Source organism: Triturus cristatus, chromosome 6 (assembly GCF_964204655.1).
Source record: "Triturus cristatus chromosome 6, aTriCri1.1, whole genome shotgun sequence".
Lineage (NCBI taxonomy): Eukaryota > Metazoa > Chordata > Amphibia > Caudata > Salamandridae > Triturus > Triturus cristatus.
In genome coordinates this window covers 1,916,336,600-1,916,458,495 of record NC_140589.1, presented here as the reverse complement: position 1 = coordinate 1,916,458,495, position 121,896 = coordinate 1,916,336,600, and the positions used below count along the sequence as shown (strand labels likewise).

General features: G+C 45.6%; 1 protein-coding gene and 1 pseudogene across 1 annotated transcript; both read left to right on the top strand.

Moving 5' to 3' along the window:
* Positions 1-381: 381 nt before the first annotated feature.
* LOC146822452 (uncharacterized) lies at positions 382-50,983 on the top strand. Its single transcript, XM_085610058.1, has 2 exons — positions 382-1,767; positions 48,785-50,983. Exons 1-2 carry the CDS (start codon positions 436-438, stop codon positions 50,255-50,257), a joined length of 2,805 nt encoding a protein of 934 aa, XP_085466184.1. The 5' UTR covers positions 382-435; the 3' UTR covers positions 50,258-50,983.
* A 62,975-nt stretch (positions 50,984-113,958) lies between these two features.
* LOC146822451 (uncharacterized) lies at positions 113,959-120,614 on the top strand (annotated as a pseudogene).
* The last annotated feature ends 1,282 nt before the right edge of the window (positions 120,615-121,896 follow it).

Genomic DNA, 121,896 nt, shown 5'->3' with positions numbered 1-121,896 from the left:
TTTTTTTTCCAACAGGTGAAATAAATAAAGTAATGAGCAAAAAAGGTGAAAGCATTAAACATCACTTGTGTAGGAAGTGATGTAAAAACAGTACACCTCGAAATTTCTTCCCGTGAAGGCTACTGCCTCGCCAAAGTCTTTTTCTACAGCTGAAAACCCAAACTGCCCAATGTGGTCTGTACTTGGCTCTTAGGGATCACCTGATATATATTGACAAAATAACACACTGACATACTGAAGCAAGTCTTATAAGGTTCTCACTACGAAAGAGCTAACCTGGATCAGAAAGAACACACAGAAGAGAAACCGTATGAATATCTAATCTAGAAAGTGACAACACATTTATTAGGGAGAGAAAGAGCAAGTGCAACATCAGAAAATCATACTGGAGAAGAACCATATCGATGGACTGACTGTGGAAAAGTTAACTTTGCAATGAAAGATCTAATGCAGCATCAGAGTGTCCACGTAGAGGAGAAACCCTATAAATGTACAGAGTGTGACAAAGCATTTAAAACAAATAGAGAGCTAAAGCAACATCAGAAAATCCACACTGGAGAGAGACCATATCAATGTACAGAATGTGACAAAGCATTCATTAGAAAGTCACATCTAATGGAACATCAAAAAGTCCACACTGGGGAGAAAGCATATCAATGTACAGAATGTGAAAAAGCATTTAAAACAATTGTACTGCTAAAGCAACATCATAAAATCCACACTGGGGAGAAACCATATCAGTGTACAGAGTGTGACAAAGCATTTAAAAGAAATGATAAGCTAAAGCTACATCATAAAATCCACACTGGGGAGAAACCATATCAGTGTACAGAGTGTGACAAAGCATTTATTACAAAGTCACGTCTAATGGAACATCATAAAATCCACACTGGGGAGAAACCATATCAGTGCACAGAGTGTGACAAATCGTTTAAAAGAAATGGAGAGCTAAAGCTACATCATAAAATCCACACTGGGGAGAAACCATATCAGTGCACAGAGTGTGACAAATCTTTTAAAAGTAATGGAGATCTAAAGGTACATCATAAAATCCACACTGGGGAGAAACAGTATCAGTGCACAGAGTGTGACAAATCATTAAAAAGAAATAGAGATCTAAAGCTACATCTGAAATTCCACACTGGGGAGAAACCATATAAATGTACAGAATGTGACAAAGCATTTCTAACAATTGGACAGCTAAAACAACATCTGAAATTCCACACTGGGGAGAAACCATATAAATGTACAGAATGTGACAAAGCATTTATAACAATTGGACAGCTAAAACAACAGCTGAAATTCCACTCTGGGGAGAAACCGTATAAATGTACAGAATGTAGCAAAGCATTTATAACCAATCGACAGCTGAAGCGACATCTAAAGGTCCACATTGGAGAGAAAGCATATCAATGTACAGAATGTGATAAAGCATTTATATGTAATGGAGAGCTAAAGCGACATCAGAAAATCCACACTGGGGAGAAACCACATCAATGTACAGAATGTGACAAAGCATTCATTAGAAAGTCACATCTAAAGGAACATCAGAAAGTCCACACTGGGGAGAAAGCATATCCATGTACAGAATGTGAAAAAGCATTTAGAAGAATTGCACACCTAAAGCAACATCAGAAAATCCACACAGGGGAGAAACCATATAAATGTACAGAATGTGGCAAAGCATTTATAACCAATCAACAGCTGAAGCGACATCAAAAGGACCAAACTGGGGAGAAACCATATCAATGTACAGAATGTGACAAAGCATTTATAATAAATGGAGAGGTGAAGCAACATTAGAAAATCCCCACCGGAGAGAGACCATTCAACTGCACTGATACATCTTATGCAACATCGGACAGTCTACATAAGAGAGAAACCATATGAATGTGCATAATGCAACAAGACATGTATCACTAGACAAAGATAAATACTACATCAGAAATTCCACACTGTTGAGAAATGATATGGCTGTACTGAATGTGAGTTAGCAGTTATTACAAAGCAAAGTTTAAAAATACATCTGAATGTTCACACGTGAAAGAAACCATATAATTGTACAAAATGTGACATAGCGTTCATTCCAAATGGAGGGTGACCATTCAACTGCACCGCACGTGACAAGGTATTTATTATAAAGGAAGTGTTAAAGCAATATTAGCGTCCACACTGGGCAGAAACCACATGAATTTATAGAATGTAACAAGGGATTTATTACAAAGCATAATGTAATACAAGATCAGGAAGTTAACACAGGGGAGAAAACATATGTATGTACTGAATACCACAATGCATTCATTATAAATGGAAAACTTAAGCGCCATCGAAAAATCTACATGGTAAAAAATCCAATGTATGTACAGAGTTTAATAAAGTCTTCCACAGGAAGAATAAGCTAATGCAGCATATACAAACCCACACTAGGGAGAAACTCTATTAATGAATAGAATGTGACAAGGGATCGATTACAAAATGTAATATATCAGAATGTTCACACAGGAGAGAAACTCAATAAATGTATTGAATGTGACCATGCATTCATAAATGGAGAGCTAACTCGACATCAAAAGTCAACCCTGAAGACCGCACTGAATTTAGCAAGGCATGTATTGGCAAGGGAGAGTCAAAACCGCATCAGAAAGTCCCCACTGAGAAAAATCTATATGAATCTACAGAATCAATCAATGGGTATTAAGCGCGGCAAATCATCAGTGAGGTTCTCAAGGCGCTGGGTGAGGAGTTGTTGTCCTGAGTGGCCGATCAGTTGAACAGCCAGGTCTTGACCTTTCCAGATTCAGTGATGAGGCAGATCTCTGGTGCAGGGGGAGTTCATTCCAGGTCTTTGCAGCTTAGGTGGGAGTAAGAGCGACCTCCGTTCCTGGTGCCTTAGACTCGGGGAGTTTAAGCTAGGAAGAGGGAGGCGGAATGCAGGTGTCTGGTGGGGAGCCATCAAAAGATCTTGCGGCGCGTGTGCATTGTGAGGAAACAGATGGCGGAGATCATGTTGATTTGCTTCTTCACAGAGCTTGTTGTCCAGGACAATGCTGAAGTCACGGGCATGGTCAGTAGGGGAGGGGAAGAAGCCAGGTTCTGCTGACCACCATGCGTTGCTTCAAGGAGATGCATGGTTACTGAAGATGAGGACTTCTGTCTTGTCCGTGTTCAGTTTTAGACAGTTGTGCTTCATCCAGTCGGTGATGTTGGCCGTGCACCTATGTAAGTTGTCTCTGAAGGTAGTGAGGTGGGTCTAGTCAGTGTAGATTAACTTCAGCGCATGCGAACTGACAATTTTGGCTACGGGTGTCATGTAAGTGTAGGAGAAGGGGGGCTTGGCTAACGGAGGATCCTTGTAAGGTGATGCAGATGATGTCCTTGGGTTCAGGAGTTGGGCGGGAGTCTGAGTTTTTCTAGTGAGGTAGGAGGTGATCCATTTGAGGGCATTTCCTTGGATTCCGAGGTCAAGGAAGATGAGGGCTGCAGTCTCACAGAGGTCCAGGAGGGCTCTGATGTCATCTATGGCTGCTATCAGTGCAGTCTCTGTGCTTTGATTGGCTCTAAAGCCAAACTGGGAGGAGTTCAGGAGGTTGTTATGCTCCAGGTGTCTGGTCAGCTGCCTCTTGATTGACCTCTCAAAGACTTTGGCCGGAAATGAGAGCAGGAGTATCAGTCAGGAAATCTTCAGCTGCTCTAGGTCTGCTGATGGTCTTTTCAGGAGGGGTTTCACTTCTGCGTGTTACCACTCTTCCGGGAAGGAGGCCATGGCGATGGATCTGTTCAGTGGTTTTGTGAGCTCTAAGCTGATCGCCTTGCTCCTGAGGTTAAAGATAAGGTGGGGCATGGATCAGTGGGTACACCAGAGTGTATCGACTTCATTGTGGAGGTGGTGTCTTGTGCGATGAGGAGGTCCCAGGAAGCGGCCGGAGGTCAGAGTTAGTGTCAGTGGGTGTGAGGAGGTCGAGGCTGTCACTTGCGGAGAGCTGAGATTCAAAGTCCCTATAGATGAAGGTGATCTTCTAATGGAAGTAATCAGCAAGCATGTCCCACAGATCCCAGAAGGGAGTTATGGTATTCTCAGTGGACGCAGGGTTGCTGAATTTCCTAACTATGGCAAAGAGCTCATTGCTGTGGTTTGAGCTGAGCTCTATGCAGCATGTGACGGCACTCTTGTTCGCTTCTTTAAGGAGAAGGTGGTTGTGGTTGATCAATGTCCTGAAGGTGGTGTAGTGCACTGGATCCTTACTAGTAATCCATCTTCTTTCTAGCCAACAAGTCTCGTTGAGAGGTCTAAAGTTCCGGGGTAAACAAGTTGACACACTTTGCGGATTCTCTGATCTTGTTCGGCTTGGTGGGGGTGACATAGTCGGTGATCCAGTCTGTGAAGTTCTTGATGGCCTGTTTAAGGTCTCGAGCTGTGTCCGGTCAGTTGGCATGGAGAGTGTTGTTCCAGTTCTCGTCTGAGACAGTTTTCAAGTTGCGCTGTGGTGTGCTGGGTGGTTTGGCTTTGGCTTCTGTAGCGTTGTGCCATGTGATGATGAAGTGGACAATGGAGTGGTCGGTCCAGGAGAGTTCTGTGACATGGTGGTACTTGATTGTTTCGCTGGAGATGAAGATGGAGTCACGTGTGTGCCTTACGATGTGTGTTGGGTTGATGATGAGTTGGATGAGGCCGATGTTGTTCATGCTTTCTATTTGGTTGTCAGTGCTGGCATTGCTAACGTCTTCCATGTGGAAGTTGAGATCTGCTAAGAAATATAATGTTCGGGGGCAATGGCGAGTTGGGTGATGAAGCAAGGGATGGCTTTGCAAAACTTGGGGCAAGTTCCAAGAGAATGTGACAAAGTGTTCTTAATGAAGTAACCGTATGAATGTACAGAAAGTGACAAGGCATTTATCAGAAGGGCACCACACAGCCAATGTACCATAGGAAATCCCACCCTTGGGAGGAACCATAAATGGCCAAGGGTATACCCAGACGTGTGTCCGGGGTCACTGTGCACTGGATTCAAGCTGACTGAGGAGGGGTGATACCCCAAAACCGGTCCCAGGATGCTTGTTTCTGGTCCAGGGAGGACCTGGCTTTGCAGTTCAAGCTGGACTGTTCCCATGAAGAGCAGGGCCAATAGTTTGCATATGGCAGGGTCTAAACTGGCATTGCATGGTGAGCAAAAGAACAATGGATTGAAACAAGATCTCTTGACTGGGGGTGAATGTTTGATTTATTCCTTCTATCATTTGTGCTTCTTTTTGTTACGTATATAAGCTCAATACAAATTTTAAACCAGCAACAAAACGCAAGAGACATTGTATCAATTTTATCAACTCTGTGCCCGCATACTTAGATTGAGGTGGTCTGCGATGTCACTGCTGGTTGTGGTGATGGGATAACACATCCAGTGATGTGTCCTGTTTACAAAGCTGACTCATGGTCACTAAGCAGCTTGACAAAGCCCGTTTCCTGTTCCAGAGTCTACTATGATATTGTCATGACAAAGGCAATCACTCTATACCACGCTCCTCTCCGACTGGGCTACCACCAAGTAACAATGATCAAAAACATAATACTACTGAACTATATGGGCCCATTTGGTGACCGAAGTGCCACATTGGGAAGTATACAAAAATAAATCCTCAGCCCTTGAATGGACAGACGGGGCAATTGATAGGTCAGTGTTTCACCATCCTGAAGACATCAATACTTGGATAGAGGCTATAAGAAAAACTGGTCGCTTCGCTTTACTTGTTTATGAAAGGCTAACTGTTAATTCCATAGTGATCAAGGCTTCAATCAAGCAGGATTTATAAAGCACGGCTGATCGCCCAATAGGTTATCCAGGTGCTTGCAGGTCCTGTAGTCTTATTCGAACAGCCAGATCTTGAGGGCTGTTGGACTTGGCCCTTTTTGCAGGGTTATCCTCAAACTTTTTGCTTCTTCCTCCTATTTTTTTCCTGACTTGTTGTTGGTTTTAGGACTCTGGGCACTTTACCACTGCTAATCAGTGCAAAAGTGCATATGCGTAAATTGTTATTATGATTGGTTCTCCCTTATTGGCATATTTTGATTTACTGGTCAGTCCCTAGTAAAGTGCACTGGGTGTGCCGGGGCTGGTAAATTAAATACTACTAGAGGGCATGAAGCACTGATTGTGCCACCCACATGAGTAGCCCTTAAAAGATGTCTCAGGCTTGCCACTGCATTGCCTGTGTGCAGTTTGCTAACTGCCATGTCGATTTGGCAAGTGCACACACTTGCCAAGTCCTAACCTTCCCTTTTCTTACATATAGGGCACTCTTATGGTAGGCCCAAAGTACCCCCTGGGCAGGGTGCAGTGTATGTGAAAGGTAGGACATGTTCTTATGTGTGCAACATGTCCTGATAGTGAAATTCTGCCAATTTTTTTTTCACTATTGAAAGGCTGTCTTGCCCCATAGGACCGAATGGGGAATGCTCTGTAACATTTTACAAGCATATCTTCCCATAGGATAAGATGAAAAAATAACGTTTAGGCTCTCTGAACTTAGAATTTAATAACACATCTTTTACTAAAGATGGTTTTTAAATTGTGTATTAACTGTCTGGTTTTGGAGTGACGGGGGCTGGGGAAGTGCATTCTCTCAGACAGCCACCGGGGGGTTTGATGTGTGTCCTGCCTTTCCTGAATGAGTCAGGGCTGGGCTGAATAGACCTGGTATGCATTCAGAGTAGGGGGAGGAGTTCTCACTAGCAGCCCGGTCTGCATTTAGAGTGGTGGGAGAAGATTCCCCTTGCACCTGAATAGGACTTGTCTGCCTTACACAATGCTGTCTCCACCTCCTGCCGGGCAGTTGCACCAGAGAGGACAGAACTGGTTTGGACTGGGCTCAGAGACCCTTGCGCAAAGAGGACAAAGACATTTTGGGGTGTAAGTATTAGACCTAAAACCCCTGAACTTTAGACTACTTCTGGAATCAAGAGGAACGTTTGCCAAGGAGAAGAGCTGGAGAAACTGAGGGGGAAGTACGGCCCTTATTGTGTGTCTGGGGTTGGCCTGCAGCTACTGTTTTCTGCCAAGGAAAGGAGAAGGAATTTGCTGTGTGCTGTATCCCCTGCTTGAGGAAAGTCTCCAAGGGCTTGAGTAGAGCTTACCTCCTGTTTTGAAGTCTCAGGAACACAAAGACTTCACCCCCAGCTCCCCTGAACTTCCTTGCTGTGAGTTCTGACCTGCCAAGAGGTGCCTGAGAGTCTTGGGCCTCTGGAGGTTGTTTCTGCTGTTGGGAGCTGGAAAAACAGCGCAACGACAAGAAAATCGATGCATCGCTCTTTTTGTGACAGTTTTTCCAACCCAACGCCATGGTGCGAGAAGAATCTCCCCGCATCGCCACACCACTGCCGAAACCAATGCTTGTGGTTGCTTTTCCCTAAACAAACCTTGCAGAGGTCCCAGGAATGAGAACACAGTTTAGAGAAGATGCCACTGGCCCCTGTTGGTGGTTAAAGCTAGTGCTGCCCCTTGCTGGTGTGCATAGGTAGCACTGCCCTCTGCTGGTGGTTAAATGTAGCACTGCCCTCTGCAGGCAGGCAAAAGTGGCACTGACACCCCCTGCCCCCTGCTGGGGGGTAAAGGTAGCATCGCCATCTTCTGGTAGATAAAGGTAACACTGTTCCCTGCTGGTGAGTAAAGGTAGCACCCTCCCATAGTTGGGCAAAGGTAGCACTGCCCCTTGCTGGTAAGTAAAGGTAGCACTTCCCCCTGGTGGTGGATAAAGCTATCACTGCCCCCTGCTGATGAGTTTAATGAGCACTCCTTGTGTGCAAAGGTAGCACTACCCCTCCGCAGGTGGGTAATAATATCACTGTCCCTTGCAGGGCTAAAGATAGTAGCACTGCCCTTTGCTGGTGTATAAAAGTAGCATTGCCCCATGCAGGGGTCAAGATGGTAGCGCTGCCCTCTGCTGGTGTATAATGGTTGCACTGCCCTATGCAGGGGTAATGATGGTAGCACTGCCCTCTGCTGGTGTATAAAGGCAGCACTGCCCTCTGCTGGTGTATAAAGGTGGTACTGCCCTCTGCTGGTGCGTAATGTTAGCACTGGCCTCTACTGATGGGTAAGGGTAGCAATGCCCTCTGCTAACAGGAAAGGTAGCACTTCTCCCTTCTGGTGGAAAGAGGCAGAGATCATGGGAATGCAAAATGTCCCAGGTTTCATGTTTGGAAGTTATTCAGTTAACGCAGAGGCACATTTTCTGTTTTGTTTCTGCACTTTCTATATAAGCTGTGAATCAAAGCAGGGAAATATTATTGAACTAAAAAACCCATAGCTCCATAAATAAACCACAGCATCTGAACAAACTGTCCAATCAGCTGTAACCTCAATAAGTCCAACCAGTAGAGCCATATTCGCCTCTTTCTTCGCCTCTGTGCTGCATCAGTCACTCCATTCTTTCTGCTTCTTGGCTTTGGAGAAGTCAACTCATATTGAGTGAAAGGAGGTGGAAACAAGACTTCTCAATCTTGAATTTATCCTCTATCTGCTCAGATAGAATAAGGTGTGAAAGTAACGTCTTTCAATCAAAAAATCACCTATTTCAGATCAGAACGAGACCAAGCAGCAAAACATGACTTTATGGAAAGACAGAAAACTTTATGAGATTATCGAGCAATACACCAACCCCATAACGAAACTCAAGATAACCCCATCTATTGTAAAAAACAAAGAGTTATCTGATTTCATCACAACCAACTTCTATAAGATTGAACTTTGACTACCAAGAATCCAAGCTCCCTCCGTGGCTTTTCGCTTAACTTTGAAAACCAACCTGGCCTGGAATGAATTCAGACCAGTCTAAGAAGAGGATGTTGCCTCAACATTCCAGAAAGTGAAGCCATCTGCTCATCTTGTCGATCTTTTTCCTTCTTTCCTAATCAAAGAATACAGTTGGGACATCTCACCATTCTGGACACAGCTGATTAGCACCTCATTGGCAACAGACTGTCTGAAACTTGGTCAACTCACTCTGCCGCTAAAAACAAACAGGAGCCAACATAGAACGTGAAAAACTTCCACCCAGTAGCAGACATCTCACTCTGAAAATTCTGGACAGTCGAGTCACTAGCCGTCTAAAGCAGTGGATCAAGGAGCTCCATATGAGAGAACTTCCAGTCGGGCTCCAGACAAGGAACCAGCATGGAATAGTCACTCTCCAGACAGTGAATGATGTCCTTAGCCCCTCAGATTAAGGAGCGTCTTGTGCATACTTTGGGATCTTTTCTCGGCCTTCAACACTCAACCACAAATTCCTGTCTAATTCTCACAGAAGGAAATCGAATTTACAGAACATTTCTTAGCTGGTTCCCCTCCTATTTAGACAACCGCCATCAGCGTCAAATTGGACAAGTATCCTCTGGAAACGACCAACATCACCAAGGGTGTACCCCAAGACTCTCTTCTCTCTCTTCTGCTTCAATCAGTGCGTAGAACCTCTAACCACTTTCTAAAACAGGCAGACAACTCATATCATCACTGCGCTGATGACACTGAGCTTTATCTCAAAGCTGTGAATGAAATCCTCTAATCCTTAATGACATCAAAGGCGGTCTACCTGAAACAAATCCCTCATAGGATGCAGTTCCTCCTTATTCCCCCCACCCGTCCCTGGTGCCTCAATCCAAGAATGACTAGTCTCACTAAATAATGCTTGAATTTGATCTCAAATCATTTAATGCTCCAAATCACTTGGGATCACCTTAAACAGGAATCTGAATCATCAAAAGCACGTGAACAACTCAAGAGAGAGTGCCTAAGCTCAACTGAGACTCCTAAAACAGATTAGCCCTTTCCTTCCAAACTCAGACCTGAAACCCTGGCCATCCCTAGGCTGGGGTGTGGCCAAGTCCTCTTAAGAGCAGAGCCTTCCCAAGATGCACCTGGCACCCTTGAAGGCAGTCATGCACTCTGCAGCTAGGCTTACTTCAGGTACAAAGCGCTTAGATCTCATTGTTTGCATCTGTCAAAAGAGAACTGAAAGCTCTTTAGTTCCAGATATATCTTATGAACTAAACTCTATCCTCTTTGTTCTCTCGGTGAGCTGAATCTCCCTCATCACTTCTCCACTCCCTAATCCCTTTCGGATTGTTGTATGGTGTAATCATGAGACTGGGGCACCCTTGATTGAACCTCTTATGCAATAGTTGCACATTTGATAAGCTGTATCTCCTGCATTTACCCCCCCACCCCCCGCGGCAGACTGGTATACCTGACCCTGCTCTACGCCCTGCACATTCTGAGTGAGGTATAGAGGCAATTACCCATGTTTTTTGTGATAGCCCTTATGGTAGAATTTACTGCTATTTGAGATGTACTATATCTATTACAATACAATAAGGACCTGATCCTTTAGCTGAACATGATGGTTGGATTTTCCTTTGCCATCATTGGCCGCACAACATTATGTATATCAACAGCAGCTACAGCTATACTGTCCGTTGTTGGGAATTCATGTTCACCTTTGTATAACATTCTTGTACTTGGTCTCCCCCGGTTAGTATTCCACCTTGTAGTGCAAAGAATTAATTGTTTAGAAAAAGGTGGTGAAAAGGCTGGCAGTGCCTCACGGGAGCAACACCATGGGAGTTTACTGAACGTTTTCCACCCGTAAACTCAGGTTCTCATCACCAGCAACTGCCATGCCACAACAGAAAAAAGTGTAAAATTGTAGAAAAAATAAAGAAAAAATCAAGTGCTCAGTGTGGTGAATCATAAGCCCGGTACTTGGATAACTTATCCATATGCCCACCTATTCTGACCCAATAACGGAATAGCGGGAACTAAACATGAATACCGCTTCACCGAGACGAAAAACGAGCTAGACAACCACTAGCTGTACTGCTTTATTCTATGCTGTGGGTCTGCTCACATTAAAACCAAGACACACTGCTGCCACCTATCTTTTTTGTCATAGAGGGCCAACATGTTTCATTCCCATGATTGAACTTATGGCAGTTTCTTCTGGACAAGGGTCAGTTCTCGCCACACTGCAACAATCTTTTTATGTATTTTACCCGGTCGTTGCCCCTCCTGGGCATACCTGCAACCCTCTCTTATTCGAATGTGTGTACGAGTCCACACTTCTGGAATGTATCGCCACAGCTGCTTACCGTCAGCCGGGTCTCCTAGAGTGTTTGGCCTTCGTGTTGATATAATATAAAATATGTTGTATAATATATGTGTTTTTAATGTAAGTAGCTTGCAGCGCACTACTCCATACTAAACACAAGATGTACTATATCTGTACCATATGTGTTTGTAATGTAAGTAGCTTGCAGCGTACTACTCCATACTGAACGTGAGGTGTACTATATCTGTACCATGTGTTTTTAATATAAGTAGCTTGCAGCGTACTACTCCATACTAAACACAAGATGTACTATATCTGTACCATATGTGTTTGTAATGTAAGTAGCTTGCAGTGTACTACTCCCTACTGAATGCGAGATGTACCATATGTGTACCATATGTGTTCCTACTGTAAATAGCTTGCAGCGTACTACTCCATACTGAACGCAAGATGTACTATATCTGTACCATATGTGTTTGTAATGTAAGTAGCTTGCAGTGTACTACTCCCTACTGAATGCGAGATGTACCATATGTGTACCATATGTGTTCCTACTGTAAATAGCTTGCAGCGTACTACTCCATACTGAACGCAAGATGTACTATATCTTTACCATATGTGTTTGTAATGTAAGTAGCTTGCAGTGTACTACTCCCTACTGAATGCGGGATGTACCATATCTGTACCATATGTGTTCCTACTGTAAATAGCTTGCAGCGTACAACTCCATACTGAACACAAGATGTAATATATCTGTACCATATGTGTTTGTAATGTAAGTAGCTTGCAGTGTACTACTCCCTACTGAATGTGAGATGTACCATATCTGTACCATATGTGTTTGTAATGTAAGTAGCTTGCAGTGTACTACTCCCTACTGAATGTGAGATGTACTATATCTGTACCATATGTGTTCCTACTGTAAATAGCTTGCAGCGTACAACTCCATACAGAATGTGAGATGTACTATATCTGTACCATATGTGTTCGTAATGTAAGTAGCTTGCAGTGTGCTACTCCCTACTGAATGCGAGATGTACCATACCTGTACCATATGTGCTCCTTCTATAAATAGCTTGCAGCGTACTACTCCATACTGAATGCGAGATGTACTATATCTGTACCATATGTGTTTGTAATGTAAGTAGCTTGCAGTGTACTACTCCCTACTGAATGCGAGATGTACCATATGTGTACCATATGTGTTCCTACTATAAATAGCTTGCAGCGTACTACTCCATACTGAATGCGAGATGTACTATATCTGTACCATATGTGTTTGTAATTTAAGTAGCTTGCAGTGTACTACTCCCTACTGAATGCGAGATGTACCATATGTGTTCGTACTGTAAATAGCTTGCAGCGTACTACTCCATACTGAACGCGAGATGTACTATATCTTTACGATGTGTTTGAAATGTAAGTAGCTTGCAGCGTACTACTCCATACTGAACGCAAGATGTACTATATCTGTACCAAATGTGTTTGTAATGTAAGTAGCTCGCAGTGTACTACTCCATACTGAACGCGAGATGTACTATATCTGTACCATATGTGTTTGTAATGTAAGTAGCTTGCAGCGTACTACTCCATACTGAGCGTGAGATGTACTATATCTGTACCATATGTATTTGTAATGTAAGTAGCTTGCAGCGTACTACTCCATACTGAGCGTGAGATATACTATGTCTATAATATATGTGTTTGTAATGTAAGTAGCTTGCAGCGTACCACTCCAGGTGTACTATATCTGTACTACGTGTGTTTGTAATGTATGTGGCTTGCAGCGTACCACCCCATACTGAACACGAGATGTACTATATCTGTACCACATGTGTTTGTAATGTAAGTAGCTTGCAGCGTACCACTCCATACTGAACGTGAGATGTACTATATCTGTACCATATGTGTTTGTAATGTAAGTGGCTTGCAGCATACCACTCCATACTGAACGTGAGATGTACTATATCTGTACCATATGTGTTTGTAATGTAAGTAGCTTGCAGTGTCAAGTCAAGTCAAGTCAATGTAGTCTTTATTTCGATTGTCATAATCATTAAAGACACAATTCAAAGAGTGACTGACGAAATTCATAATATATAAAAACACATCATGTTAAAAACCATAGTTAAAAGTTAATAAAAAGATGTTAGTAAAATACGTAGGCAATAATACACAACAAGCAATTATTTACACATCTATTGGCAGATACTAATTACCCCCTCTTTGATGCATTAGACAAAACATGCACCTTGTTTGGGTATCAATGGCGACCACCCGTGCTGGGAGTGAAATTACAATCCCATTCCACTGAAGTTAGAGTTATAAATTGGGTCTGACAAAAATTAGTGTACCCTCATCTTAGTGACTCGGATGGCCCACATCCAACTCAAAAATTTAGCAACAGCAATCACTATAGGCTCGTGCGTGTTGGTCTTCAAGATTCTTAGCGCCTCAATGCCAGACCTTGTGCCCAGATTCAAGCAAATTGGTTTCAACCATTTATTTCTTGGTAATTTGTAAGCTCGATATACAAACAAAATGTGTGCTAATGTTTCAATATGAGCTGGACATGTATAAAATGTGCCATCTGTCAAAGAATGCCATCTACTTGTAAATGATTCTATTAGGAGGGACCCCACCCTTAATTGGTGGAACAACTTCCTGTCACTTGGTTTGGTGATAAGATCCCAATAAGATTCAAATTCAGTATCATGTTTGAACTCCAAGAATACCCCTGAAATCCAAGAACTCCAAGAATACCCCTGGCTTGCAGCGTACTACTCCATACTGAACACGACATGTACTATATCTGTACCATATGTGTCTGTAATGTAACTAGCTTGCATTGTACTGCTCCATACTGAACACAAGATGTACTATATTTGTACCATATGTGTTTACAAAGTAAGTAGCTGGCAGCGTACCACTCCATACTGAACACAAGATGTACTATATCTGTACCATATGTGTTTGTAATGTAAGTAGCTTGCATTGTACTACTTCATACTGAACACGAGATGTATTATATCTGTACCATATATGCATATAATGTAAGTAGCTTGCAGCGTACCACTCCAGGTGTACTATATCTGTACCACATGTGTTTGTATTGTAAGTAGCTTGCAGCGTACCACTCCATACTGAACACAAGATGTACTATATCTGTACCATCTGTGTTTGTAATGTAAGTAGCTTGCAGCGTAGTACTCCATACTGAATGTGAGATGTACTATATCTGTACCATATGTGTTTGTAATGTAAGTAGCGTGCAGTGTACTACTTCATACTGAACGCCAAGATACGTGATTGCTGGATGCGATTTTCTTGCCAAACACGTCTTGGACGGCTGATCCAAAGACTTTGAATACTAGACCTGAACCTTACTATAGCTTAATCAACGCTGAATCTATGACGTATAAAAATGCATTTCTTACATGCCCTGAGGAAGCCTGTGATAAGGTGAAACATGTTGGCTGCGCTTGCTTGTTGATTCTGAAGAAGAACACGTATAAAAGACAAACACAAGCAAAAGGACCAACTACTCTTGTCTTTCTTACTTCATGTAAAAACTTCCTTTGTACACACTTTGTTTTGTTGCCTCTTGAGTTTGTTTAAAAATACTATTGCAAAGTGACCTGTCTGCCTCATAACTAGTATGTGCTATAGAAAACTCTAACAGAAATAAATTATTTTGAAGTTCATTAACCTCCAGGGGATATTTAAACATCAATCCAAATAATCCAGTAATGTGAAATTAGGTGAGAAAAAACAGCAATAACACAGCATTTTCAGCATAATGTTTAGAATTGGGCTGGGATAAAACATGTCACTAAGGGGGCGATTCACAGAACTAACTTAAGACAAAATCCTAAACCACTACTTTTGGTATTCACAGAAGGCATTTAGTAGCAGTGAAGTTAGGATTTTGTCTTAAGTTTGACTTAAGACAGATTTAAGACAGACTTAGGACGGACTTATGACAGACTTAAGACGGACTTAAGACAGACTTAAGACAGACTTAAGACAGACTTAAGACAGACTTAAGACAAAATCCTAACTTAAGTCTGTCTTAAGTCTGTCTTAAGTCAAATTTAAGACAAAATCCTAACTTTAGGAGCTGAGCCAGTACAGCCATCTTGCGAACCCTCCCGCTCCCCCCGTATGGTTAGCTAGTCCTAACCCGCCTAGCCCCAGTGCTTACAACACCGCCTGATTCTTTTCAAGTCGCCTTCCTCCAGCCCAATTCACACTCCCTCCAGGCTCCCATCGGCCTCCACTGGTCGTTATCCATCATTCCCCTCCTCTCCTATCCTACCCATCCTTGAAGTGCCACTTCCCTGAATCCCTCCCCTTGGGGCACATTCAGGCGCCTACTGCCCTACCTTCCCCCGACCTCACTAGCTCCTCCCCTTCCATACCCATTCTGAGTGTGCTGCTCCACTGCCCAAAAACGTTTCCTGCTGGGCGCATCCAGTTTCCTACCGCCCTTCTTTCCCCTGACCTCACTAGCTCTTTCCCTAGCCTATCTATTCCCAGTGGGCAGCTCCAGTGTTCTGAATCTCTTCCCGCTGGACACTTGCAGTCTCCGCCTGCCCTACCTTCCCCCGACTTCACTAGCTCTCTCCCACTCCAGGAGCCCGGGGACCGTGCCGCCCAATCCCTTCCGCACACCTCACTGGAAGGCCGCCTTAACGAGATAGTACTCTTCCTACAACAACTCAAGACAGAGGTCCGCAGTATATTACATATCATAAAGGCCTTGTTTGCAAACCCCAGTCCTAGCGGCCCCACAAAGAAAAATCACCATCGCCGCTCGCTTCCTGATCACTGACGTTCTGGGCTCTCCTCCCCCCTTGACGCACAGAGGTCATGTCTCATGTTTCCCACATACCTCATAGGTGGGTCTCTGCTCCGCTACCTAATGACTCGGCGCGCCCCTCCAGATGCAAAGCCCCCCTGTCCGATACAGATATTCTCTCTCTCCCACATTCTTATGTTCCAGCTCACCCACCCTCCATAGCAAACGTGCAACAAATTGAATCCATCGCCGAGGATCCCTTCGGGGAACCTAGGCCTAACACCAGAGCCCTAAATGAGAACAACCTCAGGCGAGTCATCACCACGCTTCCCGCTCCAACACATGCCATCACTAGTCTCAAATGTGTGCTCCTAAATTGTAGATCAGCAGCTAAACATGCTGCGGACATTGCAGATCTCACACTGGAGCAGGATCTTGACCTTGTAATGCTGACTGCAACCTGGCTTAATGACTTAGCTGCCCCCTTCTTGGACCTCTTAATACCGCCCAACTATGACATCATTAGATTGGACGGATCCTTAGGGCAAGGTGGAGGCATTGCATGTTTACATCGGAGCAATCTTACAGTGAAGGTACTTCAGACTGACCTTCTGCCATCCTGTGAATACCTATGCATTGAAGTGACTGGGGGCAACAATCACCCCTGCACACTGCACACATTTTACCACCCCTCTCCCGACAACCTTCCCTTCAGAGAACAGATCATGGACATTATCGCAGCTAACGTAGACTCCGACGGCTCCCAAATCGTGCTGGGAGACTTCAACCTCCATTGGAATGATGTAAATGATGGGGTGGTCAATAGCCTCAAATCCTTCCTTCTGGACCTTAACCTAATTCAAATCTGTGACAGCCCCCAAAGGAGCTACCTTAGATCTCGTCATTGGTAAGCCCAACTCCCTCCTCCTGGATTCTATCCGCCCTTGTGATTGGACAGATCACTATTACATCACTTTCCGTATCAGCCCAAGAACCCAAAACAGTTGAAAAGATGCCTATGGAATGCCAACCCGCATGATCTGACTGCTCTCTGTGATAACATCCTGCCCTCACCACCGAACATGTCGGATGTCCACGAACGTACAGCCCATTATAACCATGCAATGCTGAATGTCCTAGACTCGGTCGACCCACTACAGCTCAAAAGAATCCCCTCCAAACCATGGTTTGCCGACGATAGTCATAATTCAGAAAGGAGAAACCTAAGACTTGCTGAAAGGATGTGGAGGTCCTATCCATCCCTTGAGCATCTGTACCACCTAAGATCCCTGAGAAGCTCCTATATTAAACGCATCAGATGCTCGAAGGCCACCTTTTTCAGAACTTAGTTAGACCAAGCAAAAAAACGTCCTAAAAAACTGTTCAAACTCATCAAGTCCCAAGCCAATAGTCATCCGAACTCTACATTACTGGGTCAAGGGACATTGCCCAATTGCGAAGAATTCGCACATTTCTTCATAGATAAGACCAGTAAGATTGAAACAGAACTACGATCGGCCTGTAACCACTTGTCGATCAACCCACCAACCCCCCTATGCCCACCTAGTAGCGAGTGCATGGTCCCGGCGTTCTCACACCTCCCCAAAAACAACGCCTCCTGGAGTCTCTTCCAAACCTTGGATGAATGCACTCTATGCAAAACGCTGGCGACTCTGAAACCTTCCAACCACTACAATGACCCGTTGCCATCAATCCTCTTCCCGGATGTTTGATCTTCCCTACTAACATTGTGGACTACGATAGTCAATGCATCACTGCGGCAAGGTGTTATTCCAGATTGCCTAAAAATGGGTCAAGTCACTCCGATTTTAAAGAAACCTTCTGCGGATCCCTCGGACCTTCATAAATTCCGCCCAATCTCCAACATCTCCACCTTAGCAAAGCTCCTGGAGAAATGTGTGCTTGCCCAACTCTGCAACCATATCGACCATTTCCAACTCTTGGGCCATTGCCAATCTGGTTTCCGCTTGGGCCGTAGCACAGAGTCGGCCCTAACGCACATTGTCGATGACGCGTTAAGAATGTTGCACCACAATGAGTCGTGCCTACTGATCCTTCTTGACCTTTCGTCAGCATTTAACACTGTCAATCATGATACTCTAATTGACCTCCTGGAACAGAGGAAGGGGTTGTCAGGGCCTGTGCTCAATTGGTTCTCCTCATTCCTCCTGAATAGATCCCAACGCTTCAAGGTGAACCGATCCTGTCGTACTTTAATCTTCGGGACCGCGTAGGGGACAAGGCCCTACCCCTGTCTATCTTGGTATTAGCGAACCGCAAATGGTAAATGCGGCATGTACGAGTGCTTTACTCGTCGTTCTAGCTCTGAGTGCACTGCGTACACGTTATTCTGCTGTACTACGCGGGTTCCATTTTGGAAGCGGTGGCCATCTTGTCATTGCCCTCACATAGGCTATAATGGAGCAAATACGGGCCTCTCAGTACATGTGCTTTCCCGTGACTTCTCTGTGACCTGGGCAGCTGGCTCTGCTGCCCCGGGTCAAACTGGTCTCACGAGCTCCCCTTCCTCCGTCCACCTGTGATTAGCATCAGGGCTCGACCCATCATAAAACCCTTCTCATCCTACACAAACCCCCGGCTAATCTCTTCCACACCTGCTTGTTCCTGCTTTATGACTTGTTTCCCAAAACAGGAGATGCTCATGTTTATTGGGGGGTCTGCTTACATCTAACGTGGGATCGCAACCTTATTGTGTAAATCATTGTGAGTTGGCCGAACTGGAATGTGGGATGGTCATCATGACTCTGCCTTTTCTTTGTAACATATCCCTGTATATTGCCGTTTCATAAAACTCAGGAATGTATGCTTGAGGTCGAAAAAGGCCTATTTAAGACGAAGTCCGTCTCCATGATTTGCAGCAGTCTCCTGAGAACATACACGCTGTTGTACTTCTAGGATACCTGTCATTGGTCTGCAGCCAATAAACGATTCTTTGACTTCACCTAGAAGACTCTGTGTTTCTGTAGGTCCGGAACAGGGTAAAACCCAGAAGTCATAGGGTGTGTGCCCCTGCACCGCTGGGTCTAAAATACCCAGTACTTCAATCCCTGTCCCATCCTGCACCGGCTTCGCTGGGGGTTCCCCAAGGTTCAGCACTCTCTCCCGCACTCTTTAACCTGTTCATGGAGCCTCCATCGGAAATGCTCAAATCATCCAGCATTCACTATCACATGTATGCAGATGATACTCAACTATACCTGAAGATCGCCTCCCCTGAGGACATTCAGTCCCTCAACTCAGTTCTATTGAAACCACCAAGCTGGCTGACACGTAACCACCTGAAACTAAATGCTCTAAAAACTGAATTCCTCTTTATCTCACCCGATAAGCAATCACCGGACATTGAACAATGGTTGAACCAGCTTACGGCTCTTAACTGCAGACCTCACCTTGTTGACTTGGCATCCTCGCTTGGTATCATACTAGACAAGAGTTTGAACATGCAAAAACACATAAGTTCCCTCACCAAAGGAGTGAACTTCCAACTCAACATCCTTAGGAAGCTCAAACCTTATCTCCCTGCTAATGACCTAAATGTTGCAGTGCAAGCATTGGTGATCGCAAAGCTGGACTATGGCAGTGCTATGCTGTGTGGCCTGCGCAGAGTGATAACGGCTCCCCTTATGGTGACCTTCAACGCTGCGGCCAGGCTTGTTACGGGCACAAATCCAACCACATCTCTCCAGACTTGCTAGCTCTGAAATGGCTCCCCTATGAAGCTCGGATACAGCTGAAAATTGCATGCCTGATACACAAAGCCATCCACCTCAAGACCCCGATGTACCTCGCTCAGAAACTGGATCTCTCATGTGGTTCAAGAAGTGTCAGCACCCTATTAATCAAACCACAAAAATTCAAGAAAAAAATAGACCTATAATCGATCATTTTCAGGTATGGCGCCAAGGATCTGGAACTCTCTTCCCCCCGAAGTCAGGGTGATCCCTCTGTCTGCCCTCTTCAAATCAGAAGTTAAAGAGCTCTTGATGAAGAAATATCTGCATGTCTCCCTTCCCCACTTGACTCCCGGGCCGTTTGACGCTGCTCTGAAACTGAAGATTCTGAGGAAACCAGTAAGCTGACTGTCTGGACATCACTGGACCTTGCTGGACCTCCCGTGGGCTCTACTTCGTCTTCCCTCACCGTCCTCGACTGCTCCAAGTCCCAAATCCACTCAGGCTCCGTTTAGGACCCCGTGGGATTTCAAAGACCTCCTCAGCATCTCCCTTGGAGTAAAGGAGTTACTTCCCTGCAGAAGCAGGCACCGTAACGCATTTCTCCTGTCGCTGACCCCTAGCTCCTGTGGACTCTGACGATGTCAGCAGCACCAGAGGAGTGTCACTGAAGGTACTGAGGTTGTGCCTGCCCTCTCACGAAGTTTGAGGGCACCAGCTGTCGAGGGGACCGCATAACCTGCATTATTGGTATTGGTGCACCGTGTGTTATTGCAGCGGCCAAGGGTTGTTTACAAGCAATAAACTTGTGCTTCGGGCTAAGTGTAGCCCTGACCCCAGTGCATCTTTTCCTTGAAGGATTCCAGCATCCTTGCACTCTGTGCCCTGCCAGCTGGTCTCCTGTGAATCCGCCTGTGATCCTCTCGCGACTCCTGTGCCTCCGGCCTGTGGGTCCACTTGAGGGTCAATCTTGATTTCCTTGGGCTCCCCTGGTTGCTCCAGGCTTGCCCTGACTCTTCTTGCTTTGGTGAGTCTCCTGTGCCGAACCGACACAGATCTGCATCTTCCTGGTATTTGCCGCTGTCAAGGCTTGTTTGGTGCTCCAGACGGACACCGACCCCTCAGCACTAGACATCCGACGTGGAACAGCTCGCTTCCGGCTCCTGCTTGTCCAAGATGTCTCTGGGTCCTCGCAGCTGAAGAGACAAGATCATCGTCAACCATCCTGAAGCACCCGACATGCGTGGGCATTCGTCTTCCGAGCCCCTGGTCACTCCTGAAGTGACCTAGACTCTGTCCCCTCTGCTTTCATGTTCCACACATCGCGAATCCCGGCTTGGGTTCTTCCGGACACTCTTCACCTTCACGGAAGCAGTTCTTCTTCACGGTACTCCATAGAAAACGACTGCGGTTTCCGACGCCATTTGACACCTATGCACCCGGCTCCTCTGGGTTAGGTAAAGTGGGTGCTTCTGTATTCACGGGTGGGTGGGCTCTAGAACCTCCTATATTCCAAGGGAATTCCTCAAAGTCCTGCTAGAAGTGTCCTTCTTCTTTAAAATTGGAACCGCGACTTTCCCTATTGAATTGCACGTAGTCCGCGGCTGTGTAGTCACACTGCACCCATTCTCCGTGGGGTCCCTAACTACTTACCTTGGGTGGTTCTTTAGGGTCCTATCAATTCTACACCTCTCAGACTAGGTCTGAGTCAGAGTCGTGGTTCTTATACCACTTTCTTAGTATATGGTTTGGTCTCCCCCTGAAGTCCACTGTGTATTGTGCCAGTTACGTTTGATTCTTTGCAACTGTATTATTTGAATTGTGTTCAATTGTGTTCTATCCTCGTGTCGAGGGTACTAGAGAGTGTTATTAATAAATACATATTTTTATAATGACTGTGTGGTTCCCTTTTCAGTCCAGCAACACTATAAGATTGTCCTCTGGTAAAACAAGCTGCTTTACATTCCTTCAGGACTTAGCCTGAAGGCTGCTGTCCATAGCTACCACTAGGATAGCTTTCAATAAAGGTTGTCTTTAACTTATCACCATAAGGGTTGTTTGGACTGATACAGGGTGCCCACTTTAATTAGTGGACAGCATATACCAGACCAACATCTCACAATGCCCCACTCTCCCCACCTTCACTACACCATACCTTAGTTAGCTCAGACTTTACATTGGTCATCTACACTACTGTTCGTCGTCTACAAGGAAGGTTAAATTCCTCTATTTTTTGGTATTATGGACTCTTGTCTACTCCTCATGAGTCCTTTGTTTTCGCTGCTGCTTTCATTCTGTCTAGTGATTTACATATATATACCTTACTTATCTCCAAGAAGTGTCATCAACGTACCCTCATGTCTACTGTGCACGCCCTTTACGTATTGTCACTATGTATCTTTATCTACACATAATACAGCTCACGTCAGGGATTCTATGCCAATTCTATGAAGCCCTCTAATGCCTTTAGCTCAAGTCAGGTTTCATCTTACAGCTAGAGCGGTCGACCTAGAAGTTGGGGAACAGGGTTCGAGTCTCGGCAACAACGCTCAACATCCTGTGATTCTGGGCACATCAATTAATCTCCCTGTGCCTAAAACAAATTAATGAGTCCATCTGTAACGAAACTGGTGCTCATGTAGAGCGCGATGACACCTGATATATTTCTGTCGAGTTCGAGCTATATTAAAAAAAAGCATTAAAAAAACTATACAAAATAATTTTTAAAAAGTTGACGCAAACACTCCAAGGAACCAAGGCGTTGGCGCGTCCTACCCCCGGGGAAGTCAGTGTGAGAAGTTGGCCTGATAAATGCTGTCCACTAGTTCTATTGGGCACCTTGAATCAGTCCAAATAACCCCTTATGGTGATAGGTTAAAGACAACCTTATGTGAAAGCTATCCTTGGGGTAGCTATGGAGAGCAGCCTTCAGGCTAAGTCTTGAAGGAATGTAAAGCAGCTTGTTTTACCAGTCTATAATCTCTTGAATGATCAAATGAAAGGACAACCACACCAGGTATATATTCAAAATATATGTATTTAAGATAACACACACCCCTCTATTCTCTTTATGAGGCTAGAGTTCGAAGTAGTTTGTTTACAAGTTAGTAAGCTTCAATAATAGCACAAATACATGTTTGGGCCCTAGGGGCGTACCAAACCATATACCAAAAAAGTGGTATAAGAACCACGACTGGAATAGGCACAAGGCCTATTGCCTCTAGAATCACTGGGACCCCAAGGAACCACCCAAGGTAGTGAGACAGAGGACCCACGGGAGCTGTATGCAGTGTGGAAACACAACCGCGGGATCCTATTATCTTCTATGGGCAATGTCGCGGTTGGAAATTTAAAGATTAGGGACACTTCTAATCGAGTTAGGACCAAACCATTTTGGACTTAAGCCTCTGAAGGAAATCCGCTTTTTCCGTATGATCACTGTGAGAAGGTGGCCTGATATATGCTGTCCACTAGTTCTAGTGGGCACCTTGTATCAGTCCAAACAACCCCTTATGGAGATTGGTTAAAGACAACCTTTATTGAAAGATATCCTAGTGGTAGCTATGGAGAGCAGCCTTCAGGCTAAGTCTTAAAGGAATGTAAAGCAGCTTGTTTTACCAGTCTATAATCTCTTGAATAGTCAAATGAAAGGACAACCACACCAGGTATATATTCAAAATATATGTATTTAGGATAAAACACACCCCTCTAGTCTCTTTATGAGACTGGAGTTTGAAGTACTATGTTTACAAGATAGCAATCCTCAGTAATAGCACAAATACACATTTGGGCCCTAGGGGTGTACCAAACCATATACCAAAAAAGTGGTATAAGAACCACGACTGAACTAGACACAAGGCCTAGAGCCTGTAGAATCACTGGGACCCCAAGGAACCATCCAAGGAAGTGACACAGGGGACCCACGGGGACTGTATGCAGTGTGTAAACACAACTGCGGGTTCCCGTTATCTTCTATGGTCAATGTCGCAGTTGGAAATTTAAAGATTAGAATCGAGTCAGAACCAAACCCTTTTGGACTTAAGAAGTTCTAGGGCTAGCACCCACGAGAGCACCGGAGTACTCGAGTTACCTCACCCAGGGAAGCCGGGTGCATAGGTGTCTTTTGGTGTCGGGTCGTCGATTTCAATGGAAACCTGCAAGGAACTGCTGCTGCCGTGAAGAGAAGAAGTGTCCGAAGAGATCCAAGCCTGGATTTAGGATGTAAGGAACCTGAAAGCAGAGGGGACAGAGTCTGGGTCACTAGCCAGTGACCGAGGGCAGGATGGACCAATGCCCACAGATGTTGAGTGCTTCAGGTGAGTTGATGGGTGTCTTGACTCTTCAGCCACGAGGTCCAGAAGGTGTCGACGAAGTCCACGAGCCGGATTTGAGCTGTCCCACGAAGTCTGTCGAGTGCTGTGGAGTCATCGACCAGGATGGACCCAACAAGCCTTGGCAACGGCAAGTCGCAGGAATGCAGAGAAAGGACTGCGGTGCAGACCAGCAAGGTCTGAGAGACTCACCCATCGAGGGTAAGTCAGGGCACGTCTAGAGCAACCAGGAAAGCCCAAGAAGAAGAGGAGTTGCCTTTGTGGGGACCTGCTAGCCAACGGGCTACTGATCGCGAAGGAGCCTCGAGCAGTCGCACTTGAAACGGGCCCACGGGTCACTCATGGAGTGGAGGCCCACAATCTTCGGTGCTGGAGATGCTCAAGGCTGGGGCTACTCCTACTAAGTTTAGGGGATGGACTAACTCTAAGGCCCCACCTATGGGTGGGCCAGGAAAGAGGGGTGGTTACACCCATTTCCTTTGTCCAGTTTCGCGCCAGAGCAGGTAGCCCCTGCAACCAGTTTGAACTGGACTATGCACAGGGACACCAAATGTGCCCCCAGTGCAGGACTTCAAGCACCAGAGAGTGCTCCCGCCCAGCCCCAATACATATCAGTCTGTCTGGGGAGGTGGGGACACCTCCCCTCGACAATAAACCTATTGTCCAGGCCTCCCCTGCCAGAGTTTCGGTCAGCAGCAGGAGGCCAGACCCGTGTCTGTGGCAGAGGCATCCATTTTGTGATGCCAGGGCTCAGGAAAGTCCTACCGGGTTTAACCAGTGTGAACATGTCTCAACCCTCTAGAAGGGTGGAATGCTACTCCCGCTGCCAGGACTGGCGGGGGGTAGTATTCCAAGATGTTTGACACCAAACACGACATGTTTTGATGCAGCCATTCCAAAGTTAGCATTTACCGCGAGGTTATAATGCACTTAAGAGTATATGGTATGGCTGTATCACAGAACAGCCATAAGGAAGTATTTCCGAAAGCTGCAGAGGGGCTCACCTCATGCTTGGGCATCCTCTCACATAAAACCAAGCACTCTGCCTTCAGGATTGTCAAGGCCTGCCATAGGAGTGGCTTATAGGTTTATACGTGTCTGTATAAGGTAGTGATATAGGTAGCCTATACCACAGTAAGGGGTGCAAGCACACCCTTACCCAGGCTGCAGTAGCAGACCTGTGGTGCCATTTTAGAGTGCTTCCCAGGGGTGGCATAATACATGCTGCAGCCTCTGGTAGGCCTCTGAGGTACCTATGCCCTAGGTACATAGTATACCATATACTAGGGGCTTATAAGGCACTCCAGAATCCAATTAGATATGTACCTAATGTACATGGAAACCATTTTAGAGAGGAAGCAGCTAGGCTGTGGTCCTGATTAGCAGGGCCACAGCCAGACTAAGGTCGAAAAACAGTGAAACACCATTAAAAAGTGGGGGTACCCATGTGAAGCAGATCCTACTCTCCTACAGCCAGAGTCCGCCATGAGCCGTGCATGTCAATCCCACTCCACCAAGCGCTCAGTGCCGCAGCCTGCAACCTCTGAGCGCTACAAAACCCCACCTTCTAGCACTACATTGAGACTGTATCCTCACACACACTAAGAAAGGCGGCAGAAGAAGGGGATGCAGGGGCTGGGAGGGGGCCCTTCCCACGGGGCCCGCGGATGGAGAGCCAGCCCCACAGGTGGGGTGACCAGGCGTCCCGGATTTGCCCGGACAGTCCCGGCGTTTCACCAGCTGTCCTGGCAGATTTTTGAAATTTTAGCTCATGTCCCGCGTTTTAAAGGGGGTCGCCTGAAACCAGTGAGAATTGAGATTGGGTGTTCTAAAGTTGTGCTAGTTAGCAGCTGTTTAAAGGAAGCAATTTGATGAACAGGTACGCTGCTGGTTTTAGAAATTGCATTTTATTTATTTTCTTAGCGCTTTTTCTGGGTTCCAATGTTGATAAGAGATGTCATTCTGCGAAGCATTGTTGATGTAAAATTGTAGTCCTTCTTCTATTTTTGCAAAAGGTCCCGGTTTTCGGTTCTCAAGATCTGGTCACCCCACCCACAGGCCCTTCCCTGGTGGGGGAGCACCAGTCCTCGGGCTGGCACAGTCCAGGTGCAGATGCATCGCTGCCCATGCGGGGGAGAGGGGGCACGGAATCTCCTTTCATACCTCCCGCCCCAGCACCTCCTGCATCCCCAGCCCTCCAACTCCCCCCTCCTTCCTCTCTGTAGAAGAGGGGGGCCGGTCCAGACACATCCTCCTCCCTTGGGGGATGGGCGCCGAACGAAGGGGCATAACAGACCGGGACTGCCCCCATCTGACCACTCCCCCTGGATGATGCACGTCTAACGTCACTGGCAATGGCAGGGCGTCGGCGACCACATAAGTCCTGAATGCCAGACTCCGGCAGGCGAGTTATTTTCATACGGAGGTGCTGTGTGAGGTGAGCGCGCCGTGTGATCTGCTGCAGGTGAGTTGTGGTGCTGTGTGAGGTGAGCGCTCCGTGTGATCTGCTGCAGGTGAGTTGTGGTGCTGTGTGAGGTGACCGCGCCGTGTGATCGGATGCAGGTGAGTTGTGGTGCTGTGTGAGATGGGCGCGCCGTGTGATCTGATGCAGGTGAGTTGTGGGGTGGCAGACACACCATCGGATTATTTTCATCCGAAGGTGCTGTGTGAAGAGAGCGCGCGGTGTGATCTGATGCAGGTGAGTTGTGGGTGGCAGACACACACACTCGGACTATTTTCACCCGGATGTGCTGCGCTTGTACTTCGTGCAGTTTTCAGCTGCGTGTTCCAAGCCGAAGTGTAATGTTTTAATTTGTAGATGTGGGCACTGGGTTACCACTGTCCCCCTTTCACAGGCGACCCAGGGTCGTGGTCTTAGTTCATTCTTCGGACTCTTTTGCATTCATTCTGACCGTTAGACCCCTGCTGCTGACCTCTGCTTAGACCTGATGCCCCCGTGCCACATGTGTGGATTCTGCCCTCAATACGTCCTCGTGTCAGAGGGCTCCTTCCCTTGTGCCAGTCCGCTTTCCTTCCAGTGAGCGGAATCACGTCCTATTCAACCCCCCCCCCCCTTCATTTGTCTGGCATGAGAGCACGCCCCCCTCTTCGTTGGTCTGGCATGAGAGCACGCCCCCCCTCTTCATTGGTCTGGCATGTGAGCACGCCCACCCTCTTCATTGGTCTGGCATGAGGGCACAAGTGACGTATGCATCCATGGGCACTGAGTGTATAAAGTATACCAGCTGTGCCCGCGAGCATGGCAGTGCCACCCCTTCTATCACTCTTCCACCCCCATCATGGAGTACTTTCATTTCAATGTATGAGGGACTCTTTCACACTTAAAAAGTGCCCCCACTAACACAAAAGGAGTTTGAGGGACCCGTTCACAGGCAGGCTTTACAAGCCAGGGTCTGTGCAGATTTCGGGGCCTCGAGTCTGATTGCTGTGCTGAGGAGGGGGCGGTTTTAGTTGGATGTTAATCACTAGGGGCACTTGTTCCAAGTCTTGCATGCTCGCACACACGTATTATTTGCTGCTCTTGTGTCTTTGGCACAATTGTGCTCCATTTGTTAATGTTGTGTCTTATTTCCACGCTCACTTGCCTCCACTCTCTTTCCACCTCTGGTGCTCTCCTTGGCACTTTGTCCATCCCCTTTGTTCCTGCGTGTGGGGCATGAGTTCAATCCTTGTGCCTCTCACTTAGTGACAGGTCTCTAGAGTGACCCCCAACATTTGGCTGTATATCTGTGGCTGCCCCCTTCCTGCACTGCAATCCTTCCTGGCACTGCCAGTGTCACACACTTTGTTTCAGTCTTATTCTCAGGGCTCAATTCTTAACCCTTTGACTTCTGTGGCCCCCACTGAATCACTGCTGAAAACCGGGGACCCCAACCGAAGCTATTTCTATGCTTTGAACCTCAAAACTACGCGCAAAATACAGAGAGAAATATACAAAAAACCATGCAAAATTATGAAATGTTTGACTTAATAAACACACCAAAAATATATAAAAATCACATTTTAATGGGAAGGTTGGAACTTTTCAAAATCTGTTTTTATTTCTAAAAGGCAAAGCTATATGCTGGACTAGCAGACCACTCTGTTTCCTTGCTCATGATGCATGTTTTCCTTTTGTTGACGCATACCAGTGCTTCACTTGAGACCACCCATGCCAGCAGGATTCTGCTTGCTGTCCTTGTGCTGCTCCCACTAATCAGGCTAAGGAGACCAACTTACATTTTAGCCTCCCATTTCATGTTCCCTCACATTTGCACAGAGTTGTATGTTTTTCAATTTTACAATGTTTCTAATATTATTTCATTTCTCACCTGTCAAGGCTCCCATAAATTGTTGTTTAAGACCCGTAGCTCCATGCCTTTGTGTTAAAGGAATAGACTTGGCGTCTGTGTTTATATCACATCACATGTGTTCATTTGCTCTCTTGTTTTTCAGCCTGCATCGTCAGCACTGCGTCTTTGTTTGCTGATCCTTGCGCTCTTGTCGCGGTCTATTCCATATCTATGGTGGTGATGCACCGAGTGTCTGTCTTAATGTTGCTAGTTTAGCTGTGCCATTGTAATGTTATGTTATGTAAACCTCATTTTATAACACGCACAGATACTAAAAAAGTGTCCCGGCGCGAGAGCCAAATAGCAGAAGAAGAAGGGACGCTTATGAACCACCGAGAACTCATGCCCAAAAAGCATTTAATGTAAGAGTAATGTTTTAAATTGCTTTTTAAATAGCCTAAGATTATCCATGTTACGTAACTCAAAGGGCAAGGTGTTCCAATCTCTGGCTGCTTTCACCGAGAGAGGGCAGCCACCTAGCCTCATCAGACGGAACCTAGGGACCGCCGCGAGGCATTGACCCTTTGAGCAAAGCTGCCGGGAAGGCTCATAAAACGCAAAACGCCTTCTGAGGTAGTAAGGCCCAGTCTGATAAAGAGCACCATGTACCAAAACCAAGGCCTTAAACCGAACTCGCTGTTCAACCGGGAGCCAGTGAAGTGTTCGAAGGTTCTGGTTGGCACTGGATCTAACTGGCAAGCCCAATAAGGTTCTAGCCATCGCATTCTGTACAATCTGTAACCTTTTCAATTGGTAGGCCGGAAGTCCAAGATACAATGCATCGGCATAATCCAGCCTGGACAGAATAAGTGCCCGTGTAACCGTTTCCTTGGCATTTTTAGGAAGCAGCGGCAGGAACTTCTTAAGGCGTTTGAGCATACCAAAACACGCCCCCGCTAGTTTGCTTATCTGGGTATTAAATCTCAAATCCTGGCCAAACCAGATCCCCAGGTTTTTTTCTGGACAGTCAGAGGCACTCGGCAGAGGAAAGCCAACCGGCCAAATCTCTTCCCTAAAATTGGAGAGAAAGGCCCCATAAAGAAGCACTTCAGATTTCTCCTCGTTGCACTTTAATTGGGCCTTAGCTAACTATTTAAAAACCTCTGCAAGGCATGTCCTGGCAATGGTAGGAGAGAAACCCATTTTACTCCATGTAAAGAGGAGCTGGGTATCATCAGCGTAAACTATAATCCTCGCACCCAGCTCCTCAGCTAAATAAACCAATGGAGTCATGTAAACATTAAAAAGAAGAGGGCTAAGTGTAGAACCCTGCGGGACCCCCGTATTCAAGCTGCGCGGGGTCAAAGAAAAAGGCTGCAGCCACACTTGTTGCGATCTATTAGCAAGGAAAGATTCGATCCATTTCCATACCTGCCCTGAGATGCCAATATGAGACACGGTGTCAAATGCGGCCGAGAGGTCTAAAATCTTCCGAAATACCTCTGGTTCAATACGAGGGGGCAGTCTGCCCACTAGTACATTCGGGGAAAAGGAGGATGATTGAATAGACCAAGAAAAAGAAATTAAGAAATGATCCGTCCAAGTAACAGGAAAAGGATCAGACACTAGTAAAGGGAAATTAGAACAAATCCCATCTATAATATGCCCTCCACTGTGTGTAGGGGATTTGATCCACTGAGTTAATTGGGCAAAGTCCAATGACTCCAAAAAGGAAAGTGTCTCAGGAGCTTCACTACAATCGAGGTGAATATTGAAATCACCCAGCAGAATGTAATTGGAATATTTTAAGGATCTCTGAGCTACAACTTCACCCAGCATCTTAAGAAATGAGCTGGACGCCCCAGGGGGCCGATAGATGAGTGTACCACCCAGCAAAAAGTGAGGGGAAATAGAGAGGGAAGAGTCAAGAGCTTCACTTTCCACCACTTCCTGACAATTCAACTGTGTAAAAACCCAACATTCTCTGTAGACCACCGCGACCCCACCCCCCCTTCCTATTTTTCGGTCCATCCTGGCAATTTTAAAGCCCATAGGGATGGCCAAAGAAATAGTCGGGGCGGAAAACTCATTAAGCCAGGTTTCGGTAATAAATAAAAGATCAAGCCGACTATCCACCAAAAGCTCAAATATGTCCAATGCGTGCTTAACCATGGAGCGAGCATTGATCAGAGCAGCATTAATAGTATGTGCGGTCAAAGGGGGAGGAGAGATACACAGGGGAAGGCTAAGAAAGTCCCATAAAGGCACAAAACCAAACTTACAGCTTGGGCAGATCTTATCAATATTATCCAGCACCGACCACACATGATGACATCTAGTCAGGGACTCGCCAATAAGACATAATTCTTCTCTGTTCCACACCCTGCGCACAGCATGCCCCTGGCCGCGACCGGGGCACGGATGGGCGCAGACGGGTGGTGGCGCGCCCGCTGCGCGTCCACGCAGCACGCATGTTTTATAGACAGTTCCCCCGGTACCCCCAGGTGCTCATGCATGCCTGACCCAAGATGGCGGCTGGGCGAGACGTATGCCTTCCAGCTAGTGTCGGCTGCAATGGGAGTGCGGGTAAGCGGGACCAATTTCTAGTGCTAGCACACTGTGGAAACACACCAACAATTGAATAAAAAAGATTAAAATAATTAAAAAGCGTCAATATAAAAGCAGGGACGATCGCAGGGCAAAACAGATAAGCCAAATGTCATGTGTACAAGATCAAAGCCCCTGGGGGGAAAAGCAACTTCCCTCTCACCTAGGCGATAGCGTCCGCGCAGCGCGCATGTTTTATAGACAGTTCCCCCAGGTGCTCAAGCACGCCTGACCCAAGATGGCGGCTGAGCGAGACGTATGCCTTCCAGCTAGTGTCGGCTGCAATGAGAGTGCGGGGTAAGCGGAACCAATGTCTATTGCTAGCACACTGTGGAAATACACCAACAATTGAATTAAAAAGATTAAAATAATTAAAAAGCGTCAATATAAAAGCAGGGACGATCGCAGGGCAAAACAGATGAGCCAAATGTCGCGTGTACAAGATCAAAGCCCCGGGGGGAAAAGCAACTTCCCTCTCACCGTTGCCCTTGTAGTTGTATGTCTATGTTGCAGCAACCCTTTTCTCTGCCTCTGTTGCCTTTCGTGTTGTCCATGTCCCTGACCCTCTGGTGCAGGCTTTGGCATTCTAAACATGTTCTCAAAAGTCAACCATGGTATGCTTCCCACCTCTCAATGCAGTTATTATGCTATGAATAACCCCTAAGCTCTTCACTTTATTAGGTGTAGTTTGACAGCGCAGCTGTCACTAAATCTTGTGTGATCAACAGAAAACAAGCTTCAGAGTACTCTTGAGAGATCGACCTTGGCTCCACCTGCTTTTCGATACCAGAGTACAGCATTGAGTTTGGCAAATGTGTGGTTTCACTGGAATAGAGCGCTTGTGTTGCACTTTCTTGGACATGTAGGGAGTCTCAGTCGCAATTGGGTACTGCTAACTCCTCGTCGCTGTTGTGACCATATGGGAATTTTGTACTGAGTTCAAAAATGTAATGGAATTCAAGGAGTTGCAGTTGTTTCTCGTGATCCCCCTCCTCTCAACTTTTTTACAACTCGGTCTATGCCAATGTATTTCAAAAGGGTATTTTTCCACACTCTCTCTCCCTCTCTGCCTCTCTGCCTCTCTCTCTCGCCATTTTATAGTTGGGTCAGAGTAAGTTTCCATATGAAGAGTATTTATTAATTTATTTATTTATTTATTTTTCAAATTTGTTTTAATAGTGCAGTTTGAATCTGCACAAAACAAAAAAACTATGATCCACCTCACCCGTCAGTGCCACAAAACATCAATAACCCATGTTAATTCAAATGATAACTTCTGGATATATGGTTTGTTTTAATATTAGCAAGGTATCGATGGACAATTCAAATAACCTGAAGATAATTCCTGAATATCCACCAGATTGTTCCAGCTGTGACGCTGGTGGCGCGGGCATTGGCCCCATATTATATTCCACTGTCCTAGATTAAATCTCCTCTGGAAGACAGTTTTTGAATACTGTGTAAACAAATTGAATATTAAATTACCACAAGATCCCAGCATGGTTTTACTTGTATATTTATCTTCATTGGGATTATCAGGTGAGTTTTGTAAATTAATACCTGTTTTTATGCGCATTGCTGGATCATTAATATTACAAAATGATCAACTAAATTCAAACTTTTTTGGAATGCCTGGTCAAAATGTATACAGTAAAACAGTGAACACTGTATGTGGCCCAAGTGGGAGCCATGCAAATCATTTTCAAGCTGTAAAAAATGTTGCTTAGACTATTGTATTAAAATCCTGAAGGTACATTGAAAAATAGATTATCTTTAATTGATAATCAAAACACATCATTACAATGAACAGATTAATTAAATCCTCAAAAAGAACCCCACAATCAATAACACCCAAATAGTCCATTCATTAAAAACCAGGCCTTGTAGCAGCATGAGGGTCTTCAACAAACCGGAGAAAGTGTCTGTAGCATTCCTTCTGCCAAGCCACTGTGGACAATAAAAATGTTTCGGTGGTCATCCTCCAATTATCCGCCAATCTTCATCAAGACCAAAAGTAAATAAACATCTTAGATAATGCTTCTCATTAGGAATCACTAGGGTCATGTGACGTTCGAGACATCTAACGCAACAAGACCCAATGAAGGAAGGCTCTACGAGCAGCAAGGAAGCAATTCTAGAGGCAGGAGTCTGAGTAACCTAAAGAAGAAAATGCATGATGCTTAGATGCAGGCTACAAATAGAATCAGGGCTTGTAAATCATATCTAATAAACAACTTCCCAGTCTGAACTGTAGTTCAGTAAATAGCAGCCTACGGGAATGCGGTGGAAGAAGTGTGGCTGAGCAATGTACTTCTGACTCAGCAGGCAGGACATTGGGACTGCAGGCCTTGGATATATAGCACCATCTGGTGTCTGTGTCCATCCTGCCTCTGTTTAACTTTCTTGATAGAAAACTACCAGCAGAGGTCAGTAAAATACCAGAATCACTTGAGCATTCTCTAGATTCCAGCCCATAGAACTTGTCTTCCACGAGCACCCGTAGACAATAATAATTTTTCAAATCTTGTATTTTCAGTGATATGACCACTGAAGGCCCTGATTTTATATTAAAAACTGAGCTTTTGGACTATGCCATTTCCCTCTAAAAGGCAATATTTCTCTCCATGTGTTCCCATACCTGTTGTGTCACGCAGTTTGGTGCTTACTTTCCCTCCATGCTAAAGAACAGTAGAGGTTTCAGCGCCCAGGCTAATGTGCTGCATAGCTAAATACATCTAAGGTCCCAAAGGCGAGACCGATTGCATTGCAAATGCTTGTTTTTAACCCTGCAATCCAGGACCTTGTTTCTAATCCGGTGCTAGTAGAGTGCCTAGTTCTGAGTACAGTCCAAGGGTATTATTAAACAGTAACATTACCAATCTTACATAGATGTCTAGGAATAATTTAATTGAAAAAATATCACCGCTCAGACTGCCACTCCTGTTGGGTATTTGGGTTGAAATAGAAAAGTGTCCGCCAGAGCCCTCAAAAATTGTGGTCCCTGGTATACCATGTGTTAGGGGCAGTGTCCCTGGGTTATAACACATTGGCGTGTTTACATAGACCGTAGCTTAGTAATGCACAGCACCTATAGAAATGCAGTGCAGTGAAAGTACAGTAAAAATAAAGGTACATTGGATTGTTCTATGTTAAATGTTTAACAATATTGCTGTAATGTTTGGGTTGGTTGTGTCATTAAGCATCAGAGCAGCGTTAATTTGATAATCAAGCAACTCGCGTGACTGTCAGAGTGTTTAACACTGTAGGTTGTGAGAGACCTGAGGTTGATGGGCGACCCCGCTCCCGCTCGGAGTACCTTACTCCCACTCGGAGCACATATTGGGTGCACCCTACTCCCACTCGGAGCACATATTGGGTGTACCCTACTCCCACTCAGAGCACATATTGGAGGTACCCTACTCCCACTCGGAGCACATATTGGCGGTACCCTACTCCCACTCGGAGCACATATTGGAGGTACCCTACTCCCACTCGGAGCACATATTGAATGTACCCTACTCCCACTCGGAGCACATATTGGATGTACCATAATCCCACATATTGGATGTACACTACTCCCACTCGGAACACATATTGGTGTACGCTACTTCCGCTCTGAGTACATATTGGATGTACCCTACTCCCACGCGGAGTACATATTGGTGTACGCTACTCCCGCTCGGCGTACATTTTGGATATACCCTACTCCCGCTTGGAGTAATTTTTGTATTTTTTTTTTTTTTAGTTTTAGAACTCGCGAACTAGACCCGAGACATCTGGTATCGGAGGACTTTACATCAGCACCAGTTTTGTTACACAGGGACACATTCATTTTTTGGTAGGCACAGGGAGATTAAGTGATTTGCCCAGGATCACAGGATGTTGAGCATCTTTACTGAGACTCGAACCCCGTTCCCCAGCTTTGAGGTCGACCGCTGTAGCCATAAGGCCACATCCTCTCCCCATATTGGGTGTACCCTACTCCCACTCGGAGCACATATTGGGTGCAACCTACTCCCACTCGGAGCACATATTGGGTGCAACCTACTCCCACTCGGAGCACATATTGGGTGCACCCTACTGCCACTTGAAGTACATATTGGGTGTACCCTACTGCCACTTGGAGTACATATTGGGTGTACCCTACTCTCTCTCGGACCACATCGTTTTTATGTCAGCCTTTTTTAATGGAGTTTCCTCCACCCAAGATACTTATTGCTTGAGTAGTTTACATTGATCGTGGCAGCAGGTTGGCTGTGAGGACCAGGGGTGTGTTCTTGTCGGTGCTTGCATGCATTCTCTGCTGTTTGTGTCATTGGACGGTTGTCCATCACCTGACTGGTTGTGTCAACTGTCCATGGCATGGTGATGAGGCCCCTGTTTTAATAATGGAGGCATCACTTTGTGACCTTTTTAGTTAAGGCAAGTTTATTTTGAGTTTCTTTACTTTAACCCCTTGCATGCTCATGACGGCAAATCAACCCGCGTCCAAGGGGTTAAGTAGGCCCCCCTCCCCACCCCCAGTAAAAACTTGTTTACTGAAAATTGTAAGTAAAATCATAGACTGTCCTGTTTATCTATAATGAAGAATAAATACTAAATGTTATTGCTGGAACAAAAAATTTTGACCAAGTTTCCTTTGTTTGTTAAATACCCACCCCTTATTTAGAAGGGAGAAATTCTACAATCTGTTTCCCGCAAGTTGTGCTGATTGAGACTAGTTTTAAGGTTTTGATTAATGGAACGTTGATTAAACAGTAAATCTCACCAGAATTATGAAGAATGGTCATGGCGATGAAAGCCATATTTCATGAGTCCCATTGAAATGTTTAATGTTTTTAGGTCGAGCATGCGCTGCTCTACAAGGCATACTATATTGGAGTATGTAATTGAAGCCCCGCCCATATTTGTCATTGGCTTGTGTCATTGTCCTTCTTACATATGGCTTCTGATTGGTTAATAGGCTTGTTAGTCCCTCCTAAAACTGCCTCGTCTACATTTGCTACCTTCCATGGCGACTGGCCCTTTTACTTCGGTTGTTACACGTATGCTTTAATTGGAGCCTGGGAGCACTATTTTCTTATTTAGTTTTCTACTGCCTGATGTTGCAGGCAGGACATGCTTTCTCTCTCAATGCTTTTATTAGGTCGAGCTAGAAAGCGCATCAGTTTCTACGAGACCTGCTGTAATCGGTCTGTGGATATAAAGTCCATACCCTTTCTTGACATTGCTTTTCATTTGTCTATGTCAGCGTCCTTCAAAAGTCCCTGCTTGCTAGTGGTCAGTCCTGCCTCTTTGTCCCTCCTTTCTCTCTTCTGCTCCTCCCACAGAGCAGGGACTTAGTACTGTCTCATTCCACTATCGTTCTTTTTCTATTCTTGAGGGACTATTTTTTAGCTTGGATTCCTGCTCTGTTATTATTTGTCTGTATTGAACTTCAGCTCCCTACCTGCTTATATTTAAATATGCATTAGTCCTATCCCCTCTCAATGCCACAGTTACATTACTGCTGCCTCCCCTGCAGTGCTTCCCGCTCTGTTGCTTGAATTTTATTTAGGTTTATTTATCTTGTGGCACTTTTAGTAGTTCGCCGTCAGTTGGGCTTTGTTTTGGTTGGATAGCTTGGTTTGGGCTTCCTTCTAAGGTGGGATTTGGCTTTTTGTTGTTTCCGGTCCAGGGAAGACATGGCTTGGCAGTTCGGGCTGGACTGTTCCCATGAGGCACAGGGTCAGACTGATTTGCATATGGCCATGTCTGAACTGGGGTGGCAGAGTGGGCTAAAGAACGGTGATGGATTAAACCCAGATCAGTTGACTGGGGGTGAGTGCTTGCAATGTTCAACACTCCGTCCATCATTTCCTTTGTTTTTTGCTAAGATCAAACTGGAGCCATAGTTTAAAGATCTTCAAAGGGACTGGCGTGCTTGTTTCAACATGTAGGGGCTTGATGGGGGAGGGGGAAAGGGAAAGTGGAGAAGACTATTGGTAATAACATATCAGGGTTATTGGCGGCGCTTATCCGTATTCTATTTTATTGTTACATTTTCTATTGCGAATCTGTCAAGGAGCGCCCATCACCAAGACCCAGCACTATATAAATTAGAATACAAATACAGTGATTACATTTTATTTTAATTTTATCAAAATATGATTTACTGTCCCTCTTTTACATAATGTTGTCTGCTACAGCTTCATTTTCTTTTTCTTGTGTGCGTTTGCTTGAAGGGAGGGTGGGTGTAGTTTCTCTTGGCTGTCCGTTGTGTGAATTCAGAGGAGGCCGCATGCTGTCACTGCTGCCTCGGCCTTGCGTGTAAAGATGGACTCATCTCCGTGGTGCTTCCTTTTTGGTTTATAACTATAATGGAGTATAATTAACTAAGTATCTCTGGACTCGCCAGGGTTCATCTCTGTAGTTATTTTTCTGCTTTTATTCTCTGCGCTATTTCTTGGCCAGAGGTGACAATTGTCCCGTTTTTTATTAACCTAATTGTTGCAGGGAGACGTATAGTGTGCACTCTGTCAACATGTGGACAGGCTACTCTCTGTGTTGCTTCTCGTCTAAATGCTGTCATGTTTGGCTTGGTGTACATTGTGGGAAGCCTGGCACACATCTGATGCCTTGGGCAATATTTTATTAAAAATCAAGTATTAAAAGAACTGGGGTGAGGATATCTTGTTGGAGATTGAGCGTCTGCTGTGGCGCATTCCTGCAGCGTCACTCAGATCTATGTTTACACAGAGCTTCCAGTAATGGGTTCCCTGTGTGTCTTATGTTGCGCTGCTGGTAGCCTCCCCTCACATTCATATGTGGGTCAGAGGGATATCTGTTTGTTGTCATGAGACTCGGGCGTCCGTAGCAGGAATTCCAAGGAACGTCACTCATTCTGCCAGACTGAGATGCTGCTTGTTGACATCATTCTCCAGCGTTTAACTCCCTCGAGGGCCATCACTGACCTTCCACATGACGCATTCCAAACATGCGCAGAAACACAAACCTGCACCCAGGTCATTTTTGGATTACTCTTCTTTGCATAAATCAGTACATTTCAAAGTCTAAGTATCTTTAGTGTGTGTGTGTGTTTTATTTTTTCACATACACTGTTAGCTCCTCCCAGTGTTGGTAAACACCGACAAAACAAGACACACTCCACTGTGAGGACTAGCGTGCTATGAGGACCGATTTCCATATAGCATTTGCATGTGTGCATGTGCTAATTACAGCACCCCCTTAACACGTTTGTGCAATCAGCCTCTCACTAGCAGGAAAACAACAGTCTTGCAAATAAATAGGAGCAACTATGAAAACAAGCCTTATTCTTGAAGACCTGCAGATTTATTTATTTATTTACTTGTGTGTATAGACCACCTGGCACATCTGCAATTGCCCCTGCTTACATTAATAACTGACAAGGTTAACATCCATTTGCTTTACCTCAAGATCTGAAGCTTCCTCTCTGAGTCAATCAGCTGTCGTTATAAGGAATTCCTATCTGTGTTTTTTTTAAACAACATGTGATTCAAGCATTCTGTGGTATGGTTTTTTTAATCTGAGACATTCATCTCTTTGGGTGCTGTACACAACTGTACCATGTAGAAGGCAGAACTACTTATTGTGGTAAAGGAATTTGCAACAGATTATAATAGAACACATTTGCTGATATATTTAGAAATGTGTGAATACTTTGTGAATAATATAAGGTATAAACTACCCCCGTTTTACTTTATAAGGATGTTGCAAGATAATGTCATGGACCTCCCAGTGACTTGCCATATGCTGTTTACATATGGTAGGGATATTTTACTTATGTTATAGTTCTTGGTCATGCACTCCATCTTCTTTCCCTCAGTGCTCTTTTAAACTTTTGTGGCACCTTTTTAATGAAACATTTGAAATCTTTAGTATTGACAATTAGTTGTTTTTCACTTGTAGCCAAAATGTTATGTAGCTTAAGTATCAAAACCGTGTATATGAAGTCTGGTAACACCTAGATATATTCATGTTGTCGTATAGCAGCTCAAGCAGTGCAGCGAGTAAAGGTGTTTCCTTATCAGCTATTGAAGAAGAATGTCCAGGGGAAAAAGATCTGAAGAAAGAGAGAGGGGTATGTCAATTCTCACTTTATTTAGGTGGCAGCGACATTTCTGTCCAGCGACCTCACTTTCATATTCTCTACAGTATGTTGCTGGGGGCACTGTGACGTCTCAGATGGAATCGAATACATTATTACAGTTGAGTAGATCTGTTGTCTTCTTCTTGCAGTTGGCCAAAATTGGACAGTAATAACTTATTACAGTTGAGTTGTGATATGATGCCTGCTGCCAGAGCCAACGGCCAGGGTGAAAGGCAAGTCAAAGAGCACCATTGCAGGTGCAGTTTAAACAAAGAAAAGGAGAACTGCCTTTCTAGGTCGAACTTGGGGAGTGCATGTGCTGCTCTGCGAGGCATGCTGTAATCGAGAATAGACGTGAAGCCCCGCCCACTGTCTGCCCATATTTGTCATTGGCTTGTGTCAATGTTCCTCGTAAGTTCTGATTTCTGATTCGTTAACAGGCTTGTTTGTCCCTTCTTAGTACTGCCTTGTCTTCGTTTGTAACCTTTCATGGGGACTTATCCTTTTACTTCTGTTGTTACATGGTATGCCTTATTCAGTCTGTAAACACTACTTTCTTTAATGAGTTTTTCCTACTGCAGGCACGACATGGAGATGCACTGTATCGACAAAGACCATTCAGAAAGTGAATTTACATGATGACTCCATGTCATTGAGAATGCGATTCACCAGCGCTGGGTTTTTCTTTTACAATGTCCTTCCCTTGAAGCAATCCTCACTGCCCCTTCTCCCCGGAGCACTTTCTTTGTCTCCTTCACCTAAAGCACTCTGCTTGCCTAGCCTTTCCCTCTTCTCGGGCACAAGCCTTTGCCCCCTCTCCTAGGCCCACCAAGGCACTCTATGCATCTCTATCACCAAGGGTGACCAACTGGCATTGGTGTAAATTTAGGACGATGAGAGTAAAAATTATAGGACACTGCTTTGCTACAACCTAATGGGTTCACGCAGAGATACATCACTTCGATTTTTCCACAGCTGTATGTGCTCACTGTATCCCTGCCTCCCTGCCATGTGCTAGCTCTCACCAGTCATCTTCGCTCCCACTGTGTATCCATTGCTTGCACCCCCAGTCTCTGTGCCTTGAGGGGTGTTCATCCTCCTCTTCTTATGCCTTGTTGATACCCCGTGCTCCAATGTTTGTCCACCCCACAAATGCACCCCCTTTGGTTTATGTATCGCTGCCTTCATAACCTGTAATTCCTGTGTCTGCTTCAGCTCACATTGTCTCACTGTAGCCCTGCTCATCGTGTCTCTGCTCCCCATGCATATGCGTCCTGTGCGTCCCCAGTCTGTCTCCATGCTCATCCTATCATTACAACCTCCGGCTATGTTTCATTAGTCTGTGCACAAACCTACTAGTTACAACCTGGAATTTTCTCTTTATTCTGCTTGATGTGGACCCCTAGGGATAATTGCACCAGATTCATAGCAGCCACCCAACAGGGTGTTAAAAACCAGGTAAAATTAGCACCATCATACTGCTTAATGTTATTAAATACCCACAAATAAAATAATCAGGTGGCTCTTATTCTCTTGGGTTCAATATGTCCATACCCAGCATTTCCATTTATGTAATGAAGCATTCTTGTCATGTCCTTAATAACTGCATAGTATTCATTTGCTAAAACAAATCCAGGATTGCTTTAAACTGTATCCCAGTAAGCCCCATACACCAGAAACACAATCAATACGCTTGCTTATAAATTAATTGTAAATCACACAATTGCCATCACATCCATCCACTACTAAACGCATAAGTAAAACATATTTATATTTACACTTATAGCTCCAACTCTAAAAAATGCGAGACCCATTAATACAATGGGCAAATGCTTGTTCTATCTTGATGTTGTGCAGCATTGGGAAAGCCTATATATCTAAAAGGTGAGACTTCATGACTTTGCCAATGTGAGTTTTTTGTGGTTGTAAACCTCCTTTTTTAGGTCTCGCCTGGCGAACGCAGCGCGAAGCGCTGTCGCCAGCGAGATCTATTGTTGCTGACTTGCCTCGGAAGTGGGACAGGAGATGGGCACGCGCAGGGCTTTTGGCGATTTTAGTCTGTGGACGCGCTTGTAGACATCTCCTGTCCGACTTCCGAGGCAAGTCAGCAGCCTCATGCACTTTCACTTTCTATTCCCCCGTCCGGGAGATGTTGGCCAAGGAAACCTGTACCCGCTGCGCAGCTCTGGGAATGGCACCCCGCATTTAATGGGCATTACGCTCTCAATGCCGAGTCCAATCCCGCGTCTGTGGCAGGCGTCCCTGCGGGCACCTGGAGAGGGCACGATCCGCAATCACAATGCTGTCGCACGACATGGCAGCTGAGAACACCCGACAGATGTCAATAAAGAGGTGCGCGCGCAGGTCTACGTAAATGTAGCAATATTCTATGCATTTTGTCACTTTGCGCATATATGCGTTCGACTGACAGGCGACCCCAGAGGCCAGTGAGGCCCTGACCTAACTGTGCCATACATTAATTAGGACTTGTTTTTAAATGGTCCGGGCTGTGGACAGGGCTGCGATGGACCCGTGCGCACCCAAACACGTGTCCACTTCGCATTGGAGCTGCTTGCGCTAGGGAGAACGCGAGCGGCGCTGCAAGCGTGGCCGCCAACCTAGCGCAGATGGAGCTTTGCCCGGGAACGGTAAACGATGGACGCACGCTCAGTCTCTGCCGTAACCAGGTAGCCTTGAGCTATAGTTAGCCCCAAACTTAAAACTGGGAGTTTTGTCCCTCGGCTAAACACGAGGAAGCCCCAGATGGCCTGCTACTTTCCTTTGCTTCCTTTGACAACAAGGCTCTTCGTAGTCCTTCCTTTGTGTCGCGTCTGTAACTGCCAGGCCTGTTAACCACACTTGATGTCATAGAGAGCGATGTCAGTTTCACGGGGAGCGCCCTGGAGGCAGGCTCCTCCCACGGGGAGGGGCGATGGGCGGAGCTTCCGTATCAGAGGAGAGGGCGGGGCAGCAGAGGTTACAGAGGGAGAACCCGAGACAGGCAGAGAGAGGTCAGTGCTCGATCACATCCCATACGGGGAAGGAGGACAGTGCGTAGGGTCACAGGGCACATCTGCAGCCCCCCACTGCTGCCCCTGCATCACCAGCCCCACTGCAGAGCAGTGCCAGAGGCCACTGCCCATACCTGCCCACACCTGCCCACTCCAGAGCACCTGAGGGTATTGACAGGTATTAAAGGCTCATCCCATCCCTACTGCAGGGGCATTCAGACCACCTGATACAGCTGCCCCTGAATCCCCTGCCCCACTACAGGGCAGTGCTAGAGGCTGCTGCCTCATAGCTGCCCACCTCAGGGAACTTAGGGGCAGTGACAGGTACTTCAAGTTTAGCCCATCCTCACTGCAGGGGCATTCAGACCACCTGTGCCTTGGTCCAGCTGTCCCTGAATCCCCTGCCCCTCTACAGGTCTTTACAGGGCAGTGCCAGAGGCCACTACCCCATACCTGCCCACCCCAGAGCACTTAGGGGCATTGACTGGTACTAAAGGCTCATCCCCTACCCACTAAAGGGCCATTCAGACCACCAGTGCCCTGGTCCAGCTGCCGCTGCATCACCAGCCCCACTACAGGGCAGTGCCAGAGGCTACTGCCTCAAACCTGCCCACTGCAGGTCAGGGGCATTGACAAGTACTTTAAGTGCATTCCATCCCCACTGCAGAACACTTCAGACCACCAGTGCCCTGGTCCAGCTGCCGCTGCATCACCAGCCCCATTCCAGGTTCCTACAGGGCAGTACCACATGCTGATGGCTCATACCTGCCCACCGCAGATCATGGAAGGGCACTGGTAGGTACTAAAGGCTCAGTCCATCCCCACTGCAGGATCATTTGCACCACTTAACCTCTGGTCCTGCTGCCTCCACATCACTACCTCCCATTATAGCGTTTAGTCCGCAGGATCTGCTGCCCAGCTTTACCCTACTGACTGCGGGGCCATTCGAATAGAGCCAGAGACCCTCATTCCAGGCCAGGCTATAGTGGCATTGGGAGATTTACTGCCCCAGCCCCATTGCCACCATCCTACTAGTATCTCCTCGATTCCACTCACCATCAAGGCCCTGTTTCCCATGCCTCCTCTGCAGTACAAGTCTCCAGGGTGGTTTCCAAAGGTCCCCCACCGGTGCTCCTTTACCTCTTCTGTGATTTTAACCTTACTCAGGGCCGAAGGATACTGCTTCCTAGGCTGCCTCTGGGCATCTGACCTTCTATACTGCCCAAAGTTGCCAATTTAACCACATGGCGTTGAACAATATTTCAATGTGGGGTGGCACTGGGCCTCCATCTTCCATTGTGCCGTGTGGCTAATGCTAGTATTTAATGTCCATCAAGGGTATCTGGATGAAAATTTGATATTGAAAAGAATGTCATTTTTGACAAAAATGAGTCCCAGTGCACGTCACCAGCAACCACGAGCACAAATGAAGCCCTGTCTTTGCCCCTTCTACCCACCTAGAGTTGAAGCAACAAAACCCAGTTCCTGGGGCATTAAATCATTATTTTTGTGTCGTGCTAAGCCCATATTTCTTTATTTCATGGTGGTAGTAAGCCTGCTGGACTTCACAGACTGAAAAAGGTTATTTGGGGCTATATATACTATCAATACATGGTTTCCAGGGATACTCATTTTCAGGTAACGAATGGCACAGTTTATCCATAATAACGCGGGATAGAGTGAATTAAAAAGAAGACAATGATAGTTTTAATACTTAGAAACTGCTCTACACAAACTTGGTTTTGCATGAGCATTTCCCATTGGACAGCAGTAAATACACAACATGGTCCGGACACTGTCATGGTGAAGCTCCATGAATGTTGCATAGTAGTGCCCATTCTTGACTTGTTCTACAAAGGTAAATATAACTGAATATAGACAATAATAACTATCATTTTCTATGGAATAGGTCTCGCATTTATACGAGTTTAAGTTATTGGTATTGTAAATGACAATGCCTTTTATTTATGTTTTAAAAAGGAATCAAAAATAAAAGGCATTGTTATTTGCAATATCAATAGCTGAAACTTGTGTAAATGCGAGACCTATTGCATTGCAAATGCTTGTCTTGTGTAGCTCTGGTCAGAGCCTCCGCTCTCTGGAGTTACACTATGCGAAAGATGCTCAGAATATTGTCCAGGTCCTATCACGGGCACTGATAGTATGAAGGACTCCCTTGCGACCACTGGCCTGGTTGCCCCCTCGCTCCTCTACGCTCCTGCTCCAGAGCTCCTTGCTGAGTGTGTTCTTCACTGCCGCCGATAGCAGCGCCCCAGCCGCCGCAGGGCCGCCCGCTCAGCCTGTCCAGGATTCCTGCCGCTTCCTGCCTGCTGCCCGCCCCCTCGCCAGACGATTGGTGGACGCGACCCCGCCTCCCAGCTGACCCGCCCTCCCGGATCCCTTCTTATGTCGCCCCCTCAGCGACCGTGCAGCGGACGCGTACAGCGGGAGCACCGATTGTACGCCGAAGGTGCGCCAAAGGTAAGCCCGTCTGCGCCCGTCCGCGCCTGGACCGCGCCCAGTGCCAGGACCCCTGGCCCCCGCAGATCCCAGCCAACCCGCCGGACCTACGACGCCACCGAACTCTACGCACTCAACGCCGGAAGAATCCCGGGGTGCTACCGAGCCACCCCGAGACGACCCACGGACCCTTCTGCTGCAACGCCTGCAAGTTCACCTGCATACGGACCTGCACCACTCCAGCAGTGCTCAAGACCTCGACGAGCAGCAGCCACCTAAAGTGCATCCTGCTCAACACCCGCTCCGTCCACAGACACGCCGTCGAGCTCTGGAACCTGCTCGACACTACTTCACCAGACGTCGCCTTCCTCACGGAAACCTGGATGAACGCCTCTTCAGCGCCCAACATCGCCATCGCCATCCCAGACGGCTACAAGATCATCCGAAAGGACCGCATCAACCACACCGGAGGAGGCATCGCCATCGTCCACAGGAACACCATCCGCATCACGACCAACACCGACGACACCCTCGCAACCGCCGAGTACCTGCACTTTCAGGTCCACATCAACCCCAAGACCACCCTCAGAGGCACCCTCATCTACAGACCCCCGGGACAACGCACACAATTCAGCGAAGACATCGCCGACTTCATCAGCCCGCACGCCCTCTGCTCCGCTGACTACATCCTCCTAGGGGACCTCAACTTCCACCTGGAGAACAACAACGACCGCAACACCACCACCCTGCTGGACAACCTCGCCAACCTGGGACTCAAGCAGCTGGTGACCACCCCCATCCACTATGCCGGACACACACTCGACCCCGTCTTCTCATCCAGCAAGGACATCACCTTCAGCCACGCCACCGGACTCCACTGGACGGACCACAGCTGCGTCCACTTCAGCTTCGGAAGGACCACGACCCACCAGCAACAGGTTGCATGCAGGAGCTGGAACAAGATCACAGCTGACCAGCTCACGACCTCCCTGAACAGGAACCCTCCCACCAGCACAACGAACCCTAGCCAGGCGGCCACCAACCTCACGAAGTGGATCAGCGACTGCGCAGACGAGCTCGCCCCCCTGAGGACCCCGCCTAGCAGACCCGGCAGCAAGAAAGCCCCATGGTTCACCGACGAACTCAAGAGCTCCAAGAAGAACTGCCGAGCCCTCGAGAGAACCTGGCGCAGAGACCCAACACCGGACAACATGACTGCCCTCAAGCTCGCCACCCGAAAACACCACCAACTGATCCACGCCACCAAGAAAACTGCATTCAAGGAACGACTGGACAACAACGCACACAACAGCAAGGAACTCTTTAACATCGTTAAAGAGCTCTCCAACCCCAACGCCGGAAACAACGACATCACCCCTTCGCAAGACCTCTGCAACTCCCTCGCCTCCTACTTCCACAACAAGATCGCGGACATACACAACAGCTTCAGCACTCAACCGACAAACGCCACGACCGAACCAACGCCCCCCACCACCACCCTCCGTGCCTGGACTCCGATCAGCACCGAAGACACCGTCCGCACGATGAACTCCATCCACTCCGGATCTCCGACCGACCCCTGCCCTCACCACGTCTTCAACAAAGCCGACGCTGTCATCGCACCCCACCTGCGGGACATCATCAACACCTCCTTCGACACCGCCACCTTCCCGGAGAGCTGGAAGCACGCCGAACTCAGCGCCCTACTCAAGAAGCCATCGGCCGACCCGACCGACCTCAAGAACTACCGCCCCATCTCGCTGCTCCCGTTTCCTGCAAAAGTCATCGAGAAGACCGTCAACAAGCAGCTGGCCGCCTTCCTCGAGACGAACGGATCCCTCGACCCCTCGCAGTCTGGCTTCCGGGCCAACCACAGCACCGAGACCGCCCTGATCGCAGCCACCGATGACATCCGAGCGCTGCTCGACAACGGAGAAACAGCGGCCCTCATCCTCCTCGACCTCTCCGCGGCCTTCGACACTGTCTGCCACCGTACCCTAGCACAACGCCTCAGCAACGTCGGAGTCCAGGAGAAGGCACTGGAGTGGATCATCTCCTTCCTCGCCGGAAGGACACAGAGAGTCCGTTTCCCTCCGTTCAGATCTGAAGCCACTGAAGTCATCTGTGGCGTCCCTCAAGGCTCCTCGCTCAGTCCAACCCTCTTCAACGTCTACATGAGCCCCCACGCAGACATCGCACGCCAGCACAACCTCAACATCATCTCATACGCCGACGACACCCAGCTGATCCTCTCCCTCACCAACGACCCCGCCACCGCCAGAGCCAACCTTCACAAAGGGATGAAAGAGGTAGCCGAATGGATGAAGAACAGCCGCCTGAAACTGAACTCGGACAAGACGGAAGTCCTCATCCTGGGATCCTCACCCGCCGCTTGGGACGACTCCTGGTGGCCCCCCGCCCTAGGCAGCGCACCCAAACCAACAGACCACGCACGCAACCTGGGCTTCATCCTGGACTCCTCCCTCTCCATGACCAGACAAGTCAACGCCGTCTCCTCGTCGTGCTTCAACATCCTGCGCATGCTACGTAAGATCTTCCGGTGGATCCCCACCGAGACCAGAAAGACGGTCACCCAGGCCCTCGTCACCAGCCGTCTGGACTACGGCAACTCCCTCTACGCCGGAACCACCGCCAAACTCCAGAAGAGACTCCAGCGGATCCAGAACGCCTCAGCACGACTCATCCTGGACATCCCCCGTCGCAGCCACATCTCCGGACACCTGAGAGACCTGCACTGGCTCCCGGTCAACAAGAAAATCACCTTCCGTCTCCTCACCCACGCACACACAGCCCTACACAACCAAGGCCCAGGATGATCTTTCCCCAACTTTTTACCTGCCTCCCTCCATTTTCTGTGCTCGTTTTTGCTGGCTTTCGGACTCTGCACCTGTTACCACTGCTAATCAGTGCTAGCGTGTTTTTGCTCTCTATCCTAAACATGGTAACATGGGCTCATACTCAGTTGGCATATTTAATTTGCTTATGTCCCTAATAAAGTGCACTACATGTGTCCAGGGCCTGCTAATTATTGCTACTAGTTGGCTGCAGCACTGACCGTGCCACCCACATATTCAGCCTGAAATCATGTGTCAGGCCTTCCACTGCAGTGCCTGTGTGTGAAGTTTACTGCCACATCGACTTGACATTTAAAGCTACTATCCATGCCTAAAACTCCCCTTTTATTACATATAAATTGCCCCTAAGGAAGGCCCTTGGTAACCCAAAGGGCAGGATGCTATACTTCTATGTTTTACATGTCCTGGTAGTGACAAACAGCTAAATTACTTTTTCACTGCTGTAAGGCCTACTTCTCTCATTAGCTAGAACTGGGAATTCCTCAGAATACCTTTAAGCTGTAATTTCTGATTGGAAAGGAGCAGCCTTTTCATGATTTATATCTTTGCAATGGTAATGAGAAATCCTCTTTACTGGTAAAGTCGGATTTAACATTACTATTTTATAAAATCTACTTTTAGAAAGTGGACTTTTCTCTGCTTGTACTGCTCTTTGTTCCTTACAGCCCGTCTCTAGTACACGTCTGGGCTAGGTGACCGACCCCTTTGTGTATACCTTCTAGAGAGCCACAGACACTGCAAGGGTTGGGTGTGATTTAGCACTTATCTGCATCCATCTGCATCCCGGTGGATCTTTCTGGGCAGATGGGAGGAAGGGGCCCACTCTTACCCTTCAGAGGGTAGTAGACTGACCACATACAAAGGAATGATAACTCCCTTTGGTAGTCTGGAGTGAGTGCTGGGATTGAAAGAGATGATAGTGCACGTCAAAGCCACTCTATAGCATCTTTGCATTGAAAGTGTAATCTAGAATTTCTTCAGTGCACTTGTCTATGTGGTCCATTAAATGTCTCATTAAATGCCAGTAGATTTTCGATATGGACCTACCATGTAAGCTTATCCAGTGTTTTTTAAATATATTTTTTCCAACAGGTGAAATAAATAAAGTAATGAGCAAAAAAGGTGAAAGCATTAAACATCACTTGTGTAGGAAGTGACGTAAAAACAGTACACCTCGAAATTTCTTCCCTTGAAGGCTAATGCCTCGCCAAAGTCTTTTTCTACAGCAGAAAACCCAAACTGCCCAATGTGGTCTGTACTGGGCTCTTAGGGATCACCTATTATACATTGACGAAATAACACACTGACATACTGAAGCAAGTCTGATAAGGTTCTCACTACGAAAGAAGAGCTAACCTGGATCAGAAAGAACACAGAGAAGAGAAACCGTATGAATATCTAGAAAGTAACAACACATTTATTAGGGAGAGAAAGAGCAAGTGCAACATCAGAAAATCATACTGGAGAAGAACCATATTGATGGACTGACTGTGGAAAAGTTTACTTTGCAATGAAAGACCTAATGCAGCTTCAGAGTGTCCACGTAGAGGAGAAACCTTATAAATGTACAGAGTGTGACAAAGCATTTATAATAAATAGAAAGCTAAAGCTCCATCAGAAAATCCACACTGGGGAGAAACCATATAAATGTACAGAATGTGACAAAGCATTTAAAACAAATGGAGAGCTAAAGCAACATCAGAAAATCCACACTAGAGAGAAACCATATCAATGTACAGAATGTGACAAAGCATTCAGTAGAAAGTCATATCTAATGGAACATCAGAAAGTTCACACTGGGGAGAAAGCATATCAATGTACAGAATGTGAAAAAGCATTTAAAAGAATTGCAAACCTAAAGCAACATCATAAACTCCACACTGGGGAGAAACCATATCAATGTACAGAATGTGACAAAGCATTCAGTAGAAAGTCATATCTAATGGAACATCAGAAAGTTCACACTGGGGAGAAAGCATATCAATGTACAGAATGTGAAAAAGCATTTAAAAGAATTGCAAACCTAAAGCAACATCATAAAATCCATACTGGGGAGAAACCATATCCATGTACAGAATGTGACAAAGCATTTAAAAGAATTGCAAACCTAAAGCAACATCAGAAAATCCACACTGGGGAGAAACCATATAAATGTACAGAATGTGACAAAGCATTTATAACAATTGGACAGCTAAAACAACATCTGAAATTCCACTCTGGGGAGAAACTGTATAAATGTACAGAAAGTGGCAAAGCATTTATAATCAATCGACAGCTGAAGCGACATCTACAGGTCCAAATTGGGAAGAAAGCATATCAATGTACAGAATGTGAAAAAGCATTTATAAGAAATGGAGATCTAAAGCTACATCAGAAAATCCACACTGGGGAGAAACCTTATCAGTGTACAGAGTGTGATAAAGCATTTATAAGTAGTGGAGAGCTAAAGCGACATCAGAAAATCCACACTGGGGAGAAACCATATCAATGTACAGAATGTGAAAAAGCATTTATAAGAAATGGAGATCTAAAGCTACATCAGAAAATCCACACTGGGGAGAAACCACATCAGTGTACAGAGTGTGATAAAGCATTTATAAGTAGTGGAGAGCTAAAGCGACATCAGAAAATCCACACTGGGGAGAAACCATATCAATGTACAGAATGTGAAAAAGCATTTAAAAGACTTGCACACCTAAAGCAACATCATAAAGTCCACACTGGGGAGAAACCATATCCATGTACAGAATGTGACAAAGCATTTAAAAGAATTGCAAGCCTAAAGCGACATCATAAAATCCACACTGGGGAGAAAACATATAAATGTACAGAATATGGCAAAGCATTTATAACCAATCGAAAGCTGAAGCGACATCAAAAGGACCAAACTGGGGAGAAACCATATCAATGTACAGAATGTGACAAAGCATTTATAATCAATGGAGAGGTGAAGCAACATTAGAAAATCCCCATTGGAGAGAGACCATTCAACTGCACTGTGAACTGCAAAATCAGATAGTCCACGTAAGAGAGAAACCCTATGAATGTGCATAATGCAACAAGACATGTATCACTAGGCAAAGATAAATACTGCATCAGAAATTCCACACTGGTGAGAAATGATATGGCTGTACTGAATGTGACTTAGCAGTTATTATAAAGCAAAGTTTAAAAATACATCTGAATGTTCACACATGAAAGAAACCATATAATTGTACAAAATGTGACATAGCGTTTGTTCCAAATGGAGGGTGACCATTCAACTGCAGCGCATGTGACAAGGTATTTATTATAAAGGAAGTGTTAAAGAAATATCAGCATCCACACTGGGGAGAAACCACATGAATTTATAGAATGTAACCAGGGATTTATTACAAAGCAAAATGTAATACAAGATCAGGAAGTTAACACAGGGGAGAAAACATATGTATGTACTGAATACCACAATGCATTCATTATAAATGGAAAACTTAAGCGACATCCGAAAATCTACATGGCAAGAAATCCAATGTATGTAGTTTAATAAAGTCTTCCACAGGAAGAATAAGCTAATGCAGCATATACAAATCCACACTAGGGAGAAACCCTATTAATGAATAGAATGTGACATGTAATCGATTGCAAAACAAAATGTAATATATCAGAATGTTCACACAGGAGAGAAACTCAATAAATGTATTGAATGTGACCATGCATTCATAAATTGAGAGCTAACTCTACATCAAAAGTCAACCCTGAAGACCGCACTGAATTTAGCAAGGCATGTATTGGCAAGGGAGAGTCAAAACCGCATCAGAAAGTCCCCACTGAGAAAAATCTATATGAATCTACAGACTCAATCAATCAATGGGTATTAATCGCTGCAAATCATCAATGAGGTTCTCAAGGCGCTGGGTGAGGAGTTGTTGTCCTGAGTGGCCGATCAGTTGAACAGCCAGGTCTTGACCTTTCCAGATTCAGTGATGAGGCAGATCTCTGGTGCAGGGGGAGTTCATTCCAGGTCGTTGCAGCCAGGTGGGAGTAAGAGCGACCTCCGTTCCTGGTGCCTTAGACTCAGGGAGTTTAAGCTAGGAAGAGGGAGGCGGAATGCAGGTGTCTGGTGGGGAGCCATCAAAAGATCTTGCGGCGCATGCGCATTGTGAGGAAACAGATGGGGGAGATCATGTTGATTTGCTTCTCATATAGAGAGCTTGTTGTCCAGGACAATGCTGGAGCCATGGGCATGGTCGGTAGGGGAGGGGAAGAAGCCAGGTTCTGCTGACCACCATTCGTTGCTTCAAGGAGATGCATGGTTACTGAAGATGAGGACTTCTGTCTTGTCCGTGTTCAGTTTTAGACAGTTGTGCTTCATCCAGTCGGTGATGTTGGCCGTGCACCTATGTAAGTTGTCTCTGAAGGTAGTGAAGTGGGTCTAGTCAGTGTAGATTAACTTCAGCCCATGCGAACTGACAATGTTGGCTAGGGGTGTCATGTAAGTGTAGGAGAAGGGGGGCTTGGCTAACGGAGGATCCTTGTAAGGTGATGCAGATGATGTCCTTGGGTTCAGGAGTTGGGCGGGAGTCTGAGTTTTTCTAGTGAGGTAGGAGGTGATCCATTTGAGGGCATTTCCTTGGATTCCGAGGTCAAGGAAGATGAGGGCTGCAGTCTCACCGAGGTCTAGGAGGGCTCTGATGTCATCTATGGCTGCTATCAGGGCAGTCTCTGTGCTTTTATTGGCTCGGAAGCCAAACTGGGCGGAGTTCAGGAGGTTGTTATGCTCCAGGTGTCTGGTCAGCTGCGTCTTGATCGACCTCTCAAAGACTTTGGCCGGAAATGAGAGCAGGGGTATCAGTCAGGAAATCTTCAGCTGCTCTCGGTCTGCTGAAGGGTTTTTCAGGAGGGGTTTCACTTCTGTGTGTTACCACTCTTCTGGGAAGGAGGCCATAGCGATGGATCTGTTCAGTGGTTTTGTGAGCTCTAAGCTGATCGCCTTGCTCCTGAGGTTAAAGATATGGTGGGGCATGGATCAGTGGGTACACCAGAGTGTATCGACTTCATTGCGAAGCGGCCGGAGGTCAGAGTTAGTGTCAGTGGGTGTGAGGAGGTCGAGGCTGTCACCTGCGGAGAGCTGAGATTCAAAGTCCCTGTAGATGAAGGCGATCTTCTAATGGAAGTAAGCAGCAAGCATGTCGCACAGATCCCAGAAAGGAGTTATGGTATTCTCAGTGGACGCAGGGTTGCTGAATTTCCTAACTATGGCAAAGAGCTCATTGCTGTGGCTTGAGCTGAGCTCTATGCAGCATGTGACGGCACTCTTCTTCGCTTCTTTAAAGAGAAGGTGGTAGTGGTTGATCAATGTCCTGAAGGTGGTGTAGTGCGCTGGATCCTTACTAGTAATCCATCTTCTTTCTAGCCAACAACAGTCTCAATGAGAGGTCTAAAGTTCCGGGGTAAACAAGATGACACAGTTAGCGGATTCTCTGATCTTGTTCGGCTTGGTGGGGGTGACATAGACGGTGATCCAGTCTGTGAAGTTCTTGATGGCCTGTTTAAGGTCTGGAGCTGTGTCCGGTCAGTTAGCATGGAGAGTGTTGTTCCAGTTCTCATCTGAGACAGTTTTCAAGTTGCGCTGTGGTGTGCTGGGTGGTTTGGCTTTGGCTTCTGTAGCGTTGTGCCCTGTGATGGTGAAGTGGACAATGGAGTGGTCGGTCCAGGAGAGTTCTGTGACATGGTGGTACTTGATTGTTTCGCTGGAGATGAAGATGGAGACACATGTGTGCCTTACGATGTGTGTTGGGTTGATGATGAGTTGGATGAGGCCGATGTTGTTCATGCTTTCTATTAGGTTGTCAGTGCTGGCATTGCTAAGGTCTTCCATGTGGAAGTTGAGATCTGCTAAGAATATATAATGTTCGAGGGCAATGGCGAGTTGGGTGATGAAGCAAGGGATGGCTTTGCAAAACTCTGGGCGAGTTCCTGGAGAATGTGACAAAGTGTTCTTAATGAAGTAACCGTATGAATGTACAGAAAGTGACAAGGCATTTATCAGAAGGGCACCGCACAGCCAATGTACCAGAGGAAAGCCCACCCTGGGGAGGAACCATAAATGGCCAAGGGTATACCCAGACGTGGGTCCCGGGCTCACTGTGCACTGGATTCAAGCTGACTGATGAGGGGTGATACCTCAAAACCGGTCCCAGGATGCTTGTTTCTGGTCCAGGGAGGACCTGGCTTTGCAGTTCAAGCTGGACTGTTCCCATGAGGAGCAGGGCCAATAGTTTGCATATGGCAGGGTCTAAACTGGCGTTGCATGGTGAGCAAAAGAAAAATGGATTTAAACAAGATCTCTTGACTGGGGGTGAATGTTTGGTTTATTCCGTCTATCATTTGTGCTTCTTTTGGTTACGTATATAAGCTCAATACAAATTTTTAAACCAGCAACAAAACGCAAGAGACATTGTATCAATTTTATCAACTCTATGCCCGCATACTTAGATTGAGGTGGTCTGCGATGTCACTGCTGTTTGTGGTGATGGGATAACACATCCAGTGATGTGTCCTGTCTACAAAGCTGACTCATGGTCACTAGGCAGCTTGACAAAGCCCGTTTCCTGTTCCATAGTCTACTATGATATTGTCATGACAAAGGCAATCACTCTATACCACGCTCCTCTCCGACTGGGGCTACCACCAAGTAACAATGATAAAAAACATAATACTACTGAACTGTATGGGCCCATTTGGTGACCGAAGAGCCACATTGGGAAGTATACAAAAATAAATCCTCAGCCCTTGAATGGACAGACGGGGCTATCGATAGGTCAGTGTTTCACCATCCTGAAGACATCAATACTTGGATAGAGGCTATCTGGTTGCTTCGCTTTACTTGTTTATGAAAGGCTAACTGTTAATTCCATAGTGATCAAGGCTTCAATCAAGCAGGATTTATAAAGCACGGCTGATCACCCAATAGGTTATCCAGGTGCTTGCAGGTCCAGTAGGCTTATTTGAACAGCCAGGTCTTGAGGGCTGTTGGACTTGGCCCTTTTTGCAGGGTTATCCTCAAACTTTTTGCTTCTTCCTCCTATTTGTTTTCCTGACTTGTTGTTGGTTTTAGGACTCTGGGCACTTTACCACTGCTAATCCGTGCAAAAGTGCATATGCTCTCTGTGTAAGTTGTTATTATGATTGGTTCTCCGTTATTGGCATATTTTGATTTACTGGTCAGTCCCTAGTAAAGTGCACTGGGTGTGCCGGGGCTGCTAAATTAAATACTACTAGAGGGCATGCAGCACTGATTGTGCCACCCACATCAGTAGCCCTTAAAAGATGTCTCAGGCCTGCCACTACATTGCCTGTGTGCAGTTTGCTAACTGCCATGTCGATTTGGCAAGTGCACACACTTGCCACGTCCTAACCTTCCCTTTTCTTACATATAAGGCACTCTTATGGTAGGCCCAAAGTACCCCCTGGGCAGGGTGCAGTGTATGTGAAAGGTAGGACATGTTCTTATGTGTGCAACATGTTCTGATAGTGAAATACTGCCAATTTAGTTTATCACTATTGAAAGGCTGTCTTGCCCCATCGGACCGAATGGGGAATGCTCTGTAACATTTTACAAGCATATCTTCCCATAGGATAAGATGGAAAAATACCGTTTAGGCTCTCTGAACTTAGAATTTAATAACACATATTTTACTAAAGATGTTTTTTAAATTGTGTATTAACTGTCTGGTTTTGGAGTGACAGGGGCTGGGGAAGTGCATTCTCTCAGACAGCCACCGGGGGGTTTGACGTGTGTCCTGCCTTTCCTGAATGAGTCAGGGCTGGGCTGAATAGACCTGGGCTGCATTCAGAGTAGGGGGAGGAGTTCTCACTAGCACCCGAGTAGGCCCAGTCTGCATTTAGAGTGGTGGGAGAAGATTCCCCTTGCACCTGAATAGGACCTGTCTGCCTTACACAATGCTGTCTCCACCTCCTGCCGGGCAGTTGCACCAGAAAGGACAGAACTGGTTTGGACTGGGCTCAAAGACCCTTGCGCAAAGAGGACAAAGACATTTTGGGGTATAAGTATTAGACCTAAAACCCCTGAACTTTAGACTACTTCTAGAGTCAAGAGGAACCTTTGCCAAGGAGAAGAGCTGGAGAAACTGAGGGGGAAGTACTGCCCTTGCTGTGTGTCTGGGGTTGGCCTGCAGCTACTGTTTTCTGCCAAGGAAAGGAGAAGGAATTTGCTGTGTGCTGTATCCACTGCTTGAGGAAAGTCTCCAAGGGCTTGAGTAGAGCTTACCTCCTGTTTTGAAGTCTCAGGAACACAAAGACTTCACCCCCAGCTCCCCTGAACTTCCTTGCTGGGAGTTCTGACCTGCCAAGAGGTGCCTGAGAGTCTTGGGCCTCTGGAGGTTGTTTCTGCTGTTGGGAGCTGGAAAAGCAGCGCAACAACAAGGAAATCGATGCATCGCTCTTTTTGTGACCGTTTTTCCAACCCAACACCGTGGTGCGAGAAGAATCTCCCCGCATCGCCACACCACTGCCGAAACCAATGCTTGTGGTTGCTTTTCTCTAAACAAACCTTGCAGAGATGCCAGGAATGAGAACACAGTTTAGAGAAGATGCCACTGGCCCCTGTTGGTGGTTAAAGCTAGTGCTGCCCCTTGCTGGTGTGCATAGGTAGCATTGCCCCCTGCTGGTGGGTAAATGTAGCACTGCCCTCTGCAGGTGGGCAAAAGTGGCACTGACGCCCACTGCTGGGGAGTAAAGGTAGCACCCCCCCATAGGTGGGCAAAGGTAGCACTGCCCCTTGCTGGTAAGTAAAGGTATCACCGCCCCCTGGTGGTGGATAAAGCTAGCACTGCCCCCTGCTGATGAGTTTAATGAGCACTCCTTGTGTGCAAAGGTAGCACTACCCCCTGCAGGTGGGTAATAATAGCACTGCCCCTTGCAGGGGTAAAGATAGTAGCTCTGCCCTTTGCTGGTGTATAAAAGTAGCATTGCCCCATGCAGGGGTAAAGATAGTAGCTCTGCCCTTTGCTGGTGTATAAAGGTGGCACTGCCCTCTGCTGGTGTGTAATAATAGCACGGTCCTCTACTGATGGGTAAGAGTAGCAATGCCGTCTGCTGGCGGGAAAGGTAGCACTTCTCCCTTCTGGTGGAAAGAGGCAGAGAGCATGGGAATGCAAAATGTTCTAGGTTTCATGTTTGGAAGTTATTCAGTTAACGCAGAGGCACATTTTCTGCTTTGCTTCGGCACTTTCTATATAAGCTGTGAATCAAAGCAAGGAAATATTATTGAACTACAAAACCCATAGCTCCATAAATAAACCACAGCATCTGAACAAACTGTCCAATCAGCTGTAACCACAATAAGTCCAACCAGCAGAGCCATATTCGCCTCTTTCTTCGCCTCTGTGCTGCATCAGTCACTCCATTCTTTCTGCTTCTTGGCTTTGGAGAAGTCAACTCATATTGAGTGAAAGGAGGTGGAAACAAGACTTCTCAATCTTGAATTTATCCTCTATCTGCTCAGATAGAATAAGGTGTGAAAGTAACGTCTTTCAAGCAAAAAATCACCTATTTCAGATCAGAACGAGACCAAGCAGCAAAACATGACTTTATGGAAAGAAAGAAAACTTTATGAGATTATCGAGCAATACACCAAACCCATAACGAACCTCAAGATAACCCCATCTGCTGTAAAAAACAAAGAGTTATATGATTTCATTACAACCAACTTCTATAAGATTGAACTTTGACTACCAAGAATCCAAGCTCCCTCCGTGGCTTTTCGCTTAACTTTGAAAACCAACCTGGCCTGGAATGAATTCAGACCAGTCTAAGAAGAGGATGTTGCCTCAACAATCCAGAAAGTGAAGCCATCTGCTCATCTTGTCGATCTTTTTCCTTCTTTCCTAATCAAAGAATACAGTTGGGACATCTCACCATTCTGGACACAGCTGATTAGCACCTCATTGGCAACAGACTGTCTGAAACTTGATCAACTCACTCTACCGCTAAAAACAAACAGGAGCCAACACAGAACGTGAAAAACTTCCACCCAGTAGCAGAAATCTCACTCTGAAAATTCTGGACAGCCATGTCGCTACCCGTCTAAAGCAGTGGATCAAGGAGCTCCAAATGAGAGAACTTCCAGTCGGGCTCCAGACAAGGAACCAGCAAGGAATAGTCACTCTCCAGACAGTGAATGATGTCCTCAGCCCCTCAGATTAAGGAGCGTCTTGTGCATACTTCGGGATCTTTTCTCGGCCTTCAACACTCAACCACAAATTCATGTCTAATTCTCACAGAAGGAAATCGAACTTACAGAACATTTCTTAGCTGGTTCCCCTCCTATTTAGACAACCACCATCAGCGTCAAATTGGACAAGTATCCTCTGGAAATGACCAACATCACCATGGGTGTACCCCAAGACTCTCTTCTCTCTCTTCTGCTTCAATCAGTGCATAGAACCTCTAACCACTTTCTAAAACAGGCAGACAACTCATATCATCACTGCGCTGATGACACTGAGCTTTATCTCAAAGCTGTGAATGAAATCCCCTAATCCTTAATGACATCAAAGGCGGTCTGCCTGAAACAAATCCCTCATAGGATGCAATTCCTCCTTCTCTCCCACCCGTCCCTAGTGCCTCAATCCAATAATGTCTAGTCTCACTAAATAACGCTTGAATTTGATCTCAAATCATTTAATGCTCCAAATCTCTTGGGATCACCTTAAACAGGAATCTGAATCATCAAGAGCACGTGAACAACTCAAGAGAGAGTGCCTAAGCTCAACTGAGACTCCTAAAACAGATTAGCCCTTTCATTCCAAACTCAGACCTGAAACCCTGGCCATCCCTAGGCTGGGGTGTGGCCACGTCCTCCTTAAGAGCTGAGCATTCCCAAGATGCACCTGGCACCCTTGAAGGCAGTCATGCACTCTGCAGCTAGGCTTACTTCAGGTACAAAGCGCTTAGATCTCATCGTTTGCATCTATGAAAAGAGAACTGAAAGCTCTTTAGTTCCAGATATATCTTATGAACTAAACTCTATCCTCTTTGTTCTCTCCGTGAGCTGAATCTCCCTCATCACTTCTACACTTCCTAATCCCTTTCGGATTGTTGTATGGTGTAATCATGAGACTGGGGCACCCTTGATTGAACCTCTTATGCAATAGTTGCACATTTGATAAGCTGTATCTCCTGCACTTACCCCCCCCACCCCCCGCGGCAGACTGGTATACCTGAGCCTGCCCCCCCCCACCCCCCGCGGCAGACTGGTATACCTGACCCTGCTCTACGCCCTGCACATTCTGAGTGAGGTATAGATCCAATTCCCATGTTTTTTGTGATAGCTCTTATGTTAGAATTTACTGCTATTTGAGATGTACTATATCTATTACAATACAATAAGGACTTGATCCTTTAGCTGAACATGATGGTTGAATTTTCCTTCGCCATCGTGGGCCGCACAACATTATGTATATCAACAGCAGCTACAGCTATACTGTCTGTTTGGAATCCATGTTCACCTTTGTATAAAATTCTTGTACTTGGTCTCCCCCGGTTAGTATACCACCTTGTAGTGCAAAGAATCAAGTGTTTAGAAAAAGGTGGTGAAAAGGCTGGCAGTGCCCCATGGGAGCAACACCATGGGAGTTTACAGATAGGTTCTCACCCGTAAACTCAGGTTCTCATCACCAGCAACTGCCATGCCACAACAGAAAAAAGTGTAAAATTGTAGAAAAAGTAAAGAAAAAGTCACGTGCTCAGTGTGGTGAATCGTAAGCCCGGCACTTGGATAACTTATCCATATGCCCACCTATTCTGACCCAATAACGGAATAGCAGGAACTAAACATGAATACCGCTACACCGAGACTAAAAACGAGCTAGACAACCACTAGCTGTACTGTTTTATTCTATGCTGTGGGTCTGCTCACACTAAAACCAAGACACACCGTTGCCACCTATCTATTTTGTCATAGAGGGCCAACATGTTTCATTCCCATGATTGAACATATGGCAATTTCTTCAGGACATGGGTCAGTTCTCGCCACACTGCAACAATCTTTTTATATATTTTACCTGATCGTTGCCCCTCCTGGGCATACCTGCAACCCTCTCTTTTTCGAATGTGTGTACGAGTCCACACTTCTGGAATGTATCGCCACAGCTGCTTATCGTCAGCCGGGTCTCCTAGAGTGTTTGTCCTTCGTGTTGATATAATATAATATATGTTGTATAATATATGTGTTTGTAATGTAAGTAGCTTGCAGCGCACTACTCCATACTAAACACAAGATGTACTATATCTGTACCATATGTGTTTGTAATGTAAGTAGCTTGCAGTGTACTACTCCCTACTGAATGCGAGATGTACTATATCTGTACCATATGTGTTCGTACTGTAAATAGCTTGTAGCGTACTACTCCATACTGAACGCGAGATGTACTATATCTGTACCATATGTTTGTAATTTAAGTAGCTTACAGTGTACTACTCCCTACTGAATGTGAGATGTACCATATGTGTTCGTACTGTAAATAGCTCGCAGCGTACTACTCCATCCTGAAGCGAGATGTACTATATCTGTACCATATGTGTTTGTAATGTAAGTAGCTTGCAGCGTACTACTCCATACTGAGCGTGAGATGTACTATATCTATAATATATGTGTTTGTAATGTAAGTAGCTTGCAGCGTACCACTCCAGGTGTACTATATCTGTACCACATGTGTTTGTAATGTAAGTAGCTTGCAGCGTACCGCTCCATACTGAACGCGAGATGTACTATATCTGTAACATATGTGTTTATAATGTAAGTAGCTTGCAGCGTACCGCTCCATACTGAACACAAGATGTACTATATCTGTACCATATGTGTTTGTAATGTAAGTAGCTTGCAGCGTACCGCACCATACTGAACGTGAGATGTACTATATCTGTACCATATGTGTGTGTAATGTAAGTGGCTTGCAGCTTACCACTCCATACTGAACGCAAGATGTACTATATCTGTACCATATGTGTTTGTAATGTAAGTAGCTCGCAGCGTACCACTCCATACTGAACGTGAGATGTACTATATCTGTACCATATGTGTTTGTAATGTAAGTAGCTTGCAGTGTCAAGTCAAGTCAATGTAGTCTTTATTTCGATTGTCATAATCATTAAAGACACAATTCAAAGAGTGACTGAGGAAATTCATAATATATAAAAACACATCATGTTAAAAACCATAGTTAAAAGTTAATAAAAAGGTGTAAGTAAAATACGTAGGCAATAATTCACAACAAGCAATTATTTACACATCTATTGGCAGATACTAATTACCCCCTCTTTGATGCATTAGACAAAACATGCACCTTGTTTGGGTATCAATGGCGACCACCCGTGCTGGGAGTGAAATTACAATCCCATTCCACTGAAGTTTGAGTTATAATTTGGGTCTGACAAGAATTAGTGTACCCTCATCGTAGTGACTCGGATGGCCCACATCCAACTCAAAACTTTAGCAACAGCAATCACTATAGGCTCGTGTGTGTTGGTCTTCAAGATCCTTAGCGCCTTGATGCCAGACCTTGTGCCCAGATTCAAGCAAATTGGTTTTAACCATTTATTTCTTGGTAATTTGTAAGCTCGACATACAAACAAAATGTGTGCTAATGTTTCAATATGAGCTGGACATGTATAAAATGTGCCATCTGTCAAAGAATGCCATCTACTTGTAAATGATTCTATTAGGAGGGACCCCACCCTTAATTGGTGGAACAACTTCCTGTCACTTGGTTTGGTGATGATCCTAATAAGATTCAAACTCCGTATCATGTTTGAACTCCAAGAATACCCCAGAAATCCAAGAACTCCAAGAATACCCCTGGCTTGCAGCGTACTACTCCATACTGAACACGAGATGTACTGTATCTGTACCATATGTGTTTGCAATGTAAGTAGCTTGCATTTTACTACTCCATACTGAACACGAGATGTACTATATCTGTACCATATGTGCATGTAATGTAAGTAGCTTGCAGCGTACCACTCCAGGTGTACTATATCTGTACCATATGTGTTTGTAATGTAAGTAGCGTGCAGCATACTACTCCATACTGAACTCGAGATGTACTATATCTGTGCCATCTGTGTTTGTAATGTAAGTAGCGTGCAGCATACTACTTCATACTGAACGCCAAGATACGTGATTGCTGGATACGATTTTCTTGCCAAACATGACTTGGACGGCTGATCCAAAGACTTTGAACACTAGACCTCAACCTTACCATAGCTTAACCCCTTCAATGCGCATGACGGAGCGGTTTCGTCATGCGCGTCGGTTGCGCTGTGCGCATGACGGAACCGCTCCGTCATGGCTCCGCCCGTGCACGGAACCTTCAGCACGGCGTGGTAATCCGCTGAACGCTGAATCTATGACGTATAAATATGCATTTCTTACATGCCCTGAGGAAGCCTGTGATAAGGTGAAACACGTTGGCTGCGCTTGCTTGTGAATTCTGAAGAAGAACACGTATAAAAGACAAACACAAGCAAAAGGACCAACTACTCTTGTCTTTCTTGCTTCATGTAAAAACTTCCTTTGTATACACTTTGTTTTGTTGCCTCTTGAGTTTATTTAAAAATACTATTGCAAAGTGCCCTGTCTCCCTCAGAACTAGTGTGTGCTATAGAAAACTCTGACAGAAATAAATTCTTTTGAAGTTCATTCACCTCCAGGGGATATTTAAACATGAATCCAAATAATCCAGTAATGTGAAATTAGATGAGAAAAAACAGCAATAACACAGCATTTTCAGCATAATGTTTAGAATTGGGCTGGGATAAAACATGTGAGTATGGGGCCGATTCACAGAACTAATTTAAGACAAAATCATTTAGTAGTAGTAAAGTTAGGATTTTGTCTTAAAACGGACTTAAGGCGGACTTAAGACGGACTTAAGACGGACTTAAGACAAAATCCTAACTTTAGGAGCTGAGCCAGTACAGCCATCTTGCGAACCCTCCTGCTCCCCCGTATGGTTAGCTAGTCCTAACCCGCCTAGCCCCAGTGCTTACAACACCACCCGATTCTTCTCAAGTCGCCTTCCTCCAGTCCAATTCACACTCCCTCCAGGCTCCCATCGGCCTCCACTGGTCGTTATCCATCATTCCCCTCCTCTCCTATCCCACCCTGTAGTGAATCAGCCACTTTTGTGGTCTGACACCCTATGATGACCCTCAACCACCACCATTCTGTTCTGACCTAAGTGTGTTATGTTACCTTAGCCTTAATGTAGGATGGGTTTGCATATGCCTGCTTTTCTTCTGCCTTTTAGTGGAATAGTCTTGCCAAGAATAGAAGGTATGGGATGTTGAGGTGCCATCTTGTGGGTGGTGGTGCACACATGTGCTCAATGTTGTATACTGAGGGATTAAGTGTATAATGTTATTTGGGTTAGGTGAATTATGACTTTGACCTATTGGCTTTGACGTGGTCTAATGTCATTCTGCCTTCTGACTTTACCTTGCTTCAAACTTTGCTGTGTGCACAGTGGTGCTTGTAAGTTGTGTGGATGAGAATTATAGGTGCTCCTTTGACACGGTCTCATGTCATCTTGCTTTTCAATGCCATCTTGCTTTGGGCCTTTGTGTGCATGGCTTAACTAACTCTGAAGCCATTTTCTGTGCCTGCACGAAGCTGCAAAGTGGGTAGAGCATGGTCTGCTCTCTTTCCTCCTGTTTTTCGCATTTTACTGACTAGAGAGAACTGGTTCTTATCAGAGGAATATACATGGTTTGACTTTTAGTCATAACAGGGGCCTGATCAACCCTTTGCTGTGACCTTGAAGCAAGCTGGTACTGGCTCTCATGAGAACTAGGGGGCGTGGCTTGCTAGAAGCTTTGATGTGTTTTGAATGTGTATTAAAAAGGGGAGTCTACACTGGCTTGGTGGAAGTTCATCCGTGGAGCAGACGTGCTGTCATGGAAAAAGTGGGGTCACCTCTGAGCTTTCACCCGGTTCAAGCAATGGACTCCCCTTGAGCAAAGTGGGGTGAAATGATGGAGCATTAGGTGAGGTGTGTCTGCTACTAACTGTCTCTTGATTCTTTTCTGAATTCTTTCCTTTCCTTCTTATTTTCTGATTCTTATATCTATATATATATATATATATATATATATATATATATATATATATTACCTACTGGCGGTCGCCAGTAGGTAGTTATAGTTAGGACCACGTTTCCATAGGAAAACCTCAACATTCTATTTTGAATAACTTTGGCGCCGGTCGACGAATCCTCGCGAATTTCTCAAAATAGGTGGGGCGCTACGCTCCGCTCCTACCCTGAAAGTCTCGGGGGGATCCGTCAAGCGGGGGCTGAGATAAAAGGGGGGTCCCAAAACGCGTTTTTCCCATGCATTTTTCCATAGGACCTTTAGAACGAGCTACAGCCCGAACGGCTGAACAGAATTACTCAAAATTTGGCAGAGAGGTAGTCCCTAGGTCAAGGAAGTGCCTTTTGTAGGTTTGGTGTAAATCTGTTCAGTAGATTCTGAGAAAATAGCCTTTAAATCAATATATATATCTGAGCCCGCTTACGGTACGCTTACCGTACGCTTACGGTAAGCGTACGGTGGCGTGCGCGAGCGCGATTCTGATTGGCTCTTAGATCTTAGTAAACATTCGAATCAGCCGAAACCAGGAAGCGGCGGCCGCCATTTTGTGTATTTCACTCTGAAAAAAAAGAGTGAAAACAAGGAAAGGGGGCAATGAGGAGAGTTACAGACCCCCTAACATTTGTAAGGGGGTCAAAGAAGGACAGAAAAGTACAAAAAAAACATTTATTGATTTTAAAAAAAATCACGGGGTACGCGTACGGTAAGCTTACGGTAAGCGTACGGTAAAAAAAATAAAAAAAAATAAATGAAAAGCAGATTTAAGAGTTTAGAAATTAGGGAGCTCTAAAAAGAGCTGTTGTGTTTATGAAGTCATTTTTTTAGTGGTACCTACAAGTAAGTACCGATGCAGAGTCTAAGGTTCAAGAGGAAGACTCTGTTCCCTTCATCATTGAAGTGCACACCATCTCCTCTATAAATGTCTTGCATGTCATAACGCAAGTTGTTGTGGTAAATGGCACCCATACCATAGTCACGGAGGAAAGCAGAAACAGATTTGTTGACGTGCTTTCTTGCTTTGTCAATCTGTGGACAGAAATGATTGGACCAGTTCCATTTTTGCCTTTGGCATATGTTGGAAAACACAAAGGCAGTTTTAGGGAAAAGTGTAAACAGTTGTGCAAAGGTGTCCTTCATAAGCATTTCCAGACCTACCCCAGTCAAAGTGCCTAGGTCATTGCCACCACAGTGCACTATTATGAGGTCAGGGTGTTGGATTTGAATGAAGGATTTCACCAATGGCATCAATTGGTGCCACTTTAACCCTCTCTGACCAATCCATTTAATGTCTACATTTGGCAAAGCAAGGTCTCTCACCATACCTGTTTTCTCTGCAAACTTTTCACTCCAGAAGACATAGCTGTGCCCTACAATCCACACTGTGAACATCTTCAAAGGAGAACTGGATGCACTCAGGAGGTGTCTTTCAGTAGAATGGCAATATGAAAAGAAAGACAGTTTGGAAATGGAGGCATACATATTTTTTTCAAAACAAAAAGAACTGATTGGCTGTTTCATACCATTCTAGAATAAAAACTAGGCTGTATGTGTAAATTAATAGAAGCATGTTTTGTATTGGTAAAAAAAATGTGTAACCAAAGAACAGTACTATGGATTTGCTGTTAGGTTTGAAAAGTCAAGCACTCTTGCTCTGTGGAATTGAAACATTGTTTGGCGAACTTCTGACCTAACTCAACACAGCAGTGTTCCATGAGCTGTTGCTATGGTAGCAGGCAGAAGTCAAGTTGGGGGAAGGGTACTAGGCAGAAGTCAAGTTGGGGGAAGGGTACTTTTGGAAAAGGGTTGGTTTTCAACCAATAGAAATGTGTGATTACATTTGAAAAAAAGGGGGAAGCACTGAGATTTGAAACTTACAAGTATATGTGTGGAAAAATAGAGGGAAAGTTTGCCATTATCTGGTTCTGCTGAGAGGAGAGAGGTGAACACAACAGAGATCCTGGCTCTGATAATCTGCTGTTTGAGTGTCACATTTCTTTCACAACTAACTAATTTTAAAGGTGAGTTTACAGTTTGAGAGGGGATGTATGTGGTAACTTAAGAAATGAATAATAGAAATGGAAATTGTTTTTGTTGTAGTTACACATGGTGGTTTCATAATGTGTCAGTCTGTAAAAGTGATTTTCACTTGCCAAAAAAAAGAGCAGTAAGTGTGCTTTCAAATTGGCAAAGAAATTTCGTTTTGGGACTAATGTGAAAACATGACTCTGTGTGCAGAGAGGAATTATAGGCAGAGATTTATTGCGTCTTGCTCTGGTGATTTCACAGTTGCATTAGATGGAAAGGGGGAGCGAATTTTTGGGGGAAGAAGCAGAGTCTTAGCACACACCCATGTGCTTGCCATGTATAGTCATGCACAGTATTTACAAGCGAGTGGGGTTTTCAGGTTTCAGTCTGTAATGCAAATACATTCAGCATCACTAAGGCTGGTTGCCCTTGCTGGAGTGTAGGCAGTCACCGAGAATACACATGGTGGTGGTCTGAAAAAACAGTTTGGACATGTGCATTTAAATAAATCAAAAAAAGTGGTTTCATAATGTGTCAGTCTGTAAAAGTGATTTTCACTTGCCCCGAAAAAAAAAGAGCAGTAAGTGTGCTTTCAAATTGGCAAAGAAATTTCGTTTTGGGACTAATGTGAAAACATGACTCTGTGTGCAGAGAGGAATTATAGGCAGAGATTTATTGCGTATTGCTCTGGTGATTTCACAGTTGCATTAGATGGAAAGGGGGAGCGAATTTTTGGGGGAAGAAGCAGAGTCTTAGCACACACCCATGTGCTTGCCATGTATAGTCATGCACAGTATTTACAAGCGAGTGGGGTTTTCAGGTTTCAGTCTGTAATGCAAATACATTCAGCATCACTAAGGCTGGTTGCCCTTGCTGGAGTGTAGGCAGTCACCGAGAATACACATGGTGGTGGTCTGAAAAAACAGTTTGGACATGTGCATTTAAATAAATCAAAAAAAGTGGTTTCATAATGTGTCAGTCTGTAAAAGTGATTTTCACTTGCCCCGAAAAAAAAAAGAGCAGTAAGTGTGCTTTCAAATTGGCAAAGAAATTTCGTTTTGGGACTAATGTGAAAACATGACTCTGTGTGCAGAGAGGAATTATAGGCAGAGATTTATTGCGTCTTGCTCTGGTGATTTCACAGTTGCATTAGATGGAAAGGGGGAGCGAATTTTTTGGGGAAGAAGCAGAGTCTTAGCACACACCCATGTGCTTGCCATGTATAGTCATGCACAGTATTTACAAGCGAGTGGGGTTTTCAGGTTTCAGTCTGTAATGCAAATACATTCAGCATCACTAAGGCTGGTTGCCCTTGCTGGAGTGTAGGCAGTCACCGAGAATACACATGGTGGTGGTCTGAAAAAACAGTTTGGACATGTGCATTTAAATAAATCAAAAAAAGTGGTTTCATAATGTGTCAGTCTGTAAAAGTGATTTTCACTTGCCCCGAAAAAAAAAGAGCAGTAAGTGTGCTTTCAAATTGGCAAAGAAATTTCGTTTTGGGACTAATGTGAACACATGACTCTGTGTGCAAAGAGGAATTATAGGCAGAGATTTATTGCGTCTTGCTCTGGTGATTTCACAGTTGCATTAGATGGAAAGGGGGAGCGAATTTTTGGGGGAACAAGCAGAGTCTTAGCACACACCCATGTGCTTGCCATGTATAGTCATGCACAGTATTTACAAGCGAGTGGGGTTTTCAGGTTTCAGTCTGTAATGCAAATACATTCAGCATCACTAAGGCTGGTTGCCCTTGCTGGAGTGTAGGCAGTCACCGAGAATACACATGGTGGTGGTCTGAAAAAACAGTTTGGACATGTGCATTTAAATAAATCAAAAAAAGTGGTTTCATAATGTGTCAGTCTGTAAAAGTGATTTTCACTTGCCCCGAAAAAAAAACAGAGCAGTAAGTGTGCTTTCAAATTGGCAAAGAAATTTCGTTTTGGGACTAATGTGAAAACATGACTCTGTGTGCAGAGAGGAATTATAGGCAGATTGATATAGAAAATTTTCGAAAACTAGAACCATTTTTAAAACTATTTTTTAAAAAAACAAATGAATAAATATTTTTTTGAGTGAGTATGGTAAGTCAATAATAATAATTGTAGTCTCTCAAGGACCTTGTAATGTGATAATTGATTTTTAGTGTTTTAAAAAAAAAAAAAAAAAAAAGTACGCGCACCGTACCCGTACGGTAAAAAAAAATAAAAAAAAGTTTTTAAAAACATATGTAAAAAAAAGATGAAAGATAAGGTTGGCTCTTAAAAGAACCGTTGTGTTCATGCAGGGACAGAGGAAAGAAAGCATGGGAAAATTAGTCTCTGTGACAAGTGTGCTGATCTATTTTGTTGTCCACTAGGGAAACACTGGTCTCCCTATGACAAATTAGATCATGACACGAGGCACATCGAATATCAACCCTCGCAAACCGAGGGTTAATTTCCAGAGGGCCAGCAAAAGGAGATTCTCCCCCCACAGATGAAGGGCTCACCTGACCTGCAGAAGAAGGAGTCAGCCCTGCAGATGATGGTCCAGGCTGAGCTGCTGTGGATGTACTGGCTCGTCTTTCTGAAGAGTTACCTCCAAAAAGATGACCATGTGTCCTTCTGTGTACATCCTGGAGGTGTCTCTTCATGGTGTGATTCCCAAAGGAATACTTCCTGTCAGGATTACCTCTAGAAAGTACACGCTCACACAGCCTGCAAGTAACTAAGGGTGCATTCACCTTTTGCTGGCCTTCAGGAAAAGTAAAATAATCCCAAACATAAGAGGGCTTTTGTTTCCTCGCTCTCTGCCTCAAGACAGTGCTGCTGGTGCTAGCCTCACTCTCAGAAGGGCTCTGCTGTTCTGCCATCGTATCCCAAAGACAAACCAGCTCCTTCTCCCAAGGGATCACAAGCAGAAATGAGGGGAATGGGTGTGGTGTAGGAGAGTTCTAGAACTGAAAGTAGTTTCAACCAATCAAAAGTTGTGTTTCATGATCACATGACCTACCGTACGCTTACGGTACGCTTACGGTACGCTTACGGCAAAAAGTGCGCATGCGTGTAAAAAAGACACGCGCTTGCGCGCTTGCGCATAACAGTCACTCCCCGACACTTCCGCGTAACGTGCGCGTGTGGCGTAAGCGCGCACGCGTCCCACGCGCAGTACGCGCGGCTACGCAAAGTGCGTAACTATACGCAAGCAGCGTAGATAGATTACGGACGTTGCGTAAACCGTACGCTTACCGTGAGCTTACGGTACGCGTACTAAAAAAAATTAAAAAAAAAAAAAAAGAACTGCAAATAAATTTTACATGTTTATTTTAAAAAATATATTAAAAAAAACATATTAAAGAATTTTAAAAATTTAAGCATAGTCTTTATAAAAGGTAAGATAATTAAATTAAAAATATGTTAGAAAAAATAGAAGAATAAAAAAAAAATTAGCATTTAAAAAACCTTGCAAATTCACTGAAAAAACCATGGGTTTCACACACGTTATAGTTAGGAATTAGCATTTAAAAAACCTTAGAAATTCAGTGAAAAAACCATAGGTTTCACACACGTTATAGTTAGGAATTAGCATTTAAAAAACCTTAGAAATTCAGTGAAAAAACCATAGGTTTCACACATGTTATAGTTAGCTGGACATTTTACTCGTAAAAAACCAATGAAATTGCCCCGTTATAGTTAGTTCAGCTAACTATAACTCGCGCGCCCGCAATGCACTGCTGATGACGTCACATATTACATCACTCGTGACATGGTCAGTGACATCACTCATGACATCACTCATAACATCTCAAATGACATCACTGATGACATCACTGATGACATCATCCTTGTGATAGAGTGGCAGACCTCCTCTCACCCTAATATAACCTTTGACACACACATTCAAAAATAGAGACTAAAATTTTCTAAACAATGGACATACCAATAACAGTTACAACAACCTCTTCAGTAATTCTAAGATCCACATACACATCCACTCATTCACCAACAGTCCAATACAGTCACTCATACATGTACTCACTCATCATATGTACTCATACACCTATACATCCTGTTACACAATGCCACTCATCCATAGAGTTACTCACACACATAGTCACTCATGCTAATAAAGAATCAAACATACATTTACTTGCATATACAGTTATACACACACCACCATACTTACTTCTACGGAAACTTACACATACTTAGTCTTTTAAACAATCACTTATAGAAACACATACTTATTCATACAGGAACTCTTCCAATCTCTCACCCTTGCATATACTCACATATATACACCAATAGTCACATATACTAGTTTTAAACATATGTAGTTACTCATAAAAACACTATTGAGACAGTCATTCACTCACTAACACACCCATACACACACTCATCCACCCATGCAGTCCTGCACACATGCTCTGTTCAACACATACAAACAGTGAGTTACTCATTCATGCACCTATGCACTACGTAATACCCCCCACCGAACCATGCAGACACTCAGACTGATACTCAAAAAACCAACTAATAACCTATATAGACACCCATGTAGCTACTCACCAACCCATGCAGCCACTTATACACAAAGTGAGAGACTGATACAGATATATACATATTTAAACATTACTCACTAAAACATGTATTCACTATGATACACTTAATCAGTCAGTTAAACAATCAATTTTTCAAAAACAAATCATCCATTTAGACACTTATATACCCATTTATTCTTCCATCGACCTTGAGATATACATATATAAATCATATTTAATTTTCAGAAAAACCCACATTCACTGGATGATGTCATCAGTGATGTCATCAGTGATGTCATCAGTGATGTCATTTGAGATGTCATCAGTGATGTCATGAGTGATGTCACTGACCATGTCATGAGTGATGTAATATGTGACGTCATCAGCAGTGCATTGCGGGCGCGCGAGTTATAGTTAGCTGAACTAACTATAACGGGGCAATTTCATTGGTTTTTTACGAGTAAAATGTCCAGCTAACTATAACATGTGTGAAACCTATGGTTTTTTTACTGAATTTCTAAGGTTTTTTAAATGCTAATTCCTAACTATAACGTGTGTGAAACCTATGGTTTTTTCACTGAATATATATATATATATATATATATATATATTTCTAAATATATATTTGTCTTGATTGAGTTTCATTCATACTGTTGATATGTTAGAGTCTGCTATGTTAGGTGCATTTGGCAGGTAATTGTGTTATAGGAAGTTCTGCTACTTACTCCTAACAAGTGATGCGTAAATTATTGTTTTCTTGCCTTGCCTTTGGGGGAATGTTGAAAGTTTGCCCACCTTAGGAAGTGATGTGTATGTTATATTCGATAAGTTTGGAAACTGATATTTTCTCCCTGGGAAAGTGATGGTACATTCCTTGGTCCAGGGGAGATCTAAGGTTTGTCATTACATACCCAGCCTTGAGTGCCACTTCCCTGAATCCCTCCCCTTGGGGCCCATTCAGGCGCCTACTGCCCTACCTTCCCCGACCTCACTAGCTCCTCCCCTTCCATACCCATTCTGAGCGTGCTGCTCCACTGCCCAAAAACGTTTCCTGCTGGACGCATCCAGTTTCCTACCGCCCTTCTTTCCCCTGACCTCACAAGCTCTTTCCCTAGCCTATCCATTCCGAGTGGGCAGCTCCAGTGTCCAGAATCTCTTCCCGCTGGAGACTTGCAGTCTCCACCTGCCCTACCTTCCCCCGACTTCACTAGCTCTCTCCCACTCCAGGAGCCCGGGGACCGTGCCGCCCAATCCCTTCTGCACCCCTCACTGGAAGGCCGCCTTAACGAGATAGTACTCTGCCTACAACAACTCAAGACAGAGGTCCACAGTATATTACATATCATTAAGGCCTTGTCTGCAAACCACAGTCCTAGCGGCCCCACCACGAAAAATCACCATCGCCACTCGCTTCCTGATCACTGACGTTCTGGGCTCTCCTTCCCCCGTGACGCACAGAGGTCACATCTCATGTTTCCCACATACCTCATAGGTGGGTCTCTGCTCCGCTACCTAATGACTCGGTGCGCCCCTCCAGATGCAAAGCCCCCCTGTCCGATACAGATATTCTCTCCTACATTCTTATGTTCCAGCTCACCCACCCTCCATAGCAAACGTGCAACAAATTGAATCCATCGCCAAGGATCCCTTCGGGGAACCTAGGCCCAACACCAGAGCCCTAAAAGAGAACAACCACAGGCGAGTCACCACCACGCTTCCCGTTCCAACAGACGCCATCTCTAGTCTCAAATGTGTGCTCCTAAATTGTAGATCGGCAGCTAAACATGCTGCGGACATTGCAGATCTCACCCTGGCACAGGATCTTGACCTTGTAATGCTGACTGCAACCTGGCTTAATGACTTAGCTGCCCCCTTCTTGGACCTCTTAATACCGCCCAACTATGACATCATTAGGTTGGACAGATCCTTAGGGCAAGGTGGAGGCATTGCATGTTTACATCGGAGCAATCTTACAGTGAAGGTACTTCAGACTGACCATCTGCCATCCTGTGAATACCTATGCATTGAAGTGACTGGGGGCAACAATCACCCCTGCACACTGCACACATTTTACCACCCCCCTCCCGACAACCTTCCCTTCAGAGAACAGATCATGGACATTATCGCAGCTAACGTAGACTCCGACGGCTCCCAAATCGTGCTGGGAGACTTCAACCTCCATTGGAATTATTTAAATGATGGGGTGGTCAATAGCCTCAAATCCTTCCTTCTGGACCTTAACCTAATTCAAATCTGTGACAGCCCCACGCGTATCAATGGAGCTACCTTAGATCTCGTCATTGGTAAGCCCAACTCCCTCCTCCTGGATTCTATCCACCCTTGTAATTGGACAGATCACTATTACATTACTTTCCGTATCAGCCCAAGAACCCAAAACAGTTGAAAAGATGCCTATGGAATGTCAACCCGCATGATCTGACTGCTCTCTGTGATAACATCCTGCCCTCACCATGTAACATGTCGGATGTCCACGAACGTACAGCTCATTATAACCATGCAATGCTGAATGTCCTAGACTCGGTCGACCCACTACAGCTCAAAAGAATCCCCTCCAAACGCTCCAAACCATGGTTTACCGATAGTCTTAATTCAGAAAGGAGAAACCTAAGACTTGCTGAAAGGCTGTGAAGGTCCAATCCATCCCTTGAGCATCTGTACCACCTAAGATCCCCGAGAAGCTCCTATAATAAACGCATCAGATGCTCGAAGGCCACCTTTTTCAGAACTTAGTTAGACCAAGCAAAAAAAGTCCTAAAAAACTGTTCAAACTAATCAAGTCCCAAGCCAATAGTCATCCGAACTCTGCATTACTGGGTCAAGGGACATTGCCCAATTGCGAAGAATTCGCACATTTCTTCATAGATAAGACCAGTAAGATTGAAACTGCTCAGCGTGGAATGCTAAAATCCCTCTTTTCATCACAGACCATAGATCGCTACAACCACATTCATACACTCATTCACTGGTGGGGCCCATAACACCAACATTCGTTCCCTATAGATCTATGGTATCTAAGAGGCGATTTATACTTCCATACGCTGTAATGAGAGGAAAATACACAAACCCTAATGAGCACTAAGTTCACCTATCTTTCCCTTCCTCACCAGGATTTAAACATCACTCTATATGTTCCTCCCATGGATAGGCCATGGATCTGCTCAGTTGCTGGGTGAAGCAACTTCTAATTCACTAAACATAATCATCAATACATTCCTTGAATAATAACCTGACACAATTCTTATAATGAATAATATTCTTTATCTAAAATAAAGCATAGATAATGTCATAAAGCATTCAATATCTTAGTTAGCATATTTACCTATTCTGGCTAAATGTCGTTCTCTAAGTCAAATTCAGATCTTAGGTCTCTATGCCCAAAAGCGATCAATCAGTTCGTAAAGGAATTGGGCATCTGATCAGTCCGACTGAGTCTCTGGCCGACAGCTGTCCTGCAGTGTCACCATCCTCTCCGTCAGCATAACGTCAAGAAATTGGGAATGATCATCAAGATGGAGTTTTTTACCCTTTCTATTCTACTTCTTTTATAGTAAAATTAACGACAAAAATGTAACAAACATATGTCCTAAGTAATTTTGATTGGTGGAGCCAGGATCATCCTTCCTGACTCCCAGTCGCTTAATGTTTCTTTAGATATAGTTCTCTATTCCATTGGAAATTTGTATCATTCTTTTTGTCCATTCAGGGCATCTGGCTTTCAGCCTGGTGTGTCCTTGGGTGGCATAGTCTCTCTAGGGTCATTCGTAGGCCACTGTTGCTAGTAGCGACGCATGCGCACTTTCACCCAGGACCTTGCGAAGTCACTCATGTCTCGTCTATTACGGAAAGCAGCCATTTTATAGCAGGCCCAAATAGCCAACTTAAGCAAAAGAAACACAAAAACGTAATAAATACATGGAAATGACTATTAAAATGTTTTTCCCTCGCTAAACCCCTTATGTGTGTGTATTTATCTAGCAGTAAGCAACACTCATTGCGGGTTATACTCACAATTTAAAGCACAATTCACAATTACATCACGAAAGCAACATGTAACATGCAAATTCTAAATGTCTATCATTAATATGCGTACGAAATTTAGTTTACGTATTAATTAGGCCATGCCAAAGCATTTCCCACGTGTATTTCTTATTAGTAATGTTGGTCAGTTGTTCACAGCAAACCATTAATTCTATTATAATTAATCAATTATTCATTTTAATATAAATCTATAGAATGGAGGGATATACACATTTTTTTTAAAGAAAAACCCACTCCAGCAATCCCCCTTTGGTGATTTTATCACCACACAACACCCAAATTTAATACCCTTTTACTGGACATTTTTAAATGACTTCTAGCTCATAATTCATAATTCAGTTTCTTCATATTCTTCTCTTTTTGCCTTTTTATACATGCTTTCCTTCCACTCTTCTAGATTGATCTCTTCTAATTCTTTTTCTGGATCCTTTCCTTTTTTCATAAGTTTTTCTCTTTTTATTTTATTCTTTGTTTTCTTATTTTTACAACACATACACCCTAATTTTAAAACTAATAATGCAAAAATCACACACGTTAATGGAAACAGTATTTTACCTATAATTGTACTACCTAGTTTGACTAAGACATTTTTAATAGCAGCTATTTTCTTTCCCATTCTTGTCCACACATCTTCAACCTCCAGTGGTACAATTTCATCATGCAATTCAGTAATATTTTTAATATTAACTTTTAGATCTTTGCTTTCGTCTGGAATGTAAGTGCAACAATGTTGAATTTTCAGCATTCCACAGACTCCACCTTCTTTTGCCAATAATATATCAAGGGCAAGTTGATTTTGCATTACCATAGCACGCATGGCAACCATTTCAGTATTAACCAATAAAAATCCTCCAGCGGTGCTTGTTGACAAGCGATCCACTACTGTAGACAATTTTCTAATTTTATTTGCATTTAGAGATATTCCCACTGCTGGTATCAATGCTCCAAATATGTCACCCACAATTTCTGCCCAAGATTCTCTCCTTCTACGCACTAAATAATTATTTAAGCTGTGTACACCATCTTCTCCTCTGTCCATGTGAAAGATCTTTGGAAATAACAAGCCAATATAACATGTGCCATACCAATGGTCTGGCAAACGATAATATGCCCTGTTCCCACAGATAAAATATAGTCCAGGGAAAACTGGATCATTTCCACCTTTAAATCCCCATCCACCCATGATTCGGTATGTATCATGGCACTCACTATTACCTAAGAAATAGTTATCATAAGCAGTTTGATTCCTTCTTATGCAAAATTTTCCTTTCTGCGGTCTGTCCAAAGCTATAGTTGGTGTAGACTCTCCCTTCAACAGATGTTTTCCTATTTCTATATCCCAAGCTGTTTCCTCAACCTTTCCTCCTGATGCCTTTCTATGCATTTTATGTCTTCTTTCCTCAACCATATCAAGAAATGTCTTTTCCTCTTTCTGCAAACTGCAAGTCAAGTTATATTTAAATACTTCTTCTAATGTTAGTTCATTAGTCTCTAAGAAAAATTCACCTAACACTTTACCAGGTTTCACCTTGTTTAATTTGTTATTAGCAGGTACTAGCGCAAAAATGTTATCTACATCTGAAAAATAATATTCTAATTTCCCTATTTTATAAAACAGACTAGCCATTACACTACATGTGATTCCATAAGTTGCTGGTAGGTGATGATAAGTCACTCCCTCTGCAACCGAAGCAGGTAACTGCATGCAGACGTAGCAGTCCCTTACGTCCATTGTTTTTACATATTCATACAACAATTTTGAAAACACATTGTTAGAAAAATCATTTATGGACCTATCTTTATGTAAATGAACGTTAGTTTCTACAGTTGGTACTACCTTTGCAATTTTACCTATGTTAGTTTTATTTTCACTATGTCTTTCTAATGTATCTATAGTAACTCTAAATGAAATTACAAGAGCAAGTTATGATCCACAGAAGCATTAGTAATCCTGTACAACAGCAACATGTTTTACACCATCTTTTCATGAAGGTACATCTACCTTTACTACTTTCTATGTTAGCCATCTTTACTAAAATGGACCGTGTCTTTTGACTTAGCCTCTTCTACTTCACAACTAATTTTCTAATACAAGACTCTAAGTCTCTATTCTATTCTACTTGATTTTCTTGTGACTTTATTATATCTCAATCAACTTCTTCTTTGAATTATTCAGTTTGGCATTTCATCATTCTTTGCTTCTTCCTCGTAATCTGGAAACAGAATCTCCTGAACTTCCGTTTCTTCTTCTCCAATATCGGACAAGATAACTCTCAGGATTCCTGACTCTTCTTCTTCAACCACTTTCAGTAAAGCCTCCTCTGGATTTCCTTGACTATCTGCCTCTTGCTCTTCTTCAGGCAGTGCCACGTACGTCCATTCCGGTGACTTATACTTCTGGTTAGGTTTTCTTATTCTTCCTGCCTCTTTAGTTACAGCTGTTTCTCTTTCTTTGGATTTATCTTGACTTGTGACTTCATTCACCTGCTCAGCTTTTGATGATTTTACTCGAGTCAGCCGATATCTCAGTCTCTGTATCTTCTTCGGCCAGACTTCGTCCTTAGCAGTTCTCTTTAATTTGCTTGCTTTATAATTTTTTCATTCTTTTCATTTCTCCAAGCTCTCTTTCTCAGAACTGGGCCTTCCGGTATCTCGTTTTCACTTTCTTCGGATTCTGCCTCAACCTGCTTTTCTCTTCAACAGTCTCTTTTTCCACCACTTGTTTTGGTTTCCCTACTTCTGTCCCTCCTCGGGTCTCCGACACGCAATCTTCCTGCTGACTATTTGTCCCTTCACCTAACTGCATGTTGCAATTCCCTACACCTCCTCGGGGGTCTTCCGCAATCTGTCCCTGTCTCTCTGTACCTGTCCCTTGTTCACTTTGATCTGTTACTTCAGGTGGAATTTCTCTCAAATTTTCATCTGAGACTTCCTGTTCTCGAATTTCTTTGACTGCTTCTTCATGCTCTTTTTCTTTCTTTTTCCTGTTTACTTTCCTGGGATCTTGTTTTCCTTTTTCACTTTCAGAATCTGAGCTATAGTCAGAAATCTGCAATCTTCTTCTCAGAGAGATACTTCTGGGGACCAATATTTGTTTTGGTTCCTTCTCCACCCTTACAGGATTTTCTTGTGTGTTTGGCTCATCGTTGTCTGATTCAGTACTTGACTCTGATTCGTCATAATAATCTTTTTCTTTGCTGTCAACTGGATTTGGTATTCTCAAAGTATGACTGGCATGGATCCAGTTTTTTAGTCCAGCACACTTCACAGCTGTCATTGTGGTCAAAATGACTTGCCTTGGTTTTCCCCACCTGGGAACCAAACAGTTTCTTCTTCTGCGGACCTTTATCCTTACCCAATCTCCTGGGCTCAGATCATGGGATGGCTTCCTTTCAAGGGTGGTGGCATCCGCTCCAACCTGATGAAACACAGAATGAACTGCGTCAGCCAGGCCTTTACAGTACTCCAACACCATGTCATCAGAAATCGTCATCAGCCTGTTGACTGGAATGAACACATGCCTCATAGCACGTCCCATGATTATTTCATGAGGACTTAGCCCTGTAGTTCTATCTGGGGTTGCACGTATGGTCATCAGTACTAGAGGCAAGACATCAGGCCATTTCATTCCTGTGGCTAAACACATTTTCCCAATTCTGTTTTTGATTGTACCATTCATTTGCTCAACCACACCAGAAGCCTCTGGTCGGTAGGCACAATGCAGTTTCTGTTGTACATTCAATGCTTCACAAATCAAATTTACAATTTCATTATGGAAATGCGTTCCTCTGTCTGATTCAAGGGTTACTGGAAACCCGAACCTGGGGATGAATTCTCTCAGAAGTAATTTTGCTACTGTCAACCCATCATTTCTTCTTGTCCGGTATGCTTCCACCCACCTGGAGAATAAGACGACTATGACCATAACATACCTCAATCAGTTACAAGGAGGTATCTCAATGAAATCAACCTGCATTCTGGTGAAAGGCCCTCCTTCTCGGCCTATAGTCCCTGAGCTCACCACTGTCTTTCTTCCAGGATTGAATTGCTGACATATTAGACATCTCTGACATAGACTTTCTGCTATAAGTCTAAATTTTGGATTGTACCAGGTCTTTTTAAACAACCTGATCATGGCATCTCTCCCTATGTGTCCCTGACCATGATACATCCGTGCCATGGTAGACATCATGCTATTAGGCATGACTAGCCTTCCATCTCGATAGACCCACACATGGTCTTTTTCTCTTGGTGCACATCCTGCTTTTACCCACTGCCTCGTTTCCTCATCTCCTGCTTCTTCCTGCAATTGCCTCACCTCTTCCCATGTTCCTACAGCGTTAGTAAACATTAAGGAACAAGTAGTCATTTCTCTTTCCTTTGCCCTATTGACCGAATTCTGATTGCATGCACAATACTGTGCCATGTCATTTGCAAAATTATTTCCAGTTGTCACATAATCACCACCTTGACCATGGGCTGCACATTTCACCACAGCCAATTGTTTAGGCAGCTATATCGCCTCAATTAACTTCCCAACCACTTCAGCATTCTTAATAGGAGTTCCACTTGAGGTCAGGAAACCTCTCTGTAGCCAAAGTTGGCCAAAATCATGGACTACTCCGAAGCCATATTGGCTGTCTGTAATCACAGTCACTCTCACACTCTTCCCAATCTTACATGCTCGAGTCAGGGCCACTAATTCTGCTACTTGAGCAAATCTTACCCCTTTCAGGTAAGATCCTTCCAGCACTGCTGCAACCATGCATACTGCATATGCGGCACTTAGCACCCCTTCTTCTGTTCTCAAACATGACCCATCAACGAACATCACAAAATCACTTTCTGGCAAAGGTACATCTTTTATGTCTGGTCGTGGTTTCGTGCTGTAGTCAAGTACATCCAAACAGTCATGATCCACTTCATCTCTGACTTCCACATGTTCTACATCAGGCAAAAGCGTCACAGGATTTACATTCACACATCTTGCAATGCTCACATTGGTTGCACCTAGAATAACCTTTTCATGCTTAGTCAGCCGACTATGTGTCATGTACTGAGTACGACTCCTTGTTAAACGGATCGCCACATCATGAGGTACAAACACTTTCAAAGGATATCCCATCACAATTCCTTCACTCTGCTCCAAACTTCGACATGTTGCAGCCACAGCTTTCAGACCCACAGGTAAACCTACAGCTACTGGGTCAAGCATTGATGAATAATATGCAATTGGTCTTCTCAGTCTTCCATGTTTCTGAATTAACACAGAAAGTGCACATCCATTTCTCTCACTGCAATATAACTAAAACTCCTTTTCATAATCAGGCATACCCAGTGCTGGGGCTTCACACAATCCCTCTTTCAATCGTTTGAATGCTGCCAATTCTTCCTTGTTCAATTCAAGAGGATCTTTTACATCACTTCTTGTTAGCCTTACCAGAGGTTTTGCAATCAGCGAAAAGTTGCTGATCCACTGGCGGCAGTACCCTACCATTCCCAGAAACATTCTTACTTCTCTTTGCGTCATGGGGGCTCTCATTCCTTTTATGATTCTAATTCTGTCTATTGTGATTTTCCTTAGTCCTTTCTCAATGTTGTGTCCCAAATACTGCACTTCTTTCTTGCAAAACTGTAGTTTTGCTGGGGATACCTTCAATCCTCCATCTACCAAATGATTCAGTAGTGCTATGGTGTCTACTTCACAACCTTCACGTGTTTTCATCGCCACAAGGAGGTCATCGATATACTGCACTAGTACCGAATTTTCTGGCATTTGCAAACTTTCCAATGACTTTTTCAACAATTGATTAAATATTGAGGGGCTTTCTGTATACCCCTGTGGGATTCGGCACCATGCCAAAATACGGTCTCCAAACCGAAATGCAAAAATTTGCTGACTTTCATGATGTAAAGGAATAGAAAAGAATGCATGGCATAAATCAATCACTGCATACCATTCCGCATCATGGGGAATCTGATACAAAATCACTGATGGATTTGGCACAATGGGACAACACGGCACAACAATTTTGTTCACTTTTCTCAAATCTTGCACTATTCTGAATTTTCAGCCCCATTATAGGTGAATTACATGGGCCACTCCATTATTTCCCTCAAAATTCCTTGCTTGATCATTTTCTCAATTATTGGAGTAACTCCTTCAATTATTTCAGGTGTCAATCTATACTGAGGAATATTTTGATAACTTACTCCTTCTTTTACAGTTATTTTTACTGGGTCTACATTTCTCATTAACCCTACATCTTCTCCGGTGAAATCCCAAACTTCGGCTTTTACTGACTGCTTCAATTCTTTAGGCAGTTCATCTGGATTGAATACTGCATATGTTCCAATGACCTCACATTCTCTGTTATCTAGGGTCATTTTGTATAATACATCTTCATCTGGTGTTTCAAAGGCTATTCCATCTGGAGTACAGAATATAGTGCAATTCATTTTGCACAACAAATCCCTACCTAATAGGTTCACAGGACTAGTATCACACACCACAAAGCGGTGCATTTCTGAGAATTTCCCTATACTAACCTTTACTGGTTCTGTAAGGTATGTTTTTATCTGCTGGTTAGATACACCAACTACTTGGATTGTTTCATCCGAAAGAGGAAGATTCTTAACATCAGCTGATCTAACAGTTGACCGAGTAGCACCAGTGTCCACTAGAAAAGTAATATTCTCATCATTAACCTTCCCATCTACAAAAGGTCCAGTCTGGTCTACTTCTAGAGTTGCGCCAAGTACGCACTCTTCTTCCTCCCTTCGGCACCGTCAATATCCTGCCTCTGAATCACTTTCATCTTGCTGCAGCCAATACTGCGAAACAGCGCGAGCGCGTGATGGTTTATTTACCTGTTCTTCATTGTAGAATCCCGATTCATTACTATACTTCTGTGTGTTTCTGTTCTGCGGAAAAGGTGGTTTTGGCACCTGATTCTGTGAGGTAACCACCTGCTGCTGTTGCTGCAGTTAACCACCCACCTCTTTCTGCACCTGTTGATTCAATGATTGATTTTCATTATTAGTACTTGGAGGCTTTTTACACTCTGATTTCCAATGTCCTAACTCGCCGCAATTATGGCATGAGAACTTCTTTTTAGCTTCTTCTATATTACCTTTCCCTTTTCCTGGACCGAATCTTGGTTTTGTTCCTGATTTGTTTGCTTGTTCTACCAACTGAGCTTCCTGTCGTTCAGCTACTTTTACCTGTGCCCACATAGCCTTTTCTTTCAGTTTTCACTGGTTTGCCTCAATCTCATCACTATAATACTTAGCATGTCTCAATACTTCATCTATTTTCTTATTTTGCCAATCAGCCGTATGTTGTTTTATCATATCACCAATTTCTGGGCGTAAACCATATACAAATCTGTATACGAAATGACTCAAATCTTTATCACTCAGGTTCTCAACCCCACTAAACTGCTTAAAAGCCTGAATTAACCTCTCATAGTATGCATGTACGGACTCCTTGCTTTCCTGATGGGTTCTGTCAATTTTTACCCAATCGGTCTCTTTAGGGGGTACCTTATTCTTCAGAAATGCCATAACCTGTTCATATTTTCTCATTACTTCTGGGTCGGGAGCTCCTGTCTTTGGGTCCCTACGATACTCCTTAGTTGGCCAATCTATCATAAGTTTACACTCTGACCACAAATCAGCAGGTACGATTATGTCAAATAGACTATTCAGATCTATCCACAATACCTTTGACAATTTTACAAATCTGTCTACCTGCCGATACCACTCGACGGGCTTTTCGCATAGTCGAGGGAAATTATTTGTGAAAGACAAAATGTCCTGTCTTGTCCATGGGACGTGTACATATCCTCCTCCTGGAATCTCCCTCATGGGGTATTCTGTCACTACCTTTTCTTTCTCCCTAACAGGAAATGCTGAAGCTGTCCTTTCTGAGGCATCATCACGTCTTTTATACCACTTACTTCTCCATTTATCCACATCTCCCCATTTTCTTAACAAGCCGATAATATCCTTGATCTGACCTATCCGTCCTGTGGTATTTAGATTTTTTATATCTTTCTCAGTGAAATCAACTCGGTAGGGTTTTTTTAGGGCTTTTACCTTATCCAAATCTATTCCCATGTCATTCGCAATTTCCCCTAGTTTCTCATGTAAGTTTTTCGCTCTCCATGTCGCACTTTTGCAGAGAAATATTTCCTCATCCTGGTAATTTTTCAGTAGGAATAGTTCCTACTATCAATTCTTCTAATATCATTCGTAATTTAGCCACACCTATGGACTGGGATTCTTGGTCTTTTTTCTGTAACCCTTTGAGCCATTCGCTTAATTCTTCTACAGAAGGTCCTACTGAGTTTTCTGCATTATTCTGTTCTGGAGCCTTTTGTGGTTCTAACAAAGTTTCCATTGTCATTCTACTCTTTTCAGCATAAATTTGATTCACAAATTGATTATTTGAAGCACTTGGTTCAGACATGTTTATCGTCGGTCCCCACGGATTCTCAATTTGAGTCTGTTCAGGGTTCTCACTTACATTATGGTTTCTGTACGGTACTGTCAAACCATGTTCGTTATCTTTTTGTTTCTCGAATATGGGCATTACTGGACCTATTGTTACTGGCACCATTACTGCTTCTTTATTTTTGGTAAATTCTCTTATTTTCTCAGTTAATTCTAAGGTAGTTTTAGCCAATTCTGTTGAACTTTCACTATTTATTCTACTTTCTGTCTGTTTTTCTACTTCTTTTACAGAGTTACTTTTCCCTAACTCTGGTGACATAGTCTCTGTTTTAATTGTTCTCAATGTTTCTGTCATTGGGGCACTTGGTGTTAATGTTTCTGGTTCTGGTCGGTACGGTGGTGGATTTTTGTAAAACACCTCATCAAGTACATCATCTTCCGATTAATTCGCCTCATACCCACTCGATTCCACATTATGCCGTTTCTCTGTACATTTCCGTCCTTCATTCGCTCCTGCCCTTCTTACAGGAAACACACCTTCTGTCATACTTGCATTTCGCCACCTTTTCATTCGATCATCATGCGTCTCATGTCCGTATGGTCTACCGAATAGGTGCCTATAACCCCTACCACTTCTCTGTCCGTCTCGCTCATGCATTTCGTCTTCCCATTCCGTCAATGCCTCAAACTGTGTCGGTCTAGGTCTTGGTTCTAAGTCCATCATTCTGTCACGGAGATTCCTTAAAACTGCCAGATTAAAGGAACCATGTTCTGGAAATGCCAAGACTCCATCGTCCTTGGTATATTTTACCCAATTATCTAACCAAATACATGTATGATACCCATATTTCGCAATCATTAGAGATGCGGGGGTTTTCGGTGGTGGAAGTAACTGTCCTTCCCTAGTCTTAACTTGTTTATCTTTCTTGAACCACTTCTTAACTTTTCCAAACCACGTCTTTTTCTTTTCTGGTGGTTGGTAATACATTTTCTCGCTTTCCGTGTACCGTTTAGTCCTCTTACAGTGGTACCGCTAGTCTATCCACTCACAGCGCGTCTCCCACTAACGCACCAATCAGGAACGTCTACGTCACTGTCACAGTCCTCCAATCTCAGCGCGACTCACACTAACGCACCAATAGGGAACGTTTACGTCACCCTGTACTTCTCCCAATCCTAGCGCTGCTTTACACTAACGCACCAATAGGGAGTGTCTATGCCTCGGACCTACTGTCCAATCCCAGCGCGCTCGTTCTGACGTCAGCAGCCGCTGCGGCAGCTCTGCTCCTGTTCCTGCTGACCCCTCCTTTACAAAATCCGCACAGTAAGTTTTTCTGTATCAATTTCTACAATTCTGTTAGTTACAACACAACAACATCTCCATTGTCCGCTTCGCTAAACAAAGAATAGCAATAGACCTTTCTCACGAGAATTCCGTCTTTTCCGAGAGCAGCGCTTACCTCTGCCCTACTACGGAATCATTACTTCCGTTGATAAAGTAGCACATCCCTCTACCTTACCCTTCTAGCAAGCATCAACTAACCGCTTCTCTAGAACTCAATAATACTAGAGTTTCACAATTTAGCCTGAATTCCTTTTCATTCACGCACTTTCAGACGGAAAAATGTAGTTCATTCACACAGAATTCTGTCTTTCCCGAGAGCAGCGCTTACCTCTGCCCTACTACAGACTATAACATTCGTTAACAAAGCAGCGCTTCCCTCTACTTTGTCCTTCTAGCAAGCTCAGAATCTACCTGTTACCTTTTCAGTAGTAAGCGTTATCGGTATGCCATTTGGTTTCCTGGTACTTAAGACCAAAATTTCACAAGTAACCCTTTGCTATCATTCACACTCCTCTCACACAGAGAATTTCACTAATGGCAACACACGACGATGCTGCCGAATTGAACCCAGACAATGCGCCGTGCAACTTCAATTGTCACACCTTTTCCCGTGTACCTACGGGCAACCACAATTCTGTCTTTCCCGAGAGCAGCGCTTACCTCTGCTCTGCTACGGAGCTGTTACCAATTCCTGACTTCCTACATCCCAGAAGCCGTGCAAACAACATAAAACTCGACGTACTTCAACATAGATTGTTAGAACATAAATCAATACCAATCAATAAGCTATTTACAGGCAATCGTCACTAAACCCAAAACAATAGCAAACCATCATTCTGCTACCAGAAAAACTGCTGCAGCGTGGAATGCTAAAAACCCTCTTTTTATCGCAGACCATAGATCGCTACAACCACATTCATACACTCATTCACTGGTGGGGCCCATAACACCAACATTCGTTCCCTATAGATCTATGGTATCTAAGAGGCGATTTATACTTCCATACGCTGTAATGAGAGGAAAATACACACACCCTAATGAGCACTAAGTTCACCTATCTTTCCCTTCCTCACCAGGATTTAAACATCACTCTATATGTTCCTCCCATGGATAGGCCATGGATCTGCTCAGTTGCTGGGTGAAGCAACTTCTAATTCACTAAACATAATCATCAATACATTCCTTGAATAATAACCTGACACAATTCTTATAATGAATAAAATTCTTTATCTAAAATAAAGCATAGATAATGTCATAAAGCATTCAATATCTTAGTTAGCATATTTACCTATTCTGGCTAAATGTCGTTCTCTAAGTCAAATTCAGATCTTAGGTCTCTATGCCCAAAAGCGATCAATCAGTTCGTAAAGGAATTGGGCATCTGATCAGTCCGACTGAGTCTCTGGCCGACAGCTGTCCTGCAGTGTCACCATCCTCTCTGTCAGCATAACGTCAAGAAATTGGGAATGATCGTCAAGATGGAGTTTTTTACCCTTTCTATTCTACTTCTTTTATAGTAAAATTAACGACAAAAATGTAACAAACATATGTCCTAAGTAATTTTGATTGGTGGAGCCAGGATCATCCTTCCTGATTCCCAGTCGCATAATGTTTCTTTAGATATAGTTCTCTATTCTATTGGTAATTTGTATCATTCTTTTTGTCTATTCAGGGCATCTGGCTTTCAGCCTGGTGTGTCCTTGGGTGGCATACTCTCTAGGGACATTCGTAGGCCACTGTTGCTAGTAGCGACGCATGCGCACTTTCACCCAGGACCTTGCGAAGTCACTCATGTCTCGTCTATTACGGAAAGCAGCCATTTTATAGCAGGCCCAAATAGCCAACTTAAGCAAAAGAAACACAAAAACGTAATAAATACATGGAAATGACTATTAAAATGTTTCCCTCGCTAAACCCCTTATGTGTGTGTATTTATCTAGCAGTAAGCAACACTCATTGCGGGTTATACTCACAATTTAAAGCACAATTCACAATTACATCACAAAAGCAACATATAATATGCAAATTCTAAATGTCTATCATTAATATGCGTACGAAATTTAGTTTACGTATTAATTAGGCCATGCCAAAGCATTTCCCACGTGTATTTCTTATTAGTAATGTTGGTCAGTTGTTCACAGCAAACCATTAATTCTATTAAAATTAATCAATTATTCATTTTTATATAAATCTATAGAATGGAGGGGTACACAAATTTTGTTTTTTTTAAAGAAAAACCCACTCCAGCAACACCGAACTACGATCGGCCTGTAATCACTTGTCGATCAGCCCACCAACCCCTCTATGCCCACCTAGTAGCGAGTGCATGGTCCCGGCGTTCCCACACCTCCCCAAAAATAACGCCTTCTGGAGTCTCTTCCAAACCTTGGTTAAATGCACTATATGCAAAACGCTGGCGACTCTGAAACCTTCCAACCACTACAATGACCCGTTGCCATCAATCCTATTCCCGGATGTTAGATCTTCCCTACTTACATTGTGGACTACGATAGTCAATGCATCACTGCGGCATGGTTTTATTCCAGACTGCCTAAAAATGGGTCAAGTCACTCCGATTTTAAAGAAACCTTCTGCGGATCCCTCGGACCTTCATAACTTCCGCCAAATCTCCAACATCCCCACCTTAGCAAAGCTCCTAGAGAAATGTGTGCTTGCCCAACTCCGCAACCATATCGATCATTTCCAACTCCTGGACCATTGCCAATCTGGTTTCCGCTTGGGCCGTAGCACAGAGTCGGCCCTAACGCACATTGTCGATGACGCGTTAACAATGTTGAACCACAATGAGTCGTGCCTACTGATCCTTCTTGACCTTTCGTCAGCATTTAACACTGTCAATCATGATACTCAAATTGACCTCCTGGAAAACAGGATGGGATTGTCAGGGCCTGTGCTTAATTGGTTCTCCTCATTCCTCCTGAATAGATCCCAACGCTTCAAGGTGAACCGATCCCTGTCCCATCCTGCACCCGCTTCGCTGGGGGTTCCCCAAGGTTCAGCACTCTCTCCCGCACTCTTTAACCTGGTCATGGAGCCTCCATCGGAAATGCTCAAATCATCCAGCATGCACTATCACATGTATGCAGATAATACTCCACTATACCTGAAGATCGCCTCCCCATTCAGTCCCTCAACTCAGTTCTATTGGAAACACAAAGCAGGCTGACACGTAACCACCTGAAACTAAATGCTCTAAAAACCGAATTCCTCCTTATCTCACCCGATAAGCAATCACCGGACATTGAACAATGGTTGAACTAGCTTACGGCTCTTAACTGCAGACCTCACCTCGTTGACTTGGCATCCTCGCTTGGTATCATACTAGACAAGAGTTTGAACATGCAAAAACACATAAGTTCCCTCACCAAAGGAGTGAACTTCCAACTCAACATCCTTAGGAAGCTCAAACCTTATCTCCCTGCTAATGACCTAAATGTTGCAGTGCAAGCGTTGGTGATCGCAAAGCTGGACTATGGCAGTGCTACGCTGTGTGGCCTGCCCAGAGTGATAACGGCTCCCCTTATGGTGACCTTCAATGCTGCGACCAGGCTTGTTACAGGCACACATCCAACCACATCTCTCCAGACCTACTAGCTCTGAAATGGCTCCCCTATGAAGCTCGGATACAGCTGAAAATTGCATGCCTGATACACAAAGCCATCCACCTCAAGACCCCGATGTACCTCGCTCAGAAACTGGAGCTCTCATGTGGTTCAAGAGCCTCTAGAAGCGCCAGCACCCTATTACTCAAACCACAAACATTCAAGAAAAAATAGACCTATAATCGATCATTTTCAGGTATGGCGCCAAGGATCTGAAACTCTCTTCCCCCCCGAAGTCAGGGTGATCCCTTTGTCTGCCCTCTTCAAATCAGAAGTTAAAGAGCTCTTGATGAAGAAATATCTGCATGTCTCCCTTCCCCACTTGACTCCCGGGCCGTTTGACGCTGCTCTGTGCCCTAGATGCTAGGTTCTTGAGAATGTTGGACATTCAAAATATATGTACCTGTTGATATGCTGATTTTTTGTGTTTCCATGTACTCGTCCTACGGCATAATCTGTAAAGCGTTCTGATACCCTCTGTGGTCATGTTTGCGCTATATAAAACTTTCAAAATAAATACCAGCACACTTGAAACTCGTAAGTCACCCCTCTTGCAGGCCTTATCAATCCTGAAGGCAGGGTGCACTGTTTTTGTGTGAGAGGGTGCTCCTGCATGAGCAGGGCCCCTCTGCAGCATTCGGAACCAATTCTCCCGGATTATAAATGGTACCACCAGACATACAGGTTAAGTTGCATTATAACCAATCTTTAAATGCTAACTTTGTAACTACTGTTTAGAAACATGTCGTGTTTGGTGTCAAACACCTTGGAATCATACCTCCACGCCAGTAACTGGCGTGGGAGGTATGATTCCTCCCCTCAGAACCGAGATTCTGGGGGTACATAAGTCTATCGGTACCAACTCTCTATAGCCTCACAGCTCAAAATGGATGCTGCCAGCCTCAGACACTGGGCTGCCCTCCTGCTGCTGACCGAAACTCGCAGAGGAAGGAAGCCCAACAAAAGGTATCCTGTCACAGGGAGGTGTTACCAACTCCCAGACAGGAGTTTGTGTATTGGGTCTCGGTGGGAGCACTGTTCGTGCGAGAGAGACTGCACGTAGGCCACATTTTTTGTTCTTGTGCATAGTCCAGTTCAAACCAGTTCTGGGAGCACCCTGCTGCCACTCTGGCGCGAAACTGGACAAAGTACATGGGTGTAGCTGCCCCTCTGTCCTGACCCTCCCAGAGGAGGGTCCCTAGAATCTGTCCTTCACTCTCCCATGGGTATAAAAGGGGATACCTGGTTACAGGACTTTGGATATTACCTGGACAAGATTCTGAAACTGAAGATTCTGAGGAAACCAGTAAGCTGACTGTCTGGACATCACTGGACCTTGCTGGACCTCCCGTGGGCTCTACTTCGTCTTCCCTCACCGTCCTCGACTGCTCCAAGTCCCAAATCCACTCAGGCTCCGTGCAGGACCCCATGGGACTTCAAAGACCTCCTCAGCATCTCCCTTGGAGTAAAGGAGTTACTCCCCTGCAGAAGCAGGCACCGTAACGCATTTCTCCTGTCGCTGACCCCTAGCTCCTGGGGACTCCGATGTCAGCAGCACCAGAGGAGGGTCACTGAAGGTACTGAGGTTGTGCCTGCCCTCTCACGAAGTTTGAGGGCACCAACTGTCGAGGGGACTGCATAACCTGCACCTCGGTGCACCGTGTTATTGCAGCAGCCAAGGCTTGTTTACAAGCAACAAACTTGTGCTTCGGACTAAGTGTAGCCCTGACCCCAGTGCATCTTTTCCTCCAAGGATTCCAGCATCCTTGCACTCTGTGCCCTGTTAGCTGGTCTCCTGTGAATCCGCCTGTGATCCCCTCGCGACTCCTGTGCCTCCAGCCTGTGGGTTCACTTGAGGGTCAATCTTGATTTCCGTGGGCTCCCCTGTTTGCTCCAGGCTTGCACTGACTCTCCTTGCTTTGGTGAGTCTCCTGTGCCGAACCGACACAGATCTGCATCTTCCTGTTATTTGCCGCTGTCAAGGATTGTTTGGTGCTCCAGCCGGACACCGACCCCTCCGCACTCGACATCCGACGTGGAACAGCTCGCTTCCTCCTGCTTGTCCAAGATGTCTCTGGGTCCTCGCAGCTGAAGAGACAAGATCATCGTCAACCATCCTGAAGCACCCGACATGCGTGGGCATTCCTCTTCCGAGGCCCTGGTCACTCCTGAAGTGACCTAGACTCTGTCCCCTCTGCTTTCATGTTCCACATATCGCGAATCCCGGCTTGGGTTCTTCCGGACACTCTTCACCTTCACGGCAGCAGTTCTTCTTCACGGTGCTCCATAGAAAACGACTGCGGTTTCCGACGCCATTTGACACCTATGCACCCGGCTCCTCTGGGTTAGGTAAAGTGGGTGCTTCTGTATCCACGGGTGGGTTGGCTCTAGAACCTCCTATGTTCCAAGGGAATTCCTCAAAGTCCTGCTAGAAGTGTCCTTTTTCTTTACAATTGCAACCACGACTTTCCCTATTGAATTGCACCTAGTCCGCGGCAGTGTAGTCTCACTGCACCCATTCTCCGTGGGGTCCCTACCTACTTACCTTGGGTGGTTCTTTGGGGTCCTAGCAATTCTACACCTCTCAGACTAGGTCTGAGTCAGAGTCGTGGTTCTTATACCACTTTCTTAGTATATGGTTTGGTCTCCCCCTGGAGCCCACTGTGTATTGTGCTAGTTACGTTTGATTCTTTGCAACTGTATTATTTGAATTGTGTTCTATCCTCGTGTTGAGGGTACTAGAGAGTGTTATTAATAAATACATATTTTTATAATGACTGTGTGGTTCCCTTTTCAGTCCAGCAACACTATAAGATTGTCTCTGGTAAAACAAGCTGCTTTACATTCCTTCAAGACTTAGCCTGAAGGCTGCTCTCCATAGCTACCACTAGGATAGCTTTCATATAAGGTTGTCTTTAACCATTCACCATAAGGGGTTGTTTGGACTGATACAAGGTGCCCACTTTAATTAGTGGACAGCATATACCAGGCCAACTTCTCACAATGCCCCACTCTCCCCACCTTACTACACCATACCTTAGTTAGCTCAGACCTTACATTGGTCATCTACACCACTGTTCGTCGTCTACAAGGAAGGTTAAATTCCTCTATTTTTTGGTATTATGGACTCTTGTCTACTCCTCATGAGTCCTTTGTTTTCGCTGCTGGTTTAATTCTGTCTAGTGATTTACATATATATACCTTACTTATCTCCAAGAAGTGTCATCAACGTACCCCCATGTCTACTGTGCACGCCCTTTACGTATTGTCACTGTGTCTTTATCTACACATAATACAGCTCACGTCATGGATTCTATGCCAGTTCTATGAAGCGCTCTAATGCCTTCAGCTCAAGTCAGGTTGTCACCTTACAGCTAGAGCGGTCGACCTAGAAGTTGGGGAACCGGGTTCGAGTCTCGGCAACAACGCTCAACATCCTGTGATTCTGGGCAAATCACTTAATCTCCCTGTGTCTAAAACAAATGAATGAGTCCATCTGTAACGAAACTGGTGCTCATGTAGAGCGCAATGACACCTGATATATTCCTGTCGAGTTCGAGCTATATTAAAAAAAAGCATTAAAAAAACTATACAAAATAATTTTTAAAAAGTTGACACAAACACTCCAAGGAACCAAGGCGTTGACACGTCCTACCCCCGGGGAAGTCAGTGTGAGAAGTTGGCCTGATATATGCTGTCCACTAGTTCTAGTGGGCACCTTGAATCAGTCCAAATAACCCCTTAGGGTGATAGGTTAAAGACAACCTTATGTGAAAGCTATCCTAGTGGTAGCTATGGAGAGCAGCCTTCAGGCTAAGTCTTGAAGGAATGTAAAGCAGCTTGTTTTACCAGTCTCTAATCTCTTGAATGATCAAATGAAAGGACAACCACACCAGGTATATATTCAAAATATATGTATTTAAGATAAATCACACCCCTCTAGTCTCTTTATGAGGCTAGGGTTCGAAGTACTTTGTTTACAAGTTAGTAAGCTTCAATAATAGCACAAATACACGTTTGGGCCCTAGGGGCGTACCAAACCATATACCAAAAAAGTGGTCTAGGGCGATCGGAGGTGAATCGGTCTCCGAGCTCCACTCTCCTGTGTGCTGGTGCACTGCCGCGCGGCTGCACGCTTCGACCCGCCCGGTCACGACATCTGCGAGAGGCCGCGGCTGCGGCCTAGAAGTGCGAGGGGCAGAGCGGACTGGGACGCGGCGCCCCAGACGACTTGGGGGCTGGTCTGGAAGGGCTCCCCAACTGGCCTGATATCGTGGATGTCCCGGAGGAGGTGATGACTGGGGGCCGGCGCTGTACCGGAGGACGCCTGCGGAGCGGCTGGCCTGGTGGCGTGGCCGCCGTGAGTTCTGCACAGGGCAGTGGCGGTGACGGAAGTGGGGCCAGGATTTGGGCCTGCAGCGTGGGGCGAAGCCCGTCATATGCCCGTCGGCTCCAGACCCCCGCGCGTTGAAGACATTACCGGGTGAGGAGTGTGGCCCAGGCGGGAAGCTTTCTACGCGCGTCTGTGGTGGCGGCTTGGGGCGCCTGTTGAGAGACTGCTTTGGGTGCGACGCCGCCCCGGTGGTGTGAGCCTGATCGGTGGGGCCGGGTGGTCTCCCCGGCGCTGGGACGCGGGTGCGGCGACGCCCCGATGATACGGGAGCAGTGGATTCCTGTGAAGACTGGCTGACGGCCGGGTGGCCGGTAAGAGAGAGGCCTGGCTACCGGCATGGAGGTGAGAGTGGCTGCGACGGTGAATTGGCGCTTGAAGCGGTGGGGGCAGGGAAGTTGAAGCCTCCGGAGCTGCTGGAGTGAGGGTTGCGGCGAGTGGGGAGCCATATCGGAGGTCCGACCACAGCACAGGAGATAACACGAAGTGGGCCCTGACAAGGTTCTTGGACCGGACTGCTACGGACACAAAAGCCGGGTCTGCTGTGCTGGGGTGGCGTCGACCCCCCCCCGGAATTCGTAGCCTGCAAGGAGCACGGGAGGATCGCTTGCCGGGGGTGCCGCGGATCTACCTGAGAGTGTGCGAACGGACTCGCCAGTGAATCACCGCTCTCCCACGGCTACTACCGAACGGGTCCGGGCCGACTAGCAGGATCTCACGACGACCGGTTTGGAAAGGCTGGGATACCACCCGGCCGAGCGGCTGGATCCCAGGGATACCATTTGAGCTGCGTCTCTGGACTCCCCAGAGTGGGGGCCTCTGGCGGGAGCGTGCTCACCCCACCGTGGTGCAGAGGGGGTCGGTGTGGACTGAGACCGGCTTTACCCACGTTCTACTGTAGAGCCCTGACCGGGGGTGGAGTGCACTGGCGACGGGGGTGCAGTCAGTGAAAACCGACAGGCCGGGTGGAGGTTTCCACCGCAGGCGGCGGGGAATAGCGGCTGGGCCTTCTAGCTAGGGAGTGCTCACCTAAGGGTAGCCATGCCCTCTGGGCGGAACAACAAAACGATGACACAGGCTAAATTGGAGAAGTTTGCTTGGCACCAGCAGCCGGGCGGCGACCGGGCGGGGATGCCGGCCTCAGACGGTAAGCCTGACCCATCGAACAAAGACCTGTTGGATGCAATAACGGCGGTCAAGACGTCCCTCGAGCAGCGAATCGACACTGTGACCACTGACGTGGGTCTGATCCGAGAGGATGTGCAAAAGATCGCCGACCGGGTGGGGACAGTGGAAAATATTACCAAGGAACTGTCAAGCGAAACTGGCCGCCTCAAACAGGAGGTCGGTGACCTGCGCGCCTCCCAGAAAGGGCTTGCCCGACAGCTGGATGACTACGAAGGTAGAATGCGTCGGAACAATGTGCGCATTATTGGTGCTCCGGAACAGGCGGAGGGGCAGGCGGTGGACCTCTTTGTTGAAGACTTGATCCTCAATCACCTGCAGCCTAGAGGTCTCTCCAAGTGTTTTACTATTGAGAGGGCCCATCTAGTGCCGGGGGGTCGCCCGCGGCCTGGGGCCCCTCCCAGACCTATCTTGGTCCGAGTATTTAACTTCCGTGACCGAGATGTCATCCTTCAAACGGCGAGGGTGGCACCGCCTGTCGCCGTGGAGAATAGCAACATCACGTTCTTTCCGGACTTTACCTTGCGAGTCCAGAAACAACGTCGGAGCTTCCTGGAAGTCAAGAAGGCACTCCGTGAGAACGATGTAAAATACTCAATGTTGTTCCCGGCCAAGCTTCGGGTGGAGGCTGAGGGCAAATCATGGTTCTTCCTGCGCCCTGAGGATGCATGGGACTGGCTGGAAGGGTGGCGCACCGTGGACAGTCGGAGAAAGAAGAAACCCTCAGCAGCAGATTCGGCTGTGGACTGGCGCCAGCAGAGGCGCTCCACTTCACGCTCTGATTCCGGGGCCTTGGGCCCGGTGGTGGAACACTGACTATGGACGCTGGTAAGCTGGACTGGGACCATACGGGACAGCTCGGGGCTCCCTCATTGGCTGTTCAGGGGGCGGAGTGCTCTCTTTGGGGTGGCGGGCGGCCTGGTGTAGGTGATAATAAGGTGGTGATTGAGCTTCTCCCTTGCTTTGACTGCCAGCGGGCCATTCATGGTCGACATCCGAGGGGGGTGAGCCGCTCCTCCCGATACACCACTGGACTACTGGGTGGAGGGGGGCCCGGGCTAGCCGGACAAACTCCCAGGGACTCCTTTTGGCCTAGCGTGAGTAGGGTTGGGGGACACGAGAAGGGGCTTTGTGAGAGATAGGCTGCCATGAAGGGAGTGGGGCAGCACACGTTTCCTCGAAATGTTTCTAGGGGGGCGACAGGCACTCAGCGAGTTGGGGGGGGTGGGGGCTTTCTAGCCCCGTTCGGCAGGGTAGCAGGGAGGGATGGGTATGTTGTGGGTTTGCAATTCAGTGGGGGGTTGTTTTGCACTGTTCTTCTGCAGTAGTTATGCAAGATACCTTTAGTCAGAATAGGGCACTGATTGATCACCGATGGCTGTCAGGTCTTCTCTCCGTCACACTCAGAAAGGGCGGGGGCAGTGGATGTCGTCACTTGGGGTGAAGGGTATGGTAACCATATACGGGGTTCACTTCGGCCGCTCAGGAACGATGCCACTGAGGTCAACCAGCAATGGCTCAGAGACTTAGTCTAATGACCTGAAACGTTAACGGACTGGGCGATAAAATTAAGCGGAGCATAGTGCAGCACTACATACACCGCCATCGTATTGACATAGTGGTGCTCCAAGAGACACACCTTTTAGGTAATGCCTGTCATGCCTTCGACCGGAAAGGATACCGCATGGTTGCCCATTCGGGCTTTACCTCGGGTTCCAGAGGGGTGGGAATTCTCCTGAGAAAGGGCTGCCCATATGTGATACAAACGACTTACACTGAGCCTCAGGGTAGATATGTTATCTGTTCAGGAAGGTGGGAAGGGAGGGCCCTTAACTTGATCTCGGTTTATGCACCGCCGGGCCTGCAGCGCCAGACCCTGGCGGACGTTGGAAAGATTCTACTGACCCTGCCGGAGGGCGCAATAATTATGGGCGGCGACTTTAACCTGACGATGGACGACACAGTGGACCGTACCCCGCCCCGAGCGGGCGGACAGAGGGGCTCGCAACTGAGCAAGTTCGCAGATGCATTCGGTTTGGTGGACGTTTGGAGGTGGTCACACCCCCGAGAAACGCTTTACACTTTTCACTCCGGAGTGCAAGGAAGTCACTCACTGTTGGACTACCTGTTCACGCTCGCGCAAGATATTCACAATTTCTCTGACTCCTCGGGCTTGGCAAGGGGGATTTCCGATCACTCCCCGGTCATAGCCTCTTTTGGGGCCAGCCTGGATCGTCAACTGGGCCCCATCCGGATCCAGCCATGGTTGCTGAAAATCCCGCACATTAGAGACTCCCTGCGACACGACACTGATTGCTATTTTACAGAAAACGAGGGGTCGGTGGCTTCGGCGGTGACACTATGGGGAGCCTATGGGGCAGTGATTAAAGGGAGGGCGTTGTCATTGATGGTGGGACACAGAACTGAAAGACGACGGCGGGTTAGCGAGCTCGAGGCAGAGATACTTCAGCTCGAACAGGGAAACGCACACACCCCGGCCCACGACGCCCCACACTTACTCGAAGTGAAAAGACGGGACTATAAACAATTGCTCTATGAAGAGGCCAGTCGTCTATCCCTAGCCACCCGCCACAGAATCTTATGAGCTGGGAGACCGCACGGGTAAATTGCTGGCATGGCTGGAGCGGAAAGAACTGGCGGCGCGATGGGTGGGAGCGATCAAAGGGCCGTACGCGAAGTTGATCACCGACCCTCAAAGTATAGCCGAGGCATTTGCTACGTATTATAAACAAATATATACCCCGCCGCAGAACTCGCAGGCCGGCTGGGCAACAGACCTCCTTGCAACCATTGAGGTGCAATGTCTCTCCCAGCAAGACCGGGAGACGCTGGAGTCGGACATTTCGCTAGAGGAAATTCAGACCGCCATCCGCGATACACGCTCTGGGAAGGCCATGGGTCCCAATGGAATCCCGATAGAACTCATGAAAACCATGGCGCTGAAGGTGGCCCCTCACCTGCTAAATCTATACAAGGAGTGCTATGAAACCGGCACCCTTCCGGCTGAAATCTGCATGGCCACGATAGTGCTAATCCACAAACCAGGCAAACCGGCGGACGACTGTACATCATACAGGCCCATTTCCCTGATTGCAGTGGAGGTCAAAATTCTAGCTAAGCTGCTGGCCAACCGACTGCTCCCATACCTCGCGGCCTTGATCCACCCCGACCAGTCGGGTTTCATTCCGGGCCGTAACAACGCCCGCAATCTGCGTCGAGTCCATGGCGCCCTAGGTCGAGCTGCGACACTCCAAGAAGATGCGCTGCTGCTAGCGCTAGATGCCAAGATGGCATTTGATACGGTGGCGTGGGAGTACCTATTTGCTGTTTTGGCCTGGGTGGGGCTGGGCCCCCGGTTGATGAGATGGATCCGACTACTATACACCATGCCTACGGCCTGTGTATCGGTCAATAACCACCGTTCGACCTCCTTCACCCTAGGTCGCGGCACTAGGCAGGGCTGCCCCCTGTCACCGCTCCTGTTTGCCCTGGCGCTGGTGCCCCTAGCGGTCTGGATCCGAAAGGACCCCGAAATTCGGGGCCTCAAATGGACGGCAGATCATGAAGACCACATTTCGCTGTACGCGGACGATGTCTTACTATACTTGGCCTCTCCAGCGCGATCGCTTTGTAGGGTACTACATATCTTTCATATTTTTGGGGCCCACTCGGGATACCAGATTAACTGGTCCAAATCCCAGATGTACCCACTTCGGGGTGATCCACCGCTTAGCCCCAGGGGGTATACTATACTGGTGGCACTCCAAGGCTTCCAATATCTAGGAGTTTTCATAACCTTGGATACCACATTATTCTACGAGCGAAACCTAGAGGGCCCTTTGCAGAGGTTCAAATCTGATGTGGTCCATTGGAAAACGTTGCCCCTTACACTCCTGGACCGGGCAGCCCTTTTCAAAATGTTAGCGCTCCCCCGTTTCCTCTATGCCCTCCAGAATACGCCTATCCCGGTCCCGGAAGCCTATTTCTTAAAAATCGATGCAACACTGCAGGGAGTGCTGTGGGATACTGGAATGCCGCGTATAGCTATGCAGAAATTAACAATGGGCTGGTACGACGGTGGGATTGGCCTGCCGGACCTACGCCTTTACTACCAGGCCACTCAACTGACCGCAATCAACCAGTGGGTGTTCGGGGCGCATGACGACCCCAGCTTCCGCACCGACCGCTGGCTCATGGGGAAGGGTGGATATAACAGGGCACTATACTCAAACCCAAAGAAACTAGGTCTTACGGGACCCACGGCCAGAACGGTGGAGATCTGGCATCTTCTCCAGAAGTGAATGGGGTGGTATGGGCGGTTGACTAAGGCCAATCCGCTATGGGAACCGGACTGTCTGGGACGGCTGACCACCTATGCGGGGTTCGATAAGTGGGACCTCATTGGCATCTCTACAGTGGGGGACATATGGGTTAAGGGCAGGAGGGCGACGTTCAATGAGCTGCAGCTTAAATACCAACTTGCGCCCTCAGAGCAGTTCCGCTACCTACAAATAAGCCATGCAATCGACGTTGTCCTGCCCGCTGAGACTCCCCTTCCAGATTACTCACCCCTGGAAGACAGATTGTTGCTCGACCCCATGGACCACAGGGCGATTTCCCTAACATACAAAAAACTAATCAATAACCGAGATGACCCGATGCAGAAATTGCGGGTTAGGTGGGAATCGGACGTGGGCGAGATGTCGGACGAGGTTTGGCGAGATGCGCTAGCCTCCCCTCGGGAGGTGGCGATATCGATGCGGCTCCGCCTGGTCCAACTCCAGGTTCTGCACCGGGTATATTTTGATGCGGTCCTATTGTGTAAACTAGATCGACGTCCTGACGAGCTGTGTATCTGTAACTGTTCTCACGTAGGCACGTTCACACATATTTTATGGGCCTGCCCCCCATACAACACTATTGGATGGAAGTCACCCACCAGATGGCACGGGCCACCGGGAAGTCGGTGGTCCCCTCCCCTCAGCTGTGTCTCCTTAACGTGTGGGAGGACACAGACCTTACCCAAGCGGAGCAGGAGTGGGCAGCATTGGGTTGGGCCCTAGCTAAAAGAAATATTGCCCAGAAATGGGGGGTGGCCGCTTTGCCGTCATTGAGCGCCTGGGCCAAAGATATGGATTTCTCGATGGTGGCGGAGAAAACGGTCTATAAAGGTAGAGGGTGCCCCAAAAAATGGGACCACAAATGGGGACGGTGGAATAAATATCGGGGAGACATTTGCATATCTCCCACGGTGGAACTCCGGCGAGAAAGACAGGCTTTAATGGACAACTTGGAAACAGAGGGAAAGTCCGGAGTTTTGGGAAACGCCTAATCCTATAACATGTGGATTGGAGCCCCCGGGACTCGGGCTGGTCGGTGGGTGGCCTGTGCGGCGCTTTATGTTGGGTTGGTCTCTGAGCGAAATTACCCTTGATGTGATGTTGATCTTTTATGGTGCCCTTACATGTACCCTGTATAATTATATACTGTCTTATGGTCACGACTGCTGTTACTGCTGCGGATTTAATGTTAATAAAAAGTTTTCTAAAAAAACAAACAAAAAAAAAAGTGGTCTAAGAACCATGACTGGAATAGGCACAAGGCCTATTGCCTCTAGAATCGCTGGGGCCCCAAGGAACCACCCAAGGTAGTGACACAGGGGACCCACGGGAGCTGTATGCAGTGTGGAAACATAACCGCGGGATCCTATTATCTTCTATGGGCAATGTCGCGGTTGGAAATTTAAAGATTAGGGCCACTTCTAATCGAGTCAGGACCAAACCCTTTTGGACTTAAGCAGTTTTAGGGCTAGCACCCAAGAGAGCACCGGAGTACTCGAGTTACCTCACCGAGGGAAGCCGGGTGCATAGGTGTCTTCGCATCGTCGATTTCAATGGAAACCTGCAAGGAACTGCTGCTGCCGTGAAAAGGAGAAGTGTACGAAGAGATCCAAGCCTGGATCTAGGATGTAAGGAACCTGAAAGCAGAGGGGACAGAGTCTGGGTCACTAGCCAGTGACCGAGGGCAGGATGGACCAATGCCCACAGATGTCGGGTGCTTCAGGTGAATTGATGGGTATCTTGACTCTTCAGCCACGAGGTCCAGGAGGTGTCGACGAATTCCATGAGCCGGATTTGAGCTGTCCCACAAAGTCTGTCGAGTGCTGCAGTGTCGGCGACTAGGATGGACCCAACAAGCCTTGGCAACAGCAAGTCACAGGAATGCAGAGAAAGGAATGTAGTGCAGACCAGCAAGGTCTGAGGGACTCACCCAGCAAGGGTAAGTCAGGGCATGTCTAGAGCAACCAGAAAAGCCCAAGAGAAAGAGGAGTTGCCTTCGTGGGGACCCGCTAGCCAACGGGCCACTGATCGCGAAGGTGCCTCGAGCGATCGCACTTGAAATGGGCCCATGGGTCATTCGTGGAGTGGAGGCCCACAATCTTCGGTGCAGGAGATGCTCACGGCTGGGGCTACTCGGTGCCCAAAGCACAACTTCGAGGAGGACCAGGAAGATAGTGTTGCTGCAAAAGTTCACGGTGTCCAGGGGTCACGGTTCCACGTCACCCACGAAAGCCACGGGCCTAAGCTTTGCTGTGGTCTCAGGGTAGCCTCGGGGAAGTCTGGAAATCCACCTCCGGTGATACAAAGACTTTGGCATCCGGCGGGAGCTTCAGTGATGCAGACCAGTCAGTTGCTTCTTTGGTGCCTGCCAAGCAGGGGAGTCACTCCTTGACCCTAAGGGAGATGTCTTCCATCTTCTAGTCGTGATAGAAAGTTGAAGGTCCAGGATATATGTTGCAGAGTTTCGTCCAGGGTAATCTAAAGTCCTAGGGACTGGGTTCCTATACTTGTACTAAGATTAGGGGATGGACTAACTCTAAGGCCCCACCTATGGGTGGGCTTGGAAAGAGGGGTGGTTACACCCATTTCCTTTGTCCAGTTTCGCGCCAGAGCAGAGGCAGGTAGCCCCTGCAACCGGTTTGAACTGGACTATGCACAGGGACACCAAACGTGCCCCCAGTGCAGGACTTCAAGCACCAGAGAGTGCTCCCGCCCAGCCCCAATACACATCAGCCTGTCTGGGGAGGTGGGGACACCTCCCCACGACAGAAAATCTATTGTCCAGGCCTCCCCTGCCGGAGTTTCGGTCAGCAGCAGGAGGCCAGACCCGTGTCTGTGGCAGAGGCATCCATTTTGTGATGCCAGGACTCAGGAAAGTCCTACCGGGTTTAGCCAGTGTGAACATGTCTCTTCCTCTAGAAGGGTGGAATGCTATCCCCGCCGCCAGGACTGGCGGGGGGGGGGGGGGTAGTATTCCAAGATGTTTGACACCAAACATGACCTGTTTTGATGCAGCCATTCCAAAGTTAGCATTTACCGCGAGGTTATAATGCACTTACAAGTATATGGTATGGCTGCAGCCATAAGGAAGTATTTCCGAAAGCTGCAGAGGGGCTCAGCTCATGCTTGGGCACCCTCTCACATAAAACCAAGCACTCTGCCTTCAGGATTGTCTAGGCTTGCCATAGGAGTGGCTTATAGGTTTATATGTCTCTGTATAAGTTAGAGATATAGGTAGCCTATACCACAGTAAGGGGTGCAAGCACACCCTTACCCAGGCTGCAGTAGCAGACCTGTGGTGCCATTTTGGAGTGCTTCCCAGGGGTGGCATAATACATGCTGCATCCCTGGTAGGCCTCTGAGGTACTTATGCCCTAGGTAAATAGTATACCATATACTAGGGGCTTATAAGGCACGCCAGAATCCAATTAGATATGCACCTAATGTACATGGAAACCATTTTAGAGAGGAAGCAGCTAGGCTGTGGTCCTGATTAGCAGGGACACAGCCAGACTAAGGTCGAAAAACAGTGAAACACCATTAAAAAGTGGGGGTACCCATGTGAAGCAGATCCTACTCTCCTACAGCCAGAGTCCGCCATGAGCCGTGCATGTTAACCTCACTCCACCAAGCGCTCAGTGCCGCAGCCTGCAACCTCTGAGAGCTACAAAACCCCACCTTCTAGCTCTACATTGAGACTGTATACACACACACACACTAAGAAAGGCGGCAGAAGAAGGGTATGCAGGGGCTGGGACGGGATCCTTCCCATGCCGCCTGCGGATGGAGAGTCAGCCCCACAGGTGGGGTGACCAGGCATCCCGGATTTACCCAGACAGTCCCGGCTTTTAACTAGCTGTCCTGGCAGATTTTTGCAATTTTGGCTCATGTTCCGCTTTTTAGAGGGGGTCGCCTGAAACCAGTGAGAAGTGAGATTGTGTGTTCTAAAGTTGTGCTAGTTAGCAGCTGTTAAAAGGAAGCAATTTAATGAACAGGTATGCTGCTGGTTTTAGAAATTACATTTTATTTATTTTCTTAGCGCTTCTTCTGCGGGGGAGAGGATGTGGTCCGTCGGCTTAAACTGCCGACTTTGGTGCAGGAAACCAGGGTTCGAGCCTCGAGGTCGCGTCCACATCCTGTGATTCTGGGCAAATCACTTAATCTCCCCGTGCCTGAATATTTAATGTAAATACAGTGCTCATGTACAGCGCTCTAATACCTTCGGGTCGAGTTTGCGCTATATAAAAAATGCAAAAAAAAATAATTGTTAAGAGTTGTCATTCTGCGCAGCATTGTTGATGTAAAATTGTAGTCCTTCTATTTTTGCAAAAGATCCCGGTTTTTGCTTCTCAAGATCTGGTCACCCCACCCACAGGCCTTCCCTGGTGGGGGAGCACCAGTCCTCGAGCTGGCACAGTCCAGGTGCTGATGCATCGCTGCCCATGCGGGGGGGCATGGAATCTCCTTTCATACCTCCTGCCCTAGCACCTCCTCCATCCGTAGCCCTCCAACTCCCCCTCCTTCCCTCTGTAGAAGAGGGGGGCCCGGTCCAGACACATCCCCCTCCCTTGGGGGATGGGCGCCGAATGAAGAGGCATAACAGATAGGGTGTTTTGGAACTGCCCCCCTCCATCTGACCACTCCCCCTGGATGACGCACTTCCAACGTCACTGGCAATGGCAGGGCGACCACATAAGTCCTGAATGCCAGATGAGTTATTTTCATTCGGAGGTGCTGTGTGAGGTGAGCGCGCCGTGTGATCTGTTGCAGGTGAGTTGTGGGGTGGCAGACACACACCATTGGATTATTTTCATCCGAAGGTGCTGTGTGAGGTGAGCGCGCCGTGTGATCTGATGCAGGTGAGTTGTGGGTGGCAGACACTGACACTCGCATTACTTTCACCCGGAGGTGCTGTGTGAGGTGAGCGCGTCGTGTGATCTGCTGCCGGTGAGTTGTGGGTGGCAGACACTGACACTCGCATTACTTTCACCCGGAGGTGCTGCGCTTGTACCTCGTGCAGTTTTCAGCTGCGTGTTCCAAGCCGAAGTGTCATGTTTTAATTTATAGATGTGGGCACTGGGTTACCACTGCCCCCCTTTCACAGGCGAGCCAGGGGTCGTGGTCTTAGTTCATTCTTCGGACTCTCTTTTGCATTCAATCTGACCGTTTGACCCCTGCTGCTGACCTCTGCTTAGACCTGATGCCCCCGTGCCACATGTGTGGATTCTGCACTCAATTCGTCATCGTGCCAGAGGGCTCCTTCCCTTGTGCCAGTCCGTTTTCCTTCCAGTGAGCGGCATCACACCCTATTCAACCCCCCCCTTCATTGGTCTGGCACGAGAGCACGCCCCCCCTCTTCACTGGTCTGGCACGAGAGCACGCCCCCCCTCTTCATTGGTCTGGCATGAGAGCATGCCCCCCCTCTTCATCGGTCTGGCATGAGAGCATGCCCCCCCCTCTTCATCGGTCTGGCATGAGGGCACGCCCCCCCTCTTCATTGGTCTGGCATGGGAGCATGCCCCCACCTTCATTGATCTGGCATGAGGGCACAAGTGACGTATGCATCCATGGGCACTGAGTGTATAAAGTATACCAGCTGTGCCCGCGAGCATGGCAGTGCCACCCCTTCTATCACTCTTCCACCTCCATCATGCAGTACTTTCATTTCAATGTGTGAGGGACTCTTTCACACTTAAAAAGTGCCCCCACTAACACAAAAGGAGTTTGAGGGGCCGTTCACAGGCAGGCTTTACAAACCAGGGTCTATGCAGATTTCGGGGCCTTCGAGTCTGATTGCTGTGCTGAGGATGGGGCGGTTTTAGTTGGTTGTTAATCTCTAGGGGCACTTGTTCCAAGTCTTGCTCGCACACACATTATTTGTGCTCCATTTGTTAATGTTGTGTCTTATTTCCACGCTCACTTGCCTCCACTCCCTTTCCACCTCTGGGGCTCTCCTTGGCACTTTGTCCATCACCTTTGTTCCTGCGTGTGGGGCATTGTACCCTACTCCCACTCGGAGCAGATAGTGGATGTACCCTACTCCCACTCGGAGCACATATCGGTGTACCCTACTCCCACTCGGAGCACACATCGGTGTACCCTACTCCCACTTGGAGCACACATCGGTGTACCCTACTCCCACTCAGAGCACACATCGGTGTACCCTACTCCCACTCTGAGTACATATTGGATGTACCCTACTCCCACGCGGAGTACATATTGGTGTACGATACTCCTGATCGGCGTACATTTTGGATATACCCTACACCCGCTTGGAGTAATTTTTTTTAATTTTATTTTTTTAGAGTTTTAGAACTCGCGAACTAGACCCGAGGCATCTGGTATTGGAGGTTTTTACATCAGCACCAGTTTTGTTACAGAAGGACACATTCATTTTTTGGTAGGCACAGGGAGATTAAGTGATTTGCCCAGGACCACAGGATGTTGAGCATCTTTGCTGGGACTCGAACCCCGTTCCCCAGCTTTGAGGTCGACCTCTGTAGCCATAAGGCCACATCCTCTCCCCATATTGGGTGTACCCTACTCCCACTCAGAGCACATATTGGGTGCAACCTACTCCCACTCGGAGCACATATTGGGTGCAACCTACTCCCACTTGGAGCACATATTGGGTGTACCCTACTGCCATTTGAAGTACATATTGGGTGTACCCTACTGCCACTTGGAGTACATATTGGGTGCAACCTACTCCTACTCCGAGTACATATTGGGTGTACCCTACTGCCACTTGGAGTACATATTGGGTGTACCCTACTCTCACTCGGACCACATCGTTTTTATGTCAGCCTTTTTTAATGGAGTTCCCTCCACCCAAGCTATTTATTGCTTGAGTAGTGTACATTGATCGTGGCAGCAGGTTGGCTGTGAGGACCAGGGCTGTGTTCTTGTCAGTGCTTGCATGCATTCTCTGCTGTTTGTGTCATTGGACGGTTGTCCATCACCTGACTGGTTGTGTCAACTGTCCATGGCATGGTGATGAGGCCCCTGTTTTAATAATGGAGGCATCACTTTGTGATCATTTTAGTTAAGGCAAGTTTATTTTGAGTTTCTTTACTTTAACCCCTTGCATGCTCATGACGGCTCCCGGCCGTCATGCGTCACGGTTGACGTGTGCGCACGAAGGCCGGGAGCCGTCCGAATCCCGCCCGCCATCTACTTTTCCCACGCAGCGCGGAAAACCAACCCGCGTCCAAGGAGTTAAGTACGCCCCCCCCTCACCACCCCCAGTGAAAATTTGTTTACTGACAATTGTAAGTGAAATCATAGACTGTCCTGTTTATCTATAATGAAGAATAAATATTAAGTGTTATTGCGGGGAGAGGATGTGGTTCGTCGGCTGCGCTGCCGACTTTGGTGCAGGAAACCAGGGTTCGAGCCTCGAGGTCGCGTCCACATCCCGTGATTCTGGGCAAATCACTTAATCTCCCCGTGCCTGAATATGTAATGTAAATACGGTGCTCATGTACAGCGCTCCAATACCTTCGGGTCGAGTTCGCGCTATATAAAAGATGCAAAAAAAATTAAATAAATAAATTGCTAGAACGAAAAATTTAGACCATGTTTTCTCTGTTAAATACCCACCCTTTATTTAGAAGGGAGAAATTCTTCAATCTGTTTCCCACAAGTTGTGCTGATTGAGACTAGAGTTTTAAGGTTTTGATTAACGGAATGTTGATTAAACAGTAAATCTCACCAGAATTATGAAGAATGGTCATGGCGATGAAAGCCATATTTCATGAGTCCCATTGAAATGTTTAATGTTTTTAGGTCGAGCATGCGCTGCTCTACGAGGCATGTTATATTAGAGTATGTAATTGAAACCACGCCCATATTTGTCATTGGCTTGTCATTGTCCTTCGCAAATATGGCTTCTGATTGGTTAATAGGCTTGTTAGTTCCTCCTAAAACTAAAACCGCCTCGTCTTCATTTGCAACCTTCCATAGCGACTGGCCCTTTTACTTCTGTTGTTACACGTATGCTTTAATTGGAGCCTGGGATCACTATTTTCTTATTTGGTTTTCTACTGCCTGATGTTGCAGGCAGGACACGCTTTCTCTCGCAATGTTTTTTTTAGGTCGAGCTAGAAAGCGCATCTGTTTCTACGAGACCTGCTATAATCGGTCTGTGGATATAAAGTCCATACCCTTTCTTGACATTGCTTTTCATTTGTCTATGACAGCGTCCTTCAAAAATCCCTGCTTGCTAGTGGTCAGTCCTGACTCTTTGTCCCAACTTTCTCTCTTCTGCTCCTCCCACAGTGTCTCATTCCACTATCGTTCTTTTTCTGTTCTTGAGGGACTATTTTTTAGCTTGGATTCCTGCTCTGTTATTATTTGTCTGTATTCAACTTCAGCTCCCTACCTGCTTATATTTAAATATGTGTTAGTCCTATCCCCTCTCAATGCCACAGTTACATTACTGCTGCCTCCCCTGCCGTGCTTCCCGCTCTGTTGCTTGAATTTTATTTAGGCTTATTTAACTTGTGGCACTTTCAGAAGTTTGCCGTCAGTTGGGCTTTGTTTTGGTAGGATAGCTTGGTTTGGGCTTCCTTCTAAGGTGGGATTTGGCTTGTGTTTTTTTTTTTTTTTTTTTTTTTTTTTCCTGCCTGCCTCTGCTCACTTCTCATTCGTCTGTGCACTTAATATTCCTGTGCTCTCCACCACCCCCTCCGATATCGATCAATGCTTTTTAGTTGATTTTTTAGTGCACTTTAAGGTGAAGAACATTTCCAGGATCATTCACAGGATGTTGAACCGACTGCCAAGGCTCAAACACGAATCCCCAGCTCCGAAGTCTGCAGCTCTGACTGCTGAGCCACGTCCTCTCGCTCTGGTGATCCCTTCTGGAGTCGCTCTTTGTTCGCCTCAAGCCACGCATTAGCAGCAGCTCGCTCTCGGGCTTTTTGTTTCATTCCTTAGTGCTTTGCAAAAGCACCAGCTACGTTACACATTTCAGTTTCATATTTTTGGTACACACGGGAGATTACATGGCAGCTCAAGACATTCCTTGTCTTTAACAGGAGCTGCCGCTTAATCTCCTCATGGCTTCAAAAAATATGAATGTCATTGGGTAATGTTACTGGTGCTCGCTGCTTAGAGGAAATGTTCTGATTCCTTGCCATGCTCTTATTTTTATCAGATGGTGATGTCAGCAGCACAATCAATGACGGAGATCAGATGGCTATTAAAATGTGCTCAAGATCAAACTGGAGCCATAGTTTAAAGATCTTCAAAGGGACTGGGGTGCTTGTTTCAACATGTAGGGGCTTGATGGGGGAGGGGGTAAGGGAAAGTGGAGAAGACTATTGGTAATAACCTATCAGGGTTATTGGCGGCGCTTATCCGTATTCTATTTTTTTGTTACATTTTCTATTGCGAATCTGTTAAGGAGCGCCCATCACCAAGACCCAGCACTATATAAATTAGAATACAAATATAGTGATTACATTTTATTTTAATTTTATCAAAATATGATTTACTGTCCCACTTTTACATAAAATAAATGTTGTCTGCTACAGCTTTATTTTCTTATTCTTGTGTGTGTTTGCTTGAAGGGAGGGTGGGTGTAGTTTCTCTTGCCTGTCCGTTGTGTGAATTCAGAGGAGGCCGCATGCTGTCACTGCTGCCTCGGCCTTGCGTGTAAAGATGGACTCATCTCCGTGGTGCTTCCTTTTTGGTTTATAGCTATAATGGGGTATAATTAACCAAGTATCTCTGGAATCGCCAGGGTTCATCTCTGTAGTTATTTTTCTGCTTTAATTCTGTGCGCTGTTTCTTGGCCAGAGGTGACAATTGTCCAGTTTTTTTATTAACCTAATTGTAGCAGGGAGACGTATAGTGTGCACTCTGTCAACATGTGGACAGGCTACTCTCTGTGTTGCTTCTCGTCTAAATGCTGTCATTTTTAGCTTGATTTACATTGTGGGAAACATGGCATGCATCTGATGCCTTGGGCAATATTTTAAATCAAGTATTAAAAGAACTGGGGTGGGGATATCTTGTTGGAGGTTGAGCGTCTGCTGTGGCGCATTCCTGCAGCGTCACTCAGATCTATGTTTACACCGAGCTTCCAGTAATGGGTTCCCTGTCTGTCTCATGTTGGGCTGCTGGTAGCCTCCCCTCACATTCATATGTGAGTCAGAGGGGCATCTGTTCATTGTCATGAGACTAAGGCGTCCGTGGCAGGAATTCCAAGGCACGTCACTCATTCTGCCAGACTGAGATGCTGTTTGTTGACCTCATTCTCCAGCGTTTCACTCCCTCGAGGGCCTTCACTGACCTTCCACATGACACATTCCAAACATGCGCAGAAACACAAACCTGTACCCGGGTCATTTTTGGATTCCTCTTCTTTGCATAAATCAGTACATTTCAAAGTCTAAGTATCTTTAGTGTGTGTGTGTGTGTGTGTGTGTGTTTTATTTTTTCACATACACTGGTAGCTCCTCCCAGTGGTAGTAAACACTGACAAAACAAGACACACACCACTGTGAGGACTAGCGTGATATGAGGACCTATTTCCACATAGCATTTGCATGTGTGCGTGTGCTAATTACAGCACCCTCTTAACACATTTGTGCAATCAGCCTCTCACTATCAGGAAAACAACAGTCTTGCAAATAAATAGGAGCAACTATGAAAACAAGCCTTATTCTTGAAGACCTGCAGATTTATTTATTTATTTACTTGTGTGTATAGACCACCTGGCACATCTGCAATTGCCCCTGCTTATATTAATAACTGAGACGGTTAACATCCATTTGCTTTACCTCAAGATCTGAAGCTTCAATCAGCTGTCGTTATAAGGAATTCTAATCTGTTTTTTTTTGTTTTTTTAAACTACACATGATTCAAGCATTCTGTGGTATGGTTTTGTTAATATGAGGCATTCATCTCTTTGGGTGCTGAGCAACAAATATGGGACCCCCTTAAAATTTACTTCAGGTCAGGGAAAAAGGGGAAGAAAAACAATCATATCAGAGAATTTCCCTCACGACCTCTATTAATGGAAGACAAATTAATTGTGAAAGGGAAACACAAGGGCCTACACGGTAGTGATACAAAACACAGAACATTTTTACAATTTTTTACTTTTTAATTTTTTATCATTTACCATTTTATATTTTTCATGAGAAAATTCAATATATTTCTTTTTCTTGTCACAAAGATATGATTTAAACTTTTAAATTTCACTGACTAAATGCATTACAGTGAATGTACATCATATTGGTTAATAACTAACAGTAGTCCCTGGGACAACCTAATATAGATAACAAAAGATCTGTATCATCCCACAATCACATCTACACACAAACCACATCGTTCCACATTCATACACATTTCATAAAAGCATTGAAAAAAAGGCATAATTTTTTGATATCGTTAATTGAATATTGGAGGTACAAGATACATAATAACCTCCTGTGACTAACAAAACAACTGCAGAAGCAGAATAGTAATGTAAGGTCAATGGTCGACGCGTTTCGATGGCGTAGGTGCCACCTTCATCAGGACCACAGATGTATTCAGAAACGATAAAGCCCAGGGAATACCTGAAACAACATATACATAAAAAGATTTTTTATTTGGCGGCCCAAAATTCCCTATAAATTTGAGAAATCCTCACAAGTTAGGTGATCACTAAGTGTGAAAATAGAAGAGGAATTTTTACAAAGAACAAAAGCGGAAAAAGGAAAGTATACAACAGAGAGAGTCTTATTAGGGTGAAATAACTATCACCACTACAACGTTGGACACTCTACGTTTTAAGCCCATATGTTTAGACTACGTAGAGGTTGCGGTTTGTTCCAGGACATGTCTCCACATGAGAACAACTCCTCTCAGAGCAGGATACAATACCACCACCAAATAGAAACGTGACACACTACGTGCACCACCAACATGACAGTCCTCTGTGCCATACCTAAACTCCACCGCTATAAAGAAAAGCAGGGGAACAGGAAGCTTACTTGTTTGACAAGGTCACAGTCTCTAAAAGTGTATATCCAGATATGATTCTCTGGAAAGCCAGGGGAACTAAATATAGTATTATTTTTCTACTTGTACTAAAAGGTAGCAAACACTATCAAGATTAGTTAATCTGCTATTACGTTAGCGTAATACCACTTCTAAATTAATTTCTACAGGATTTGTGTTTCCGGTGGATACATAACTAACGTATTTAGCAAGTCAGTATATCACAAATAGTATTCCTGTAGAAGTATGTCCACACTTTATTAACCTTGCCACCATCTACTATTTCTGTCTAAACAGATATATTGATATAAATCAATATGTACATGTCCAACCTAATAAGGGTACTAATTATATTTCCAATCGTATGTTCAATGGTTAATACTTTTATCCTACTTCTACGAAACGGTACTTTAGATAGGACGGTGTTTATTCTAAAAGAACTTTTCTAATAATTAGATGCTGACCTTTTAATCAAAGTTCGGTCCCGGAGTCGTATTCATGACCAATTATTCACCAGAATTTGCGGCCGTTATCCTGTCACATCTAGCAACACCTAAACATTAGGTAGATTTGAAAGTGAAGTAACCATTTATTTGTTGGATAGAATTTTCAAATGAAATTGCAGGGATATAATGAATACTACCACCTCGTAATAGGCAGAATAGGCGCCAAACAGGCTTACATTTTATACTAAAAATCCTTTTCATCCAAAAACCGTATAGGTATACCAGAAATAGCGGTGCGATAATACGCCCTCAAGTCGCCAGTCCCAGTCAAATATATTCGGAACTATGTTGTTAAGCTTTCACTCGGGGACACGTTACATCTAAAAAAGGTCCCAACAAAAAAGGATTAATTACAGTGATCTAGTTTACTTTGTGGCAAATAATATTAGCTAATCAAAAATACAAAGAGATGTAGCGACACGAGCACCTCCCTGTCGGTAGGTTGATATGTCTAACGGCTTACCTTCTCTTTAGAATCCCTTCACCGTCAAGTGTTTCTCAGCCCCGTGGCCTTCCGGGTAGACCACCGATAGCCGTACGGCAATACGCGATGACGTCGAGGACTCCTAATATATTCATTACTGGCCAATCACAACGGCGTAGGCAACGAGTAGGTGGAGTATGATTAGAACATCAAGTAGAAGAAAGAGGACTGTCTTACATCGTATGTCCGCACCATTTTGGAGCGGGTATTATGTGACCATTCATTGGCGCTTGTTGAAGCACAACTTTATTGTACCATACTAGTTGACAAGAGACATGTTAGTAATTATGAGTTTATTTTGAATCAGATTGGTACGTATCACACATACGATTTGTAAGAAACGGGCATGTGGTATATAATACCAACGCAGAGAGGTTATATACTCTGCAATGTTACGAGGGACAAAAAGGCGGGTTAAGAAAGACCCGCGTAATGCACAATAGTGTCAGTAAATATTCACAAAAGGGAGAGTTATACTAGAAAGATACTCGTAAAAGAGCAGAAGATCAAACAGTGTTGCAACACTGCAAACTCAACGTGTAACACCGTGGAAATAACTATCTCATAAAGGGTCATTGCTGATTTGAAAGTTAAAATCATAAGGGAGTAGCGAAGGAGCTTATTTACGCTACACAAATAATTTTGCTAGGACAAGAATTGGTGGACAAAAGATGGTCCATACTGCTTATCTTTATATTCATATCACTACCATATTTGTAAAATACAAGTTCCCCCAGTATACTCTACAGAGCCTATCAGAATTGACTGAACCTCTTCAGTGAAAGTGGACCAGCGAACCAAGTACCACGTACGCTTCTGATATATTAACAACCTCACCAAGACTGAGTCACAAGCCATTGTATATGCAGGTTCAAACCTTTTCTAACACTATTAAAAGTGAAGATCCAGAAAGTTTCACGTTGTTTGCGAATAGTCTCCATTGGTATCCCTGCTTTACTCTGTATTTTTTCCAAAATCAGCCATTTAAATTCACTTTCTGAATGGTCTTTGTCGATACAGTGTTGTACAAGCGGAGCTGTAGTTTTCTTTGTACGTATAGCCGATTTGTGCTCACTATATCGGATACGAAATTCTCGTGCCGTTTCTCCGATATATGCTAAACCGCAGGGGCAGAATAACATATACACAATGTTGTGACTTCTACAATTGGTTAAGCATCGCAACTTGACACATTTTCCTTCATATTGTACGGTGTCTGTGACCATAGCACTATCGCAAGCATGACAAGAGCCACATTTGTGATTTCCTAGAATGCGTGAGTTCCATAGACATGGAGATGCACTGTATCGACAAAGACCATTCAGAAAGTGAATTTACATGATGACTCCATGTCATTGAGAATGCGATTCACCAGCGCTGGGTTTTTCTTTTACAATGTCCTTCCCTTGAAGCAATCCTCACTGCCCCTTCTCCCCGGAGCACTTTCTTTGTCTCCTTCACCTAAAGCACTCTGCTTGCCTAGCCTTTCCCTCTTCTCGGGCACAAGCCTTTGCCCCCTCTCCTAGGCCCACCAAGGCACTCTATGCATCTCTATCACCAAGGGTGACCAACTGGCATTGGTGTAAATTTAGGACGATGAGAGTAAAAATTATAGGACACTGCTTTGCTACAACCTAATGGGTTCACGCAGAGATACATCACTTCGATTTTTCCACAGCTGTATGTGCTCACTGTATCCCTGCCTCCCTGCCATGTGCTAGCTCTCACCAGTCATCTTCGCTCCCACTGTGTATCCATTGCTTGCACCCCCAGTCTCTGTGCCTTGAGGGGTGTTCATCCTCCTCTTCTTATGCCTTGTTGATACCCCGTGCTCCAATGTTTGTCCACCCCACAAATGCACCCCCTTTGGTTTATGTATCGCTGCCTTCATAACCTGTAATTCCTGTGTCTGCTTCAGCTCACATTGTCTCACTGTAGCCCTGCTCATCGTGTCTCTGCTCCCCATGCATATGCGTCCTGTGCGTCCCCAGTCTGTCTCCATGCTCATCCTATCATTACAACCTCCGGCTATGTTTCATTAGTCTGTGCACAAACCTACTAGTTACAACCTGGAATTTTCTCTTTATTCTGCTTGATGTGGACCCCTAGGGATAATTGCACCAGATTCATAGCAGCCACCCAACAGGGTGTTAAAAACCAGGTAAAATTAGCACCATCATACTGCTTAATGTTATTAAACACCCACAAATAAAATAACCAGGTGGCTCTTATTCTCTTGGGTTCAATATGTCCATACCCAGCATTTCCCGTTATGTAATAAAGCATTCTTGTCATGTCCTTAATAACTGCATAGTATTCATTTGCTAAAACAAATCCAGGATTGCTTTAAACTGTATCCCAGTAAGCCCCATACACCAGAAACACAATCAATACGCTTGCTTATAAATTAATTGTAAATCACACAATTGCCATCACATCCATCCACTACTAAACGCATAAGTAAAACATATTTATATTTACACTTGTAGCTCCAACTCTAAACAATGCGAGACCCATTAATGCAATGGGCAAATGCTTGTTCTATCTTGATGTTGTGCAGCATTGGGAAAGCCTATATGTCTAAAAGGTGAGACTTCATGACTTTGCCAATGTGTGTTTATTGTGGTTGTAAACCTCCTTTTTTAGGTCTCGCCTGGCAAACGCAGCGCGAAGCGCTGTCGCCAGCGAGATCTATTGTTGCTGACTTGCCTCGGAAGTGGGACAGGAGATGGGCACGCGCAGGGCTTTTGGCGATTGTAGTCTGTGGACGCGCTTGTGGAGACGCGCTCGGCGTGCACATCTCCTGTCCGACTTCCGAGGCAAGTCAGCAGCCTCATGCACTTTCACTTTCTACTCCCCCGTCGGGGAGATGTTGGCCAAGGAAACATGTTCCCGCTGCGCAGCTCCGGGAATGGCACCCCGCATTTAATGGGCACTACGCTCTCGACGCCAAGTCCAATCCCGCGTCTGTGATAGGTGTCCCTGCGGGCACCTGGAGAGGGCACGATCCGCAATCACACTGCGGTAGCACGACATGGCAGCTGAGAACACCCGACAGATGACAATAAAGCGGTGCACGCGCAGGTCTACGTAAATGTAGGAATATTCTATGCATTTTAGTCACTTTGCGCATATATGCGTTCGACTGACAGGCGACCCCAGAGGCCAGTGAGGCCCTGACCTAACTGTGCCATACATTAATTAGGACTTGTTTTTAAATGGTCCGGGCTGAAGACAGGGCTGCGATGGACCCGTGCGCACCCAGACACGTGTCCACTTCGCATTGGTGCTGCTTGCGCTAGGGAGATAGAACACGAGCGGCGCTGCAAGCGTGGCCGCCTACCTAGCGCAGATGGAGCTTTGCCCGGGAACGGTAAACGATGGACGTGCGCTCAGTCTCTGCCGAAACCAGATAGCCTCGAGCTATAGTTAGCCCCAAACTTAAACCTGGGAGTTTTGTCCCTCGGCTAAACATGAGGAAGCCCCAGATGGCCTGCTACTTTCCTTCGCTTCCTTTGACAACAAGGCTCTTCGTAGTCCTTCCTTTGTGTCGCGTCTGTAACTGCCAGGCCTGTTAACCACACATGATGTCATAGAGAGCGACGTCAGTTTCACGGGGAGCGCCCTGGAGGCAGGCTCCTCCCACTGGGAGGGGCGGAGCTTCCGTATCAGAGGAGAGGGCGGGGCAGCAGAGGTAACAGAGGGAGAACCCGGGACAGGCAGAGAGGGGTCAGTGCTCGATCACATCCCATACGGGGAGGGAGGACAGTGCCCAGGGTCACAGGGCACATCTGCAGCCCCCCACTGCTGCCCTTGCATCACCAGCCCCACTGCAGAGCAGTGCCAGAGGCCACTGCCCATACCTGCCCACACCTGCCCACTCCAGGGCACCTAAGGGTATTGGCAGGTACTAAAGGCTCATCGCATCCCTACTGCAGGAGCATTCAGACCACCTGGTCCAGCTGCCCCTGAATCCCCTGCCCCACTACAGGGCAGTGCTAGAGGCTGCTGCCTCATAGCTGCCCACCTCAGGACACTTAGGGGCAGTAATAGGTACTTCAAGTTTAGCCCATCCTCACTGCAGGGGCATTCAGACCACCAGTGCCTTGGTCCAGCTGTCCCTGAATCCCCTGCCCCTCTACAGGTCTTTACAGGGCAGTACCAGAGGCCACTATCCCACACCTGCCCACCCCAGAGCACTTAGGGGCATTGACTGGTACTAAAGGCTCATCCCATCCCCACTAAAGGGCCATTCAGACCACTAGTGCCCTGGTCCAGCTGCCGCTGCATCACCAGCCCCACTACAGGGCAGTGCCAGAGGCTACTGCCTCAAACCTGCCCACTGCAAGTCAGGGGCATTGACAAGTACTTTAAGTGCATTCCATCGCCACTGCAGAACACTTCAGACCACCAGTGCCCTCGTCCAGCTGCCCCTGCATCACCAGCCCCATTCCAGGTTCCTACAGGGCAGTACCACATGCTGATGGCTCATACCTGCCCACCGCAGATCATGGAAGGGCACTGGTAGGTACTAAAGGCTCAGTCCATCCCCACTGCAGGATCATTTGCACCACTTAGCCTCTGGTCCTGCTGCCTCCACATCACTACCTCCCATTATAGCGTTTAGTCCGCAGGATCTGATGCCCAGCTTTACCCTACTGACTGCGGGGCCATTCGAATAGAGCCAGAGACCCTCATTCCAGGCCAGGCTATAGTGGCATTGGCAGCTTTACTGCCCCAGCCCCATTGCCACCATCCTACTAGTATCTCATCTATTCCACTCGCCATCAAGGCCCTGTTTCCCATGCCTCCTCTGCAGTACAAGTCTCCAGGGTGGTTTCCAAAGGTCCCCCACCGGTGCTCCTGTACTGCTTCAGGGACTTGAACCTTACTCGGGGCCGAAGGATACTGCTTCCTAGGCTGCCTCTGGGCATCTGACCTTCTATACTGCACAAAGTTGCCAATTTAACCACATGGCGTTGAACAATATTTCAATGTGGGGTGGCACTGGGCCTCCATCTTCCATTGTGCCGTGTGGCTAATGTTAGTATTTAATGTCCATTAAGGGCATCTGGATGAAAATTTGATATTGAAAAGAATGTCATTTTTTACAAAAATGAGTCCCAGTGCACGTCACCAGCAACCACGAGCACAAATGACGCCCTGACTTTTTCCCTTCTACTCACTGAGAGTTGAAGCAACAAAACCCAGTTCCTGGGGCATTAAATTATTATTTTTGTGTCGTGCTAAGCCCATATTTCTTTCTCCCATGGTGATAGTAGCCTGCTGGACGTCACAGACTGAAAAAGGTTATTTGGGGCTATATATGCTATCAATACATGGTTTCCAGGGATACTCATTTTCAGCTAACGAATGGCACAGTTTATCCATAATAACGCGGGATAGAGTGAATTAAAAAGAAGGCAATGATAGTTTTAATACTTAGAAACTGCTCTACACAAACTTGGTTTTGCATGAGCATTTCCCATTGGGCAGCAGTTAATACACAACATGGTCCGGACACTGCCACTGTCATGGTGAAGCTCCCTGAATGTTGGAAAGTAGTGCCCATGCTTGACTTGTACTACAAAGGTAAATATAACTGAATATAGACAATAATAACTAGCATTTCCTATGGAATAGGTCTCGCATTTATACGAGTTTAAGTTATTGGTATTGTAAATGACAATGCCTTTTATTTATGTTTTAAAAAGGAATCAAAAATAAAAGGCATTGTTATTTGCAATGTCAATAGCTCAAACTCGTGTAAATGTGAGACCTATTGAATTGCAAATGCTTGTCTTGTGTAGCTATGGTCAGAGCCTCTGCTCTCTGGAGTTACACTATTCGAACGATGCTCAGAATATTGTCCAGGTCCTATCACGGGCACTGATAGTATAAAGGACTCCCTTGCAGCAACTGATTATATTTCCTGCCGTTATTTTGATGCTCTTTATGTGTGGTCCATTCACTGGAAAAGGCTCTGTTAAACCTGACAGCCTTCGGGTGATCTTTCCCCAACTTTTTACCTGCCTCCCTCCATTTTCTGTGCTCGTTTTTGCTGGCTTTCGGACTCTGCACCTGTTACCACTGCTAATCAGTGCTAGCGTGTTTGTGCTCTCTCTCCTAAACATGGAAACATGGGCTCATACTCAGTTGGCATATTTAATTTGCGTATGTCCCTAATAAAGTGCACTACATGTGTCCAGGGCCTACTAATTATTGCTACTAGTTGGCTGCAGCACTGACCGTGCCACCCACATATGCAGCCTGAAATCATGTCTCAGGCCTGCCACTGCAGTGCCTGTGTGTGAAGTTTACTGCCACATCGACTTGACATTTAAAGCTACTTGCCAAGCCTAAAACTCCCCTTTTATTACATATAAATCGCCCCTAAGGAAGGCCCTTGGTAACCCAAAGGGCAGTACGCTATACTTCTATGTTTTACATGTCCTGGTAGTGACAAACAGCTAAATTACTTTTTCACTGCTGTAAGGCCTACTCCTCTCACTGGCTAGAACTGGGAATTCCTCAGAATACCTTTAAGCTGTAATTCCTGAGTGTAAAGGAGCAGCCTTTTCATGATTTATATCTGTGCAATGGTAATGAGAAATCCTCTTTACTGGTAAAGTCGGATTTAACATTACTATTTTATAAAATCTACTTTTAGAAAGTGGACTTTTCTCTGCTTGTACTGCTCTTTGTGCCTTACAGCCTGTCTCTAGTACACGTCTGAGCTAGGTGACCGACCCCTTGGTGTATACCTTCTAGAGAGCCACAGACACTGCAAGGGTTGAGTGTGATTTAGCACTTATCTGCATCCATCTGCATCCCGATGGGTCTTTCTGGGCAGATGGGAGGAAGGGGCCCACTCTTACCCTTCAGAGGGTAGTAGACTGACCACATACAAAGGAATGATAACTCCCTTTGGTAGTCTGGAGTGAGTGCTGGGATTGAAAGAGATAGCAGTGGACGTCAAAACCACTCTATAGCATCTTTACATTGAAAGTGTAATCTAGAATTTCTTCAGTGCACTTGTCTATGTGGTCTATTAAATGTCTCATTAAATGCCAATAGATTTTCGTGATGGACCTACCATGTAAGCTTATCCAGTGTTTTTTTAATATATTTTTTCCAACAGGTGAAATAAATAAAGTAATGAGCAAAAAAGGTGAAAGCATTAAACATCACTTGTGTAGGAAGTGATGTAAAAACAGTACACCTCGAAATTTCTTCCCTTGAAGGCTAATGCCTCACCAAAGTCTTTTTCTACAGCAGAAAACCCAAACAGCCCAATGTGGTCTGTACTTGGCTCTTAGGGATCACCTGATATACATTGACAAAATAACACACTGACATACTGAAGCAAGTCTGATAAGGTTCTCACTACGAAAGAAGAGCTAACCTGGATCAGAAAGAACACACAGAAGAGAAACCGTATGAATATCTAGAAAGTGACAACACATTTATTAGGGAGAGAAAGAGCAAGTGCAACATCAGAATATCATACTGGAGAATAACCATATCGATGGACTGACTGTGGAAAAGTTTTCTTTGCAATGAAAGACCTAATACACCATCAGAGTGTCCACGTAGCGGAGAAACCATATAAATGTACAGAGTGTGACAAAGCATTTGCAACAAATGGAGAGCTAAAGCGACATCAGAAAATCCACACTGGGGAGAAACCATATAAATGTACAGAATGTGACAAAGCATTCATTAAAAAGTCACATCTAATGGGACATCAGAAAGTCCACACTGGGGAGAAAGCATATCAATGTACAGAATGTCAAAAAGCATTTATAACAATTGTGCAACTAAAGCGACATCAGAAAATCCACACTGGGGAGAAACCATATAAATGTACAGAATGTGACAAAGCATATGTAACAAATGGAGAGCTAAACCGACATCAGAAAATCCACACTGGTGAGAGATCATATCAATGTACAGAATGTGACAAAGCATTTAAAACAAATGGAGAGCTAAAGCAACATCAGCAAATCCACACTGGGGAGAAACCATATCAATGTACAGAGTGTGACAAATCATTTAAAAGAAATGGAGAGCTAAAGCTACATCAGAAAATCCACACTGGGGAGAAACCATATCAATGTACAGAATGTGACAAAGCATTCATTAGAAAGTCACATCTAATGGAACATCAGAAAGTCCACACTGGGGAGAAAGCATATCAATGTACAGAATGTGAAAAAGCATTTAAAACAATTGTACAGCTAAAGCGACATCATAAAATCCACACTGGGGAGAAACCATATCAGTGTACAGAGTGTGACAAAGCATTTATTACAAAGTCACATCTAATGGAACATCAGAAAGTCCACACTGGGGAAAAAGCATATCAATGTACAGAATGTGAAAAAGCATTTTTAACAATTGTACAGCTAAAGCGACATCATAAAATCCACACTGGGGAGAAACCATATCAGTGCACAGAGTGTGACAAATCATTTAAAAGAAATGGAGATCTAAAGCTACATCAGAAATTCCACACTGGGGAGAAACCATATCAATGTACAGATTGTGACAAAGCATTTATAACCAATCGACAGCTGAAGCGACATCTAAAGGTCCACACTCGGGAGAACGCATATCAATGTACAGAATGTGAAAAAGCATTTACAACAATTGTACAGCTAAAACATCTGAAATTCCACACTGGGGAGAAACCATATAAATGTACAGAATGTGACAAAGCATTTATAACAATTGGACAGCTAAAACAACATCTGAAATTCCACTCTGGGGAGAAACTGTATAAATGTACAGAAGGTGGCAAAGCATTTATAACCAATCGACAGCTGAAGCGACATCTAAAGGTCCACATTGGGGAGAAAGCATATCAATGTACAGAATGTGAAAAAGCATTTATAAGAACTGGAGAGCTAAAGCTACATCAGAAAATCCACACTGGGGAGAAAAAATATCAATGTACAGAGTGTGATAAAGCATTTATAAGAAATGGAGAGCTAAAGCGACATCAGAAAATCCACACTGGGGAGAAACCATATCGATGTATAGAATGTGACAAAGCATTCATTAGAAAGTCACATCTAATGGAACATCAGAAAGTCCACACTGGGGAGAAAGCATATCCATGTACAGAATGTGAAAAAGCATTTAAAAGAATTGTACACCTAAAGCGACATCATAAAATCCACACTGGGGAGAAACCATATCCATGTACAGAATGTGACCAAGCATTTACAACCATTGGACAGCTAAAGCAACATCAGAAAATCCACACGGGGAGAAACCATATAAATGTACAGAATGTGCCAAAGCATTTATAACCAATCGACAGCTGATGCGACATCAAAAGGACCAAACTGGGGAGAAACCATATCAATGTACAGAATGTGACAAAGCATTTATAATCAATGGAGAGGTGAAGCAACATTAGAAAATCCCCATCGGAGAGAGACCATTCAACTGCACTGTGAACTGCAAAATCAGATAGTCCACGTAAGAGAGAAACCCTATGAATGTACATAATGCAACAAGACATGTATCACTAGACAAAGATAAATACTACATCAGAAATTACACACTGGTGAGAAACGATATGGCTTTACTGAATGTGACTTAGCAATTATTATAAAGCAAAGTTTAAAAATACATCTGAATGTTCACACATGAAAGAAACCATATAATTGTACAAAATGTGACATAGAGTTTATTCCAAATGGAGGGTGACCATTCAACTGCACCGCATGTGACAAGGTATTTATTATAAAGGAAGTGTTAAAGCAATATCAGCATCCACACTGGGCAGAAACCACATGAATTTATAGAATGTAACAAGGGATTTATTACAAAGCAAAATGTAATACAAGATCAGGAAGTTAACACAGGGGAGAAAACAGATGTATGTACTGAATACCACAATGCATTCATTATAAATGGAAAACTTAAGCGACATCCGAAAATCTACATGGCAAGAAATCCAATGTATGTACAGAGTTTAATAAAGTCTTCCACAGGAAGAATAAGCTAATGCAGCATATACAAATCCACATTAGGGAGAAACCCTATTAATGAATAGAAGGTGACAAGGGATCCATTACAAAACAAAATGCAATATATCAGAATGTTCACACAGGAAAGAAACTCAATAAATGTATTGAATGTTACCATGCATTCATAAATGGAGAGCTAACTCTGCATTAAAAGTCAACCCTGAAGACCGCACTGAATTTAGCAAGGCATTTATTGACAAGGGAGAGTTAAAACCGCATCAGAAAGTCCCCTCTGAGAAAAATCTATATGAATCTACAGAATCATCAGTGAGGTTCTCAAGGTGCTGGGTGAGGAGTTGTTGTCCTGAGTGGCCGATCAGTTGAACAGCCAGGTCTTGACCTTTCCAGATTCAGTGATGAGGCAGATCTCCGGTGCAGGGGGAGTTCATTCCAGGTCTTTGTAGCCAGGTGGAAGTAAGAGCGAACTCTGTTCCTGGTGCCTTAGACTCGGGGAGTTTAAGCTAGGAAGAGGGAGGTGGAATGCAGGTGTCTGGTGGGGACCCATCAAAAGATCTTGCGGCGCATGCGCATTGTGAGGAAACAGATGGCGGAGATCATGTTGATTTGCTTCTTCATAGAGAGTTTGTTGTCCAGGACAATGCTGGAGTCACGGGCATGGTCGTAGGGGAGGGGAAGAAGCCAGGTTCTGCTGACCACCATGCGTTGCTTCAAGGAGATGCATGGTTACTGAAGATGAGGACTTCTGTCTTGTCCGTGTTCAGTTTTAGACAGTTGTGCTTCATTCAGTCGGTGATGTTGCCGTGCACCTATGTAAGTTGTCTCTGAAGGTAGTGAGGTGGGTCTAGTCAGTGTAGATTAACTTCAGCCCGTGCGAACTGACAATGTGGGCTAGGGGTGTCATGTAAGTGTAGGAGAAGGGGGGCTTGGCTAACGGAGGATCCTTGTAAGGTGCTGCAGATGATGTCCTTGGGTTCAGGAGTTGGAAGGGAGTCTGAGTTTTTCTAGTGAGGTAGGAGGTGATCCATTTGACGGCATTTCCTTGGATTCAGAGGTCAAGGAAGATGAGGGCTGCAGTCTCACTGAGGTCCAGGAGGGCTCTGATGTCATCTATGGCTGCTATCAGGGCAGTCTCTGTGCTTTGATTGGCTGAGAAGCCAAACTGGGAGGAGTTCAGGAGGTTGTTATGCTCCAGGTGTCTGCTCTGCTGCCTCTTGATCGACCTCTCGAAGACTTTGGCCGGAAATGAGAGCAGGGCTATCAGTCAGGAAATCTTCAGCTGCTCTAGGTGTGCTGAAGGTTTTTTCAGGAGGGGTTTCACTTCTGCGTGTTACCACTCTTCCGGGAGGAGGCAATGGCGATGGATCTGTTCAGTGGTTTTGTGAGCGTTAAGGTGATCGCCTTGCTCCTGAGGTTAAAGATAAGGTGGGGGCATGGATCAGTGCGTACACCAGAATGTATCGACTTCATTGTGGAGGTGGTGTCTTGTGCGAT

Excerpts from the sequence above, each read along its gene's own strand:
- LOC146822452 (XM_085610058.1), top strand. The coding sequence starts at position 436 with ATGAAAGATCTAATGCAGCATCAGAGTGTCCACGTAGAGGAGAAACCC. Across the intron at positions 1,768-48,784 it reads AATGTACAGAATGTGACAAA|TGTGGAAAAGTTTACTTTGC; the intron begins GCATTTATAATA and ends TGATGGACTGAC.